General features: G+C 42.6%; 1 protein-coding gene across 1 annotated transcript; it reads left to right on the forward strand.

Moving 5' to 3' along the window:
* Positions 1–5,383: 5,383 nt before the first annotated feature.
* hmgcll1 (3-hydroxymethyl-3-methylglutaryl-CoA lyase like 1) lies at positions 5,384–109,259 on the forward strand. Its single transcript, XM_060854995.1, has 12 exons — positions 5,384–5,533; positions 6,173–6,345; positions 7,196–7,388; positions 11,771–11,825; positions 13,703–13,767; positions 15,412–15,519; positions 34,070–34,165; positions 40,331–40,479; positions 57,019–57,082; positions 61,878–62,066; positions 104,450–104,575; positions 109,158–109,259. Exons 1-12 carry the CDS (start codon positions 5,384–5,386, stop codon positions 109,257–109,259), a joined length of 1,470 nt encoding a protein of 489 aa, XP_060710978.1.
* The last annotated feature ends 34,920 nt before the right edge of the window (positions 109,260–144,179 follow it).

The following is a 144,179-nucleotide window of genomic DNA, read 5'->3' on the forward strand; positions in this document are numbered from 1 at the left end:
GAAATTAAATAAAGATTTGTGCACTTTGTGTCTCTCACTGTGTCTCACACCTGCACACACACACCATGGGTGCTGGGGATAAAAATAATAAGCACTACTGCAGTTAGGCGGTAGTGTGGGGGAAATAATTTTAAAAAAAGAAAAGAAAAGATAGAAAAAAAATAGAAAAAAAAGAAAAAATAGAGAAAAAAAGAAAAAAAGGAATAGAGGTGGGGGTGGACTGAGAACCGGAAGGTAGGTACGGGCGGGCTGCCTTAGAATGGTCAGAAGGTGGGAGGGGCGGGGCTTGCTGGGTCTGTATTGTCTGCACTTTTGTATGTAACTGTATTGTTTAATGTACAAATGTCATTGTCACTGTCTTGTCATATGTGGAACAGGGATTTGAGGTTTGTCCTTATCTCCCTGTAATATGGTTGAATGGTAGGGTTTGGGGCCTGGCTTTGCTGTTCCTCTCCCTTGTAAAATTGCTGTCTCTTGTATGCAGCTGTAAATGTAACTGTTTGTTGTAAACTGTTTTTGTAATTTGTTTAATAAAATAAAAAAACAGGGAAAAAAAAAGAATAGGAGCATCTGGGCGGCACGGTGGTACAGTGGTTAGCACTGCTGCCTCACAGCGCCAGAGACCCGGGTTCAATTCCTGCCTCAGATGACTGTGCAAACTCCACACATTCTCCCCGTGTCTGCATGGGTTTCCTCCGGGTGCTCCGGTTTCCTCCCTCAATCCAAAAATGTGCAGGTCAGGTGAATTGGCCATGCTAAGTTGCCCATAGTGTTAGGTGAAGGGGTAAATGTTGGGGAATGGGTCTGGGTGGGTTGCGCTTCAGCAGATCGGTGTGGACCTGTTTGGCCAAAGGGCTGTTTCCACACTAAGTAATCTAATCTAATCTGCTCTCTGACTACTCTTCCCTTTATAAAATGACAAAAAAAGGGTCCTTTCTTCCTGGTGGTGGAAAGTGAATAAAGATTTGTGCACCTTGTGTCTCTCACTGTGTCTCACACCTGCACACACACAACATGGGTGCTGGGGAAAAAATAAGCACTACCGCAGTTAAGCAATGGTGTGGGGGTAAAAAATAAATAAAGAGGAGTGTCAGTGGCTTCTGCGACAAAAGAAAACAGGGGCATCAGGGCTTCTGTTCACTCTGAGGGAGCAGGACCAGTGTGGGAAGGACTCTCCTCTTGATTGTTTCAGAAGGTGGACTGATTAGGTAATTAGGTTTCCACATTAGGTAATCTAATCACTTTCAAAAAGTCACCTCTCAATTCCTTGAGCAATTGCCATAAAACTCTGTTCTTTGGTTATTCACTCTTTGCCATTGGGACGTTGTCTTTTTTCCCTCTATTGGAGCACATTCACCATCTTAACACCCACAACTTCTCTATTAGTCACAACTTCTCCAGTCCATTCACATGACTGCAATTTCTCATTCTTGAGGCATTGTAGTAAAACAATGTTTCTCCAAATACTCATGTTGCAATGTCTGATACAGCAAGTAATTTTGTGATGTCACCTTCCCGAGTGAGTGAAGAGTAGGGTATAAAGCATCAGTTGGGTATGAGGGCTGCTATAAATTATACTCTTACAGAATCAAATGCATAACGCATGGTACAGTTACATTTATTATTGGCTGAGACTAAGGCACTGATTTCACTCCTGGACAGGATGCGTGGGGGCATCAAGTTTCTAGGAAGAACCAAAAGGCTGGAGCTGAGTGAAGAGCATATCATTCCATTCCATTCAATAATCACTGGATAAGAATCAAAATGTTTATCTCTCAGTGTATCAGGCTGCTATTTGCGAAATATTTGTAATGGATCTATTTATTCAAGGCCATGTTTATGATCACTAATTTTACCTGTCTTGATTCTTGACTTGTAAATAAAATGAGGCATTTCAAAAAAAAATACAGCGGGATATAGATAAGTTGCAGAGCTGGGCGGAAATGTGGCAAATGGAATTCAATGTAGCTAAGTGCGAAGTCGTTCACTTTGGTAGGAATAACAAGATGATGGATTACTGGGCTAATGGTAGGCTACTTGGTAGTGTGGATGAGCAGAGGGATCTTGGTGTCTATGTACACAGATCTCTGAAAGTTGCCACCCAGGTAAATAGTGCTGTGAGGAAGGCATATGGTGTACTGGGCTTTATTGGCAGAGGAATTGAGTTCCGGAGTCCTGAGGTCATGTTGCAGTTGTATAAGACTCTGGTGCGGCCTCATCTGGAGTATTGTGTGCAGTTTTGGTCGCCATACTATAGGAAGGATGTGGAGGCATTGGAACGAGTGCAGAGGAGGTTTACCAGGATGTTGCCTGGAATGGTAGGAAAATCTTATGAGGAAAGGCTGAGGCACTTGGGGCTGTTCTCATTGGAGAAGAGAAGGTTTAGGGGAGATCTGATAGAAGTGTATAAGATGATTAGGGGTTTAGATAGGGTAGATACTAAGAACCTTTTACCGCTAATGGAGTCAGGTGTTACTAGGGGACATAGCTTTAAATTAAGGGGTGGTAGGTATAGGACAGATGTTAGGGGTAGATTCTTCACACAGCGGGTTGTGAGTTCATGGAATGCCCTGCCCGTATCAGTGGTGAACTCTCCTTCTTTATGGTCATTTAAGCGGGCATTGGATAGGCATTTGGAAGTTATTGGGCTAGTATAGGTTAGGTAGGATTCGGTCGGCGCAACATCGAGGGCCGAAGGGCCTGTACTGCGCTGTATCCTTCTATGTTCTATGTTCTATAATTCTTGGACTAGCTAGCCCACAGCCACTGAGAGAGAAACAAAAGAATAGGAGCATCCTTTCTTCCTGGTGGTGGAAATTTGAATAAAGATTTGTGCACCTTGTGTCTCACACCTGCACACACACAACATGGGTGCTGGGGGGGGGGAAGAAAAAGAACAGGAGTCTCAAAAAAAAAACGGGAGGGTCAGACATCCTGTAATTCTGAGAGCTGGCTCTGAGGGAGCTGGATCAGTGTGTGTGCAAGGGCTTTCCTCCTTGAAGGTGTCTGAGAGGAAGGGGACTGTCCCTAGACCAGCCTTTCCCATCCAGAGAGCTCTAAGGAAGGAAGAAGGGGCAAGAGGAAGGAAGAAGGGGCAAGAGGTGAGAGCTCTGAGTCCAGGGCCTGCTTTTGGAGCTGCAGCCTGGGCCTCACCCAGGTCAAGTGTTGCTGCTGACCTGGGGCCCACTCCCACTGCCGGTCTCTGGGACCCCATCCGGACCTGCCTCAGCTGCTACTGCCTGGGACTCGCCTTGTGTCTCTCCCAGGACCCCCACCGCTGCTGCTGTTAGAGGCCCACCTCCTCCGCTGCTACCCGGGACTAAATTTTGGGGTTGCTTGGGACTTGCATTGGGGACCCTCCCCAACAGGTCTGCCCCCACCGCTGCAACCAAGGGCCTGCCTGGGACTTGCCTGAGGCCTGCCTCCACTGCCGCTGTTGCCTGAGGCCTGCCTCCACCATCGTTGCCTGGGACTCGCCTTGGGCCCCTCCCCACAACCTCCACCACTGCTGCTGCCAGAGGCCCTACCGTTGCTGCCTGGGACTCACCTTGGGCCTCTCCCCAGGACCTCCACCACTGCTGCAACAAGAGGCCTACCTGGGACTTGCTTTGGGACCCTCTCAAGACCTCCGCTGCAGCTACCTAAGGCCTACCTCCACCTGCTGCTGCTGCCACTGCCTGAGGCCTCACCTGGACTTAACAACACAGCTGGTTCCTGGGGCCTATTAACATTCAGCAGCACAGTATGGCAAGTCTCAAAATTGCAGGACCCAGCCGCACCTACACCAGGGTAGCCACTGCCTTAGGGCGGCTGCTCCAACCCCAGCTGCAACCCTGACCTCCTTCAGGCACCTGACTAAACGCATGGGGGGTAAAGGCCTATCCCCACCCCAACATGACCATCAAGGCCTGCAGTAAGGCTGTGGCCAGTGTGGTCGGCCCACTGGCCATCGTCGCTGCAGCCAGGATGTACGGGAAGGCGATCTTTCTTCGAAAGACCGAGCAGGCGTCCACCTGGCCATGGAGAGGGGGCTCACTGTGGGCAGGACACATCTGCCCGTTGATCTTTTGGAGGTTACGGCCCAGAGGGTCGTGATCTCTAATGTCCCGCCCTTCGTCGCAAGTGAGCTCCTTCTTACCCACCTCAACACCTTGGGGGAGATCCGGTCAGGTTCCAACCACTCCTGCTTGGTCTCAAGGACCCTGCCCTCCGGCACATATACGCCTTCCGATGCCACGTGTTCATTTGCCCGGCCCGGGAAGAGGTCACCGAGGGCTCGTTTACTCTCCTCCACGAGGGCGCGGCCTACCATGTCTTCTGGATGGCGGACAGCGTGCAGTGCCACGAGGTGGGGCACATAAAAAAAACTGCACCACCCAGAAGGCTGCCCAGCCCACACTAATGGCTGAGGGTGGCACCACCACATCCACTCCCCCTCCCCCAAAGTCAACGCCATAAGCCCCAGCAGCGGGGACTAAGCCAGAGGCTTCCAATGCCTCAGCCTCTGGCAGGGAGGGAGAGAGCATCCGGCCGGCTGGAAGGCACTCAAGAAGACCCAACGTGCCAGGCCCGCCCATGGGGAAACCACCCTGTCACCTTCCCCTACAACTAGCCCACAACCTGCTCTGCCCCAGCACAACAATGCCCCCGCAGCCATGCCAGCGTTATCCCAGCACGGGAACGCTGACACCCAAACCCACACCTGATCCCAGCCCTGCTGCACCCACTGACCCCACACCCAATCCCCGCCCTATTACAGAAACCCCTGGGGCTTCAACGCCTGCTCCTGGGCTACAGCACCTGAGCCCTGCCACACCCTGGTACTAACCTGGGGGAGCTATTGCCACCTCATCTCCTACAGCAACTATGTCTCTGGGCCTCAGAGAGGGAACTGGGCCCTTGCCCTGCCCACCATTACCTGATAAACCAGGGGTGGGGCAGGAAGTGACATGGCTGGCCCTCCCCTGCCTTCCCCCAGCCAATAGTATTCTGGAAAAGGCTGGGGAGGAGTGACCTTGGGCCCATGACCACCAAGGCGGGCGGGCGGGGAGGGGAAGGCCCGCAAATTCTCCCCTGCTCTCTGGGGAAGAGGCGCTGCCTCTTGGAGAGACATCCTAGCAGTGCGCCAGTGGTGCTGCTCCTCTACAGGGGACGAGCCTGTGGCGTCTCTTGCCTATCCTGCACTGTGGCCTCACCTGCCCAAACCCCCTAGGGCACAGGACCTTCTGCTGCATAACTCCACCGGCCCCTGGGGAGGATTTTAAAGGCTGCATGGGCCGCGGTGCGGGTGACAATGGTGAACTCTCTGCTGAGTCATCGAGTGGTGGAGGGAAGGAAGGCGTTATCCTCACTCCTCAATCCAAGACTGTTTTTTGGGGGGGCCATGGCCCTGGGAGAGGACCTTTTCCCCGAGGAGCTGGGCGTCCCGGTGTCGGGAGAGCAGCGGGGCCCTGAGCCTCTGCTGCCCCATGGCCTGAACTCGGGGCATTCTGGGAAGGGGTGCGCCGAGGAAGGTACTGCCAGTGACCCTAGGGTTGGGGTCGCTGGGTGTTTGAGGCCAGTTGGTGGTGCCAGGCCAGCCCCCATTTTCTCGGTGGGGTGGGGTCAGTGACCAAGGACAACCTCCCGGAGGAGGGTTTGGAATCAGTGGCGGACACTGGGGACGATGCAGAGTCCGTCTCCAGTGACATTTTCGAGTTCCAGGTGCCCCCTACCGATCTCCCCCTCATCCCCCTCAAGGAACTCTGGGAGTTTGTCAAGGAGACTCTGAGTCACAGGGATAGAGACCAACTGGCGCTCGACCACTGGGGCTCCTTTGAGAGAGTTTACTGGTCGGCCCATGCTGCTCGCCAGGCGCCTGGGCTCGACATGATCGAGCGAAATTGAGTCAGGAACTTCCTGGTGGCACTCCAGGTGAGGGACTTCTGTGCCCTTCCCTCGTCCACCCAGTAAATGTGTCAACATCAACGGCAGCAGGGACTCACAACCCAGATTCCAGACCCTCTCGGTCCTTCGGGACGGGGGGGGTATGCGGTGTGCTTCCTGCAAGAAACCCACACTACCCTGGGAGACGAAGCCACCTGGCTCCTTGAGTGGCGAGCGGGGGGGTGCCGTGAGTCACCTCACCCGCAGATCTGGCGGAGTGGCTATCTTGTTGGCCCCGCATTTTCAGCCGGAGATCTTGGGGGTCAACGAGCCTGTGCCAGGCCATTTGCTTCCCCATACGGTTTGGCTGGGGGGCGCGGTGCTTCACTTGGTAAACGTCTACGCTCTCCTGGCCGGGCCGAGGCAAGCGAGCTACTTTGGAGAAATGTCTGCTCATCTCGCCTCCATTGACAAGAACCAGTGCGTCGTCTTCGGGGAGATTTTAACTGCGTCCTCGAGGACAGGGACCACGGCAGTGCCCGCACCGGTTGGGCGTCGGGGAGGAGGTTGGGGGACTTGGTCAAGTCCTTCGACCTGGTGAACGTCTGGCAGAATCTCCATCCCTACTCCATTGCCTTCACCTTTGTGAGGCCTGGGGTCAGAGTGTCCAGAATCGACTGCCTGTATGTTTTGTGGGCGTACGCCTCCTGTTTTCTGACAGCCTCCACGCGGCAGGTGTCGTGCACGGACCATCACCTGGCTTGGGCGGAACTCCTTCCGTTCGGCGCCAGGCTGGGCTCCGCGTACTGGCATTTTAACAACCTGCTGCTGGAGGACGAGCGGTTCCGGGACTCGTTTCGTCGTTTCTGGGCCAGCTGGAGAAGGAAGTGGGGAAGCTTCCCCTCCCTGAGGCTATGTTGGAAATGGGCAAGGCTCACATCCGCGTTTTCTGTCAGGAGTATGCGAGGGGGTCGACAAAGAGGCGGAAATCCAAGATCGGGGAGTTGGAGAGGCAGATGCTCGACCTGGAGTCCAGCCTCGGTCAGCCCGACGCGGACCCGGCTCTGCGCGGGGTGTACGAAGAGAAGAAGGCCGCGCTCTGGGAGCTGCAGCTCGTCGGGGCTCGGGGCGCGTATGTGAGGTCGCAGATCCAGCTCCTCCAGGACTTGGACCGTGGCTCCCCCTTCTACTCGCAGGAAAAAAGGCGTGGCACCCGTCAGCAGCTACTTGTGCTGCTGGCCGACGACAGGTCCCTCGTCTCAGATCCGGAGGGTAGCAGGGCCCACGTCTGAAACTATTATACGGCTCTGTTCTCTCTGGATCCGTCCAGAGAAGATGCTCGCAGAGTTCTGTGGGAGAACCTGCTGCAGCTCGGCCCGGAGGACGTCAGAAGGCTTGACACTTCCGTCACCTCAGAGGAGCTGACCAGCGCCCTCGATCGGCTCTCGAGGGGCAAGTCCCTGGGGCTGGACAGGCTGACTGTGGAGTTCTTTAGGGACATCCTGGGGAGCGACTATGCGCAGGTCCTGGGGGAGTGTCTAAATGCCGAAGAGCTGCCCCTTTCTTGGCGCAGGACAGTTATCGCCCTGCTGCCAAAGAAGGGGGACCTTCGTTCTTTGAAGAACTGATGTCCGGTCTCCCTCCTCAGCACAGACTACAAAATCTTCACCAGGGTGTTGTCTTCTCGCCTGGCTTCCATGCTGGCCCACATGATTCACCCGGACCAGTCCTACATGGTCCCGGGCCGGAGGATACACGACAACGTCCACCTGGTCTGGGACCTGATCCATTTCTGTCGACGGGCTGGTCTGCCGAGCGCCTTCCTGTCTCTGGACCAGGAGAAGGCATTCGACAGGGTCGATCACGAGTACCTGCTCGGGACTCTGCGGGCATTCGGGTTCGGCACGCAGTTCGTCGCCCAGATCCGACTTTTGTACGCCGCCGCAGAGTGTCTGGTTAAAGTTAACGGGTCCCTGACGGCGCCCCTTCGCTTCGGGAGAGGAGTGCGTCAAGGCTGCCCCCTGTCCGGCCACTTGTATTCCCTGTGCGTGGAGCCTTTCCTGCACCTCTTGCGGAGGAGGTTGTCGGGGCTGGTTCTGCGCGGTGTGGGCACTGGGGTGGTCCTCTCGGCCTACGCCGACGACGTGCTCCTCACTTTCACTGACCCGGCTGACCTGGGGAGGATGCGCGAGAGCCAGGCCGTGTACTCGGCAGCGTCTTCCGCCAGGATCAACTGGGCCAAATGTTCCAGACTACAGGTCGGTCCGTGGCGGGTGGACTCTCTGTCGGAGGAGTTACGGGGGTTCAGCTGGAGTACCACCCATCTCCTCTACCTAGGGGTCTGCCTCAGCCCAGCTGAGGAATCCTGGCCGGAGCTGGCCTAGGCCACTGGACAGGACTGCTCCAAGTGCTATCTTACAGGAGTTGAGTGCTGGTCATTAAACCAGCTAGTGGCCACCATGTTGTGGTACGGGTTGGTCACTTTGGTCCCTCCTCCTGGTTTTGTCACTGACATCCAGAGAATGTTGGTCGACTTCTTCTGGGACAAAAAGATGCACTTGGTCGCTGCGCAGGTTCTGAGTCTCCCTATTGAGGAGGGCGGTCAGTCGCTGGTGTGCGTCCGCACCCAGGTCACGGCGTTCCACCTTCAGACTTTGCAGCGATACCTTTACGTCGAGCCTCCTCCTAGGTGGTGTGCCCTGGCGACGTATTTTTTCTGCCAGGTGCGTAACCTCAACTACAACATGCAGCTCCTGTTCGTCGACCGTGACGGTTTGGAGGTCGCCCTCAAGATGCTGCCTGTCTTTTACCAGGACCTGATCACTGTCTGGAACATGGTCGAATCACGTCGTGCCTACCCTGTCGTTAGGGAGCCATTGCTCAGGAATTTGCACCGTGCTCGCGGGTTCGAGTGGCTGTCGGAGGGGAGGGCCGTGGCGGCAAGGGTGACCAGGGTCGGGGATGTGCTGGGTGCTGGGGGCCCGAGTTGGACGCTGCCGCAAGACATAGCGAGCAGGGCAGCGATAGACATCCGGTATGTGGCCACCGCCATCCAACCCCTTAAAACGGCGGTGCTCAGACCCGATGTAATGCACCAGATGGAGGATGCTCAGGTGTGTGGTGGGATCCTGTCCACGCTCATCCCAGCCCGGACGGAATTTCACATTGGCCCCAAGGTCCCATACTTCCCGTGGGAGCCTGTGTCCCACAACCTGAGCCACCTCCAAAATTTTAATTTTGTCCCCTTTAAGGACGTAAAAAGGTGGGCCCTGTGTTGACTGCTGCTGCACACTGTCCACCTGTTCTCCCTCCTCCACCACCCGGGCACACCTTGGCATACCCATTTGCTACTGGGTGGTGGGGATCCCCAGTGGAGGGCTCTCTACGCGGGAGTCCTCCCCATTTCTCTCGGGGATCTGGGGTGGAGGGTGCTGCACACAGCAGTCCCCTGCAACCGCAGATTGCGTGGTTCACGGATCCCCAGCCCAACTGCTTGTTCTGTGGCGCTGTGGTATCTGTGGACCATGTATATATTGGGTGTGGAAGCTTGCACTCCCTTTCTGATTTCCTCAAAAACCTTCTCTGCTTTTGGTTGCACTTCAGTCCCACGCTCCTGATCTTCGGGCACCCCGTACGGAGGAGGGATGGCAGGTCTGAAGACATCCTCGTGGGTCTGCTCCTGGGCCTGGCCAAACTGGCCATAAACAGGTCCAGGCAGCGGGCCGGGGAGGGGTTCGTTAGGGCCGACTGCCTGCCCCTCTTCCGCGGTTACGTTAGAGCCCGGTGTCTCTGGAAAAGGAGCATGCGGTGGCCACCAAAACCCTTGAGCCATTCAGGGAGAGGTGGGCACCGCAGGGAGTGGAGTGCATTATTTCCCCCTCCAACTCTATTTTGATTTAATCCCTGCCCTCTCCTTCACTGTTTTGCTCACACATCATTGCCCTTTGATGTGAAGGGCACTGCTTGTCACTGACCACTTGGGTGTTTCTTTTCTTCCTGGTGGTGGAAATTTGAATAAAGATTTGTGCACCTCGTGTCTCTCACTGTGTCTCACACCTGCACACACACAACATGAGTACTGGGGGATAAAAAGAAGCACTACTGCAGTTAGGAGGTAGTAGGGGAGGGGGAATTAAAAAAACAGGAGTGTCAGGCATAATCTCTACTCCGAGAGCTGCCTCTGCAGGAGCTGGATCAGTGTCAAGAACTCTCCACGTGAAATAAAGAGTGACTTTGTGATGGGATACCATTCCCAGTGGAGATAAGATACAATGAAACTAGAATGGGTTCAGAAAAGATTTACAAGAATGTTGCTAGTTGGAGGCTTTGAGCTGTCGGGAGAGGTTGGAAAAACTGGGGCTATTTTCCTTGGAGCATCGAAGGATGTAGGATGACCTTAGAGAAGTTACTAAAATCATTACGGGCATGGATAGGGTGAACAGTCAAGATATTTTTCCCCAGGGTGGGAATCTAGAGGGCAGAGGTTTAGGTCGAGAGGGGAAAAGTTAAGGGGCAACTTTTTCACACAGAGGGTGGTGCATGTATGGAATCAACTGCCAGTGCCAGAGACCTGGGTTCAATTCCCACCTCAGGCGACTGTCTGTGTGGAGTTTGCACATTCGCCCCGTGTCTGCGTGGGTTTCCTCCAGGTGCTCCGGTTTCCTCTCACAGTCCAAAAAATGTGCAGGTTAGATGAATTGGCCATGCTAAATTGCCCGTAGTGTTAGGTGAGGGGGTAAATGTAGGGGAATGGCTTGCTCTTCGGAGGGTCGGTGTGGATTTGTTGGGCTGAAGGGCCTGTTTCCACACTGTAGGTGATCTAATCTAATCTAAAAAAGAAGTGGTGAAGACTGGCACAATTACAACATTTAAAAGGCATCTGGATGCGTCTATGAATGGGGAGGGAAGTCACTTGGAGGATATGGGCTAACTTAGGATATCTGGTCGGCATGGATGAGTTGGAGTGAAGAGTCTGTTGCTGTGCTGTACAACTCTATGCTCTATGGCATTACAGGATAATTCCCCTGCTCCTGTCTGGAAACGAATATCACTGGGTATTTTAGGAACAAACGGAATCTTTTCTGATATCTCAATCAATTAAATGACAGTGCACCACTCCCTCAGTATTTCAGTCCAGGGTCAGCTATGATTATTGTGTGGAGTGGGACTTGAACTCAGATCTTCATGACTCAGAGGCAACAACCAACACATAAAACATACTTAAAGTATCAAGAAAAGTTCATTTTGTTTTGTTATAATCCACTGCTCTGGAAAATATGACAGTCCGTGTGCGGAAGCTGGTGGGCATTTTCCACTCCTCAAGTGTATGTGCTGGGGTCCACGTCCAACTGAATTTTCCAGCCGTACAGACTGCAGCCGTACAGACTGGGCGTGTTCTGATGCAGTGTTTGTTGTAGGGAGCCGGGCATCCCCAGCGGTATATGGATGCTGCTCTAGCATCAGTTCATCAGCATCACATCGCTCCTTCAGTCGTTACCGGGGCTTTTCTCTTTTTTTAAAAAAATGTACACAACTTCATTTTTTTCCTTAAATGCCTTTTATTGGCCATCGTATTGAAAGAGCCAGGTTGAGTGACTCGGCTGTTGTCTGTCCGTGTGTGTGTGTGGCCGGGAGGCAAGTCCATGGGGAACGTACCTTCGACCATCAAAGAATGTCTGAGTACCGGGGCGAAGATGGACTGGTTCTCCATTGGAGACACCTCCGTCCCATTAAGGCTACAGGTAAAATGCACCAAGTCACCATTAGCTAATCTCCAGCTTCCGTTAACTCTGTGCGCCCTCATGTCAACACTTAATGTAATCAGGATAATTGCATATCAAAGATTAATGCAAAACTGACAACTAAAAAAGCCAACCTCGTTCACTGAGACCTTTCATCTTGCGAGGGATGTGTTTTGGGAGTGGGGGAGGGTGGAAGATATGCTGGTGTATCGATAATTTATGCCATTAGTTAAAATTTGTTAGAGAATTGCTTAATTATTATACCTTTTGTGTGAATGAGTTGGGTCAATCAGTTTTATTTAGCTAAGTAAATCATTTCAGTTGCTGTTATGAATTGCAACAGGGGATCCTGGTGTGCAAGAAATAATGGGTATGGTCAGGAGGCAATCATTTTTCTCTGGTTTAACTGCTCACTTAGCCTACAGTAATGCCAGAATGGTTAACAAACTGATAAACTACAATGTCATGAAATTCGCTTGATAGTGATAGCCATTGTTCTAAGGTTGGGAAACGATAATTGTAAGAAACTACTTGAAATATTGGTGCTATTTCCCAGAAACAGCAGGAACTGACGAGATTTAATAGTCCAGCAAACATTTTGCTTTGAAACACAATTTGAAGGTACTTTTGAAATCACTATTGAATGACTCATGTGTGTTGTGTGGTAAAACTCTACTATTGGGATGATCTCATCAAAATAAAGCCAGCTAAAACAAATTTGCATTAATATTTTGTTGTCGTTTGTTTTCATGTGTTCACAGTAATACATGTTAATATTGATCCTTCTGCTGCTTTCCCAATTTTAGACTGAATATCTTTAATCAGAATTGCAAACTGGTTTAGAACAGAAAATACTTGGATGTCACATTTGATTTCTGTACAGATGGAAAGGATTCAGTGGAAGTCATGAGCACAAGCTACCATTGCAAGCTTTATCTGACCCCCTGGAGGTAGCTCAGCTTGAAAACTGCAGCTTTGACTTAAAGCTGGATGCTTTGTTACGAAAATCTGCCCAATCTTCATGTAAAATGGTGTACATCATATGAAGCAAAAGTGTAACATGACTTACAGTCCAATAAATCTGTGTGGTTTCTTCGTGAAGTGAAAGCAAGCATAATTTACAAGATTTGTGGTATTTACATGAAATATTGTTACATGTCTGAAAACTATAAATAAGGTATTACTCTTTTGTTAAAATTCCATATCATATGGTGCAGAATAGATTAAGTAAAGCTTAATATTTATAGAGTCATAGAGATGTACAGCACAGAAACAGACCCTTCAGTCGAACTCGTCCATGCCAACCAAATATCCCAACCCAATCTAGTCCCACCTGCCAGCACCCGGCCCATATCTCTCCAAACCCTTTCTATTCATACACTCATCCAGATGCCTTTTAAATGTTGCAATTGTACCAGCCTCCACCGCTTCCTCTGGCAGCTCATTCCATACACGTACCACCCTCTGCATGAAAAAGTTGCCCCTTAGGTTTCTTTTATATCTTTCATCTCTCACCCTAAACCCATGCCCTCTTGTTCTGGACTTCCCCACCCCATGGAAAAAAGCTTTGTCTATTTATCCTATCCATGACCCTCATGATTTTGTAAACTTCTATAAGGTCACCCCTCAGCCTCTGATGCTCCAAGGATAACAGCCCCAGCCTGTTCAGTCTCTCCCTATAACTCAAATCCTCCAACCCTGGCAACATCCTTGTAAATCTTTTATGAACCCTTTCAAGTTTCACAGCATCTTTCCGATAGGAAGGAGATCAGAATTGCATGCAATATTCCAACAGTGGCCTAATCAATGTCCTGTACAGCCGCAACATGACCTCCCAGCTCCTGTACTCAGTCCCTCAGTACTGCACTGCAGCTTTGATTATTCTGTGCACATTTTAGCTTGGCACTTGAGCCTACAACCTTGTGAACTGATGCAAGATTACTACTAATTGAGGCATGTTTGACACTTTAGAGGAATATTGGCTTTGAAGTTTCATGGCTGCACTGAATTTCAGAAACAGGTGAAGATTTGCTGAATAGAACTTTGGCTTTTGCTTCAATCTGAAACTTCTTTTAACTCCTAGAACAATACAACACCAGCCCTTCCTGAATTTGTAAAGATCGTTGAGGTTGGACCTAGGGATGGCCTCCAGAATGAGAAGGTATGGTTACTGTATCACAGCAAAATATTGAATGCCGTAATTTGAAGTATGTCATAGTTTGAGTGTAACAGGCTTATTTAATGAACCTATAACCAAGGCAAGCAACTGTGTCATAAATCCTTCTTTAATTTATCTTAAACATACCTTTGCTTTTATTATTCTGGTGAAACAATTTCAAAACTAGGATTGTTGGATTTTTATTTTGCAAGAGCATTAAGAATTATGGAAGTAACACAGTAAGATGGAGTTACGTTACAAATCAACCATGATTTAGTTGACTAGCTGAATAAATTGACTGGCTTGTGGGACTGATTGACTTATTCCCGTTCCAATTAACCTTTCAACTTTTATTTAGAAGGTGATAGAGAGACCTCGAACTGAGGTGAGTTGACTGACTCTCTGCTGGATGGAAACATCCAAAATGTTTGTGGAAAGGGTAAATAATAACTTCACAGCAAAATTTCTCTTGGGCAGTTGAGCATTAGGTAGTCAGTTGGTTAGACAGAATGCATGATGGAAATTTGATAACACTCTACATCCTGTTTGTTAACAATGTATAATGTCCACACTATCTAGCTTCAAACTGTTTTCATGCCGCATTCTGATGCCGAAATAGGCAAGTGCATTTTATCATGTGACAATATACCATGCCAATCAAGGTCGAACCCTGGTTTGTGTGACTGAGGATGGTCTCAGATACCACAATGCTTCGGGGCACATGATTAAGTAGGTGTGAAAACATTGAGATTCAGCTCCTAATGAAGCAGCTTGTAAAGCAAAGCAATGTTTTATTGGAAAACCATAAAGAATTCAGGTATATTTTTCCAATACATCAGCGCACCATGTGCAAGCTCCCGAGTGTTCATTTGATTTATATTGTCACATGTACCTAGGTACAGTGGAAAGTTTTGTTTTGTGTGCAGTACAGGCAGATCATACCATACAAAATGCATAAGGATATTAGAATGAGGAAAACAATGTTATGGCTGCAGCGAAGGTGCACATGGAATGAAGTTAACATTAAATTTGAAATTTGAGAGGTCCATTAGAAAACCTAATAACAGTGGGGAGAAGCTGTTCTTGAATCTGTTGGTACATGTGTTTAAGCTTTTGTATCTTCTACCCAATGGAAGAGATTGGAAGAGATTGTAACTGTGGTGGGACAGGTCTTTGATATTGTTGGCTGCCTTTCCGTAGCCAAGTATAGATGGCATCAATGGATGGATGGTTGGCTTGTGTGATGGACTGGGCTGTGCTCACCATTCTCTGTAGTTGCTTATGGTCCTGGGCAGAACAGTAGCCATAACAAGCTGTGGTGCATCTGGATAGAATGTTCGCTATTGGTACATCTTTAAAAATTGTTAAGAGTCTTTAAGGGCATGCCAAATTTTCTTAGCCTCCTGTGGAAGTAGACACATTGATGTGCTTTCTTGACTAAGTGTTTAAACTTTGCATCCTCTTTAACAATGTTTCCATTAGCAAAGCACTTAGTCTCTTTTTGCTGTTTCTTCTATTGCATTGTCATGAGCCCCCATTTGTTGGATAATCAGTAATGAACATTTCCAGAAGATTGGCCTTTTCATCTAAACTATTTTTCTAATCAACCTGTTCAGAGATGTTATTATTTGAATGAATTATTTTTAGGTGATTGTACCAACAGAAGTAAAAATCAAGTTGATCAACCTTCTATCAGAAACAGGATTATCTGTCATTGAAGCCACCAGTTTTGTCCCTCCAAAATGGATGCCCCAGGTATGTCAAAATATTTAATTTGAATGTGTAATAAATGCTAAGTTCTTTACAAAAGTGGTTGGATTTATTATGTTGGAAGAAGAATCAAGATTGATCAATGACGTAGTCACATTGAACTGAGATTAACAGTCTCCAAATGTAGCCTATTTCAAAAGAAATGCAACACGCATAAGAAAAGGTTGAAATCTATGAATAGATGAAAATTCAGTGCCTGTACGTCTGCCAACTAAACACTGACAAGGCTCTGGTCTCTAAATAGTCTGGCCTCAGGCACACTGAACCAAGGATAAATCTCCTTCCACCACGTTTAACATGCTGATTGATTTGTCAGTAAGCAATAGTCCACTTAATTCCCAAGCTTTGCGCAGGGAGTGAGATGGAGATTACACTTTGTTTGACTGTCAGGACATACTTTTGACTTTGCACAAGTCGGGAATAGCAGATTGGTAGCTCTTTGGGAATATTAATCATGAGAATTGTCAATGGGCCTGCTTACTTGTCAGTACATTTTTTGCATTATAAAGTCAACATCACCCTCTTAGTATGTGACACTGCAGGGGATTGATGAATAATGATTAATACAGTAAATTAGCTTGGGAGCATTGCATTCAGAAGTAGGAGTAGACCATTCAGTCTTCTGAGACTGTTCCACAAATCAGTAACATTGTGGCTGATCTGGTCATCTTCACTATCCCATGTGCTCCCTCAAAAATTTGATTTCCTTGTCCACCAAAATTCTTTTCTAACTCAGCCTTGAATAAATTCATTATTCAGTTTTCACTGTTTCTGTGGGAAAAGAATTCCACATATTCTTGCCCTCTGAGAAGAACAAAATTCACTTCCATGTTAAAAGGAAGACATCATAATCTTAAACTACATCTCCTTGTTCTGGTCACTTCCACAAGATGAAACATTCTCCTGGTATCTACCTCATCAAAATCCATCAGGATCTTACATGTTTCAACAAGCTTATCTCTTATTCTTATAAACTCTGATGGATAAAAACACAAACTGTTCAGTGTTTTTTTCATCAGAAAGGTTCATCGCCCAGGAATGAAGCAGATGAACCTTCATGAACTGTTTCTAAAGCAATTATGTCTTTGTTCAAGGAAGGAGATCAAAACTGTACACACTCCTTCAGATGCCGTCTCACCACAAACCTGTACAGCTGAAGGAGAACATCCCTATCTTTATATTCCATTCCCCTTGTGATAAACAACATTCCATTTACCATCCTAATCACTTGCTGAATGTGCAAATTAAACTTTTTTTGCGATTCACGTATGAGGATGTTGATTTTCTATCTATTAAATGTATGTTAGAATGTGGAGGTGCCAGTGTTGGTGTACAAAGTTAAAAATCGCACAACACCAGGTTATAGTCCAATAGATTTATTTGAAAGGACTAGCTTTCGGAGCGACACTCCTTCATCAGGTGGCTGCAAAGTTGCTCCAGAGCCACCTGATGAAGGAGCAGCGCTCTAAAAGCTGGTGCTTCCAAATAAACCTGCTGGTGTTGTGTGATTTTTAACCTGATTAAATATATGGCATGGGAAAGCAAGAGCAACAGCCTGGACCCCGCAAACAGCGTTTACTGAATGCTTCTCATCACTCCTCACATTTCTTGTTTAGTACATTCTCAAAAACAATGTGTAAACCAATCTATATTGACTGTTCAAAATAAAAACAGCATCATCATCCGGCACAAAATGGAAATATTTTCATGTGAAAGCGTCAACATTACTTGTGGGGGTTGTTCCAAAATGCGTAGCATCTCACTATGTAACATGTTTCGCTGATCCATTTCTTTTTAGTTTTAATATGTACATCTTTAAGAATCTTCTGGGAATCCTTAATACTGTTTCCTCAAGCTTTTCTAACTGATGCCAAGTGTTAAATCTGGAAAGGCATTGTACTTTCTAGAAATCTCACTTTTTCATTGCAAAGACATGGGCTGGATTCTCCTCTTTAGTGGAAAGTGGTCATGAGAGTGGATCCTGCTTACTCTTCCTTCTGGACCCTGTAACTGAACTAAGTTGTTTCCCAAAACCAAATTTCAGGTGACTACCCCACCCCTCCATGGCTGCAAAATGCCAATGGTGCCACAAATTACCCACCCTGGCATTTCCAAAGAGATGGGTGGGTATGTGAGAAAATGGAAGCTATCCTGAATCTCGGTTGGAGGTTCGGAGACACATGTAGGGAAGTTATTGAGACCTCAATGGAGAGGGTCTCTGCTGACTCTGAGCGCTGGGCGTTACCATTTCTAGAGAAGATTGAATTCTGCCAACAAAGGTGTGGTAAAGGGTCTAGTAACTTCCTCCACCAGCATTGAACCCTCCCAAAATTTCAACAGGTTGACATTTGCACTTTGGCATGGAGATGTGATGGTCTAACAAAGGACACGAGAGGAAAATCAGGATGGAATCCTTGTGTTGATGTTTTGGCTAAGTGCGAATCACGCAGGGTTTACTGGTGTGGTTCTTGTTGTGAGGCCAAGCGAGTTTTCTCACTTAATCTTCCAAACTCAGCACATTATTTACCCTGATGGTGAGAATCACACTACATTTCCACCCAATCTTACAAAGTCATGGTCATCCCTGGCACCGGTGCCACCTCCACGTGAGGCACCTTGACAAACATGTTCAGTCCAGAGCTTCCCTACACCATTCCTGACCTTCGCCAGGGACATGGCAGACTGGCAGAAATCCATGGCCTGGTTTGCTGCCATAGTCCTGGTGCTCTTGCTGACTGGACTGGTGTACGGGTGGAACTTCCCCTTTCCCAGAATCAGGACTGGAAACCATGATACTAGGCCATGCCAGCCTGGCCCGAGGTTGCCAGCTCTGAAGCAATCTAGAGGAATGCCCAGCATTGTAGGAAGAAAGTTCATGTCCTTCACTCTGCCAGTGCAAGTGTCACACTCATCTCTTGGATATCTCTCATTCACTCTATTTCTGACACCGCACCCACCTCCCACCATTGCTAATGCTCTACCACTCTCAGTATTGCATGCGACATCATTCTTCATTTACCCTCATTCACGCCAAAGTGCAACATTAACACACCTTCTGTACTGCCAACTCGCTTGGCCTATGACTCTGCACCAACAATAATAGCTCTGTTACCACTTCCATCTTCCATAATATATACCTGTCTCACATTCCAGAAATAAAACAGCCCAAAATAAAGGGAAAAGAGTCCCTACAAGTACTGGGCTTCTCATCAGTCTACTCTTCGACCCTTATGTGCAGATGATGCTGACTTTGGCTGCCTCTGAGCAGGGACTGGACTGGTATTGGAGCCTGCATTTGACATACTGTACCAGGATTGCCTGAGCATAGGATATTCCCCTCGGCTGGTCTGAGAATGGCTGATAATTGTGATAAGCCTCCTGGCTTGATGTCTGTGCTAAATGGCATAGCCCAACAGTAATAAGGTGAGACTAGTGTCTCTGATTGAGGCGGGAAAAGGTAAGGCAGGGATGCTGTGGATATCCAGGTAGACGGAGTGAGTGAATGCTGTGACAGCGAGTGAAGAGCCCAGAGATGAAGTCTGAGCCAGTCCTTGAACTGGGTGAGTGCTGAGTGCACAGCATCCTTGTTGCAGCATTACAATGACAGTTGTAGTGTGGCATTGAAGTGGCAGAGCATCATGTAAGTGGATTAGAAATGTACCATGAGGTTTATACAGGCTGGTACATTTTAGATGCCAATGTATGTGGACGTGGGGTATGCGTGGCCAGTGTCCTTGCCTGAGAACTTAGTGCCTGGTGTCCAACATGGAGCTTATTTTGGCTCAAATAGCGAATTGAACATGTTCTGGTTTCCATGTTGAGTTTTCCCAAAGGCTAGTTTGTATGGTAAAATCACAGCTGTGGTGAGTTGACAATTCATAATTAACAAGCGATAATAAGCATTGGGAACTCGCTGCTCTCTGGTGAGAGTCTCACTTCATTACTTGAGCAAAGTAGGGAAGTTGGGGCAAGATGAACTTGATGTTGAGATGACAATGCCACCACTCCTCTCACCAGAGCCCATGTCATTCAGAACCTGATATGTTTCTGCCCTTATTGGGACAGGGAGGTAGTGGCATTTCTTATTGCTGTCTATCTTCCCTGCCACTATTCTATTGCTCCAGCCAAGACTGTGCAGGAGAATACATCTCAACAACTCTCAGTTGATATGATGTGTGAGGATGATGAATGCCAATTGGGGCAATGTGACAGCATTTTTTTGATCTTGCTGTAATATTTAACACAAGAAATAAGAGTAGGAGTAGATCAAATAACTATCATAGCCGATACTGGGCTTGAATTCCACTTTATTTCCCACTCCCCATATTCCGTGTTCTACATTTTCTCTAGTTGATGCCTCAGCAGTAATTTATAAAGGTTCTGGAAAACCCCCGTACTTCATACTCCGTGTCAATCACCATGAAATCATAAACAAAAACCAAAAGAACTGCAGGCGCTGTAAATCAGAAACAAAAACAGAAATTGCAGGAAAAGTTCAGCAGGTCTGGCAGCATCTATGGAGAGAAATCAGAGCTAATGTTCTGACAAAGGGTAACTCGACCCAAAATGTTCTCTTTGATTTCTCTCCACAAATGCTGCCAGACTTGCTCCACCTTTCCTGCAATTTCTGTTTTTGATTATGAAATCATAGAATGGTTGCAGACTGAAGGTGACCATTTGGCCCATTGAGTCACTGCCCACTCTCTCAAAAGCAATTTATCTAATCTCCCTTCCTTCTCATTTCCTCATTTCCCTACAGCTTTATTCCCAAAGGTATTAACCAATTCCCTTTTATAAACCACAATTGGACCTGCTATCACCAGATGCTCGGGTACTACTTTCCAGTCTGTAAACACATGTTTACAAGCAGCATTTTCCTGAATTCCCTCATGTTTTTTTTTTGCCAATCACTACATTGTCCTTCTCTGATTCTTGACCTTTCCACCGATGAGAACAATTTCTCTCCACATCCTCTTGATGATGAAAACTTCTATAAATCACTTCTGTGATGTCAACCAATCCAACCTCCCTAGTCTTAGATTAGATTCCCACAGGCCCTTCAGTCCAACCAGTCCACACCAACCCTCCAAAGAGTAACCCACCCAGACCCATTTCCCTCTGGATAATGCACCAAACACTACAGGCAATTTAGCTTGGCCAATTCACCTGACCTGCACATCTTTGGACCGTGGGAGGGAACCGGAGCAACCAGAGGAAACTCCCGCAGACACAGAGAAAATGTGCAAACTCCACACAGACAGTCACCCAAGGCTGGAATTGAACCTGGGACCCTGGTGCTGTGAGGCTGCAGTGCTAACCACGGAGCCACTGTACCACCCATCTGTCTGCATAACTGAAGTCCCTCATCACTGCAGCCATTCTCAGCAATCATTCTTCAATCATATCTTAAGGTTTGACATCCTTTCTAAAGTGTGGTGCCCAAAAGCAAACATAATGGACTCAGTTGTAAACCCTGTGTTAAAGCTAAATGCTTGTCAATAGTAGGAATGATGTTGACATCTCTGAAATCCGCAGGCTGGCCTTGATGTGGCTGTGGGGTGGGGGGAGGGGTGTTGAGACTGTCACACACCTCACTTTGGAATGTGTCTTTGCAAAGGAAGTCTGGAGGAAACTGCAGTGGTTTGTGCTGAGGTTTGCTGTGAGCAGTTCCATGACGCAGGAACTGCGTTCCCCGGGACACACACACACACACCGAGACAAACATCAACTGTGCCTGGAGGACCATTTAATCATTAAAAGTTTTGGAAAGAATTCTAAGGGATAGGATTTATGACTATTTGGCAAAGCATAGCATGATTAGAGGCAGTCAGCATGGCTTTGTGAGGGGCAGGTCATGCCTCACAACTCTTATTGAGTTTTTTGAGGAGATGACAAGATAGGTCGACAAAGGCCGAGCAATGGATGTGGTGTATACGGACTTCAGCAAGGCATTTGATAAGGTTCCCCATGGTAGGCTTATTCATAAAATCAGGAAGTATGGGATACAGGGAGATTTAGCTATCTGAATTCACAATTGGCTGGCTGACAGAAGGCAGAGAGTGGTTGTAGATGGAAACTATTGTGCCTAGAGGTCAATGTTGAGTGGGGTCCCACAGTGCTCTGCTCTTGGGCCTCTGCTCTTTGTAATTTTTATAATTGACTTGGATGAGGAGGTTGAGGGAAGGGTTGGTAAATTTGCAGATGACAAAAACGTTGGAGGTGCCGTCGATAGTATTGAGGGCAATTGTAGGCTGCAGTGCGACATAGACAGGATGCAGAGCTGGGCTGAGAAACGGCAGATGGAATTCAACCTGGATAAATGTGAAGTGATGCATTTTGGAAGGTCGAACTCAAATGCTGAATATAGGATTAAAGACAGGATTCTTGGCAGTGTGGAGGAACAGAGGGATCTGGGTGTGCAAGTACATAGATCACTGAAAGTTGCCACCCAAGTGGATAGGGTTGTTAAGACAGCATTTGGTGTTTTGGCTTTCATTAACAGGGGGATCGAGGTTAAGAGCCGCAAGGTTTTGCTACAGCTCTACTAGTCCCTGGTGAGACCACACTTGGAATGTTATGTCCAGTTCTGGTCACACTACTATAGAAAAGATACAGAGGCTTTGGAGAGGGTACAAAGAAGGTTTACCAAGAAGCTGCCTGGACTGGAGGGCTTGCCTTATGAAGAGAGGTTGAATAAGCTCGGACTTTTCTCTCTGGAGAGAAGGAGGAAGAGGGGTGACTGTTCGAGGTATGCAAGATAATGAGAGGAATGGATAGATTCAATAACCAGAGACTTTTCCCCAGGGCAGGATTGACTGGTACAAGGGGTCATAGTTTTAAGATATTAAGAGAAAGGTATAGAGGAGATGTCAGAGGAAGGTGCTTTACACAGAGAGTTTTAAATGTATGGAATGCATTGCCAGCGGTGATGGTGGAGGCAGAGTCATTAAGGACATTTAAGCGACTGCTGGACATGCAGTGAGTTGAGGGGTGTGTAGGTTAAGTTATTTTATTTTACATTAAGATTAACCCACAGCACAACATCATGGGCCAAATGGCCTGTTCTGTGCTGTACTTTTCTATGTTCTATATTCTATGACATGGTTTGGTCTGCCTGAAACCTGTTGGTCTTCCAGAGCAAGGAGTTGACTTCATTTGAGTGTTGCAGACATATCGCGGTCCAGGACTACGTGCTAAACGATGCACTAAAGCCTGGGGCAGCTGTCGCCAAGGTGCTGTTAGGAAAGGCCACCATCTGAGGTCTTCCTGCTGAAGGCAAATGGGAGTCTAATCAGTTATTGGACTCTCCCAGCCTCAAATGTCTAAATATTAGGATAGCATGTTGAAGAGAGGTCTTAGGTTTTGTGGACAAAGTCAAAGTTTCTTGTTTTGTTTATTTACTTGATATGCAACTGTTCAGAACTAAAATGCTTTTCTGACAATGTATATATACAAAGAGATTTTTTGTGAATAAAGTATATTTTTGCAATTAAAAAAAGTTGACATCTCTAAAATTGTAGTAATCTTCTCCTTCGTCTTTCTGTAAACTCCATAATATATAGGTTTCCCAGTAATATTTTGTTGTGTAACTATATAAACCACGCACATATTTAATGATAATTATTTTAGACATCCATCATCTTTAGCCATTTACTCATCTTAGCTCAGGTATACCAGACTTCCCTCTCTTTACACAATGTTTACTTTTTGCCCTATTTATAAATTGCACATTTAATAGGAAATTGCCTGTGAACTGATCTGGGATTTATTTTAGTCTTTAGCTTAACGAGAACCATATTCCTGCTTACAAAAACACTTCACACATTCTGAAAGGATTGGGAATCATCTGTTTTAGTTCACATCACATATATTAGATTTCAACACCATTCCAGTTTTCTTCATTAAAAAAAAAGTGACTTTTAATAGTTTGGAGATGTCCAGGTTCACGCAAGTTGTAGGGCAAAACTCCTCGCTATTTGATTTTTCAAAATGAAAAGGGTCATGCCTACAATCCTTGTAAGTTTGTTTACTTTCTTACATACAATATAGGAGCAAGTATTGCAACTATACACTATATTTAATGATAAATAACTTTAATCTACTTCTCTCACTTCAGATAACATGGCTTTAAATAAATTATGTTCTATATAGAATAACAATACTCAGGTTATTTAGAAAAACTTCTTGACCAAATCTTATCTGTTAGATTCGAATACAATGACCTTTCAATAGAAATATTACAGTCTTACCATAGATTGGATCAACCCAGCATATGTGATGACCCTGTTTATTCAGTCTCTAAAATTATGATTTGTATTTAGTGAGCATATAGGTTGACTCATGATTTTTGCCTACAATATGCTTTACTGACGTTAGTTATTGGGCTCAATATTTCACAAGTGCCTATTTGACTTGACATAGCTATGAGCAAGGGGTCAAGCAGGTGACACAGCTGCATTGTGGGATATGCAGTGTGATAGAAGCCAGGGTTTCAAAGCTTGTATTCTATAAGACCAATTCTAATTGAAAATGGAAACTCAAAAAGGAAACTGAGAAAGGAAAATGATCCTTCCAGGTTTCTAAGGAATCTAAGACTGAAATTGAGAGTGGCTTTTAAAATGTGGGTTTAAAACTATCTTTGTAGAATAACTTCCTTCAGCAAACCATGCTGGATTAATTTAGTATAGAGTATCAATGTTATTTTCTTTCTTATGTAGGTGGTAACCATTTCAAAATAAATACTTCACATTGTATACTCAGTGTGTATCACATGCTCCCCTTTCTTTTCTGGAAGGACTTTTTGAGGTTTCAAAAGTTGGCATATACACTGCAAGGACACATAACCATCAGAACTCAGTTGATGTTCCCAGTGCTGCAGTACAGGTAGGCTGAAGGTGATGGATGCTAGATCCAAATGATAGGAGTCAGCAAATATATAGTTACTGTAGTTGTTACTGTTGCTTGAAGGTATCATTGATGGACCTACATAATTCAGGTCAACGTTCGCAGAGTTGTGCAGGATCTGCAGTTGAGATTATTTTTGGTACAGACCAGCCCATAAGGATCAGGTTGGTTGTGAGCTGTTGTAAGCCAGGGTTTAGGCTAAATTCTCAAATATTTTGGAAGGAAGACAGAGTTTTAAAGGACTTTGTGTTGCGTGTAAGCTGAGTGGATGACTGACATGAAAAGTGTAGCGCTGATAAAACACAGCAGGTCAGACAGCATCTGAGGAGCAGGAGAGTTGATGTTTCAGGCATAAGTTCTTCATTAACATTCCTGATGAAGCGCTTATGCCGGAAACATCAACTCTCCTGCTCCTCGGATGCTGCCTGACCTGCTGTGCTTCTCCAGCGCCTCCCTTTTCTCCAGCATCTGCAGTCCTCACTTTCGCCTGGGTGGATGACTGAGCCAGTTCATAGGAGCTGTCTTAGTTGCATCTTCTATTTCGTTTGTAATTTGTAGTTTATAATCAACTGAAGTTTTTCTGGTAATTCATGTTTAATATATGTTGGAAGTCACACAACACCAGGTTATAGTCCAACAGGCTTCTTTGAAATCACAAGCTTTCAGAGTGCTGTTCATTCATCAAGTCGTCTGCTGCCATGTGACCTCTGACTTTGTTCACCCCAGTCCAAAACCGGCACCTCCACATTATGATATATGTCGCTTCTATGTTAAGAATGAGTTGTTACTTTGGATAGTATTCAAGATGCGCTTTATTTGACACCTGTTTCCTGAAAAGCCCTTGTTTTAAATTATTGAGTCTTGTGGCTTCATTGTTTCAGTAAGCAACTGGGATTTATTACTTTTTTTAATAAGTCTCAACTGAGATTGTAACAGGGCAGTTTAAGACAAGCCCACACAGAGCACATGGTGAATGACTGAGAGAGGTGGGTCTTCCAACAAGACACATGAAATATGAAGCTGGTTTAAAGCTAAAGTCACACACATGTACTAATTCACCAAATGATAGTGCTGTAGCAAGGGAATTTGCTGTCAGTGAAGAACCAGTATGAAAATACAAAAGCACAAGAATGAGAAGCAGGAATAGCCCATCCCGTTCCACAAGCTCTGCCATTCAATAAGCTGTCATGGCCTGAATTCCACATTCTTGTATGCTCCCAATAACCCTTGATGCTGTTGTCAATCTAAACTTGATCTGACTTTTGGAAGAAGGAACCTTGCCCTGAAGCAAAACCTCAACATCAAATGCACCATGAGAAACAGCCACTGGCCTGATCTGGAATGGACTCTTGGACGTCGTCAGAGACATCACTTCATCAATAGAAATACCTGTGCAGTGAAGTCGGCCAACTCAAATCCTGAGCCAGAGTGTGGCACTGAAAAGCACAGCTGGTCAGGCAGCCAGAGAAACAGCTCGTTGTTGTAGCTTCCTTATTGAATGAAAAGAAACCACTTAAAGATCTAGGTGGCAAGTGACCACTTTCCAGCAACTCATCTTCAGACAGTATTTTTATTCACAATGGTCACATGGATGAAAGGACCCTAATTTTGATATGCCCTGCAATGGAGTGGGAAGGTTCACAAATGTTCCAGTGAAAAACATTGGATATGAGGAATCAAAATTCATGGTGTTACAGGCCTGCATGGGTGATGGAACAATCTGTGTTACCTTTCAAATATCAAGTCACATTGAAAATGCATTTGTTCATGTCCACCAATGAGGATAGCGTTATGAATCAATCATGTGTGGAATAGGCATGGTGCTGGCACATGGAAAAGAATGTAGGATTTGATGATCCAACCACACTTAGTGAGCCTGCATGCTTGCTTGCTTGTGAAGGTCCTATCCTCTGTCAATCCTCCAACTATTCCATTTAGCATGTGGAATATGTTCAGATCCCATAACATCAATGGGATTAAGAGGTGCCTGTGAAGACATAACACAAACATTGATGTTATATCTGCAGGTCTAATGTGTAAAGTTCAACATTTGGATGTGTGCCTTGACTAGCCATTCAAGGCTGATGTCTGTGCTGAATGGAACAGTTGGATGATTGACAAAGGATAGGACCTTCATGAACAAGCAAGCATGCTGGCTCACTAAGTCTTTTGTGTGGTTTGATCATCAAATCTTGCAATGCTATTGGTGCACAAACCTTCACATGATTTTTCAAATAATGTAGCATATGGAATTGAATGGCTGGAAAGGAAGTTGATTTGTTGCGAAGGATAATTGTGAAACCAAAAGCACCACATTTGATTTGGACTGGGATCCTTATGATGACATCACAACCAAAGTCAGAGTGAATGTGGCAAGCTCTAGATGGTATGCCAGAAATGATGAATTTGGAGGGTTTTTAAATATTTTGAATGGCGCTAAATGTATCTTTGCAGAATAATTTTATTCAAAAGCCATGCTGGCTTAATTTAATATAAACTATCATGGTTATATTCTTTGTTATGTATCATTTCAAAGTAAGTAATTCATACTGTCTATTTAGCAAATAACTCAGCCCCCTTTTCTTTGAAAGGATTGTTTGAGGCTTCAAAAGTCAACCTACATATTGCATTTACAGTATGTACAGTATATTTTCATATCTCCTAGCAAGTAACTTCAAACTGACAAACTGTTGACTGGCTAATTGAACCACTGGTCAGGTAATATATCAATCAGCAGTAAAAGTGTATTGACTAAAGGATCCCACAGGAAAAGTTACCCGGCTGCAGCCTGAAACATTACCAAGTGAATCAATGAAGTCATTGAAACATTTTTCAAAGTTTGCAAGAGCAGCCAACAAGAAAGCAAGCCAATCGAGCAGCTTCAAAGACTTTACAGCAAACCAGGTTTCAAGTTCAGGTTAAAATCAGACGAACATAATGACGAGGGGGAATAAGGGACCAGAGGTTTTTCTGCACCCATACATTGTTACACAGCTACTGAAGTTGAAAATAACTCTCATCTGCACACCATATTAATGTCAACTCTCTAGTAATTCATACTAACTAGAATTAGTAGTGTGAGTTTTTGGATGTGCACAAGATTAGGTAAGATGGATAACAAAAAGCTGCCTTAAAGCTGATAGTACAAGGACAGGATGACCTAGATTTGGGCAAAAGATGTGGGTGATATGAGGAAGAACTTGTTTTAATGTAGTAAGTGGTAACAAACTTGAGCTTGTTGTTGTCGAGGGTGTACAAGTAGAGATACTGAATGATTTCAAAAGGAACTTGATTGGGCACTTGGAGAAAATAGACTTGCAAGGTTACAGGAGTAGAACACGAGATAGGATTGAAGAGCCAAGGAAAGGAAGACTGGCAAACAGGTAACCCACAGCAAGGGAGTTTTGAGTGTGTCGCAGGAATGAACAAGCAGAGGAGTCTGAAGTAATTGAGGTATGACCCGAGAAGCATTATTCGCATATGACTTCTGTCACTTAGTGAGAAATTCACAACAATTTCCCTACTCAAGCTCAAATTAAAATCCAGATGCTGTCCCGCCAAAGCAATGGGACGTAAACTTGAACAAACACACAAGAAATTCTCCTGCTTCTGTTGCCACCAAACTTCAGAAGGGAATTTAAAACAAGCTAGAGGGAATTCAGCTAGAATAGCATTCAATAAGTCGGTTGACTGCTCAGGCCAAGCATACTAATCAAGTAGTATGGAATATTAAGGACAATTTGGTTGGCACTGGAGATATGTAGGTGAATTAAGAATTGGAAATGTCAGCTCAGGAAAAGAATCTGAAAATGTAGGAGTCTGTGAAAAGTGAAACTGTGCAGGATGACTGCACTTGTAGAACTCTCTCTTTCTAAATCTGTTTCAGATTCAGTCATGTGGAGTGTGAGTGTGTGATAATTTGGGGGTGATTAATTTTCTTTTATTCTCTCATGTGATATGGGCATCACTGACTGGGTCAACATTTATTGCCTGCCCCTAATTATCTAGAATACAGTTAAGAATTAATCACGTTGCTGTGGATCTAGAATTTCACATAGATGAGGCAGATGGCAGATTTCCTTCCCTGAAGGACACTAGTGAACCAGACGGGATTTTACAGTTGACAGTGGTCACTTTTTAATTCCATATTTTTATTGGATTTGAATGCAGGTCCCCAGCTCATTAGCCAGGACCTCTAGATTATTAGCCAGTGGCCATTCTGCTAGGCCACAACATAGGCACAGCAACTAGAAAGAGACAGGTGCAGGAAGAGGACTGTGTAGCATGGAGGTGAGAAAGAACCTTGCAGAGTCAAGGAAAGAAAGGTTAAAGGATAAAGGTCCAGTCCCATCAGCCACATGAACCTTTTTACCTTTGGTAATATAAGGGATGGTGACTGGATTGAAATTTTGACCTCAAAGGAAATCCAGTAAAATTGGCAAATTGTACACACTGCCCTGGCTTGTCTTGTGTACTTCAATCCCAGTATTACTGAGTTTTCCCTCTGGCAGCTCGAGTCAGTGAATGGAATAACACAGGTCAGACGGAAATGATTTGACCTATTGTTTTTGTGCTGAATCTCTGTCAGATGTCTGTTTAGGCCAACCCCCCCACAGCCATTTCCCTGCAACCTTGCAAATTTCTCCTTTTCATGTACTTATCCCATTCCTTTTAGACAGATCCCTCTCAGGCATTTTATCCTAGATCACAACTCACTGAGCAAAGATAAATCCTCCTCATCTTCTCCTTGGATGTTTTTTAGTTAACTGAAATCGGTCTGCTGTCATTACTGAACAGAAGCACGTCCCACTATGTGCTTGATCAACACCTCCTCCTAACCTTGGACACCTCTATTCAATCTTCCAACATGTCCACTTCTGCTCAAATGAGATGAGTCCCACCTTCTCCAGTTACTTGACATTGATTTGGATCATCTGGGACAGTCTCAATGAGAGCAAATCCCCACGTTCCGCAGTCCAATGCTAACATTTCCAATTCTAATTTTTGTTTATCTAGCAGCTCTGGTCACCACCTACCTGAAGGCTGTGGATACTTTGGAAAGGATACAGAAAAGGTTCATCAGGATGTTGCCTGCTTTGGGGGATTTTAGCTACGAAGCACATTTGGATAGACTGGGCTTGGTTTCCCTGGAACGCAGGAGGTTGAGGGGGTGATCTGATAGAAGCTTCCAAGATTGTGAATGGCATGGTTAAAGTGGAAAGCGTGAGGCTTTTTCCCAGGGTGGAGGGGTCAGTTACTGGGGGACACAAGTTCACGGTGTGAGGGAGCATGTTTGAAAGAGATGTGTGAGGAATGTTTTTCACATAAAGTGTGGTGAGTGTCTGGAATGTGCTGCCAGAGGAGGCGGTGGAAGCCACCAAAAATAGTAGCATTCAAGAAGCTATGTGGACATCACTGATTGGGTCAACCTGGACAAATACATGAATGGGAAGGGAATAGGATCCTGTAAGTAAAGACAGTTTTAATCTGGAAGGGCAAAATGTGTCAATGCAGGTTCGGAGGGCCAAAGGGCCTGTTCCTGTGCTGTAGTGTTCTTTGTTCAGTTACTTATTTGAGGGGACTATGATCATTAGAATCATTGACAACTTTACTTACAACAAAGACTGAGCTCTGAGGTGAAAGTTTTTTTAAGGGGAGGGAACAGCTGGAATGGTCCATGAAAACAGAAAGTGAAGGATTACATTTCTGACCACTGGCACAGGAAATAATAATTAGAAAGTTCTTCTGATGGAGGATCAAGACCTCTGAGATTAAAGGACTTGCTGTGCTTAAAAAAAAAGCTATGTCAGGATAATTACCAGAAATGTGTGCAAGTTGATGGAGGAAAATTCAGGTCAGGAAAGGAAGAGTGTGGATGAAGTATGTGTATGTGAAAGAAGACCCCTAACTCATGGGAGGTAACACCCAGTTAACCCTGTAATGATTTCCTTCTTATCATTTGGAGGCTTGTGTCAAAATTTGGAGAGCTGGTCTAGAAACTAAGCATGCAACAGCCTGACATAGTCATCGAGATAGAATCATGTCTTGCAATGACGCAGACCATCCCTGTTTACAATCCAGCAACAGGACAGGCCCAGCAGAGGTGATATACAGTCAGGAAGAAGTTGCCCTGAGAGTCCTCAACATTGACTCTGGACCACATGAAACCTCATGCATCAGATCAAACATATTGTTCATAACTACTCACTGCTCCTTCTTGGCTGATGAATCACTTCCATGTTGAACACTAAGGGTGACAAGGGCACATGATGTACTCTGGATAGGAATTTCAATGACCACCACCAAGAGTGGCATGGCAGTGCCAATACTAATGGAGCTAGCCAACCTCTAAGGGACATAACTGTTAGACTGGGTCTGCGGTATATGCTGAGGAAACCAACATGAGGGAAGAAGAGGTATAGTCAGTAAGTTTGCTGATGACACCTAAATTGGAGGCGTAATGGACTGCGAAGAAGATTACCTCAGAGTACAGCAGGATCTTGATCAGATGCGCCAATAGGCTGAGAAGTGGCAGACGGAGTTTAATTTAAATAAATGTGAGGTGCTGCATTCTGGGAAAGCAAATCTTAGCAGGAATTATACACTTAATGGTAAGATCCATGCGAGTATTGCTGAACAAAGAGACCTTGGAGTGCATAGCTCCTTGAAAGTGGAGTCGCAGGTAGAGAGGATAGTGAATAAGATGTTTGGTATGCTTTCCTTTATTGGTCAGAGTATTGAGAACAGGAGTTGAGAGGTCATGTTGTGGCTGTGTATGACATCGATTAGGCCACTGTTGGAATATTGCGTGCAATTCTGGTCTCCTTCCTATCGGAAAGATGTTGTGAAACTTGAAAGGGTTCATAAAAGATTAACAAGGATGTTGCCAGGGTTGGAGGATTTGAGCTATAGAGAGAGGTTGAATAGGCTAGGGCTGTTTTCCCTGGAGCATTGGAGGCTGAGGGGTGACCTTATAGAGGTTTATAAAATCATGAGGGCCATGGATAGGATAAATAGACAAAGTCTTTTCCCTGGGGTGGCAGACTCCTGAACTAGAGGATATAGGTTTCGGGGGAGGGGAAAAGACATCTAAGGGGCAATTCTTTCATGCAGAGGGTGGTATGTGTATGGAATGAGCTGCCAGAGGATGTGGTGAAGGCTGGTACAATTGCAACATTTAAAAGGCATCTGGATAGGTAAATGAATAGGAAGGATTTGGAGGGATATGAGCCAGGTGCTGGTAGGTGGGACTAGATTGGGTCGGGATATTTGGTCGGCATGGATGAGTTGGACCGAAGGGTCTGTTTACGTGCTGTACATCTCTATGACTCTATGACTCTATAACATACTTGGCCTCATCCTTACCAGCTTGCCTGCTCCAGATGCATCAGTCCATGACAGTAAGAGTGATCATTTCATAATTCTTGTGGAGACAAAATCCCACCTTCATATGAGTATCCTCTCCATTATGTTGTGTTGCTCTGCTAAGTGGGATGGATTTTGAACAGATCATCAAAACTAATGTATTCATGAGGTGTTGCAGGCCATCAGCAGCAACAGTATTGCATTCAAACACAATCTGTAACTTCTTCCCTTGGTATATCCCTCACTCTACCATTACCATTGAGCCAGGGAATGGTAATGGTAGGAATGCCAAGAACAGCAACAGGCACATCTACAAATGAGTTCTCAACTTGATGACGGGACCACTTGCAAACCAAATAACATAACCAGCATGCTGTAGACAGTGCTAAGAGATTCTACAACCAATGCATCATATCAAAATTCTGATGTCCTGCCACATCCAATCATGAATAGTGATTGAGAATTAAGCAACTCATTGGAGGTGGTGAGTTTTACAAAGACTGTCAGCTTTCATGTTAGAAAGCCCTGTATATTAGTGCAGAAGAGGAGGCTGAAGTATTTGCAACCACCTTCAGCTGGCAATACTGAGTGGACAATCTATCTCAGCATCTTCCTGAGGTCCTCAGTATCACAAGTCGAGTCTTGAGCCAATTTGAGGGAGAAAGACAATCAAGGAAAAGCTCTTCATTGGTTGAAGTTGTACCAAGCACGGAGGGCAATAGTTGTGGTTGTCAGACTTAATCATCCCAGCCATAGGACATCACTGCATGCTGGCAGACAGTGGCCTGCTCTTGTTATCACCAGAATATTAATATACTCGAGTAATGTCCTGGGGATTTGGGTTTGAATCCTGTCTTGGCAAATTGTGGAATTTGAATTAAAACAAATCTATAATGAAGAATCTAATAATAACCAAGGAACCATTTACAAGAAAAAAGGCTATCTGCTTCACTAATATGCCTTAGGAAAGGAAATCTGTCATCCTTACCTGGTCTGGCCTACATGTGACTCCAGACCCATAACAAGGTGTTTGACTCTTAATGGCCCTGTGATCAATAAGGGATGAGCAATAAATTCAGGCCTAGCCAATGGCACCCAAATCCTATGAATGAATTAAATGAAATCATTACTATAGTATCCTATGCCCAAATATTTTCAATTGCTTTTTGAATGTACCCCGCTCCATTATAAGGTCAGAGAGGGATGTTAAGTTATGATTGCATGATGTTCAGCATCGTTTCCAACTCCCCAGATACTGAAGACACAGTGTCCAAATGCAGAAGGACCAGGAAAACATTCAGGCTTGGGCTGATGAGTGGCATCTAACATTTGCATAATTTAAGTATCAGGCAATGACCATTTCCAATGAAGGAAATTCAACCATCACCCCTTAACATTCCATAACATGTGGTGTAAACGAGATTAGCTGAACACTGATATTGGTGACCTTAGGGAACTGGGAGGTAGTCAGGCTAGATCATTCAGTTGGTATATCTGGCAGAAGATTGTTGCAAAACATTTAGCCTTGCATTGATATACAGGCTGCAACCCACCCACTTCCTCCCACTCCATTAATCATTGAGGATGGCAATATTTGTAGACCCTCCTCCTCCAGTAAGTTGATTAATTGTCCACCAACATTTGTGGTTGGATAAGACTGCAGAGCTTAAATCTGATGCATTGTTTGTGCTTTCACTTTGCTCTATCTATTGTATACTATTTAAGTTACTTCATGTGCAAGTTATTCTGCATTGTATCTTTACCAGGCTGACACCTCACCTCTGGTGATTCCTGATGCTGCATGTAGCGTGCCCACCTACACCATCAGTTGAACCTGATTGATTTCCCAGCTTGTTGGTAATGGTGGAGACGGTAGCCATGATGCCTGGCCATGAATTTACAGATTGTGGTTGAATACAATTCTGCTGCTGTTGATGACTCACAGGCCTTACATGCGTCAGATGAGTTACTAAATCTGTTCTGTAATTTACCATGATGTTTGTGCCATCATCTAAGTCAGTTGTAGTGAAAAGCTACAATTTCTGGGAGATATCATTCGTCATCTCCTGTCAAATGAAGTAACATCCATTATGTCTATTTTCTAGCTCCTCACCCACTCCCTATCTACCTCAAGAGTTTTACATGTTTGTTAACAGTTACCCTTGTGAAATCTTATCAACTGTCTTTTTGTATCTATTCATATCACTGAGTATTTGAGAAGAACAAATTAATAACGTTGTACATTTTGTGCGCTTACTTTTGTCAGTTGGCAGATCACACAGAAGTCATGCAAGGAATAAAGAAATTCCCACAAGTACGTTATCCTGTATTAACACCAAATCTCCATGGCTTTCATGACGCTGTGAGTGTATTTCTGAATGTTACTGATGTTATAAGTACATTGAAATTGTGGTAAAAGTATATCTTATACCACTAAATGTTAGCCCATTATTCTGGTTATAATTTTCTAATACTGCTCTTCTCTCTTCAGTACCTACCCAGACACTGTGCCCCAATTCTTCCACCGTTACATCAATGACTGCACCCAGGCTGAACTGGAGCAGTTCATTGACTTCTCCAACAACTTCCATCCCGCCCTCAAATTGACTTGGTCCATCTAGGACACCTCCCTTCCCTTTCTTGACTTCACCGTTTCCATCTCCAGCAACAGTCTCTAGATGAATGTTCACTACAAACCTACAGACTCCCATAACTATCTGGACTACACCTCCTCCCACCCAGTATCTTGCAAGAACTCCGTCCCATTCTCCCAATTCCTCCGCCTCTGCTGCATCTGCTTGGACAAGGTGACATTCCACTTGCGAGCATCCCAGATGTCCACCTATTTTGAACAATGTGCTTTTCCTCCCTCTGTCATCCAGACAGAGCCTCCGCTACACCACCTCCATTCCCTGTTCCACTGCTCTAAATCCCCCCCAATGCAATAAAGACAGAGTCCTCCTTGTCCTCATCTACCACCCCACCAGTCTCTGCAGCCAACGCATCATCCTCAAACACTTCCACCAACTCCAGCAAGACCCCACCACCAACACCTAAGCACCCTACAGCCTGGAGGACTGAGCATTGAGTTCTCCAATTTCAAATAACCTCCCTCTCCAACACCCGACCTTCTTCCCAGTCCCTCCTCCTCCCTTCCACTCCTCCCTGCTATCAACCGGATTCATTCCTCCCACTGACCAACCAGGACGTACCCTCTACCTGTCTTCACCTATCCCCACTTCATCACCCTGCCCCCACACTCCGCCCTTTACGTGCAGCTCCCCCTACAACCAGCCCTCGTCCTGAAGAAGGCTTACACCTGAAACGTTGACTTCTGTTCTCCTGATGCTGCCTGGTTTGCTGTGTTCATCCAACCTCCTGCCTGTCTATTCCTGCTACTTGCAGCATTTTCGAAAATGTTTCAGAATGTAAAAATCGAATTTTCTTTTTGCAGTTCCAAAGCCCAAAGATGCACATTGGCTACTTGTAACAGGGTTTAGGTTTGGTGGAGGGATATTGTTGGAATGTCAAACTTATACTTTGTTCCTGCACATTCTTCTCATATCTGTATGGGTTTCCTCCTGGTGCTTCAGTTTCCTCCCATGGTCTAAAGATGTGCAGATTAGATGGATTGGCCATGCTAAATTGCCCGTAGTGTGCAGGGACGTGTAGGCTAGATGGAATAGTTATGGGAAATACAGGGATAAGGTAATGGTCACCTTAAGCGAGGGAGCAGGTTGAGAAGGACTTTCCCTGAGGGTAATCTCAGCTGGTGCAGGAGTTGAAGTCATGCAGGTGATGTTACTTTGCATTGCAAACTAGCATCTGGCCAATGGAGCTAAGCAAAGCAGTAAGGTCATGAGGTAAATCAAAGTGAATAGACAGAAAAAAAGAGTTGAAAGAAAGCAGGTAGACATGAAAGAAAGATAAATAAGAGAAAGAAACAGAGCATTATTTCCATGAAATCATTATGCTGTGTAAATTGTTTGGATTGAAAGAGAGTTAGAAAAAGTGTCACACATCTGTATATTTTATAGAGAAAGCTAGTGAGAAGAGGATTTGTGTTCGTATATAGGAACCATAATTCTGAACTTACTGACAGCTAAAGGTAGGACAAATAAAGGTAGCAACAACAGCTTGTATTTATGTAGCGCCTTTTAACATAATTAATTGCCCTATGGCACTGCACATGATATTATGTCACTAGGCCACAGAGTGAGATATTAAGTCAGATGGCCAAGTTTATAGCCAAAGGGTTGGGTTTTAAGAAGTGCATTAAAGGGAAAAGCAAAGCAGAGCAGTTTTTGGAGGGACTTCCAGTGCTTAAGATCTGGAGACTGAGGCAACTGAAGGCCCGGTAACTAATGGTGCAGCAATTACAATTGAGGACAGATAAGATGCCAGAATTAGAGGAGTTCAGGTATCCTGGAGCCTTGTGGAGTTAAAACGGTTAACAGAGATAGAGATAGGGAAGGGTATAGGTTTGGTAGGATTTCTAAACACCAGGAATTTTAAATTCAAGCTATTGCTTGATCAGGCACCAGTGTGAATCAGAGAGCACAGTGACTTGCTGCTAGTTAAGACATTGGGCAGCAGAGTTTTAGATGGCCTCCAGTTTACTAAGAACAAGATAGAGGAAACTTGGAGCTTTGGTTGAATATTTCTTTTCTTCCTGAACCTCATGATGTTGAGAGTTAATTTACCACAGCCATTGGAATGCAGGATGGGATCACTTGTTTCTATATCTGGCAAGACTGAATTTGGGATCTTTCTATCTTTTATGACAAGGAGAATTTTTGTGAGGCACTGGTTCTCATTACATGATTATTGTTAAGTACATGCAGTTCAATGGGATTAGCAACATCCAAATCTAATAATAATGTTTAAAAGGCTCAGAAAACAGTAGCAGATAACAACTGGCCAATTAGTTTAACATCAATGTTGGTGATAAAATGAAACCATTTGAACAGCAAATTGAAGGAAGACCTCAATAGACTTAACAAAATCTACCATTCAAAGATAGAAACTTCAGGGAGAAAGAATCTGGCTAACATGTTATTTTAAGTTCTTTGAAGATCCAGACAAAGGAATTAATTTTGCAACAATATGCTGCCAATATTGGGCTCTTCTCCTTGGAGTAACTATTGAAAAGTCACAATATCTGCCCTCATTTTGTGTTAAAGATTTGAAAATTATGATTTGAGTGTTAAGGATTGGTCGATGTGCATTGTTGGTTGCTGGCACTTCACTGAAAATGTTCTGCATTGATGTTAAAAGATTACACCCTGATACAAATGGATTCCAACTTAGATTCTGCCAGTAGTAATGCTGATTATGCTTGTTCTATAAGCTTCCACAAGGCACAAAACCCACAGTCCCATTTCTCCCAGGCATTATGATTATAGGTAAAAATTGGACATTAAGCTATGAACTAGAGAGTGCACTACAGCATGTGGAAAAGTTCAGTAAAGTTGAGGGAAGTATTCTTGAATTAGTTTCAAATGTGAGTTGATGGTTTTGAAATTGTGAAGATTTGAGACAAGAAAATCATATCAGTCAAAATAACTTATTAGGTCAACTTATTTATCATGGTTGCTCAAATGTTTTATATTTTCCATTTAACAGAAAAGTTCTCTTGGATATGCCCTGTCTGCTCAGAGTGAACGTTCTCCTATAGTTCAAGTATGCATATTTGAGGACCTTTTTCCTTTCTGGCATTGAAAAAAAATCAAGTTAAATTCATTTTAAAATGACATTAAATTGAACAAAATAAAATATTGCTCAATTAGAATTTTCATTGTTGAAAATGCGTTGCTGGTTAAAGCACAGCAGGTCAGGCAGCATCCAAGGAATAGGAAATTCGACGTTTCGGGCATAAGCCCTTCATCAGGAATCATTCCTGATGAAGGGCTTATGCCCGAAACGTCGAATTTCCTATTCCTTGGATGCTGCCTGACCTGCTGTGCTTTAGCCAGCAACGCATTTTCAACTGTGATCTCCAGCATCTGCAGACCTCATTTTTTACCCGTAGAATTTTCATTGTCCATTCTATGTGCTATATTTTGGACATTTCCACAGAGACTCACAACTTCAAATGTATTGTTAGATTGGTATGCACTCTCCTCTTTGTCATTTATTCCATTCCATCATCTAACCTTCCTCTGAAGTATAATCCTCTTCATATGCTCTGTAATGAAGGTGTGTGCGTATTGTACCTTTAAGAGAGCTAAAAGCAACAGAACTACCTGACAGCACCAAGTGTTCTGAAAAAAATATATAATGTAACCTTTTGGTCCAGCAGTTAGTGTCGCTGGTTGCCTGGAGACAAAAACAGATTTGAATTAGGCCAATCAGTTTAAATTATACCCAAATAATAAAGACCAATCTCCAATCAGGTTTGAATTTAGTAGATTGACTATCTTAAAAGCCAATGAGACAATCCGATGCTTTGGGGGTATAAGACCAGGGAAAATTGAACAATTGGGAAGAGAATTGCCAAGCCAGCATGTAGAAGCTGCCCGAAAAATAGCTCTCTCAAAGGTACCTTTATCAATTAGTAGCCTGTGAAGCAGAATCCCCAAGAAGAAAAGAAGACAAGAACCCAGAGAAGAACCAAAGCTGCCTGGTTTTGAGATAAGAAGTTTTGTTTTGTAAATCTTAATTGGGAGTTTTAGCCGACCGGTATTATAGAAGTGAAGGTAAAAGATAGATTAGAGGAAGGAGTTGTAAATCATTGTTAGTTAATTATTCTGTGTTATACTTTAAGAAATAAAGTTGTTAATTTTTATTTTAAGTAGTTCTTGGCCTCTCGAATTTTCACAGATTACGGCACGGGATAAATCTTTTCTGTGTTGCTGCTGTAAATTAAGCAGGAGTGTTTACCCTATGTTGTAACAGTTCCTACAGCCTATTTACTCTAAAGAATGGAACTAATTTTAATTGGTAAGAAATACTTTGAGCAATTTACTTTTTCATGTCTGAAAAACATGTAATGGTAATAGAATTGTTCTGCCCATAGTGATAAAATAAAGCTGATTAAGACATGGGCAAGTAATCAAGAGCTTGTTGCTTTGAGGAGAGGAATATGCTTCATTTTAATGATGATAATTGACAGAACAATGTACTTTATAGACAGCTTTGTCATTGGGAATGAGTGAAATGTTTTTCCAAAATCAAAGTGCTTTGGTCAACAGAAAAGGGCATTCGCAATCACTGAAGAATGTTATGTTGAAGATGGCAACTTAATTATGTTATAAATTTATTGATAGAGCTATCCATGCCTCCGAACCAATGCCCCTATCATTGCCTTTAGACTTGACTGATCAAACATGCTCTTAGCTAGTCACCCTCAAATTATTGTAAGCATGCGGTCATTCAAGTTTCTTCTGCCCATGTCTCAATTCTCAGCAAGTCCCATTTTACTATCATGCCTGTGCCCACTGACCTATTTTGCCTCCTGGTTAGGAAACACCATGATTTTAAAATTACCATCCTCCTTTTAAATCCCTCCATGGCCTCACCCCGCCTTTATTCTGTAATTTGCTCCAAAGCCTCTGAGATATTGAAAACAAAACAAAATGCTGGAGATCAGAGTGGATGAAATAGTATCCATGGAGAGAAAGCAAGCTAACATTCTGAGTCTCCACTTGAAACATTCGCTTAGTTTCTCTCCATGGATGCTGCTGTGATCGCCAGCATTTTTTGTTTTCAGTAAAGATTCCAGCATCTGCAGTAACTTGCTCCTAGCTGTTGAGATATCTGAGTTCCTTTAATTCTGGCCTCTTGTGCTTTTCCAATCCTACCATTGGTGGCCATGCCTTGGTCGCATGGACTCCAAGCTCTGGAAATCCCTAACCTATACCTCCCTACTTCACTTTTTTCCTTTAAGACACATCCTCAAACCAACTCATTGACCAAAATTGTCTTCATCTGACCCCCAATATCTCCTTGTGAGGCTTGTTATCATACTTTGTTTTTGAATGTGCCTGTGAAGGGTCTTGGGATGTATCACCACATTAAAGATGCTCTATAAAAATACATTGTGTTGTAGAAAAGCAGAATTTTTAAGGTATTACTAAATGCTAGCCTTCAGGTGAAATTGGGTATCCTTGCATGTGAATCATTGGAAGTTAAAATGCACATGCAGCAATAAATTAGGAAGCAAAATGGTGCATCTGCCTTTATTGCAAGGTAAGTGCAGTGTAAGAGGAAGGATGTGTTGTTGAAGGTGTGCAAGGCTTTCATGAGTTCATACCTGAGTATTTTATGCAGATTTATTCTGCTTGCTTCAGAAGACTGAGAGTCTGTGATTTTCCTACTCCAGGGGTTCCACTGATGGGCAAATTCAAAATTGAAATCAATAGATTATTGGGCAGTAAGGAAGTGGGAAGAGTTTGGCAGGGTAGAGGTGGTGTACATCTTACTGATTAGTGTTGCAGGCCTTATGGATCATATAACCTATCCCAGTTTCTTATGTTTTTTTTGTATTCCATTTATTACATAGCATTTGGTCATTATTTTCTTTCAGATTGCCGCAGGAGCAAAAGAAGTGGCCATTTTTGGAGCAGCCTCTGAAACGTTCAGTCAGGTGAACACAAATTGTTCCATTGAGGAAAGTATGCAACGGTTTGAGGAAGTTATCAGCTCAGCGAAAAATGGCAACATTCCAGTTCGAGGGTATGTGTGGATAAACTCTTTTATCTTAACTTGTCTGTCTACGTAACAATTAAAGTGAACAGAAAGGAACCCAAATATATATTTATTCAGGTAAAGAATTTTCTAATCCGTAATCTACAGAGACAGTAACATGTTTTCATTGAATTTATTTCTATCTTTTCATTATTCACAAGTTTTATTGAAGTCAATAGAACTGAAAATTGAGAGACCAAGGAATTGCTATGCTATAACGTCCTCGATTTCATCCAAATTCAGTGTTGTTCAGGTAGTCATTTTTATTCTGGTCTGCAGAATTTTATGTCATTTAAAAGCTGTTGTGGTTCTGTTCGCCGAGTTGGAAGTTTTTGTTGCAAACGTTTAGTCCCCTGGCTAGGCGACATCATCAGTGCTTTGGAGCCTCCTGCGAAGCGCTTCTTTGATGTTTCTTCCGGTATTTATAGTGGTCTGTCCTTGCCGCTTCCGCTTGTCAGTTTCAGCTGTCTGCTGTAGTGGTTGGTATATTGGGTCCAGGTTGATGGAGTTTGTGGATGAATGCCATGCCTCTAGGAATTCCCTGGCTGTTTTCTGTCTGGCTTGCCCTATGATAGTAGTGTTGTCCCAGTCGAATTCATGTTGCTTGTTGTCTGCGTGTGTGGCTACTAGGGATAGCTGGTCGTGTCGTTTCGTGGCTAGTTGATGTTCATGTATGCGGATTGTTAGCTGTCTTCCTGTTTGTCCTATATAGTGTTTTGTGCAGTCCTTGCATGGTATTTTGTACACTACATTAATTTTGCTCATGTTGGGTATCGGGTCCTTCGTTCTAGTAAGTTGTTGTCTGAGCGTGGCTGTTGGTTTGTGTGCCGTTATGAGTCCTAAGGGTTGCAGTAGTCTGGCTGTCAGTTCTGAAACGCTTTTTGGCGAATACCTTGTAGTGGTGTTCCTCTTCTTCTTTTTGCAGTTCTGGTGTACTGCAGTGTGTTGTGGCCCTTTTGAATAGTATCCTGATGCAGCTTCGTTTGTGTGTGTTGGAGTGGTTACTTTCATAGTTTAGGACTTGGTCTGTGTGTGTTGCTTTCCTGTATACCCTTGTGGTGAATTCTCCGTTCGGTGTTCTCTGTACTATCACGCTAGGAATGGGAGTTAGCTTCAAACCGAGCTACAAATCTTCGCACAAACTTTGAACACTTACGGGCGAGAGACGCTGAGACAAGCCAGGAAATGGGAATCCTGCGCTAACCGCCTAAGCGCCACATACGAACAACTCCGGTTCCTACACGAATGCCGAAAGAATCGAATCCTTCCACAATGTGTCAGGTACAGACCACCAGTCAACAACCCACAAGCCAGGGAAACAGCCAAGCAGAACGGATTCAGGATGGTCCAGGTAATGATCACAGACGCTCATAACCGACTCCACAAATACAAACAAGAAATTGCGCGCCAAAAGTCGTTAATTTCAAAAACCACTAATCGTGAATGGACCCGGGTCATAGAACAGGCTGTCACTATAGGACAGAACAGGACAACACACTGCAAAAAAACGGCACTAAAAGAAAAAATGGCCAAACTAACACACAACAAAGAGGACACTACAACACACACCTGGGTTAAAAACCTCTCCCACAAACAGCTCACAGACATGGAAAGAACAATACTGGTCAAGGGACTCAACTACAACCACAGGGATGCCAAAACAGCAGACTTCCTAGCAGCACTAGAAAGCACACTCAGGAACAATGGACTGACAGAAGAGACACAACAAACAGTGAGACAAACTGTCGTACCCATGATGATAAGGAAAAGACAAACACATAACCTCAACACCAAGGAGAGGGAAGCACTGAAAGCACTAAGAAACGATAAGAACATAATCATACTACCAGCAGATAAAGGCAGAATGACGGTCATCCTAGATAAATCAGATTACATCCAAAAAGCACAACTACTTGCAGATACCAACACCTACCAAATGAAGGAATTTGACCCCACACCACAACTCACCAATAGAATAAATATCACACTAAGGAATCTACAAAAAAACGGACAGATAACCAAAGCTGACCTACAAAGAATGAAACCGGAAAAACACCCCCAGATTCTACGGACTACCTAAAGTACACAAACCAGACATCCCACTCAGACCCATAGTATCACCACCAGGGACACCATCATACAAACTGGCCAAAGAACTACAACAGAAACTGAAACACCTGGTCAGCGGATCCAAACACTTCATACAATCAACACAGGAATTCTTGAACGTCATCAGAAATATACACATAGACAAAGAAGAAACCATGATCTCATTCGACGTGACAGCACTGTTCACTTCGATTGACAAAACCCTAGCCAGAGAAACAATAGCCAACCTACTGGACATACAGAACAGAAAACAGGACGCGGAACCTATCAACAAAGACGACATACTTAAACTACTGGACTTGTGCCTCACTACACACTTTACATTCAACAACCAGATATACGAACAAATCAACGGAACACCCATGGGATCACCAATCTCGGGACTCATAGCAGAGGCAGTTATGCAAAGGTTAGAACAAACAGTCCTACCACAAATTCAACCCAAACTCTGGGTCAGATATGTCGATGACACGTTTGTAATCATCAAAAACACGGAAATAGAAAAAACACACCGGATCATCAACACCACACTCACAGGAATCTGATTCACGAGAGAAGAAGAAAAGGACAGCCAACTCCCATTCCTAGATGTGATAGTGCAGAGAACACCGAACGGAGAATTCACCACAAGGGTATACAGGAAAGCAACACACACAGACCAAGTCCTAAACTATGAAAGTAACCACCCCAAAACACACAAACGAAGATGCATCAGGACACTATTCAAAAGGGCCACAACACACTGCAGTACACCAGAACTGCGAAAAGAAGAAGAGGAACACCTATACAAGGTATTCGCCAAAAACGGATACCCACGCAACTTCATCAATAGATGCCTAAGTGAAAGACCACGGAACGAGGACATGCCACAACCAAAAGGACTAGCCACACTACCATACATCAGGAGCGTTTCAGAACTGACAGCCAGACTACTGCGACCCTTAGGACTCATAACGGCACACAAACCAACAGCCACGCTCAGACAGCAACTTACTAGAACGAAGGACCCGATACCCAACATGAGCACAACTAATGTAGTGTACAAAATACCATGCAAGGACAGCACAAAACACTATATAGGACAAACAGGAAGACAGCTAACAATCCGCATACATGAACATCAACTAGCCACGAAACGACACGACCAGCTATCCCTAGTAGCCACACACGCAGACAACAAGCAACATGAATTCGACTGGGACAACACTACTATCATAGGGCAAGCCAGACAGAAAACAGCCAGGGAATTCCTAGAGGCATGGCATTCATCCACAAACTCCATCAACAAACACATCGACCTGGACCCAATATACCAACCACTACAGCGGACAGCTGAAACTGACAACCGGAAGCGGCAAGGACAGACCACTATAAATACCGGAAGAAACATCAAAGAAGCGCTTCGCAGGAGGCTCCAAAGCACTGATGATGTCGCCTAGCCAGGGGACGAAACATTTGCAACAAAAACTTCCAGCTCGGCGAACAGAACCACAACAACGAGCACCCGAGCTACAAATCTTTGCACAAACTTTGGTCATTTAAAAACCCTGAGAATTAATTTTAAGATTGTCGATTCAGCTAGAACAATGATTAATTTTGTGCTCACTAGATCATTCCAAGACGCTGCGAGGATATCTGACAAGATAAATTACTGCCCAGTCCCAAATAAGAAATATGAGGAATATACATGCTCCTTAAACATTTGAGAAGCCATTTCTTTTGAACTTTCTCATTGGAATGCAATGCTGCTTTGGACAATATATTGTGCTCATCTGACTGAAATACAGAATCTCAACTTGTGAACCTATCCCATTTTGTAAACTAAAGGGATTTCATTCTCTTAAATTTTCAAAGTTAAATTGAAGTGGGAAGGCCTTTTATTGGTCGTTAAGAAGCTGCTGATGCACTTTCATCTTCAGTTGTTTCAATATGATTTGACACAACAAAATGGCTTGTTGTTTGGGAGGAATGGCTAAAATCCACATCCAGGAATCACTGGTGGAGGTGGGAGTGGGGGCTGGTGGTGTTAGCAGAAGATGGAGTCAAGTAATGGAAAAGGAGTGAGGGTAAGACTTTGAGAAAGGTTTGCTTGATTGACCATGGGATGGCAATATTAATGAGATGCAACATCATAACATAAATCCATTAGGATCTAAAGAGCAAATTTTCATCCAATTCAAAAGCCCTTGGATAAAGCTTACAAAGTATGAGTGTTAACACGTTATGAAGTATCTTGAATTAACTTGTTTGGACATGACTTTGGAGCAGGTGGGACTTGAACCCAGATTTTCTGGCCTACGAGCAGGGACACTGCTACTGTATACAAGAGTCTGCAGTATGGTATAATCTGTCAAAAAATGGAAAGGAAATTGAGGATTTATTTTTTGGATAAATTATCAAAGATTTTTTTAAAAATTTCCAGAAATATTTTGGATTGCAGAAGGATGGGACGGTGCAAAGTGTGTGTTGGCAAGGATGATATTTATTTGAAATGCATTCAGAACCATTTTGGATGTAATTTTCTGTTGCTGTAACAAAGAATGATACACCATTCTAATATGGTTCATAGATCATGAAATGGAGCAACTGGGAAATCTAAGCATCAGAGAACATAATAGCAACTGTGGACATTATGATAAGAAAAACACTTCACTGGAATAGACAGAACAATAAAGTCAAAAAGATTGTGGCCCAGATTAATTATTGAGGAAAATGGTGCACAGAACAGTAGTGGGAAATAGTTAGATGACAGATGGTAAAACAACAAATCAAATATACAGCAGAAAAAATAAACTGGTGTATAACAAAGGCAGTGATTCCTTGGGTTAATGGATTAGATCAAATTTGAAATTGCGAAATTGATTCATTTGAAAATGAAAGTTGTAATGAGTAACAAATGTAGAAAAGGACAGTTCTACATTTTACTCCAGTACTACAGAACCCCCACCCCTCCCTGCAACCAAACAGGTGGGAAATTATGGGAGCCCTGCACTGTTTCTGTGCGGAATGTCTGATCCAATTTAAATCCAGTTGGGCACTTTACTGGCCCTCATTGGGCCTCCACAGGGTTTAATAGGCAGCCTCTGGGAGCTTGTTAAATTCCTGAGCCACCACTAAATTCTGTTAGGTTTTGGGTTAGATGCCTTAAGATGTTTCATTTATGAGCCCAATTGGCATTCTCCTGCTGTCAGGGAGGATTCCTATGTTGGACTCCAGTTTGATTGGCAATAGTTTCCCTGATGCTAGGAGTCAGTTTTGGATACTCCTTTCTGATTCCTCTGGCCCCTACCCCTTCTGCTCCACCATTCTCTAATGGTCTCGACTTAACTCAGCACACTGTGTGCGAGACAAACTTAGTGCAAAGAGCACTGGAGTGATTTTCTGTAGGTACATTAGGGATGACTGATGTCAAAATCATGGAATATCTGAAGATCTACTACCACCACCTCAGAGCCACAAAAGGAAGAGTAATCAATTGGTCAATCTGTCAATCCCAGCATGATTTTTCACATTCTAAACACACAAGGGAAGACAATGGAGAGTGAAAAAATGACAAAGAACTATTGACTAAGTCATCTTCCCTCAAATATCAGAGAAGGCTGACTTCAAGATTTTGAGATCCCCAGAGAAGAATTAAAACAATTAGTGAAGGTTAATATTCAAATGTGACATGATTTTAAAAAAGTTATTCAAAGTTAAGATCAAATTGTCAGTTGAACCTGTCAGTTTACACCTGAGAATTCAGAAAGAAGAAAGCAAAGAAAAAGAGGAGACTCTGACAGCAACCTTGCAAATTATCATGATAGGAAATGGGATTAGATCAGAGGATTCATGCGAAGAGCAACATTGGTTGAAACCTGATGGGCTAAATCGCCTGATCCTGTTATTCTGAACCAGAAATCACTTCTAAATTATACCAGTGAAAAAATTATACTTTACTAATTTGAAATAGCTACTGGAATTAGAATGGAGACCATAGAACAAAGAACAGAACAGCGCAGGAATGGACCCTTCGGTCCAGCATGTTGTGCCGAACTTGACACCAACTTAAACTAATCTGTTCTGCCTGCCCTTGGTCAATATTCCTGTATTCATTGTATATTTATGTCCTTATTTAAAAGTTGCCGAAACACCCCTATCTTGTCTACCTCCACCATCACCTCTAGTAGCGTATTTAGACTCCTACCACTTTCTATGTGTAAAACATGCCCCTCACAGCACCTTTGAACTTTCCCCCTCATCTTAAATGCATGCCCCTACTATTAGACATTTCAAGGCTGGTAAATGATTCTGATGGTCAATCCTATCTATACATCTCATAATTTAGAGACTTCTGTCAAGTTTCCCCTCAGCCTCTGCTGAATTCATAAAGAATACAAAGTTAATTTATTTCCTGAAATTTTGGAAATATACATCAGGTGGTGTATTGGAGGCACAGTGAAATTCCAAAAGCTGTTACTTAATAGAAATGAGAAGATTAACGAGGCCAGTATTGAGTACAGGAGTTGGGAGGTCATGTTGCGGCTGTACGGGACATTGGTTAGGCCACTGTTGGAATATTGCATGCAATTCTGGTCTCCTTCCTATTGGAACGATGTTGTGCAACTTGAAAGAGTTCAGAAAAGATTTACAAGGATGTTGCCAAGGTTGGAGGATTTGAGCTATAGAGAGAGGCTGAACAGCTGGGGCTGTTTTCCCTGGAGCATTGGAGGCTGAGGAGTGACCTTATAGAGATTTACAAAATCATGAGGGGCATGGATAGGGTAAATAGACAAAGTCTTTTCCCTGGGGTTGGGGAGTCCAGAACTAGAGGGCATGGGTTTAGGGTGAGAGGGGAAAGATATAAAAGAGACCTAGGGGGCAACATTTTCACGCAGAGGGTGGTATGGGTATGGTATGAGCTGCCAGAGAAAGTGGTGGAGGCTGGTACAATTGCAACATTTAAGAGGCATTTGGATGGGTGTATGAATAGGAAGGGTTTAGAGGGATATGGGCCGGATGCTGACAGATGGGACTAGATTGGGTTGGGATATCTGATCGGCATGGACAGGCTGGACCCAAGGGTCTGTTTCCATGCTGTACATCTCTATGACTCTATGACTCTATTTACAATTTCCTATCCTTGACTCTTCTTGGATATGTTAAATATATTTTCAGATGCATAGCATTTTGTCCTAATATTACAATGGATGCAAGGAATGAATTCTCAATTCAAATCGCACACGTTGCAGCCATAAAGAGTCACACTGACTATAGAAAGAACCCCAGCAATTTAAAGTGCACTTGGAAATCAATGGTTCGAGTTCAGTAAATTTAAGGGTGAGGTCTGGTAGCTTGCAACAAATAACATGTTCCTAATTATTTTGCGGTACACTCTCCACAATGTTTTTTAGAGTTCCGTGTAGAAAAAAAAACTGAATGCTAATTATAATGAATAACTTTATTGGCATTTGCCAGTGGTGATAAGAGAACTTTTCACAGCAAAACAAAATTTTAAAGAACAGCTTTCTAAATAAGCTGCAAAAATGTTAATAACCGCAGTGACATTTTATAATGAACAAAATGCTTCCAGATGTTCTTCAGAATTTACTAGAGCATTCCAGAGACGCTGAAAAGATGCCAGCCTATTCTTGCTGAGAGACAGACACAAAATCATTTGAAGTGATTAATAATTGGTATGTGATACAAAAATTAATTCTTATTTCCGTGTGCTGCCAAAGCATGCCATCTTGCCAAATCCAACCACTGCAAAGTGCTTGGTTTATAATAATCTAGCTCATGTATGCACTCTTATAGTTTCCGAATAAAGGGATTTTAATAAAGCGAATGCACATTAGATATTTCACTAGACAGCAGGCAAATCAATTCAAAAGCCTCTTTGTATTTTCAATAGAAGGCTGCCCTAATTTTAGAAAATGGAATGGAAAGTTCTTTTCTGACAATTGTTACAGCAGTTTCTATGTTTATGGAGGTATTGTAAGCCCTCTCACTGAACTCTCAATTTACAATCCATCCCCGTCTCACTGACCCCACCCCATTCCTGATCCCTCACTGACTCTCCCCCATTCCAGATCCCTCACTGACCCTACCCCCATTCCTGATCCCTCACTGACTCCCCATTCCTGATCCCTCACTTGACCCTACCCCCATTCCTGATCCCTCACTGATCCACCCTATTTCTGAACCTTCGCTAACCCTCTCATTCCTGAACCCTCACTGCCCTCCATATTCCTGATCCCTCACTGACCTTACCCCCATTCCTAAACCTTTACTGTCTCCTGCCTATTCCTGATCAATCGCTGCCTTCCCCATGCCTGAACCTTTACTAACTCCTGCCATTCCTGAACCCTCACTGCCTTCCCCATTCCTGAACTCTCACTGACTCCCCTCAATTCCTGAACCCTCACTGATCCCCCCCATTCCTGAATCCTCACTGCCTTCCCCATTCCTGATCCCTCGGCGACCACCCCCATTCCCGATCTCTCACTGACCACCCTCATTCCTGATCCCTCACTGACCCCTCCATTTCTGACCTCTTATTGACCCCACCCTATTCTTGATCCCTCACTGACTCCCCCGATTCCTGATCTCTCTGAGATTCTGCCCCATTCTTGAACCCTCACTGATCCCCCCCCCATTCCTGGTCCCTCGCTTACTCATTATTATTTCTCACTCTCTCACTAGCTAGCAATCTATCCACTCCTTCTCTGTTTCTCCACTGCCTATGTCTTGCTGTCTGATGCAGTATTGTGCAGAGTACAATAGACCATGCTCATTATGGTGGACCTGAAGGCTGTTACTCAGTGCATTCATGGGGCAGAATTTGGTTATGCCCGGGAAGATATTGATGCTATTTTGACATTCAGTGCCATGCTGTTGGGCTCCAATGACTATGTTTCAAAGGGAAGGGAACAGGGCACTGCCAAGGCTGCTCTCCAGGAAGCTGGAACACATATCTCTAGAATAATATTATGCTTATTCGTAAGATGTACATTGATGGAGTGGATGTCTTTGTGAATGAATATTCCTCGCTGATCTGGGGCATCCAAATTGTTGTCTGAATGTGGTCAATGATGTTTTGCCTTTGTGGGAAGCCAATTGCCCTTATTCTCTGTTTGTGGGAAATCCTGGATCTGCAGAGGTTGAAGTCCATTCAGTGGATATGACTTGAAGATGGTGACGGCTTTTTCATTAACTGGTGAAACCTGGTCACCAGGTCCAACAAAGAGCTGATCAGCTCTCAGCAGGCTGCAGGTATCTGCTGCCACTGTCTCATGTAGTAATCTAGGTCTGCCTTCACTCTGTTGTGTAGCAAGCAGATGGCAATTGGCTGTACACCCTGTTTTTTGCTGAGTGACATCCCTTCTGGAGTTGCAGCTCTCTGCTGCCCCCTGCCTGATGTTCGGCTCCTTTCATTGCCATTTCATGTCTCTGTTGGTGCCCAACCATTGCTGCTGGTAGCCCCACCCATATCTCTGCTGGTCCCTTCCTCACTGGTCCAGTCTCTCTGCTGCTGCCCAGCTCTTTGCTTTCCCATTCCACGTCCCTGACTCTGCCTCCCTAACTTCTGCAACCCCCTCCACCAAAACATCACTTTTCTCGGAAACATGTAAACCGTGAGATCGACTTTAAAATAAGAGGTGTGTGGACCACTATTGCCCTTAACTGAGCACTTAAAAAAGACACTAGAACCTGAGATGTTTTAATTCACCTGCTGACTCACTGATGTTTTCGTGAGTTTTGACCAACTGATTTTGTCTTGATTTGGAGATGCCGGTGTTGGACTGGGGTGTACAAAGTTAAAAATCGCACAACATCAGATTATGGTCCAACAGGTTAATAGCACTCCGAGACCTAATGCTTCCAATTAAACCTGTTGGACTATAACCTGATGTTGAGCCATTTGTCTTGAATACTCCAAAACCATCCAGCTTTGCATTTGGCCATAACTATGGATGAACAGGTTAGGAGTGGTTCCATCTGCAGATTCCAAAACCCACCAAGAGTCAAGACCATTGGAACAAGAGAAGTAAAGAAATTTGAAATCCCAGCTATGAAAATGACCAAAGGATATTTGAAGATTGTACAATTGCTGAACCCCAATGATCCTGACTGCAAAAGTTATGACAGAGCAAAATGAGGACGGATAACATCTGTGCCTGTTTGTCTTAAATACGAAGGCAAATAACTGTTGAGTTTTCCCAGTCATAAACTGCATTCGCAGTTACCCAGCTTTTCCACATCTGGCGGAGTTTTATCTACGGATAGACAATTGTTAAAATCTGCAGTTTGTGAATATATAATGAATGTTTATATACGTTTCATCTGTCAGCAGAGACGTTATCAGTCCTTCTTGAGATAATTTGTAATCTGAAGAACGGTATTTAACCAAAGTCTTGCGTTAATCAAGCATCTTAAATAAACAATACAGCGGAACACCAGAACACATTCAGTAAACAATTCTGGGGGGTGGGGGGTGACTTTTCAAAACTGCACAGCATGATTAATAATTACATTTTTCATTTTAAAATGAAGGGCCAATTTGCTTGTAGTTTTGAAATAATCTGAATTATATAAACTGTAATTGCAAGGAACTTTTTGAAATACTTTATATGTGGTTATCTTTCAAAATGCCCACAATGGTTACTATGACATCTTCAACACACACGTTGCTGAAATATTGTTATCGATGGGCTTTTGGACATGATTAAAGATATTGTGAACTTCAACATCTGTAGATATGCCTATAAAATATCAATATTTGAGCTGTATATTATGATTTATGCTGCCAACTGAAAAGATGGTGTTTACACAACTGTGACTTTTTGCGCAGCATCATAGAAATTTAGAAGAAGCCATTTGGCCCAATTGGTCTATACTGGCTAAGTTAGAGCTATCTATTTAATTTTCACTGTCAGCCCCCATAGCCTGGTAGGTCATAGGTCTTCAAGTACACATCCGTGTACACTTCGAAGGAGATCATTGTTTCCGCTTCTATCATCACAACAACAACATCTGTTTATATAACACCTTTAAACTTACAAAATGTCTACCCAAGTGCTTACCAGATACAATAAAAACAAATGAGACACAAAACAAGAAATTAGGGAGGTGACCAAATGATTGCCACAAATAGGTCCGTTTTAATGAGCCTCTTAATTGAAGAAAATCATATGGGGAAATACAAGGAGGAAATTTCTCGGTTTGGGGCTTTGGAAGTTGAGTTTTGGCACCTGTGCTGAAGCAATTAAAATTGGGGATGATTCAAGAGCCCAGAATTTGGATGAACATGGTCATAGGACTAGGCGAGATTACAGACTTAGATAGGGCTGAGACCGTAAAAGGATTTGAAAACAAATGTGAGAATTTCAAACTTGAGGCCAGCAAGCAAAAGCTGGTTAGTGAACAAGATTTTGTTGGGATGCTGACAGCTAAGTTTGAATGACCCCAAATTTGGGAGCACAGATTGTTGGGGACTGACTGGGAGTGTCTTCATATGGTCAGATCTGACGGTAACAAGGGGATGGCTGAGGGTTTCAGCAGCAGAGGAGCTGAGGCGTGATCGAGTTATGATGAAATTATCGTGGTAAAAGTGGTTGAAAGGCTATCTTGCGATCCGGAATAACACTGAGGTTGTGAATAGTCAGCTCAAATTTGCCAGGTAAAAGTCATGGAGTCAGGGGTGAGGGAGCAGTTTGTGACAAGGACTGAAGTATTTGTAACTCCAGTTCAGGCTGTGAATTCTGGAACCTTACTGGCTTCTGGGTGAAAATATTTAGCTTCAGCTCCACTCTAATCCATCTACAAACTATTTTAATTCTAGGTTTCCAGTTATTGATCTAAGGGAATATTTTTTGTTCATTTGTGGGATGTGGGTGTCGCTGGTTGGCCAGCATTTATTGTCCGTCCCTTCTTGCCCTTGAGAAGGTGGTGATGAGCTGCCTTCATGAACTGCTACAGTCTACGTGCTGTGGGTTGACCCACAATGCAGTTGGGGAGGGAATTCCAGGATTCTGCCCAGCGATAGTGAAAGAACGGCAATATATTTCCAAGTCAGGATTGTGAGTGGCTTGGAGGGGAACTTGAAGGTGGTGGTGTTCCCATGTATCTATTGCCCTTGTCCTTCTAGATGGAAGTGATTGTGGATTTGGAAGGTGTTGTCTGAGGATCTTTGGTGAACTTCCGCAATGCATCAGTTGTGGAGCAAGTGGATGTTTGTGGATGCAATGCCAACCAAGCTTGCTACTTTATCCTGGATGGTGTCAAACTTCTTGAGCATTATTCAAGTTGCACCCACTCAGGCAAGTGGAGAGTATTCCAGCACACTCCTGACTTGTGCCTTGAAGATGGTGGACAGGCTTTGGGGAATCCGGAGTTGAGTGCTCATCACAGTATTCTGAGCTTCTGACCTGCTCTTGGAGAATAAGTCCTTCCTATCCACTCCATCTAGATCCCCTGCCTCAAACTAATTTTATACACATCAACTCAATCTGCTTCTCCTGTTCCAAAGCAGTCCCAGCCTATCCAATCTTCCTTCACTTCCATAAGATTCCAGTCTTAATAATATAATGCATTCCCTCTACTGCTGTTACATTTCTTGGAAAGTGGATGCCAGAACTATATGGAATACTCTGTACCCAGTCTAATTAGTGTTTTACAATGTAAAGGCCCACTTATTAGCAATGCAGTGTTTCCCTGTCACACATTCCCACTGGCCACCACAAATTCTGAATTAAAATTTAAAATATTTGCCAAACATTAGACTGTGTACAGCTCAATATCAAAAACAAGTCAGACAAGTTTTTAAGCCATGAAATAAGAACTAGTTTATTATCAGCACAGCATTATCTTAAAAAGTATTTTGGCCAAATAGCAGTTAAATTTTGAGAAAACACATTATTCTCAAATTGTTGCAAATGCTGGTCTACAGCTCGAATCACTTGCCATGCAAACTGTCGATGCTGTGGTTTCTCCCTGGGTCATTTAGGGCTAATTGAATTCTTTTTTTCTGGAGACAGTGGGGTTGATTCAGATTTATCCTTTAAGAAATCTCCACTTTGAATATTGAAGGTTTTTGTCTCAAATATTAATGTGAGTGGCTTCAGAGAAAGAGAGAAAAGGCTGTTTACCCCCATGGCAAGTTCTCTCTGACTTGTCTGTTTCACAACCAATATATTATATTGACAAACTGGCTCATAGGACCTGTATCTGAAAGCATTGCTGACCTGGCAGTTTGTGCTCTTTGCAAGTGCAGGGAAATCGACAATTTGGGCAAAAGTCTTTCATCAGGAATGGTCCATTCCTGATAAAGGGCTTTTGCCCGAAATGTCAATTTTCCTGCTCCTCGGATGCTGCCTGACCTGCTGTGTTTTTCCAGCACCACTCTAACCTAAACTCTGATTCCCAGCATCTGCAGTCCCCACTTTCGCTTCTTTGCAAGTGCACCAATTTGTTGCTTTAGCTGTTTGTAATTATTTTGTAATGGTCATTAGAAGAATTTGATGATATCATTATGAGATAAGCATGTAATTGATGCCTGGGATGTGAGCACCACAAGGAAGGTCGGCATACATTGCCAATCCCTAATTGCCCTTGAGAAGGTGGTGATGTATTTCAATCTTGAACTGCTGTAACTAATTAGATTAGATTAGATTACTTACAGTGTGGAAACAGGCCCTTCGGCCCAACAAGTCCACACTAACCCGCCGAAGCGCAACCCACCCATACCCCTACATTTACCCCTTACCTAACACTACTGGCAATTTAGCATGGCCAATTCACCTGACCCGCACATCTTTGGACTGTGGGAGGAAACCGGAGCACCCGGAGGAAACCCATGCAGACACAGGGAGAACGTGCAAACTCCACACAGTCAGTCGCCTGAGTCGGGAATTGAACCCGGGTCTCAGGCGCTGTGAGGCAGCAGTGCTAACCACTGTGCCCATAATGCCGATGTACCCATAGTATTGTTAGGAAGGGAATTTCAGGATCTTGAATCAGCAGCATTGAAGAAATAGCGACATAATTCCAAATCAAGATGGTGTGTGTCTTAGAGGGGAACCGTGGTGAAGATGAGGTTTCAGTAGGCCTGCTGCCTCTGACTTCATCAGTGGTAGAAGTTGCTTTGGGATTGCTATTAAAGCAACCTTGCCAAGAGCATTCATGTATATCTTGTTGGTGGTATGCTCAGCAGCTGTGGAGCATATGTGGTGGATGAAACGAATTTTGAGAGTGGTTGAAACTGCACTGACCATGCAACTGTGGAGTACAGGCAGGGAATAGGTTTCATTCTGGAGTCCATTCAAAAGGCAGTTTGGACAATGGGGAGCAGTTCGCTACCACAGGAAATGTTCATATGTTGGCTCTTTAAAATGAGTGTTCGTAAGTTCTACGTTCATAAATATGGACCCCTGTATTCCATCAAATTCCTGACTTGTACCTTGTGGATGCTCGACAGACTTTGGGTCAGGAGGTGAGTGATTCAACATGGAACGCCCAGGTTCTGACCTGCACTTTTATCCCTAATATTTAGTTACTGGTCCAGCTTAGTTTCTGCATTATGGTAACCCACAGGATGTTGTTCATGAGGAATTACATTGAATACCTAGTTGAGATAGCTAGATTCCCTCATTGGCACTTGTCTGCCAACTGTTAACAGAAACAGTTAATGCTGTTGACGTAACATGTATGGATTTCCATAAGGCGTTTGATACAGTGCGACACCACAAACTTGTGAGAAAAGTTATATGGAATAAAAAGGACACATATTATGGATAGAAAATTGGCTGAGAGATTAAAAAACACAGTGAATAATAATCAATGGAATTTTTTTGGCAGGACAAAAGTTTGTAGTGGAGTTCTCCAAGAGTCAGAATTGGAACTTTTGTGAATCTTGATACAAGTTAATGAGGATCTTAGTTTGTAGGGGATAATTTCAAAGTTTGTGAATGATATACAACTTGGAAACCTTGTGAGCTGAGTTGAACAGTACGGAACTCCAGAAGGACATAGGCACGTGTGGGCTGATAGGTGGCAGATGAAAATCAATGCAGGGGAATGTGACGGGATGCATTTTAGTAGGAAGAATATAGAAAACATAACATAAAGGGTTTCATTCTAAAGGGTGTGCACAAGCAGAGGGGTCTGGATGTATATTTGCACAAATCATTAAAAATGGTAGGACCAGAGGAAAGATAGTTAATAAAGTGTTCAGTATCCTAGACTTACTTAAGAGGGGCATAAAGAATAAAAGCAAGGAGATGAAACTGAACTTGTCAAAGACGCTGGTCCTCAGCTGGAGAACTGTGTAAGTTCTGGGTACCATATTGGAGATAGTGCAGCATAGATTTACAAGAATATTTTCACTTATGAGGAGCAGAGAAGGCTAAGAGGAGATCCAATAGAGTTTTCAAAACTATGAGGGAGCGGAATAGGTGGAAAATGTTCCTTTTTGTAAAATGATCATGAGCGAGATGGCACAATTTTAAAATGATTTCCAAAAGAAGCAAATGGGAGGTGAGAAAAGGTTTTTGCACACAGTCAGTGGTTTATGCTTAGAACACATCATCTGGAAGTAGGGTTGAAGCATTCAAGAAGATATTGGATGATTATTTAAGCAAATAATATGCAAGGTTATGGGGATAAAGGAGGAGGATGGGCCACATGGTCTCCTGTTGCACCATAGCAATTCTGTTATTGTAATTGTTTGAAGATACTTGCCAATTATTAGCCCAAGTGTGAAGCTCCCCCAAGGAGTTGGTCTTATCGATGATCAATTCCAAAACAGACTATTGTCTCCTGGCTCAACCAGAATCAGATAAGTTATACTTATGGTCAATAACATCAGTTTATATGAGGAGTCTTGTTGATTGATAAGGAAAAAATTATAATTAAAAGTCAGAAGTGTAAATTTGGATTGTGGAGCAATGACTGACAGGAAGCTCCATTACATTTCACAATCTAATTTAAGATCCATTCACAATCGTACATAAGATTAGTAACATAGTATTTCTGTAAACATCTGGAATAACCATGAAAGATTATTCAGGTTTTTTTGTTGGTTAAAATTTGTTTTCGATGTGATTAGTAAAGTGATTGTGCAGCTTTAAATTGCAACATGAATATGACACACTTCCTTTTGGATAATCTACCACAGAACAAATATATGTTCCTGTTCCCTACACCCTGAAATGATACAATGCATTTTAATCTGAAGTCATAAATCCTGATGAAAAGTATCTTCCCTGTTTATGAAGTATCTGAAATAATTATTAAATTTCTCATCTCTGGACTTTATAAATTTCTGCAGGTTTTTTTTAAAACAATGAACCAACATTTGTTCAGTAATTATTTACGCTCTTAAGATTGCAACTGTAAAGGAAACAAAGCATCATTTTATTTTTACTGTCCAAACAACAGGTATGTTTCCTGCGCAATAGGATGTCCTTATGAAGGAAGCATTGCACCAGCTAAGGTTGTAGAGGTAAGCTATACAGTCAGGGTTGTATTAAATATGGTGGGGGAACTGCCTCAAACAATTACATTTGAAAGATAAGTGATTTGGAAAGAAGCTTGTCAGAATGTATCTCATTGTTGTAAGGTTTCTCATAGCTATTCCACCAGATTTAGAAATACCCAAAATAAGAACGCAAGAGAAATTTAATTTATTCATGATAACTACAGTAAGGACCATCTTTAGAAATATGCCAATGAAATTGTCCAAATACAACAGCTCAATATGTACAGTAATTTACTGCTATTTTGTTTATCCAATAAGTTTTGCAGCACCAGAGACTTCGTTCTTCCTTTGATGGTCCCTTTTGAAGTTTATATGTACTCACTCAGCTCATCCCCCATGAAGTTTAGTAACCACACAAGGGTCTTGTACCTGGGATATGAGCTATTTCCACATCAGTAGAGACTAACAGCATTATATCAGACCACATGGCACTCATTTTCCAAGACCTTCTAAAACTTGTACATGACTGGCAGCAAGCATGCACACATGGGAAGTGCATCTCATCTACCACATTGGTCACGACAAAAAGATCCAGCCTTCACCTATACTTGGAATAAGCAGTACGCCATTGCCAAAGCACAAAGGTGGCTAATGTCTGCTATGATGCCTTATTCCAATTTTGGTTTGCTCCACATCAGCCTGTCCCTGGTATGCCTAAGTGAAAAGATGTTATTTATTATCACCACCATGTTTCGACCAGACCCAACACCGAAGCCACATGATGTACAATCCTTTTCCCACACTCTGACTCCAACTCCTGTTTGCAATTCTGAGTCCCAGCCTCCATCTTCAGACACCTTCAGTCCATATCTGAGGCCCAGTCTCCATTCCTTGATTCACTCCCTCCATGTCTGAGGCCCAGCCTTCATTTCCAGCCCCATTCAATCCATGTCTGAGGCCCAGCCCCCAATCACTACTCCCCTAATCTATGTCTGAGGCCCTTGCTCCTTCTGTCTCTCAATCCTGATCCCTCTTTTAAAATCCTGCCTCAATTTCCCAGTATCCAATCATTCTGTGAGAGATAGTTACTTACCCACATTCCTGATGAAGAGCTTATGCTCGAAATATCAACCCTCCTGCTCCTCGGATGCTGCCTGACTGGCTTTGCTTTTCCAGCACCACACTTTTTGACATTTATCCCACAATCCCTTATCTCACTACCAGAACCTCAACTTCATCGCTGATGGGAGTTCATTTGCAAACTGTGACAACTTACTTGTGCTGTCCAGAATCTCTGGCTCCTTGCTCCTTGTTATGGAAAATAAGTCTCCCAAATTTATTGATTTGTAATTTAAAGTGACTAATTATGTTCTCTAAATCGAATTCACCACACAAAAGTGTAACAAAGTAACCAGGATGGAAAATATATGTTTAACAGCGTCATGAGGCAACATATTTTTACCAACCTATGTTTTAACTATTACACAGATACACCATGAATGCAAAACAGATGTACAGCTGATAACTGCTAATTTGACATAGTACAATTGAAGTAAATTAAGACACATTTTATAAATAACACAGGAACACTACCGAAGAATGTAAGTGTGTTGTACCTACACTGTCCTAGTCTTTGTGTTGGCTCAACATTGTGGAAACAAAATTAGTAACAGAAATTGAGCTGGTATAGGTAGTGAGAGCAGCAATGGCCTGGATTTTTCATGGTTAGAGACAAAAAAAACTGCAGATGCTGGAATCCAAGGTAGACAAGCAGGAGGTTGGAAGAATACAGCAAGGCAGGCAGCATCAGGAGGTGGAGAAGTAAATGTTTTGGGTGTAACACTATTTCAGGACTTACACTGGCCAAGCTGTTGTTCCTCAGTGTAGGTGGGAGTTGTGTCTGGGACCCTGCAGAATCCCCATTGTAGCACACGCCAAAGGAATTGCTTGGGAAATTGAGTTTCCCCACTGGGCAATTCCTCAATACCTAGAACTTGACAAAGTCTTCATGAAAATCAGAAACTTTGGATGGTTCCACTGAAGTTAACTGGAATAGTTACTTGCTTAAAGATAGACTATTACATAGGTAATCAAACTCCTGAGTAACAATAAAACTGATCCCAGATTTACTTCATACAACTCTCCCAGACCTTTTACTGTGACCCAGTATGTTTCCCACCTCCCATGGGACCTTCAGTTAGACCCATGCTCTGCTAGATTCAACCTGAAACCTTGGCCCCATTTCGTTGCCAGAATCGATCCCACCTACCCCAGCAGACCCTAAACACTGCATCATTTTTAATTGGCACCTAGGGCCCTACCCTCTCCTCAGTTAGCACCCTACTTACCTGGCATAAACCTGAGCTTGAGCTTCCAGTTACCTGTTATTTTAACAGCGCTGGTCATTATCTCTGTCTCAGACATGCCGCAGTGCTCCATTAAAGCTCAACAGAAGCAATACTCTGTCTTCCACCTAAGTAAATGACATCCCTCAGGACTCAATGTTGAGTTTAACAGTTTCATAGCATGAACACCTTCCCTCATATTTGTTACCAACCCCACACCCTCAAACACTGTTCTTTCCCAAACATATCCAACCCATTTTCAAAAATCACAATTCCCGTTGTGCCCATTTAGCATTTACCTCCCTCCTGCTTATTATCAGTGTTCCCTTTGTTTATCTCTTCTTTCTCTTCTCTGTCTCTAAGGGCATTGTCATCATCAATTCAACTCATTACTTTCCATCCATTCCAAAACCCTGCCTCCCAGCATCAGCATCAGCCATTCCCCCCTGCTTTTGATTCTGACGAACAGTCACTGGACTCAAAACATTAAGTCTGTTTTTCTCCTCACGGATGCCATTGAGCTTTTGAATTTCTCCAGCAGTCTCTGTTTTTGTCTCAAACCTTGTATTTTTATACATATTCTACTCATTCAGCATGACAGTTATGCCAACTGCAATGCCACCCCATTTCTGATGATACTGAGTATTTATCTCTGATTATTTTCTTATTGCTATTTGAACATGCAGCAGACACCTTCATCCAAGGACTCTGACGTTCTGTGTGGTAGCTCATCTATACTTGAGATATAATCCAGCAGCAGCTTTTAAAACTCAGTGCACTCATTTGGGGGAAGACATTTGTAAATTGGATACATCTTCCATCCCATTATTAGCTTGAGGACACAATATAGCACCTGGAGAATGTCCACAGAGAATAGAGAAATATAGTCATTCAGTATAACCTCAATCAATTATTTCTCCTGTTCTGTCAGTACAGTTCTCGTTTTCCATAAGTGCCCACCAAAATTCTCAGATCACATTACATATTCAGCTATTCATGGCACTCATAGTTGGCCCTGGTGCTGGGATGAGTTTGATTTTCCATCCATTAATCTAAATTGATACAAAATGCAGGCCCAAAGTTTCTCGACTTTGGGTCTTACAAGTGTTGGTCCATGCTGGGAGAAGTCAGTTGTGAAGTTGACACTTTAAACTGTAAATATCACATTGTGTAGCACCTACATTTTTTCACACAGTGGGCACTTTTACTGGTCAAAGGGTCATCTGCATCATACATTTACAGTGTTAGCCCTAATAGGTGCCATTTTAGGTAGATCATCAGTGTGGGTGCTGGGAGTGAGTACAAGAAATAGGCTGAGCTGGCAGATTGCGGAACAAAGATTCGATTCCAGTGATGCTATGTTTGAGCTTACATTCGGTAGCAGAAAGCAGTTCCCCATCAATGCTTTCTCATGGGAAGATCCAACATTTCCACCTTTGTTTCTTGTTGGATTTTACTACTATTACCGAGTTAGTCAGGATGTTTTGTGCTTTGTGTTGCTTCTTAGTGTTGGTGAAGTCCATTCAAATGGATTTAGAGTAGACCCACTGGTAAGGTTTAATTGTATTTTCGATCACAGGTTTCTTTGAATCTCGCTTAAGTGATAGCACTCAAGCCTCTTGAAGCGACAGTGAAGTGGTTTGCCTGTTATTGGTAACCTTAAACTGAGATGCTATCTGTCGTCTCAGACAATGTGTGAAGAATGTTAGACAGTACCACATTTCCACATCAGTGTTTAGTTGTGACTTGGAAACCAATGGGAAACCTCACATCAAAGTGCAGAAAGTACAGGAGAATTCTCAAGGTCTCAGAGACAGTATTTATCCTACAGCCTACATTACTGAAAATGGATAATCTCACTTGCTGCATGTGAAACCTTGTGGTGCATCCCCGTAGTTCAATGGTGAGCACTTCAAAAGTGCTTTGTTGCCTCGTGACTATGGAAGTTGTGATATTGCTATACACAAGCAATCTTGTTTTCCACTTCTGTAATTTGTTATCACGCCATCAGCAAATTTCCAACTAATGAATATAGTGAAGGGACTGTGTTCCCATGTTTGAACCCAGTGACACCCTCTTACATCTCCTCTATAGTCTGGAAGACCCTCCTTTCCATTTTGGAGAATTTATAGATCGAAATGCATATATGTGTCTTATCAATATTTGCAACTGTGGAACCTTGTCTCAAGAAATAAATAGTAATTTAATTCATATGTCTCTTCAGTTGTGAGTGATCCCCATTTTCTCAACATGTCCTGAATATTTGTTGCCAAGCGAGATTGTGTGGGAAAAGAAATCTATCAACACACTTTCCAAGGAAACTTCAATTATTTATTAAGCTGTCATTTTGTTTTTAGGATTTTTTTCTTTTTTAAAACAGAGTGAGATTACGAACAATTTCCTTGAACTCAGAAATTTCTTTTCAATGCGTTGAGCTGAAAAATATATTAATTGCAGTCTTGTTTCCCCCCTAGGTGGCTAAAAGAATGTACAGTCTGGGCTGCTATGAGATTTCACTGGGAGACACAACTGGTGTCGGAACTCCGGGAAATGTGAAGAAAATGCTGGAAGCAGTGATGAAAGAAATCCCTAAAAGTGCCCTTGCCATTCATTGTCATGACACATATGGCCAGGCTGTGGCTAATGTCTTTGTAGCATTACAGGTAAACCCAGTTTTATTTTGGAACTTACTCAGACAGCCATAAGGATGAAAGCAAGGATTGCAATCATGTCAGGAACTGTTAGTGTGTGAGGAGAAACAAATTGAGTAATCACTGCTGTTGATGCTCACACTCCTTTATGATAAATTGCTCTCATCAGAGTGTGAAGTAAATATAGTTTAAATTATGTGATGTGTATATTTAAATATGAAACAGGTGGCCAACTACTGCAAGAACAACTCCAATTTTTAAAACACTTCAGAAATTTTACAATGCTGTTGTATCCTGTCATTATCTTGTATTCTTTCACTCATCAGTGGTTCTATTTTTACGTCTCCTGAATGCTTGTTTTTAAGGAGGTATATTTCAATGTTACGGTACTTTATGGAGGCTTCTATGGCTAATTGGCCTTTAATTTAATCCAGCAATAGTGTTGAGCTTTTGTCCTGTGGGAGGATGGCAAAATAGGCATAAATCTTTCACCAGGTTGATTATACTGTTCATGAGCCTCTGGTCTCCTTTCAAACTCTGTCTAAGGTGATGTGCCACATTCCCTGGAGAGGCCAGTTCTGTTAAATGCATTGCACTGGCACCTTGTGCCCTTTTATGTTGTTTAGAATGGGATCTTGCTATGCACTCTGCTCAACATTCGCTTATGAGCTGTCATGGTTTTGAAATTCATTTCTGAAAGTACCATAACCCTCCCAGCAACTTGAACAAATGGAATATGATTCATGGGCTCCGAAATCTGATTGCAGTCACATTTGGATTGCAGGCAGCATAAAATATCCAAAGTTTCCTTTTGATTCAAATAGCTAGTTTATGCAGGTAGTACTATTCATTAGCTGCCTACATGTCAGGAGTGTGAGTAGTATCCACAATGGTACTTGATGCCAGCCAACAGCTTATAAACTGTATCCTGTTACAGGAGAAATGGCTGACATTGGGTTTGGGCCAGAATTTGCCAGTGTTGCTGTGGAGGCCTCAGCACGGGAAATGAAGAAGAACCGAGCCTTTTATTTACTCCAGGAAGAAAGATACCCGCCCCAGCATCTCTTCAGAAGGAGGTGAAAGGAGATGTCTGAGGGTGTTCATTCCAGGACAATAGCCCTGGAACCATAGCTGCAATGCTAGAAAATACTTCATGATCAAGCCAGAGATGTGTAGGTGTAGGTCATACTTTCTGTTCACACTGGCACCACTCACAATCTCACTTCATACGACAGCACTCTCCTTCCTCACTAACCTGCACTGGCCTGCAATTACTGCAATCGATTTCACTTAATCTATTTCTCATGCTCAGGCACTTAACTTGCAACTGACATCTCACATAGATGCAATGGCAGCTAATCCACCATGACAGTTATATATTCTTCAAGCACCTCACAAGACTCAGTGGATGATCAGTCACACTTGTATTGAATGGCGGAACAGGCTTGAAGGGCCAAGTGACATTATATGACAGGCTGTCACAGTAGAGGAACAGTTTGTCTGGACAGCCTGGTCCTCTTGAAGAGAGCACCCTGACCATCATGGTAAGGGCCAGATTGGACGTTGTGGTCACAGACGATACTGAAGGAAACATCACGCAAGGTTTCTTTATAGACAATCCTCTTTCTCATTTCTGATTTCTTCCTCATGTCTTACAGTCTGAACAAAAAGCCGTAGGTCCTTTCAACACCCCCTTCTCTCTCTTCTTCCACTCAATCCAGAGGCTGACTCTGGTCGGTTTCTTATATTCCAGCTGCTGAAAATGACAATGCCCCTCAGCCAGTGGTGAAAGAGGAACTCAATGACCCTGTACTTGACTCAGAAAGCACCAATTCTGATATTCTGATATTCACGCCACATGGACATTCGAGATGGTACAAGTGCAGGGTGGCACACAGGGTTGACACAGCCCTCCTGCCTGACTGACTAACACAGACTTGAATGATGCATTCAATTTCTGTTGTCAAAAGCCAACAGTACATTGAGGAATTACTCTAGTAGATAATGTTGCTATTATTCATTCACAGGAAGTGGGTGATGTTGACTAGGCCAGAATTTATTGTCCATTCCTAACTGCCCAGAAGAGTCAATCACTTTGCAGTGGGTCTGGGGCCACATGTAGGAAGCTATGTTTCCTAAAGCGCACTACTAAACCAGATGGGTTTTCCTAACAATTGGCAATGAGTATCATTAGACCCTTTATTCCAGATTTTTGTTGATTCAAAATTCCACCATCTGCCATGGTGAGATTTGAATGCGGACCCCAGAACATTACTTGATTTTCTGGATTAATAGTCAAACAATGGTATCATTAGGCTCTCAACTCCCCTTAGTCTCAAAATCTGAAAATACACTCGACATGCTAGGACAATGGGAAATATATCAGTAAGAAGTTCAATACATATGTTTGGATAAAATATTGAGCATTTACAGTCTGGGCAGTGCTCTTTCTGTTTATTTTATTGGTAATTTTGAAATCTTGCTTAAAACCAGGTGACGTGTGTGGTTGCATTTCACTGTCACTGAGCCTCAAGAATTAATTCTGGAAGCATAAATATTCCTATTGTTAGGAGTGAGTATGTTCTCTGACTCACCACAGGCCAAACCGCAGGAGATGTACTAGTACAGGTATCAAGCCATTAGGATATTACATATTTCATAACAATTCAATGGCACTGATTGTTTATTCATTCCTTAAATTACCACTGTGTAAAATTCCATGGTGGGCCAATAGTTCACCACCTGTCAAACAAATATTTGGATTCCAGGTCTATATGCAGCTGATAACAATTCCAAGTTAACTGTGTACCTAATCAATATTAGGACACATTGAGACACAATAAATAAAATGATTGGTGTTAAGACAAAAAGTGCAGTACAATTGTTTCAATGATGCATTTCCCACATGCATGCAGAACTATTGAGCGTAGAATAGTGTCGCTATTAGATGTATCAGAGCACAACAGGATCTTGATCATATGGGTCAATGAGCCAAAGGAGTTGCAGACGGAGTTTAATTTAGATAAATGTGAGATGCTGCATTTTGGAAAGGCAAACCAGGGCAGGACTTAAATACTTAATGGTAAGGCCCTGGGGAGTGTTGCTGAATAAAGAGACCGTGGACTGCAGGTTCATAGATCCTTGAAAGTGATGTTACATGTAGATAGGATAGTGAAGAAGGTGTTTGGTATGCTTTCCTTTATTGGTCAGAGCATTGTGTACAGGAGTTGGGAGGTCATGCTGCAGTTGTATAGAACATTGGTTAGGCACTTTTAGAATATTGTGTGCAATTCTATTCTTCCTCCTATCAAAAAGATGTTGTGAAACTTGAAAGGGTTCTGAAAATATTTCCAAGCATGTTGGTTACTATTTTCTCTGGAGCATCAGAGGCTGAGGAATGACCTTATAGAGGTTTATGACAGCATGAGGGGCTTGGATAGGGTAAATAGACAAGGTCTTTTCCCAGGGTGGGGGTGTCCAGAACTAAATGGCATTGATTTAAGATGAGAGGGGAAAGTTTTAAAAGGGACCTGAGGGGCAACATTTTCACACAGAGAGTCATGCATGTATGGAATGAAGTACTGGAGGAAGTGGTGGAGGCTGCTACAATTACAACATGTAAAAGGCATCTGGAAGGGGTGAATGAATAGGAAGGTTTTAGAGGCATCTGGGCCAAATGCTGGACAATGGGACTAGATTAGATAGGATAAGTGGTCAGCATGGATGAGTTAGATGGGAGGGTCTGTTACTGCACTGTATATCTCTACGACTCGATGACTAAGATTCAGTAAGAGCAGGGCTTTCAGCAATTATTCGACTGTATCATGTAATAGCAAGAAGGGCAGGGAAGTGTGCTCTCTTTAAAAAAACACAAATCTGTTTGCTCAGTGCAGCATTGGTGCTGATTGCAGTAACATTTGCATGAATGGACAAAAATGTATTGTTGAGAGGCTTTTGTGTTAAAATAGCAAAAGGTTTCTTGATTTTTTAAGAATTAATTCATGGTTTATGTTTGTATCTGGCTGGGTCAGCACTTACTTTCTTGACCTCATTGTTCATGTGGAAGTAGTGGTGAGCTGCTTTCATCCTCCAGTGCACTCCGTGTAGTTTGAGCACACCCACACTGCTGTTCGAGAGGGGGTTTGATGCAACTATGATGAAGAATTACCACACATTTTAGTGTCAGAATGGTCTGTGGTTTGGAGGACAACTTGCATGTGGTGGTATTTCCAAGTAACTGCAACTCTTATCCTTCCATATGGTCAAGGTTTCAGATTCGGAAGATGCTGTTAAAAGATGCTCGGGAAATTGATGCATTGTGAATTGTATATGTTATACATGACTGCCAATGTGTACTGGTAATGGAAGGAGTGAATGTTTAAGATGGTAAGGGAGTCACAATTAATAGCTCTTTGTCCTAGGCAATCTTGCGTTTCTTGAATGTTGGAGCTGCACTTATCCAGGCACATGGGGAGTGTTCCATCTCAGTCCAGACTTGTGTCTAGATGGCAGACAAGGAGTCAGGTAAATTACGCACTACAAGATATCTAACCTCTATCCTGCTATTGCAGCCACAGTATTAATGTTGTTAAAATTAGGTTTCTGGTCAATGGTGATCTCCAGAGTGTGGATAGAAGAGGATTGGCAATGGTAATTTATTAATGTCAAATGGAGATATTCAATGCCTGGCACTTAAATGACAAGAAGCATTTGTGATGTGTATCTGACCAAGTGAGAATTTTATCCAGGCCTTGCTTGTACATAGTCAATGGTGGCTTCATTATTGGAGACACTAAGAATTGAAATACCATCAATGAACATCCCTACTTCTGACTATATGTTGTTGGGAAGGTCAGGGCTAAATTAGCTGAAGGTGGTTGGGCCTCAGACACGTGGGCAGAGCAGGCTTCACTTTGGTCATTGGTATCCTGGGATTGAGATGACTAGCTTCCATCAAACACGACCATCTAACTAATAAAGATACAGAGATCACAACAAGTTATCAAAGTAATGGTGCCCAACCTGAAGGATAAGGAAGATTTTACAAACACAGAACAGTGTGGTGGGGTTACATGCAGCATGACATGACTACAGCCAGTGCAGTGATCCTACTGTTTACCCTTGATTTCAATCTACTAGAATTACTTGGTACCAATTCTGTCAAATGCTGCCTTGTTGACAAGGGCAGTAGCACTTGCATCATTTCTCCTATTTTGTCCTTATGTGCCAAAATTGTTGTGAGATCTGGAATTGAGTAATTCTAACAGAACCCAAACTGAGCAAGTGAGTCAATGTTGCTTGAAGGCACTGTTTACAAGACCCTCTGTCACCTTTGTCATCTCTGGAACCTCATGGGATTTCTTCTGTCTTTTGTGGACAGGACCTACTTTGTCCATTTTTGAACATCCTCGAGATACACACCAATGCAAAATCGCTGAGCAGAAACTGATAGCCAAGTGCCGTGCCCGTGAGGATGGCCTCAAACAACTTGAGTTCATGTCATGCTGCATGTAACCCCACCATACTGTTCTGTGTTTGTAAAATCTTCCTTACCCTTCAGGTTGGGCACCATTACTTTGATAACTTGTTGTGATCGCTGTATCTTTATTAGTTTGTGCAGTTACTTGTTACGATAGTTAGATCCCTATCATATAGAGTCATAGAGATGTACAGCATGGAAACAGACCCTTCCGTCCAACTTGTCCATGCCAACCAGATATCCAAACCTAATCTAGTCACACTAGCCAGCATCGGCCTCAAAACCCTTCAGATTCATATACCCATTCAGATGCCTTTTAAATGTTACAATTGTACCAGCCTCCACCACTTCCTCTGGCAGCTCAATCCATACACGCAACACCTTCTGTGTGAAAAGCTTGCCCCTTAGGTCTCTTTTATATCTTTCCCCTCTCACCCGAAACCAATGTCCCCCTTCTTCTGGACTCCCCCACCCCAGGGAAAAGGCCTTGTCTATTTATCCTATCCATGCCCCTTATGAATTTATAAATCTCTATAAGGTCATCCCCAGTCTCCAACACTGCAGGGAAAACCAGCCCCAACCTATTCAACCTCTCACTTTGGCTCAAACCTTCCAACCCTGGCAACAGCCTTGGAAATCTTTTCTGAACCCTTTCAAGTTTCACAGCATCGTTCCGATAGGAGGAAGAATAGAATTGCACACAATATTCCAAAAGTGGCCTAACCAATGTCCTATACAATCGCAACATGACCTTCCAATGCCTAAACTCTGTACTCTGACCAAGAAAGGAAAGCATACCAAATGCCTTCTTCATTATCCTATTTACCTGTGACTCTACTTTCACGGAGCTATGAACCTGCACTCCAAGGCCTCTTTGTTCAGCAACAATCCATAGGACCTTACCATTAAGTATATATGTCCTGCTAAGGTATGCTTTCCCAAAATGCAACACCACACAAGAATCTAAATTAAACTCCATATGCCACTCCTTAACCCATTGGCCCATCTAATCAAGATCCCGTTATAAGCTGAGGTAACCTTCTTCCCTGTTCACTACACCTCCAATTTTGGTGTTGTCTGCAAACTTACTAACTATATCTCCTATGTTCATATTCAAATCATTTATATAAATGTCAAAAAGTAGTGGACCCAGCACCGATCCTTGTGGCATTCCAATGGTCAAGGGCCTCCAGTCTGAAAAACAACCCTCCACCACCACCCTCTGTCTTCTACCTTTGAGCCAGTTCTGTATCCAAATGGCTATTTCTCCTTGTATTCCACGAGATCTAACCTTGCTAACCAATCTCCCATGGGGAACCTTGTCAAACGCCTTACTGAAGTCCATATAAAAAAACACGTCCACTGATCTGCCCTCATCAATCCTCTTTGTTACTTCTTCAAAAACTCATTCAAGTTTGTGAGACATAATTTCCCGTGCACAAAGCTGTGTTGACTATCTCTAATCAGTCCTTGCCTTTCCAAATATGTGTAAATCCTGTTGACCCTTATAACTGTCATGTTGTTCCAGCTATTTGGTTTGTCTCTAACACTATCTTATTTTTGATGTTGTGTAATTATCTCTGCCTTAACTAATCAGATCATAGGTCATCCTTTTACTTACTATTCAGCTGTTGACACTTTACTCACACTGTTTGACACTTTTGATTATGCAGTTATTCAGACTGCCAACACTCCACTCACACCATTTGTACTATCTTTTGACAGTTTTGATTATCCAGAATTATCTTACAGTGATCTCTCTGCCTACAAGTTCTGTAGCTGTGCACTTCCCTCCACTTTACCTAATGCTGTGAAAGCTTGTGATTTAAAATAGACCTGTTGGACTATAACGTGGTGATGTGTGGCTTTTGACTTTGTTCACCTCAATCCAACACTGGCACCTCCACATCCTGTCCATTTTCAACTTTGTCCAGTAAACATCAATCTTGTAACTGTACTGGAGCAGTAAAGTATAAATCTTCCATCGGCTCCAGGGTCAGTGCTCAGGACTACTCTCTTGTTACAGTATATCACTGTACCGCCACCTCTGTTAGCAGGGCAAAACATATCTGGGAATGGGGATGGCAATAAGGTCAGAGACATGAGTTGTAAGTTTGGAAGGCATGAGTCTGACTTACGTCACTGTCATTTGACTAAGGTGGAATGGTGGCACAATGGTTAACACTGCTGCCTCACAGTGCTAGGGACAAGAGTTCAATTTTAGCCCCAGCTGACTATCTGTGAAGAGTTTAACATTCTTCTTGTGTCTGCCTTGGTTTCCTCTGGATGCTTTAGATTTCTCCCACAGTCGACAGATGCACAAGTTAGGTGAATTGGTCATGTTAAATTGCCCATAGTGTCCAGGGATGTGTAGATGGGTTAGCCATGCTACATTGTCCTGTAGAGTCCAGGGACATGCAGATTAGGTGGGTTAGCCATGGTAAATGTGGGGTTACAAGGATAAGATCAGGGGACTTGGTCTGGATGAGGTTGTCTTCACAGGGTCAGTGTGAACGCGATTGGCTGCATGGCCTCTTTCTGCAATGTAGGGATAATACGATTCTAGATTTTGAGATCTCTCTCTCTCTCTCTCTCTCTCTGAAACTTGATGGCAGTCCCCAGATGTCAGTAAGGAGGATTTTGCTGAGTTCACAGGGCTGGGTTTGTCTGGTGATTGGGTAGATCCTGGGTGGTCTGTTTGGCTTGATTCTCATGTTTATGTACAGTTCTGATGCAACTGTGGCTGGCTCATCCATTTCAAAAGGTGGTTAAGAGTCAACCACATTGCTGTGGGTGTAGAGTCACATGCTGACCAGACTGAGTAAGGATAGCAGATTTCCTTCCCTCAAGAGGGTGAACTGGGTGGGCTTTTGTGATAATTCTATAACCTCAAAGTCACCATTATTCTTGATTCCAGGAAAAATGTGAAATTTTAAATTAATTCAATTGGTGCAACTTCAGAAAGGTGTTACTTGGTAAAGTAAACTTCTTAGTCTCCAATGTGTAAATTTTTTTTTCATTGGAACATTATTAGTTGCAAATTGAGAAAAAGATTATTATTTTTAGACAACATCTACTTTGTTCCATTTTAAAAATAAACTCACATAAATAGGTATTTGAAAGTCTGTAGTCAGAAGTAGGAAAAATTGTCTTTTTAAAAGAATAGACCTTGAAACGAACTCGTGGCTTAAATTGCCATTTTATTTGTGAAGCTTTTGTGTGTCATTCACAACTTTTCTACCCTGAGAGTAAAACAATGTTTTTCAGGAGATTCTGTTGATGTGAAAGATTTGGACAAAGGTTCACCTATTTAGTGTCTGTGAGCATGACAGCTCAATGTCATTCACATTGCATTCCTGTTCAGAGTAAAATAGACCCTTAAGGGCTTCTGTTTTATCTCTCTGTGAGCTGTTGAACTATATGATGAGCCTGTGCCAGGCTGTCAGAAAAGGATCCTTTCATTATGCCTTTACAGCTGAAACACATAATAATAGAATAGGAGAAAGAGAACTGAGCACTGAAAGCTTTTGGTTGGAGTGAATAGCAGCCCAAAGCTCCAGGCGGATTATACGTTTTTATGGTGCGCTGGTATAAATGACACAGGATTCGAGAGAGATTCCCAAAGAGGGAATGTGAAAGGTTCACTGTGTAGAGTATTAATAGATGTGATGATGTAACAGTCTCCATCTTCCCAGATTCTCAGCAGCCCACCCCAAGGGGGAATTGGTGTTATGCGAAACTGGAAATTGCACAAAAGCTTTTCAGTATCACATAATCAATATCATTTACTGCCCTGGCAGAGGGAGTTCTGTTCCACTGGCAATGGGATGACACAGGCATTCTACAGCAATAACCAGGTGAAAACAAAGATTATTGAATAATTCTGTTTGCCACAATCACTGGCATTGTCACTATTGTTGATTTCATAAATACGTTGCGTTTGCAATTATCAGCATTCTTTGTCCGACAAGACATTCAAAACCTATTATTAAAAGGAACAAGATAACACTAAAGGGTATACACTGATGTACAGTCATAACATCCGAGACATTTTTGCAGCACAGAAAAGTGTCCTTTGATCTGTCACGTTTGCACTGATCATTGAGCTGCTATCTATATTAATCCTACTTTCCAGCACTTGATCCATAACCTTTCATGCTATGGCATTTCAAGGTGTTCATCTAAATAGTTTTGAAATGTCTTGAAGATTTTAGTAATAGTCAGCATGGCTTTGTGCGTGGGAAATCATGTCTCACAAACTTGATTGAGTTTTTTTAAAGAAGTAACAAAGAGGATTGATGAGGGCAGAGTGGTGGACGTGATCTATATGGACTTCAGTAAGGTGTTTGACAAGGTTCCTCACGGGAGACCAGTTAGCAAGGTCAGAAAGCATAGAATACAGGGAGAAATGTATTTTGGATACAGAACTGGCTCAAAAGTAGAAGACAGAGGGGGGTGGTGGAGGGTTGCCTTTCAGACGAGAGGCCTGTGACCAGTGGAGTGCCACAAGGATCAGTGCTGGATCCATTACTTTTCATCATCTATATAAATGATTTGAATGTTAACATAGGAGGTATAGTTAGTAAGTTTTTAGATGACACCAAAATTGGAGGTGTAGTGGACAGTGAAGAAGGTTACCTCAGAGTACAACAGGATCTTGATTAGATGGCCAATGGGCTGAGAAGTGGCAGATGGAGTTTAATTTAGATAAATGTGGAGTGCTACATTTTGGAAAAGCAAATCTTAGCAGGACTTAATGTTAACGTCCTGAGGAGTGTTGCTGAACAAAAAGACCTTGGAATGCAGGTTCATAGTTCCTTGAAAGTAGAGTCACAGATAGATAGGATAGTGAAGAAGGCGTTTGGCATGCTTTCCTTTATTGGTCAGAGCATTGAGATTAGGAGTTGGGAGGTCATTTTGCGGCTGTACAGGACATTGGTTAGGCCACTTTTGGAATATTGCATGCAATTCTGATCTCCTTCCTATGGGAGGGATTTTGTGAAACTTGAAAGGGTTCAGAAAAGATTTAGAAGGATGTTGCCAGGGTTGGAAGGTTTGAGCTATAGAGAAAGGCTGAATAGACTGGGGCTGTTTTTCTCAGATTGTTGGAGACTGAGGGGATTACCTCATAGCAGTTTATAAAGTCATGAAGGGATTATTAGGATAAATAGACAAGGTATTTTCCCTGGGATGTAGAAGTTCAAAACTAATGGGCAGAGGTTTAAGTTGAGAGGGAATAGGTTTTAAAGGGACCTTGAGAGGCTGGTGCATGTATGGAATAAGCTGCCAGAGGAAGTGATGGAGGCTGGTACAATTACAGCATTTAAAAGGCATCCAGATGGGTATATGAAAAAGAAGGATTTAGAGAAATATGGGCCAAGTGCTGGCAAATGGGACTAGATTAAGTTAGGATATCTGTTTGGCATGGATGAGTTGGATTGTAGAATCTGTTTCTGTGCTGTACTTCTCTATGACTCTATGATTCCCACTCCGACCACCCTTTTAGTCAGAGTTCCAGAGAGCCATGACTCTCTGAGTAATTTTTCTTGCCCCTGAAAACCCCTTTAAATCTCCTGCTCCTCACCCTGAACCTATGACCCCTGGTTACTGACTCCACCATTAAGGTCATATATTTCTTCCAGTCAGCCCTGTCTATGACCCACACAACTTTGTACACATCATTCTGATGACCCCTTAGCCTTCTCTGCTTTAAGGAAAATAAACCCCAGTCTATCTTGTCTCTCTTCATATCTGGATCAGTCCAGGCCAGGCAATCCCTTCTGCACCCTCTCCAGTGCAGTCACTTCCTTGCTAAGTGCGGTAACCAGAACATTGTGGACTAATTAATGTTATATACAGTTCCATCGTGACCACCTTGCTCTTATAATCAATGCCTCAACTAATAGAGGCAAGATGTAATCAGGAGTATTTTCCTGTTTGTTAAACCAGAAGCACTGGATCTAAATTCTAAAGCCTCTATCGCCACCATAACTGACATCAGCTCAGAACTTTTCCTTCACTCTTTATGGCTCATCATGACAAGGTGCTTATCCCTTTCATTCCCCCCACCTCTCCTTTCCATTCCTCACTTTCCCAGTGATAGCACTGGAAGGTGGCGCATTCTCCTCTAAATGGCAGCCAGTTTAAATAATCAATGATTAGTTTAGGGTCGATTTCCTGAGGCCCAGGAAGAGTCCGGTACTAGTAGACAGCTCTCTAGCCTTGGAGACGGCTTCCCTGTGTCTGCCCAGGACAGGTTGCAGAGGAGCCTGCGAGTTGAGAAGATTGACCCATATCCCTAGAGGGGCCATGGAGGCGTCTCATTATCTCTAAACTAAAAATGTACATCTCTGAGGGCTCCTTTTTAGTCTGACTCAGCTGCACCTCTCCCCCAGTTGAGCCTCCGAGGTTCTGCAGCTTTGGGCCTTTTGCTCAGGCCACAAGCCTGGACATCCAGCCTGTACATCCATGAGTGGTCTGTGAGCCTGGAGGTGGCCATTTAGGCTGGGAGAAGGCAGATCTGGGCTCACAGCCATCAAGTGCAGGATCAGAACTCGCACATCGCCCTCCTATCAGGCTGTGGCACCCATGGAATGTTAGACCCATAGAGCAGGAGGCCATTCAGCCAGTAGTCTCCATACTAACTCTCTATTAAATCAACCCTCAACCTTCAACAAGGGAAGACAACCCAAGCATTTTCAAGCTGACTTTGTGGCTGAAATTCCATATTCTGATAGATCTCCTCTGCACCTTCTCAAAGTTTGGTGATCAGCTAGAATTTCATAAATATTCAGCAATACCTCCCTGCTTTAGCCTTAATATTTCTACTTTTCAACTGTAAGATGTCATGCTTTGCGGTCACTGTTCTCAATCGTCCAACTACCTTCAAAGATCAAAGATGAATCTACAGGCCCTTCTGCCTTTGCACACCCATTGGAACAATTAAATCTATACTGCCTCCCTTAATCCCTTTTGCTAAGATTCGTCACCTTAGATTTCTATGTATTAAGTTCCATCTGACACTTATCTGCCCATTCTATCAATCTGGGTCCTGTTGCAGTTAATTAGTAATCTCACTGTTTGCCACATCTCCAAGTTTCCTCCTCATTGACAAATTTTAAACTATTACTCTTGTTTTACAGTATCCAAGTCATTTATATATGTCAATATAATCAGTGGTCCTAGTATTGATATTTGAGGGACATCATTGTCTATTACCCTAAAGTATGACAACCAAATAACACAGTTGTCTTGCCTTGCTTGGTATTAAGCCAACCTTGATCCTCCTATTGTAGGAGCCTTGATTTAATGAACCAGCCTTTTCTGTGCATAAACAAAATTAACTGCATTCCCCTCATCAATCATCATCAAAACTTTAGCTATACTGTATAATCTGGCTTCTATAAATTTGTGCTGCCTCTATTAAGTTAACTTAAACATTTCTGATAGCTTGTTGATGATTTTTTTCTGACCAATTATTGTTTCTAAAACCTTATCCAACACTGATGTTAAATTGACTGGTCTATAATTACAACGAATGTTCCTTGCCCATTTTCTTGAACAAGGATGTCACATTTGTCACTCTCTACTCCTCTGACGCCTCTCCTGTATCGACAAAATGTCTGTAGATTTTGGCAAGCTTTTCTGCCGTCTCCATGTTTATTTTGACCAATAGTGGTGGGATAGCTTAAAGGGATAGCGTGTCCTAGGACAAGCCAAACAAAGACAAGCACGAGAATTCCTAGAAGCATGGCATTCCAATCAGAACTCTATCTACAAACACATCGAGTTAGGCCCCATCAACCACCCCCTGAGAAAAGGAACCGGAAGTGACTTCACCACAGGAAATGACATAACCACAGGAAATGACAGCACCAACCCAAAGAAACCCAAAGGCATAAATAGAAAGCAGGAATTATCAACCTGAGGCCCACCGAAGATGTTGCCTAGTAGGTTGACGAAATATCTGGAAATGAACTTTCCAGCTCAGTGAGCAAATCTTCTCAAAACTTGCTGGGATAGCTTGAAGGTTACAAAAGAATTAAATGCTATATTAGCTTGAAAAAATATGCCAAAGTCATGCCAGCGAGAGAGAGATTGAATGAATCATGTGTAAATCACCACAGCAGTGATTGTATGGCAACAGTTTATGAAGGGAGGCTGATGAAGTTGGATAGGTAGTTTAGAAGTTTGAACAAAAGTGCAAACCAGAGCTGTCTAAATAGGAGAGGTGATGACTTGGTGGTATAATTACTGGACTGTTAAGCCAGAGACCCAGGAAATGTTTTGGGGACCCAGGTTTGAATCCCACCATGGCAGGATGATGAAGTTTGTATTCAATTTGCAAACAAAAAGTCTGCCGTCTGTGGGTGGCATGGTGGCACAGTGGTTAGCACTGCTGCCTCACAGCGCCTGAGACCCGGGTTCATTTCCCGACTCAGGCGACTGACTGTGTGGAGTTTGCACGTTCTCCCCGTGTCTGCGTGGGTTTCCTCCGGGTGCTCCGGTTTCCTCCCACAGTCCAAAGATGTGCAGGTCAGGTCAATTGGCCATGCTAAATTGTTAGTAGTGTTAGGTAAGGGGTATACGTAGGGTATGGGTGGGTTGCGCTTCGGCGGGTCGGTGTGGACTTGTTGGGCCGAAGGGCCTGTTTCCACACTGTAAAGTAATCTAATCTAATCTAATCTAAAAGTCTAATAATGACCGTGAATCCATTGTTGATTGTTGTAAAAACCCATATGGTTCACTGATGTCCTTTAGGAAAGGAAACTGCCATCCTTACCTGGTATGGCCTACATGCTACTCCTCACAGACTCTTAGCTGGCCTCTGGGCATTTAGGGATGGGCAATAGATACTAGCCCAGCCAGCGACACCCATATCCCGTAAATTAATTTTAAAAAAGGCAACGGTCAGCTATTTCCTTTCATAGGCAGGAGAGAAGAGTTGAATTTGTTTAATAGATGGGAGCTGAGTAAAGATAGAAGCAAAAACACAAGTCAGAATGGTTGAAGAATTCAACACACATCTCCAGCCAAAGACAAATGGTTAATTTGGCTGACATGAATTTAAGGCAGGAATTGGATGAACCTGTTGACCATTTCATGAGGAGATTGAAAAACACAGCTAGAGACATAACTCGAAGGACACGGATGGCAGCAGGCTACTCATTCAAGCTGTAGGCACTGCCAGAGCACATGGAGAATGTATAGTCAAGGTACCCAGATAGCTAACCTTTCAGTCAGTCAAAAGAAAAGCATTATGGTCAATGCAGCAAAAAGAATGCTCTCTAAAAGTTGGACAAGAACTGTGGGCAATCATGTGAGTTCACTGACTGTGGATATGGATCAAGCTGGAGAGATGTGAAGAGCCCAAACACTGCGCTAATGCTGTGCAAAGCAAAGGAAGATGATAATCGTAGAGTGTGTTGCTGGAAAAGCACAGTAGATCGGGCAGCATCCAAGGAGCAAGAGAATCAACATTTTGAGCATATGCCCTTCAACAGGAATGAGGCTTGTGGAGCAGGGGTGTTGAGCAATAAATGGGAGGGGGGTTGGGGCTGGGGGGAAGCTAGCTGCGAATGCGCTAGATAGATGAAGGTGCAAGTGAAGATGATAGATTGGAGAGGAGGGTGGAGTGGTTAGTTGGGAAGGAAATTGGACAGGTAGAACCGGTCAAGAGGTTGAGGCTGAGTTAGAAGTATGGGACTGGGATAAGGTGGGGGGAGGGGAAATGAGGAAACTGGTGAAATCCACGTTAATCCCATGCAGTTGGAGGATCCCAAGGTGGAAGATGAGGTGTTCTTCCTTTAGGCATCGGGTGGTTAGGGTTGGGTGATGGAGGAGACTCAGGATCTGCATGTCCTTGGCGAAATGGGAGGGAGAGTTGAAGTGTTCAGCCACAATGCTGAGGGGTTGGCCAGTGCAGGTGTCCTAGAGAAGTTCTCTGAAATGATGCAACTGATTGTGAAGTCAGTTGAACCAAATTATCCATACCCTGGAAGTTGATGGTGAGTTTGAGAATAATCCAGAATTGGGTAAAAACAATGGCTGCAGATGCTGGAAACCAGAGTCTAGATTACAGTGGTGCTGGAAAAGCACAGCAGTTCAGGCAGCATCCGAGGAGCAGCAAAATTGATGTTTCGGGCAAAAGCCCTTCATCAGGAATACAGGCAGAGAGCTTGAAGGCACTGAGGAAGCAAATGTGGCTGTAGTAGCGAGTTTGTTTCAGGACATGGTTGAAGAGCTTCAGGGCAGAGGAAATAACCTGGAGTGGCAGTGGGAGAGGGATTCCCTGAGATTCTTGTAGAGAGAGGAGGAAAACTTCTTCAAGGCAGGCATCCTTGCAAGAGGATTCGCAGTAGGATTAAAATCAACTAGATAAAAACAGTGACTGCAGATGCTGGAAACCAGAGTCTAGATTAGAGTGGTGCTGAAAAAGCACAGCAGTTCAGGCAGCATCCGAGGAGCAGTAATATCGACGTTTCGGCCAAAAGCCCTTCATCAGGAATACTCTCTCCACCCTTCAGGCTCCCTGCCTGTATTCCTGATGAAGGGCTTTTGCCCGAAATATCAATTTTGCTGCTCCTTGGATGTTGCCTGAACTGCTGTGCTTTTCCAGCACCACTCTAACCTAGACAATAATCCAGAATTGCAGGACTGTATGAAATTTGTGTTTCCAACAAAGAAGAGAAATTCACATAAGAGGCTAGAAGTACGTCTACAACCCTAAATCTGGAGCACAGAATAAAATCATCCCTCTCAGGCTCTACTGCAAGATTTTTCCCGAAAATTTAAAAGTAATTGGGTGAAAGAGGTAATGTAATTTGCAACATATGAGGGAACTGAGATTCAATACCAAGGAACTGCCCAAACCAGAGGGTCAAACTAAAGGAAAGATGATAACTGTATGTTGTATGTCACTGAAGCCAATCAAATTCCTACAGTGTGGAAGAAAGCCATTCAGTCCATCGAGTCCACACTGACCCACCAAACAGCATCCCACCCTATCCCTGTAACCCTGCATTTCCTGTGGCTAATCCAGCTAGCCTGCACATCCCTGGACACTATGGGAAATTTAGCCTGGAGAGCGTCAGCTCTCCCACGCCAAATCAACAAGTTGGAGGTGCAACATTTACCATCTAAGTGATACAATGAACAACATTTTAAGAAAACAAACTATAAAACACAGAACAATGAAAAAGGTGATCAATTCATTTATAAAAATTGATTGTTAATCTTCTCTAATTTAGCAAATGATTGGAATAGAACAGATATTAATAAAGAGCCCTTTTTTAATAGAAAGAACAATGTTATTTTGATACATTACTTGAAAAAATAGGTGGCTATACATCTGGGGTGCTACACTGTACTGCTGCACTGTAATCATGCACTGAGTAACAATGTATTGAGTCTTGTCCACCTGCCACACAAACTGCAATAAGAAATATACTTAAAGCCCCAATATTTGAGATTATTTGAGATTATTATGGAAACCAGAACATCTAAGAGCATCCTTTTGATTAGACCTGTATCTGATTACAAGCCTTTTCTAATCATTACATTATACATAATTTAGTATAATATTACAAAAAAAAATAAAGATCTTGTTGCAAGACAGTGAGTTTCTTTAATTGCTTTGAGAGGTCTGCTGCTGCATGAAAATAAAGAGAGAAATTTACTAAAAATACCTTTGGTGTTTGAAGTTTGTATATATCAATACATAAAATATCACTAATTATTATTAGGAGTTGATTTTCTTCAGCTGAAGTGAAGTGATAGTGGCTTCTGTCAAAGTAGGATCAGTTGATGTATGGTGCAATGGTAGAGGTTGTCAATATTCAGTCCGAAGTGTCACAACTTCACCTGTAACTATGCAGCCAGGCACAAATGAGTCAATTCAACTGTGCCACAGAGTGAATTCCTGGACTGATGAAGTGAGCAAAGCAAACTGGACAGGCTGCTTCCTGAACGCTGACCTGCAGATCATTGTGCATAGTGTGAGCATGCCCTCTATGGGTTCTGAAAGACACCTACAACTAGAGTGTATCAACAGACATGACGGACAAGTAATTTCCTAGATATATCCTCATACTCTTCCCACTCCCACACAAGCTGTGTTGTCTATAAGAGATTCTCTGAGTTTTGAAGACAAATGCTGAGGTAAATAGCACAACCAAGTACCAGCAATTTTACATGGCCCTTGTCATTGAATGCCTCCAATGCTGTGTCACGATTTAATAGCAGCTCCACTTACCCAAGTAGACATGCTGAACATTATTGCTGTGGCAAACGTATCCACTTATCTGGTGCTGGAGGAATATGCACAAATGTGAGTGTGTAATCTTTCTCCATTCAAGCAATATATTGGTTTGTTATTATTCTTACTAAATTGGACAACTTCACATTTTCACACAATATGTTCATCATGTATATAAAGGTGTGTATCTATATACTTAAGTCTTTGTAGACTCTTTAGGTCAAGGAACCAACCATGGAAAACGCTATTTTGGATCTATTGTCAGAAAGGGCTAAATAATGTTGAGAAAAAAGAGCCTCAAAAAAAATTGATCATAATTTAATAACATTTTACATTGAAATTAAATGTGATTTATTTAAGTCAGAAACTGGGCCCTTTTAAACAAAACAAAACAAACTATATTAGTTGGGGTGCAGGTTGACGAATGGAGATTGGGAAACAATATGCAAAAAAAACATAAGCAGTGATGGACATTTAAATAATTCATAATTTGCTATGAAGTACATTCCCATAAAGAACAATAACCCAGGAGAAAAGAGGTTTGACTGTGGCTGTTCAGTGAAGTTAAGAATACTGAGGGGAGATGGAGATGTAGTGAGTTTATCACTGAAATGGTGATTCCATAGCTCAGGCGAGACCTGTGCAAGTAAGTATTCAAATCTTACCATGATAAATTCAATTAATAAAACCTAGAATTGAAAGTTCTGAATCGTGGAACTACCATTAATTTTCATACAATCCATCTGTTTCACAAATGCTTTTTAGGAATCCCATTCTTCAGGAAGGAAATCTGCTGTCATTATCTAGCCTGAGCTATAAGTGACACCAGATCCACAGTAAAGTAGTTGCTTGCTAACTACCCTCTTAAATGGTCGAGCAAAGCACTTGGTTCAAAAGCAAACAGAGGCCCACAACAAATGCCTTGCCATTGACACCCACATCGTATGAATGAGTAATAAAGTATTAGATTACAGGATGAGGTTCCAAACGTAAATCTGCAGATTGGGAGGTCTTAGACAAGATAACTGAATTAAATTCCATTGGTTGTCTGATTATGTCAACATTGGTCATAGTTATATGCTCAATATTTGGTACTTTTCTATTGAAACATATGTTTAGATAGCAGTTTTCAGCATAAGGATAGCCTACAGCAATACAAATAGAAATTAATTCAGCTATTTCACCTTCAATGTGAGAAGGATTGGATCTTTAAGTGCTATTGTGAATTGAGATGAAAGATGAATGATTCTATTTAAATGAGAACTCATTTGAACATTTAAATTATGGTATTTAGGAAAGCCTGATTTTTAGTATGACATATAGTGAATGGAAAGTTTTGCAAAATAACCACTTTCTAATTTGGCCCTTATTCAAACCTTTGGTCCTTACGTCTCTGCATCACTCAATAGTATAGTATAAAGACGGCTGTGTAGTTTTTCTGTTTGCCTCTCAAATCAGTATGTCTCTTAATGCATATGATCCAAAATCAAAACAGCAGCTGGATTTTCAATTAGAGGCTTTTCAAAGCTGAGCAGCAGTAGTACTGAGGAAAGCTGCAATTAGTTTCCATATTTAATTGTATGTTGGGATAAAAGCTGCCTGAGGAATGTGGCATACCTTAATACTGTGTACTTAGACAATTTTGGAAACTAATTTGTAGCTAAGCGTTTTCAGATACCTGAACCAATGATCTGGTTTTGTCACACAGTGAAGTACAGATGAAGGTCTGTATTTGAGAATCACAAGCTTATTTTCAACCCATTCTTGTCTCAACATTAATCAGCTACAGACTCTTTTGGACACCATTACCTTGATCTCTGATGACCTCGATGTGCTTCTGGGTAGAGTGCTGAGCTAGATTATCCCCTTTGAAATGCTGCCATCTCCATAGTGCAACCTTCCAGAGCCAAAGAACAGTGATAATGGCCAAATGTGAGGCCAGAAAACATTGCTAGCTGCACCCTTACACGTTCCCTGAAATCTGAAATCAAACGAATTGAATTAGCTTTATTGTTACATGTACTGAAATGAGTATGTGAGAAGTTTATAAGTTGCCACTTACAGTACCACCTTAGGTACAATATACCTAGATACAGTTTCTTTAATACAAGTTCTTAGGGGAAAAAAAAGAGAAAATTAATAAGTAATCCAACATTACAGATTGTGGGAATAAATTCGAAGACACAGAAATAAAGAAGTTCAGGACAACAGCCATTCCAATCCAGTCCACAATGGCACCTAGCCTCCAGTCCAGTCCTTGACTCCAGACCATGCCGGGCTTCACTTTGAGGCTGTTGAGGCTGGGAATCACTCTGGAATCACCTTGAGGCTAGAAGTCAATGCTGAGGCCATGCCAGGCCAAATGACTGCCACAGGCCACTGACAGACTGCCAAGCTGGGCCGCCGATGGACTGCCACACTGGGCTGCTGAGAGACTACCACGCTGGGCCGCCAAGACACACTGCCATACCAGGCTGAAAGACTGCTATGGGCTGCTGTGAGACTGCCACACTGGGTTGCCGTGAGACTGCCACACCAGGCTGAAAGACCACCACACTGTACCAAAAGACTGCTACACTGGGCCGAGAGGCTTCCAAACCAGGCCAAGAGACTGCCACACTAGGCCAAGGGACTGCCACACCAGGCTGTCAAGACACAGTCTCGTCAGGCTGAAAGGCCGCCATGCCAGGCCAGGAGATCTGAGCAATCTTTTTGGCAAATTTAGTTTCTGGTTGGTGACCATTGCAGTTACATATAAGAAAATGACATGGGTGGTATTGCTTTACTTTTCATTGACCATTCACTTGAAGTGTAAATGCTCCAAAAAATATGTATCATGTATCAGTAGGATAGTGACCTGCCAATACGTATTCCCATTGTTCCTGCCAGTCCCATATATCTAACCTGAAGAAATATGCTGGGTTTTTTTAAATCAATAGTATTGTGCCTACATGTGATTGACTTTTTTGAAAAGCTATAGCATAAGTGGCACAGAAATTATAGGAAATATTGACCTCAAATGTCATTTCAGTTGCGATGTGTTCACAAACGCCATTTATCAAAAGGTTGAGAACATGTTTTTATAGAAGACAAAATCAGTGAGAAATATAATTACTGCATTCAAAAATCAGAGTCATGTTTCTTTTTTTGCCATTTTCACTTTATTTAAAATAATTTGCTGTTGTCTGTGATTGGAGTAGAATGTGCATTAGTCATAATTGTAAATATTTCTCCCTTGTTGTTTCAATGAAATGTATAAACAAGGGAGCTGCCAGTCGAATACTAACTTGTACTGCAATCAACTCGGCTGTTAACAAGAGGTATGTCGGCTCTAGCTTCCAATATTGATTAATGTCCAGGCGCCACTACTGCAATTGTTTAGAGTATAGAATGGAGGGGAGGATGGATTGATGGTGAAGGTATATTATGACAGAATGGCTGTTGACACAGGGAGGTAGGTAAGAAGGAACAGGGGCCCATGCCTGCAGTTTCAGAGCCTGCCAGGACGTCACTGGAATTTTATTGCTGCCTTTCCTGCTTGGTGGCTGGTCTGCTGGTCAGCTGGACTCCTGCTGGATGGGTGTACTTGAGCAGTCAGAGAGGATCAGGGCCATGCAGCAAGGACTTTTGGTGGTGGGATCATGGTTGTGTGGGGAGGCTCCTAGTCAGAGAGGTCTTAGTTGGAGAAACAGTAAACGGTTTGCAAAAGAAGCTGAGGAGTGACTGGGAGGCAAAGAAGAAGATGTGGGAGGAGCACCGTGGCTCCCTATTGGCCAAAGGTGGTGTTGTAAAACCACTTGACCTGTTGGAGAGAGCAGTTCCCTCTTTGCCCTCCCTCTTACCTGTTGTGTTCCCGAAGCACAGGGAGACCCAGGCTGCAAGCATTCTTGTCAAATGGCTCCCAAGTACTGGACATAAGAGTAAAGCAAATGGGAACAGGAGTAGAACAGATATCCATCTGTCCTGACCTGGAATGTTTCCAATGATGAAGCATTTGAGGTTGAGAATTCCAAAGATTCGCCACCCTTTGACTGAAATAATATTTCCTCCTCTCAGTCTGAAATAATTGGCCCTGCATCTTCAGACTGTGCTCCTGGACTTTAGAATCCCTGACTAGCCGAATCCATCTGCCAGTGTTTTCCCTCGCAGTCCCTTTTGGAATCGTAACTGTGTGGACTGAAGTTCATTGAAATGAGTTAGAATTGCTGAGCCATGCCTCCAGAGAGAGTTACTCACTCTACAAACTTGCCAGATTTAAATAGCACGCCAGAACATAGGCTGCAGTTTTGGATTGGGTTTCACCATTTCTACTGACCTGTTATGGGCCAAGAGCATTGTAGTGCGCATGATGAAGACTAGCTGGTTCAGTATGGAATCTGTTGCCACAGAATACCAACCCAGCAAAATACCAACAACAGCCGGACAGGGGAAGAAATCGACAAAACCATTTCTTCTGAAGAATACAGGAGTGCCCTTTGTTGGATTGGAATAGAATGGAACAAAAAGTTACATTTCACTAAATCACTCTCTGTTATTAAGAATTTCTTGCTTGGCATCTTCTTCATTATTTCAATCGAAGTCGAGGTGGCATCTCAGGTTTCAACCCTGAAAGCAAGCATCATTTTACAGTGTCCCACAAGTTTGCAATGAGGAGTCTTGAGACTATCAGTAAACGGAAGGTAGATCTGTGACTACTGTACTTGTGGGGAACATGTAATTAAAGAGGCATGTAATATTATATATACAACCAGTGATCGCCTTGCAAAGATTATTTTCTCTGCATGGGGTGCTATTTATGTATATATGGAACAGTCTGGACATTCAGCTGTGCCACCCACATTCAGAGAGTTAAAACAGTATTACAACTGTTCATCATTAACTACAAAGTATAATCATTGCAATCCAGAATGGAAAATATCATATAAAAGCTTTAAAGGCAATGCAGAGCCTGCAGGTTGAGATAAAGATGAATGATTAATAAAGATTGCCATCATTCTGTGGTACATGTAGTAATTTCAGATGGTCAAAAAATCATTTGCAGCCAGGTACATCAATATAGTTGTTAGTTGTATCCATGTTTTATGTAGATATTTTTATTTCTTTAAACTAACCAGAATTTCTGCGGCTGTTCATTCATTTTATGTTGGAATTTCACAGAAAAGTAAGTAATTGTAGAGTGTAACAGTTGAAAATATTTTAGAGAACAGTCCATCTGAGTTTTCCAACCTCGTGCAATTAGAGCTTGAACTTTTGTGGAGTGACAGGATAAATTACCGGTTTATGTTTACACAACACAACTTGTGCCGAGTACAATATCCTATGCTGACGCTAGTGAAAGCAAAGAACTGGAAGGATAGAGCACAAGCCAGACCTGGTGCATGTTCTTTGCCAATGCAAACAGCAATTAAAAATCCAGAGCATGAGCAATCACATGAGGTACTGCTGTAGTTCCACCATTCAACAAAGTCAGCAGTTTTGGTACTTGCTGGCAAAGTGGCCCTTAGAATGAGAATATTCAGCAAGAACTGCCCTAAATAATTTAACACTGATCATTGATAAAACAAACGCAGAGTTGAGGTCATGTGAAGGTTACCACGTTAATTCTACTTCACTCTGGGATTTGTGACATCTGGCTCAGTATAAAGAACTTGGAAAACATCTCTAACAGTCCCATGGTAATAAAATGGACATATGGTAAACATACTGATGTGTAGATTGTTTAATCTTTGAGGATTCTTGGGGAAAATTGTTCCATTTGGGTTAATAATGTTTACCATGAAAGATAGGAAGTCTTATATCTTATTGTAAATAATCCACTGAGAATGGCATAAAATTAATTATTTGCATTTTGTCAGTGTATAAAAAGACATACAAGCCTGACTATTATGTTTTACAGTTTACAGTTAATTGTTCAGTCGAATTCAACATGCTGCTTTGGAGGGCAAATTGTGTTTTTAATAACAACCGTACTCTCAACAAATCCTTTTAGTTAGAGCTTAGTTATTAAAAATGAGGATCATCATGGAAATATTAATAACTCATTTGTAATTGGATAGTTAGTGTAACTTTAATAAAATCCAATAAAGAATTTTGTTCTGAACTGTCTTACTTGTCAGAAAATGGAAGCAAACTGAACATCTGCCTTATGCTGTTGATTTATTCAGTAAAGGACTGATGCACAAATTAAAAACAGAGATTGCTGGAGAAACTCAACTGGTCTGGCAGCATCTGTGGAGAAAGAAACAGAGTTAATATAGTGAGTGTCACTGCTCTTCTTCGGAATGAAAGAAGGGTCACTGGGCTTGAAACATTTGCTCTGTTTTCTCTCCACAAATGCTGCCAGACCTGCTGAGTTTCTCCAGCAATTTCTGTTTCTGCTTGTTTCAGATCTCCAGCATCTGCAGTTTTTGATTTGTTATTGGGATGTACAACTTAGCTATTTTACTAGTGGAGAGTCTTTCAAATGACACTTTAACAAACACAGAAATGTTAGGGAATTTACAAAATTAAATCAAATGTTATTTTTGGGGTTGATGATAGTCTTTAGTCTCTATGGTACTTCCTTTCCTCTACAGGGACTTACTGGCATGGTTCTAACCATGGAAGAGAGCCAGGTGGTTGGATCTGATGACTCAATCCACAGCCAACTGTCTGGATTTATTAGCCACAACCTAGTCCTCCAATCTGTCTTTATCCTTCTTCATTTGGTGGCCAGGAAGTCAGAAAGTGGGGCTGAAGAGCAAAATAAAGTTGATGAATGGTCTTTTCAAATAACATCTGCCACATATGAACATATATCAGTGTGATATTACAAAGACAACATAAAGATTATGAGAAAAGAACCTTGATTTATTTTAATCATTCTGCAAAAAAAAATGCAAGAGAATAGGTTTCACCAGAAGTGTTTCCGAAAATAAATGTTGCCATGTTTGTTATATAAAATATCTGAAAGAAAAGCCAGAGCAAATATATGTGAAGACCATTGGTAAATGTATTAGTGGGTATTAAAAGTAATAAAAAATAATTTCATCAAAGCTTATCAACCCCTATCAACAGGGGTTATAATTGACTAGAAACCCACGTAACACAGTGTCTCTAAGAGCAGGTCAGAGGCTGGGAATACTGCAGTGACTAACTCACCTCCTGACTCTCCAAAGCAGCACAAGGCACAAGTCCAGAGTGTGATGGAATGCTTCCCACTTGCCTGAATGAATACAATCCGAAAAACACTCAATAAGTTTGACACACACAGTGGGTGGTATGGGTAGGGAATAAGCTGCCAGTGGAAGTGGTGGAGGCTTGTACAATTACAACATTTAAGAGGCATTTGGATGGGTATATGAATAGGAAGGGTTTGGAGGGATATGGCGGGTGCTGGCAGGTGGGACTAGATTGGGTTGAGATATCTGGTCGGCATGGATGCTTCAAGCCAGTCGCCATCCTGAGTTGGAAATATATCACCATTCCTTCACTATGGGGCAAAATCCTGGAATTCCTTCCCCCACGGCATTGTGGGTCAACCCACAGCAGGTGGACTGCAGCAGTTCAAGACGGCAGTTCATCACCACCTTCTCCAGGGCAACAAGGGATGGGCAGCCAGTGACACCCACATCCCACAACTGAATACATTTTTTAAAAAGCAGAACTTTGAATTGTCAAATATAACCACCACTTTCATTCTTATGTAAGTGTTCCTCTTTATTGCCTTTATTTGAATAACTTCCATTTTAATTACGAGCACATGCATCTTAAGAAAAGATCCTTCAAGTAAATAGATTGAAGTTGTGCAGCTGTTAGTTTGATACTTGATGTGGACCATGTGTTATTTTTCCTTGGATGTGCAGTAATGAATAGGTCAAAGTATCACAACAAAGTTTTAAATGTCTTAAATTACTTGCAGTGTAATTCTGGGCAGCTTTAATAGTTTACACTGATCTTTTTAGATAACATGCAAAACATGTCACCTGTCCAAACATGGTCATGTGAGTAAAGACAAGGGGAAGTGGTGATGCAGTGGTAATGTCACGGGGCTAGTACTCCAGACTAATATTTTGGGTACATAGGTTCGAATCCACCCTGGCAGGTGGTTGAACTTGAAAAATTTGGAAGAAATGCTGACCATGAACCACTGCTGACTGTCATTAAAAGCTTATCTGGTCCACAAATGCCCTTTTGTGTGAGAAATGTGCTGGTCTGACCTACATGTGACTCAGACTCGTAGTAATGTGGTTGACTCTTAATTGTTCTCTAAGCAACGGATACTAGCCTAACCAGCAACACCTAGATTCACAAATGAATAAAGAAAAGTCTTACTGCAGTGCGTGACAACCACACCAGCCACTGGTGGGATCTAGGCAAGCAAGTGCCCTGTGGTGGCATGTTAATTAAATGGTGCTAACCGCTGAGATCCCAATCACAGAGTCAACAGTTCAGTAGCTGCACCATCACTGTCACTGTCCATTGCTGAGACATCCATGCCAAAAATGCACTTGAGAAAGGGTAGATGGCACAGGCTAACACTGAGCCCAGAAAGATGGTGGGTGAGTGGGGAGGGATCATAGAGCACAGGCGACATGGTCAATGTGGAGCAGAATTGTGGCTGGGGTGTCCCATCAATGGCCAGGCTGTACATTAAAAGGATGGAGCATCCTCTTCAATATCGCACGGACTGCTGGGGGACTGCCAGGTTTTACTGGATAGTCATCTGAGGTGACGTCAAGGCACCTCTGGCACAGTACCCTACCAGAGGCAGGGTATGGGTTTCACGTGTGCTTCTGGAGGACGTCGACTGTCCTGCCACTGACAAGATGACAGGGTGTCGCAGGCACTATTTTGCCTCACTTCCCAGCTCTTGGCCCTTCGCCAAATGACTCGTACATTATTTTTGAAAATAGCTCTTGGCTTTTGATAAGTGGAAGGTATTTTCCCTGATGCAGGTTGGAATTGTAATACATACCAGCCCCCGTAGTGCAGGTTTGTTGATGCCATGCCTACGGTCACCAATCCTGCTGAGATGGGGAATGGCCCAATTCAGATTCATCTTTTCGCGGGAATCCACCTGTTATAAAAGAGATTGAAAACTGGCCAAGGTTAAAGAGGTGGAAACACCATCCACAGTTGTTCAATTCTGATTAAAGGCCGAACGGTTGAGGGGCACTTGCCAATTGGCACACAGATGGCATCAAGCTCACCCAGCATGTGGTCTGTGCATGCTTTCTCAGTGGAGGGAGATGCAGGGAAAGTGAAGCTATGGGAAAAGGGTTCAATGAACATTGTGAGTGCAGCAGACCACAAGCAGGGAGACAGCTGGACATGAGCATTGGGGTACTCAAAGACTGTAATGATCAACAGTAAGGACCAATATCCTCAAGAACTGGTGTACAGCCTCAGGAGCAAGGCAGGAAGGCAATGAAGAGCCAAATTTTCAGCATCGAGTGTAGCATCCAAGAAGGAGTTGGTTGGACATTTTAGACAATCAGATATTGCATCTATCGAGGCTGATGATAGCTGACATTTGGCAGAAGGAACCTTCCCAGTTTGCAGCACTGCTCACCATGTCCTGCCAGGGACCTTTTAAGTTACAGAGAAGTTGAACGTTTCACCTCTGACTCTTTCCATGGATCGGCTGCAGAACCTGATGGCATGTTCCATTTGGCACGCTTACCTTCATTGCTCAGTCCTTTGAGTATAAGAGTTGGGAAGTCATGCTGAGGTTGTGCAGGACATTGGTGAGGCCGCTTCTGGAATACTGTGTCCAGTTCTGGTCACCCAGTTATAGGAAGGATATTATCAAGCTGGAGAAGGTTCAGAAGAGATTTACCAGGATGTTGCCGAATATGGAAGGTTTGAATTATAAAGAAAGGCTGGATAGGCTGGAACTTTTTCACTGGAGCAGAGGAGGTTGAGAGGTGACCTTATAGAAGTTTATAAAATCATGGGAGGTATAGATAGGGTTAATGGAAGGTGTTTTTTTCCCTAGGGTGGGAATTTCAAAACTAGGAGACATATTTTTAAGGTGAGAGGAAAGAGCTTTATAAAAGATGAGGGACAAATCCTTTACACAGAGGGTGGTTCACATGTGGAATGAACTTCCTGAGGGAGTGGTGGATGTGGGTACAATTAAAATGTTTAAAAGACACTTGAATAAGTACATGAATAAGAAAGGTTTGGAGGGATATGGGCCAGGAGCAGGCGGGGGGAATAATAGAGTTTGGGATTATATTTGACATGTATGGTTGAACCAAAGGGTCTATCCTGTGCTGCGTGACTCGATGTCTTAAGATGGAGCTCATAGGTCAGTGATATCCTTCTGCTGTGATCTGGATTGTACAAACATTAGTTTTGTTTCTAGTGCAATGTTCAGTGGAACTTAAGGATGCTAGTACATCAATATCTGAACTGTCCTTCTCTTTAGGTTTGACTCTGCCAGAGACGTATCTGTTCAAGGACAGTGGCACAGAGCAATTGATATCTAATTGGCGGGCTGCTCTATGAAGTGGGCCGTCCTCCTGGAGATGGATTAATTAGTAGAGGATTCAAAGACTGAAAGTTCAATGAGAATGGCTAGACAACTTCACTGAATTCCAAAATATCTATTTCAACAAGACCTTCTTTTCAATCTGGCTATGTGAGAACACGCAAATTTTAAGAAAACAGTCTCAGCTTGCTAGCTGGGCTTCACTTTCAACAACAATCTTTCATGAAAAGGCAGATACAGAGACCCAAGATTTCTCTTCAAAGTGATCTTTTTCCTGAATGTGATTAGCAAGTTACTTTATAGTCTGACAGGCTCAGTACAAGTTTGCTTTCCAGAGCAAATACTTTGAAACAGGGTTGTCCAATTTTAATCACGCACTAGCTACAAGCAAGGCTCCATCAATATTGTCTTAGATTTAGGTTTAGATTTTATTGTCACGTATACTCAAGTACAAAAATATAGGAGGCAAAAGTGGGGACTGCTGGAGATTAGAGTCAGGATTAGGGTGATGAAGGGCTTTTGCCCAAAACGTCGATTTTGATGTTCCTCAGATGCTGCCAGCCCTGTTGTGCCTTTCCAGCACCACTCTAATCTTGACACAAAAATAGAAGTACAGTGAAAAGTTTCCAATGTCACCACAAACTGCACTGTCTTAAGCACAAGGACCTAGGTACAGAAACTTAAGAACAAGGAACAATGAACAAGAAATAAGGAACAATGTTAAAAGTTAAACATTCACGTAACAGTCTTAATACAGCATAAAATGGAAGAAATAAAGTTAAAATTAAACATTGCAGTCACTCTTCGTATTAAGTCAAAAAATAAAGAAATAAAGCTAAAAGTTCAACCATTGCAGTCTGTTTTCAGCGTTTGACAGAGCGGGGAGCACATCTCCTGCATTGGCTCCATCTCCTCTGTTTAGGCACGCTTTCCCGACGCTGGCTCAACCTCCCTTGCTTTTGTCATCGCTGCAAATGTTTGGGGAACCTTTATCACCATCTTGGTCTGAGGACCTTCAAAGCTCCGATCCAGCTGTCATCCACACCGGGCCTGGACTTCGACTTTGGTCTGCACGCTGGGCATTGGAACTCACTGAGAGTCCTGGGTCAGGCCCCCAGCCGCTCCCTGGCACTGGACATCTAGCTGACCACCAAATTCAGTGAGCCCGATAGTGCTGCCACTGCTGCCTCACTCCAGAAAGTAAGTGAGTAGAAAGAAACCTGAAAAAAAAACTTCTTACACTTCAACACTTCAACAGAGACAAACCAATTCCCAACCAATTACAAAGCTGCCCTGAGAGGACAGATCATGGAATAAAGAAACAGCATCCAACAATGTGTCAGTCAACATTCACAGCAACTACTCTGATGATGTATTGCACGCAATGACCATTTGAGAACCTAAACGTGACACAAAGATGTGCTGCATCTGATAATTTCACACCAGAATGTCAAATTCTGCATAATAGAGAAAGCCAGAAAAGTGTTGGATAATGATTACAATGTAAATACATTTTTGCTAGACATTTACTGTGCTTTATAGGTTCGGTCAATATAACCATACCGGTGTAGCAGACTTTCAATAAGATGGCGGTGGAGTAGGACTTCTGAGCCTGGGGTTCGTTCACTCCATCCACTTTTCTTTTCTTCTTTTCTCTCTTTTCTCATTCTATTTTCTTTTTTATCTGAGCTCTTGAAGAGCTCGATCGTGATGGCGGCATTGGTAGTGATAAGTAGACCCAGTGTGTACCCATGGTGGTTGGGACCTCTGCAAAATGACAGGGAAATAAACTCATCCACTCCATCTGCTCTTCTGCCTTTTCAGTTTTCCTTTTATTTACAGAAAAGGAGAGAGATTGCAGAGAGAGAGCCAGAAAACCTCTGTTGAATCCGAGACCGTTCTCCCCTGCTAAAACTTGACCAACAGCTTCGAACAGACTACTTACTAAAACCAAACCAAATCCTAAACTGGAAGAATTGGCCAATCCCCTTTTGTGCAACAAGTGTTTTAAAAGAAAGGCTTGAAACGTTTTCAAGTAGATATTTTCAGACATATCAGAGATATGTCTGATATTTCCAGACATTACAAACCCTCGTAATAAAAAAACAAGGACAGAATAATGTTGTTAAAAGAGCAACATCATCACAAGAAAGGATGCACATTGTCAACTTGGTAAACAATTTGTACATCATTTATGGCTCTGTATGCTGTTTCTCTATCCATCAAAAATATTTCATGCCTTAGCTATTCTGATTGCCTCCCCTTTATATTGGCGACATTGCATCTGCTCTGGAGAAGGATCACTGGACTTGAAACGTCAACTCTGCTTTCTCTCCACAGATGCTGCCAGACTTGCTGAGTTTTACCTGCAACTCTTCATTAGAAGAAGATATTTTGAAATTCTGGAAACAAAACATCTTATGAAACTTAATCTAATATTTAGACTGTTATACTATAGTGGTGTAAGTGGATGAGTGATCAAGAGTTAATTAATGAAAATTAAGTGCTTGGGGAAATCTTCAATGTTATCCTGATTGCATTCCAACTCCTTATCTAGATGATAAATTCAGAACCCTCAAAGTTGCCTCCAGAATTGGAGATGTAAACAACTATTAGATAAATGTAATTCATTAGAGTGAAGAATATAAAAGAACATGGACATTCCTTCTGAACTCAGCACCACATTATCTAACTCTGTGAACATACAGCCCTGCAGGCACTCTGTGCAATGCATTATTTGTTTGTTTCTTGATATATTCAATCGACCATGTCATAAACTGCATTGAACATACATGCATGCCAATGCATATCGAAACATTTGTCAGAGTGGTGTTAATTCTGCCAGTGTGAAACTCCCCAGAGTTGGCAGGGAGGTGCTGCTGGATGTATTCTCAAGAAACCCTTGTAAATTCAGCAGAACATGAGCACATTTACCTTGCTACCCTTTTCTGGAGCAAGGGCTGGAATTCTCTGAACAGGCCAGTTGTCAAGCTGCCAAGACTGAAAATAGGGCCACACACTAGGCAACAGGAAGCCCTACACCTGGAGACCAATTCACTAGTGGTAGCCACTAATATGTTCTGATGGGAGTGGCCATATCAATGCTGTAGGAAGACAGAGAGGGAGCATCAGTGCACAATGTATTTATTGATGTACCATGGTGGGGCAAGTTAGGCAGACCATGGGCAATCAAAGTGGAGGGAAGGAAGGAGGAGTCACAGCCTCCAATGACGCCATAGGCATCTCACAGCCACTGCTCCTGGGGGTGGGGTGCTCTCTTGTGTGCTGGAGAGCTCTCTGCCCTCCACTCCAGCAATCCACTGGGTGGTTCTCAGGTCCTATATATTATTCTCCCTGGTAAGAGACTGACAGGACCTGGCACTTCATTGACAAAGCCGCTGACGTCTCCCCCAAATGTTAAGATGCCAAGGCAGAGCAAAGAAACTGGACTCCCTTCTGCTGGTATTTGCCAGGGTCTTCCCCACTCCTAAGTATCATGCGTTAGATGACAACTTGTTTCAGACAAATACCTAGTAGTTTTCTTCTGCCACATTAGACCAGGCAGATCTTGAGGACCCAGTCAGTAAAGTAGAATGTTTCAGCTATTCAAACACCCACACATTGACAGCAGTTCCTTCACATGCTCTGACAATAAGCATTTCCTGAACTTGCTATTTTACTTTGGATTTGCAGCCTTGGCAGCATACTTTTATGAGAAAGTGAGGACTGCAGACGCTGGAGATCAGAGCTGAAAATGTGTTGCTGGAAAAGTGCAGCAGGTCAGGCAGCATCCAAGGAACAGGAGAATCGACGTTTTGGGCATGAGCCCTTCTTCAGAAATCCTTTCCTGAAGAAGAGCTTATGCCCGAAACGTCGATTCTCCTGCTCCTTGGATGCTGCCTGACCTGCTGCGCTTTTCCAGCAACACATTTTCAGCAGCGTACTTTTATATTTATGTTAAATATCAATTTATTTATGATGGAATATGGCGTGGCAGAAAATCAAGTGTATGTTAATCTAAAATGGACGTCACATGAAAAGTAATTTTAGTTTATAGTTGGAGGAGCACCCACAGAGAACAGCAGGTCATAGGTTGTGAGTTTTCTTTTCCAATATATGTTAATAGTCTGCAACTCATGATCTCTGTGCTCACAAGTTCTCACAGTGTACTGTTTGTAAATGGCACTGGTACGTCAGAGAGTTATTCTGAAGCATGAAGGAGTATTGCTTTGGACAGTGAGGAATGGTCCCGTATTGAGATGTGTTCACAGATGTGTTTATAAAAGAAATGTTTGCTCATCCTCTGCAATGTTAAATCTTCTCAATGCATTTGACAAGTGAGAGGAAGTTTTGAGTGTTCTCTCTTTTGCTGATGTACATGGTCTAAGGATCATGTTGAGATATGTAGCAGTGAAATCTGGGAATTGGATTGCAGGCTGGCCAATTGTCAAAGACAAAGATCCAACTACAGAAGAACCTCAATTATCCAAATGACACGGGAGGGGAGTATTTTGTTCGGATAATCAAATGCCGGATAGTACTGTTTAACCAAGCATCGGGACCTTGCAATCTTGTTCGGATAATCCTAAATTTGGATAATAGGTGTTTGGATAGTCGAGGTTTCACTGTAATTATGTTCAGAATAGGGGTGCCTGATAATGATCTTTTCTTTGCTTACCTAGATCTCCTTTGCCAATATCAACATTTTAATTATTTCATAAGTGTTAGACAAAATATTTATTTTGTCATAGGTTTATAGTTTTACAGAATTTTTAGTTTTAGGTATATTTCTATCATTAAGATCAAGGAAATGTAGTGTTCACCTCAAAAATATATTGAAATCTCAATATGGAAGAGAAATATTTAACAGGAACATAAGGGCAACCTTTTCATGCAGAGGGAGGTGCGTCTATGTAATGAGCTAATGGAAGCTGTTACAATTACAACATTTAAAAGGAATCCGAATGGGTATGTGAATAGGAAGGGTTTAGAGGGATATGGGCCAACTACTGGCAAATGGGAATAGATTAATTTAGTCTAAATGGTCAGCATGGATAAGTTGGACCAAAGGGCCTGTTTCCATGCTGTACATCTCTATATCTCAATGACTGGGTGCTTAACTCATTCTGTGGGCAAAGTCTTAGAGAGAATTGTAAGGGAGAGGATTTATGAACATCTGGGTAGGAATAATGTGATCAAGGACAGTCAGCATGGTTTTGTGAAGGGCAGTTCGTGCCTCACAAACCTTATTGAATTCTTTGAGAAGGTGACTAAGGAGGTGGATGAGGGTAAAGCAGTAGATGTGGTGTATATGGATTTTAGTAAGGCGTTTGATAAGGTTCCCCATGGTAGGCTACTGCAAAAAATATGGAGGTATGGCATTGAGGGTGCATTAGAGGTTTGGATTAGGAATTGGCTGGCTGGAAGAAGACAGAGGGTAGTAGTTGATGGTAAAGGTTCATCTTGGAGTGCAGTTACTAGCGGTGTTCCGCAAGGATCTGTTTTGGGACCATTGCTGTTTGTCATTTTTATAAATAACCTGGAGGAGGGGCTAGAAGGTTGGGTGAGCAAGTTTGCGGATGATACGAAAGTCAGTGGTGTTGTTGACAGTGAGGAAGGATGTGGCAGGTTACAGCGGGATATAGATAAGCTGCAGAGCTGGGCAGAAATGTGGCAAATGGAGTTCAATGAAGTGATTCACTTTGGTAAGAGTAACAAGAAGATGGAGTACTGGGCTAATGGTCAGATACTTGGTGGTGTGGATGAGCAGAGGGATCTTGGGTCCATGTACACAGATCTCTGAAAGTTGCCACCCAGGTAAATAGTGCTGTGAAGAAGGCATATGGCGTACTAGCTTTTATTGGTAGAGGAATTGAGTTCCGGAGTCCTGAGGTCATGTTGCAGTTGTATAAGACTCTGGTGCGGCCGCATCTGGAGTATTGTATGCAGTTTTGGTCGCCATACTATAGGAAGGATGTGGAGGCACTGGAACGGGTGCAGGGGAGGTTTACCAGGATGTTGCCTGGTATGGTAGGAAGATCCTATGAGGAAAGGCTGAGGCACTTGGGGCTGTTTTCATTGGAGAAAAGAAGGTTGAGGGGTGACTTGATAGAGGTGTACAAGATGATTAGGGGTTTAGATAGGGTTGACAATGAGAACCTTTTTTCATGTATGGAGTCAGCTATTACGAGGGGGCATAGCTTTAAATTAAGGGGAGGTAGGTATAGAATAGATGTTAGGGGTAGATTCTTGACTCAGCGAGTCGTGAGTTCATGGAATGCCCTGCCAGTAGCAGTGGTGGACTCTCCCTCTTTATGGGCATTTAAACGAGCATTGGATAGGCATATAGAACATAGAACATAGAAAAATACAGCGCAGTACAGGCCCTTTGGCCCTCGATGTTGCGCCGATCCAAGTCCACCTAACCAACACTAGCCCGCTATCCTCCATATGCCTATCCAAAATATGCCTCCATATGAAACCACCTCCCTCACAGGATAAAATGCTTTGTCTGCCCACTCTGGATGTCATCACAGTCATTTTCAGGTCTGTTGCGCACTTGTTACTTACAGCATGATGGAACGAAACAGTCATTGCACCCTCCATAGTGAGCCTCAGACACAGCCTCTTATCCTTGAAGAAACCCCAAATGTAAACATTTCCTTTTTGGGAACCCTCCCCATCAATCCCATTGGCTTTGAACTTCTCCAAGACCACACCGATCTAAATCTTCAAGTCCCCACTTTATGTCTTCAGCCCAGGCATGGTGAGACATATGCCTGATATAGTAGTCCACAAGGCGAAAGTGAGGACTGCACATGCTAGAGATTAAAGTCAAGATTAGAGTGGTGCTGGAAATGCACAGCAAGTCAGGCAGCATCCGAGGAGCAGGAAAATTAACATTTAGGGCAGGAGCCCTTTATCAGGAATTCCCGATGAAGGGCTCTTGCCCGAAACGTCGATTTTCCTGCTCCTTGGATGCTGCCTGACCTGCTGTGGATTTCTAGCACCACTCTAATCTTGATACTAGCCCACAAGTCTGCCCAAAAAAGCAAGGGCATTGTTCTTAATGAACCACTCCCTCTCCTGCATTACCCCTTTCCATTAAATGCTGCCTCTCCTCCGTTCTTATTTATGAGTTACCTCCCTTCACAATTATTATCCCCTCTGCATCTCAGCATGCTGCCTCTAATCACAACTGACTTCCCCAGCTTCATACCCGTAGCAGTGCACCCTGATATCCTACCCTTGGCTTTTAACGGACTGACACTAGGTCTGACCAGTGCCCACCCCTCAATCTGTAGAGGTCTGCACCTCTGACCCTGACTGACCCCAACTGCCAACTGGCTGTGTCTAAGGCCCCAGACTGAAATCAGAAGCTGCCCTTGACTGTGCCCTGGTCCAATCCATGCAATGGGTGCCTGTCCTTGTCTATGAACTCTAAGTAGATGTGCTATACGATAAGTTGAGGCTGTCAGATACCAAGATCTGTGGATGGATGGGGCACACCATCACTGCCTTGAGAGTATGTTGGTGCCTGGTATCCACGAGGAGTAAGAGGAGAGTTGAGTCACCAGGTTACTGCTCTGATTTCCGTGTTGGGAATCGTTGCCACCTCGTTTCTAACCAGTGGATGTGGGAATGGGAAACTGCATATCACTGAGGCAAGGCTAACATCTAATGAGATGTTTGCATGTGCTCATAGGTCTCTTGCCACTGACTGGTAAAAATATTATCTTGTTATTGAACACTTGGTTGGAAAATGCGACTGTTTGCTCTCGACATTGCAGAGTTCCACACTGGCCACCTTCCCAACTTTTCCAACTCTTTCATTGTGACCCACGTCATTCAGGGGCCAGCAGGATTCCATCCTTTGTTTATTTCTGTCAGTCTTCCACCATTACACCCTGAGGGGATTTGGAGTCCGTGTATGTAAATGCCTGGAATGTCACAGGAAGATTGGTGAGCTGCACACACAAGTTGCCACTCAAGGTTATATGGTAAATTAGCAATAATGTAGATCTGGCTCACATGAAGACAGGAGTGCCATTTCAAAATACTTGGCTATTCATGTATTCCTCAGGAAGATGGAAGGAAAGGTTATGTTTAGTAATATTGATCAAAGTACTGTTCCAGCCCTGTTATATGAAGGGATGATATGCTTGATGGTTCCAATCAGACTCTATTTGATTAATGTTAAGAATCAGGAGAGGAGCAGGACAATACAAAAACACCAAATTATGGGAAGCAGCAAATCTACAAGCAAAATTCAAAAGATATAAAAATAACAGAATAACAATAATGGAGACTGCAATTATCTTAATATAAACGGAGAGGAAATACAGCATGAGAAGTGGCTAATATTCCTGAAGTGTGTACAGGGCAAATCTGTGGTTAGGCATGTTTCTATTCCAGTGAGCAAAGCTCTTTTATTACTACTTCATGGGATGTAAACATTGCTGGCCTTTTTGCCCTAATTGCCCCTGAAGAGGTAGTGCTGAGCTGCCTTCTTGAACCACAGCAGTCCATGTGGTAAAAATTACCCCCACAGTTCTTTTCAAGAGGGAGCTTCAGGATTGTAACTCAGCAACAGTACTGGGGGGACATAGTGGAGCAATGGTCTGTAGGAAAGCTTTTAAGAAACAATTATTATTATATATTTAGGTTTAATTACGGATAAGGGCAAGGAACAATCAAATATGAAGATACTCTCCTGCAGAAAGGTGAGCTTTGATGACGTAAAAAGCAAAATGTTGAAGGTGGGAGTGAGACAATGATTATCAGTTAAAGAATACAAATAAACAATGGGAAGCCTTCAAAGATTAAATGTAATCATACAAATGACAAAGGAAAGGCATTCAACACTGGAGCTTGCCAAATGATTGCAATTAAAATGAAACAGAAAAAGATGGTAGAAGTCAGATTGATAATACATTATCGAACCAAGACAGAAGTACTTTGTAAATAAGCGATACTCAAGGGAGGGATAAACAGGATTGAAAAATGTATCTTCTTGTGGAGGTAGGGAACATGGCAAGAGGTCTTAAACCAATACTTTGTACCTGTCTACACCAAAAATGTGGAAGAGCAGGTAAAAGAATTAGAATAAAATGGAGACAGTCGAGTTACTGATGTAGTTAGCAACACTCAAAGCAGCAGAAACACCCAGCCTAAGTAGGATGCAATAAACGTAGCTAAATGGAAGCAAAGAGGCAACATAGGAGGCTTTGGCAATGATTTTTTAAAAAATATATTTTTATTGAAAAAAAATATGGCTTTGATCTTTCAATCCTACTTGGCTATATCAATCTTGCCAGAGAAGTTGAGGATTACAAACGTTTCTTTCTAAGTTTGAAAAAAAGAAGATGCAACCTAATATCAATTGTGGAGAAACTTGTTGAGAATGTAAACCAGGACAAAATTGTTCAGAAAAATGTATGTGAATGGAAACAAGCCTGGGTGGATTTTTTAAAGTCAAATCATGTTTGACAAACTTAATTTGAGTTTTTTACTGAAGTAATAATGGGGAGGGTTGATGAGGATAATGCATTTGATGTGTTGGTGAACTTTGAAAAAGCATTGATGATGTAACTAGTTAGCAAAATTAAAGACCATGGAATTAATGGAGCAGTGGTTGCATGGTTATGAGATTGATTAAGGAGCAGAAAGCAGAAGGTAATGATGAACTGCTGTTTCCAGACAGGACTGAAGTAAACAATAGTGTCCCCCAGGGATTATTAGGAGCACCGCACGGATTGATTCATGTTAAAATCTGCAAGTGGGAATAGAGCGAACACAACTTAAAAAAAAACTTGCACATGACACGAAGGTTCGAAGGATAACAGCAGACTTTAGGAGGAAATAGACAGACTGTGAAAAGGGCAGGCACATTGAAAATGAAAGTCAATAAGCAGAGTGTGGAATGATTCCTGTTGGAAGGAAAATGAAGCGAGAAGATTTAAGTTGGTACAGTTTTAAAGGGAATGCATGAACAGTGAGACATGCCAATAAACATATACAAAACATTGTAGCTGGCAGAGCAAGTTGATAAAACAAGTAGGATCCTTAACTCTGTAAATATATATGACACTAAAAGCAAGGAGGTTATGATAATCTTTCAGAAATCACTGGGTTGGATCTTAGCTAGAGTCTTGAGTTCAATGTTGAATCCCTACAGTGTGGAAGTAGGCCATTCGGTCCATTGAGTTTGCACTGACTCTCCGAAAAACAGCTCAACCAGACCCATCTCTTACTCTATAATTGTGCATTTCCCATGGCTAATCCACTTAGCCTACACACTATGGAAAATTTAGCATGGCCCACCCATTTAACCTGCACATCTTTGGACTGTGGGAGGAAACCAGAGCACCTGGGGTAAACCCACTCAGACAGTCACCCAAGAGTAAAATCAAACCCAGGTCCCTGAAGCTGTGAGGTAGCAGTGCTGACCACTGAGCTACCATATGACCCAACATGGTCACTGCACTTTAGGAATAATCTCAAGGCTTTAGAGAGCATGCAGAAGAAGTTTCCTGGAATGATAACAGCGATGAGAGACTTCTGTTGTGTGGAGAGCTTAATCAGCTGAGATTGTCTCAGGAGCAAAAAAGTAAAAGGTGAAATTTAATATGATTGCTTAAAATTATAGGGTATTTTTATTTAAGAATTATGCGAACAAGAAGGGAACCATTCAACCCCTGCTCATTTCATTGAAACAGTGCACAGGTTGGGTTCTGCATTTCCTGTTTTACTAAGATGACAACATTTCAAAAATGTTTCATTGACTGTAAAGCACTTTAAGAAACTTGGTGGCTGGGGAAGGTGTTGTACAAGTGCAAGTTCCTGTATAATAAGGTCCATAACACTATCTTCTGGCATTTAAAAAAAACTATTAACACTATTTGCAAGCTAAGAATGGATCTAAATGTTTCATCATTTAGTCAGCTTACATCTGATCCAAGATATTTAGAATTTGGGTAGGTGAGAATTGTTTTTATGTTTTGTATATATTTCTCTGTATCTACTCTGTTGATGAATTTTAAAATACATATTGAACACCAGAATTATACACAGTACTCCAGTGGGAACTTAACTAAGACCCTCTACAACTGAAGTAAAGCTTCCTTCATTTAGTTTCTGAGCCCTTGAGATAAATGCCAACATTTCATTAATCTAAAACAAAAGCAACATGTAGCGGATGTTGGAAATTTGAAAAGTAAACAGGAAGTGCTGGAAACACCCATTAGCTTTGGCGGTATTCATTGGATGAAAAACAAAGTTAGTGTTTCAGGCCGATGACTTCCTATCAAATTGCACTGATCTTTTTGGTCACTTTTTGTACGTCTCTCAACTTATAGAAAATATTTTTCAAAGTATTGCTTATCATTTCCTTCTTCCATCTCTATAATATTCCCTTAATTACTGTTGTTTGTAAGCTTGATTTACTTATCGATTCATCCAAATTATTGTGACGGATGGTGAAATGTTAAGTCCCAACCTTTAAGATTGACTCTGTGACATCCTGCTTCCAGTATCAGGCTTAATTCACAGTAAAATACACTGCCCCATGTGCAGGGCTTTGACTAACTTCCTAATTCTGGCTGCCTGCTTGCCATTTTAAAATCAAAGTGATAATGAGAGGGCAAGTCTGCTTTATAAATCTTCCCACAAAATATCTCCCAAAGGAATCAGATCAACCCATTGTTTCCACCCACTTACAGTTCCCATTATCAGCCTTTCTCCTTCCCTAATATACCACTTCCCATCCCTTTTTTTTCCACCTATCTTTCTCTCTCACTGGGCTCCTTTCCTCTCACTCCTTAATTCCCCGGCCTTCAGTAGATATTGCCTTTTCTGAGCTTCTCCTAGTTCTGATGAGGGATCAAACATTGTCTTCGCTTTCTCATCATAGAGTCAAAGTGTGGTGCTAGAAAAAGCACAGCAGGTCAAGCAACATCTGAGGAGCAGGAGAGTCGACGTTTCAAGCATCACATGTCACAGAACATCTCTGGGACGTACGCACTAAACAACCCCACCACCTTGTGGCCGACCACTTCAACTCCCCCTTCCACTCCGCCAAGGATTTACAAGTCCTGGGCCTCCTCCACTGTCAAGTCCTAGCCACCCGATGAATGGAGGAAGAACGCCTCATCTTCCGCCTTGGTACCCTCCAACTACAATGAATCAGTGTCGATTTCACCAATTTTCTCATCTCCTGTTCCCCCATCTTCTCCCAGATCCAACCCTCCAATTCAGCACTGCCCTCTTGAACTGTCCTACTTGTCCATTTTCCTTCCCATCTATCTGCTCCACTCTCCACTCCAACCTATCACCATCACCCCCCCCACATCATTTATCTATCGCCTTTCTAGCCACCTTCCCCCAGCCCCACCCCACCCCCACCCCCCTATTTACCTCTCAGCCCTCTTGCTCCCCAGACACATTCCTGATGAAGAGCTTATGCTTGAAACCTCAACTCTCCTGTTCTTCAGATGCTGCCTGACCTGTTGTGCTTTTCCAGTGCCACACTTTTGACTCTGATCTGCAGCATCTGCAGTTCTCACTTTCTCCTTTCTCTTCATAGAGGCTGTCAGACCTGCTGAGTTTCTGTTCCAGCATCATGGAATCCCTGCAGTGTGGGAAGAGGCCACTTGGCCCATTGAGTCCGGAGTCCAAACCTCTGAAGAACAGTCCACGCAGACCCCTAGCTTAACCCCGTAACCCCACATCTATCATGGTTAACCCACCTACCCTGCACACTATAGACAATTTAGCACAGTTGAGGATGTGTTGCTGGAAAAGCACAGTAAGTCAGGCAGCTTCCTCAGAGCAGAAAAATTGATGTTTTGGCCAGAGCCCTTCTTCAGGAATGAGCATTCTTGAAGAAGGGCTCCGGCCTGAAACGTTGATTTTCCTGCTCCTCAGATGCTGCCTGACCTGCTGTGCTTTTCCAGCAACATACTCTCAACTCTGATCTCCAGCATCTGCAGACCTCACTGTCCCTACAATTTACACAGCCAATCCACCTAACCTATACATCTCTGGACTGTGGAAGGAAACTGCGGGAAACCCAGATATCGGGAGAAGGTACAAACTCCATGCAGACAGTCACTGAGGCTGGAATCGAACCCGGGTCCCTGAGGCAGCAGTGCTAACTGCTGAGCCACTGTGCTGCCCAAGTCCCTGTATCATTTTGGCAGTTACTATATTACAAAGATTCAAACAATTTTAATCTCTCATGGTCCTACATAGAATTCCTTTATTATAACCCAACTGAGGCAGGAACATTATTAAATAAAAACAATTTTTTAAAAAACTCAGCTTTGGGATTACCTACATGTATTCCTGACGCTAAACTCATTCACAAGAATCTTGCAGTTAATTAACACTGCCATCTGCTGTATCTCTTAGTATCACACATACACCAATTGAAAACCTAATCGCTTCTCAGTTACTGCAACACTCTTTCAACTCATGAATTATATGTCAGTTGAGCAGATCTAGTTTTGGTTCAATCACAGGTTTTACTTTCTTATGCTGGTGAGAATACAGTAATAAGTTATTCACTGTGGCTGAAATAATTAAGTTTGTTGATTTAATTAATTTCATTATCTAGTTTCATGCATTATGCATTATTTGTGCCTGCGTTATTAATTGTGTGAGAAACTTGATCCATTGCACATTTTGTTGAAGCCTATGTAATTTGCCAATTGTCTGCATGATTTAACTGCATAAGAGGAACCTAGAATTTTCCCGTTGATCAAAAAAAGTTAAGAGGAGATTTAATCAAGGTATTCAAGATGATCATAAGCATGAATAGAGCAGACAGAGAGAAATTGTTCTTACTGGCAGGTGAGTCAGCAACCAGAGGAAACTGATTGACAAAAGAGCAGGATGGAAGATGAGGTGAACGTTTTATAATCAGCAAGGAGTTAGGATCTGGAATGCAGTCTCTGAAAGGGTAATAAATACAGAGTCACTGTGAGATGTTGGGAGTGGACACTGTGGGATGATGGGAATGGTCCCTGCAGGATGATCGGAGTGGTCATGGTCTGCTAGATATTGGGGAAACAATCTCTTCACAATAGGCAATAAATACTGGTCTTACCAGCAATGCCCACATTCTGAAAACAAATTTGAGGAAGATTTAATGCAGTGGATTAAGTTCTGATCTTCCTTTACAGATGGGAATCAATGTTGTGGATTGCTCTGTGGCTGGACTTGGTGGTTGCCCTTATGCTAATGGAGCTTCTGGAAATGTTTCAACAGAAGATGTTGTGTACATGCTGAGTGGCTTGGGTATTCAGACGGTGAGTTGACTTAGATAATTATTATTTTAGTAACATTATTCATGAGTAATTCTACACAAACTGCTCTTCCAAAAATATTTTAAACAGAGCTAAAGTTGCTTTTCGTATTCTGAAAGGCTTGTGTTTAGAGGTGAGAAAAATCTGCAAGGGTTCATGAGATCTATTTTCCACATGCTTTTCATTGCTAAAAGGGCAGGTATATCGTCCAGGTATATTGAAGGTCTAAAAGATATACTGTACGGGTATATATTCTGGTGTAACCACACAATGATCATACTTCGAATACCTCTTTTTAAATACTCATGTTGATGACTTGCTGAGAAGACTTGCATTAGCTGAAATGCTTGAGCATTTGAAGGTTGGGCTCATTTTCAAAGTACAGTATTTAAACGTAGCTTCCTCTCCCTTTGATTGTTCTGTTCGATAACCTTCTCCCAGGGCCTCTGCAGATGCTGCTTTGTAACCCATTCCAAGGAAGTGCATGACAGCAGCTGACACTGAACTCTCCATTTCACCTTCCTCCCTTTGGGCAAATCACCTGGGCTTCAATAATGGAACACACATCTGAATTATATTATGTTAACCAATTCCAGCAAACATCTTTGCTGAATACTAGACTAAGAGAAGATTCCAGTTCAACTCCATTGAAATGCATGGCATTTTTGATCACCTGCACCATTTGGGATAAGTCTTCCACATTACTGTTTCTGACACAGAGCTTCAAAAAGTAACTGCAGGGTGGAAAATGAAATGACTAGTCCCTCTGATTTCCTCTTTGTTTTTAGAAAAGTAGCATGTGAGTATTTGAGAAATAGTTACACGCCTCTTTCTTGTTGTATGCAGATTCCCTTGTAACAGAGCTCTGTATTGGTAATTTACAGGTAACACCAGAAGCAGAAAATTGATTAACAGTGGAATAGGAATATAACAAAGCAGAAGTTAAGTTTTCACTCTATAAGGTTGGCTCTCGAGTACAAAACAAATTATACTTCACTATTGTTCCCTCTTCTCAACCACTCAATACCTATACAACCCTTTCATTTATAAGACCAGTTGCCAGCAGAGAAATTCCATTTCAAATATTCTTCAGATTTATGGATTCTACCTCATCTCCATCTAAAATTATGACCACATGTTCTGATATTATTCCCTTTGTTCCTAGACTCTGCCATATAGGGAAATCTTCCTGCATCTACCCTAGATTTTTAAACTAACAGGAACTGCAGATGCTAAAGATCTGAAACAAAAACAGAAATAGCTGGAGAAACTCAATCATGTCTGGCAGCATATGTTGAGGGAAAGAAAAGTTACTGTTTTGAGTCCAGTCAATATTCTATGCAGCACAGGTTAATAAACATCACTTTTATTTCCCTCTCCACAAATACTTCCAGACCTGCTGAGTTCTCCAGCAAGTTCTGTTTTTGCTCCATGTATCATTTTGGCAGTTACTGTGCTACAAAGATTCAAACAATTTGAATCTCTTATCATCCTAAACTTCTTTCTAAAAATGTACGTTTCACTAAGGTTCACTCTCATTCTCCTATATTCCTATGAGTACAGGTTCAACTTACTAGACTTTTCCTCATGCCTGGTATCAGCCTTGTATACCTTCTCTGGACAGCCTCCAGTGCCAGTGTAACTTTCCTTTGATATGGGGCCCAAAACTGTTCACAGTATTCCAGCTGTAGGCTGTCTAGTGCCTTGTATATTTTTATCAACACCTTCCCACTTTTATACATGACTCCCTTTGAAGTAAAGGCTGACATCCCACTCGCCTTTCCTATTATCCGGTGAACCTGGATATTCCAAATCCTTTCGTCCTATAGCTTTCTACAGTCTTTTCTCCTTTCAAATAATATTCAGCTCCTCTATTCTTCCTGCAATGTGAATAACTTCACATTTTCTCACATTGTATTCCATCTGTCAAGGTTCTGCTCATGCATTTAATTTGTCTATATCTATCTGAAGACTCTGTGTCATCTTCACTACTTACCTTACCAACTACTTTACCAAATGATTTATCAGTCATTTGCCATCTTGGCTTTAGTATATTCATTTCTCATCATTAATACATATTGTAAATAATTGTGGCAATAGCACTGATCCCTGCGGGACACCACTAGCTATAGGTTACCATTTTGAAAATGTTTATCTTATAAGTATGTCAGTTAGCTCACTAAGCTTGAAGGTTTAAGTGAAAGTCTCTGGTGAAGTGCTGAAAATCTTCTCAAAAAGGTTAATTTTATCGCCCCTCTGTCTTCTGTTAGTTAGTCAATCTTATAATCATGCTAATAAACTCCAACATCATAATGTCTTTTTAAGTAGGCTAATATGTGGTACCTGGAAAATCTCAATAAATTACATCCATTGCATCCCCTGCTTTTTACCTCCTCAAAGAATTCTAATAAATTTATCAGGCACGGCTTCCCCTTCCTGAGGCCATGTTGACTGCTTGGTCACATTATGTATTTCTAAATGCTATTGCATCTTTCATAAAAGACTCTTTTGAATAACAGACATTAAGTTAGCTGGCTGATAATGATCTAGTTTATTGTTTGCTTCCCTTTTTAAATGGAAGTGTTATGTTGATGATTTTCCAATCTTTTGGGTCTATTCCAGAACCTAAAGACTTGGAAAATTACAGTCAGTACATCTACTATCTGTAGCTACTTCTTTTTTATATCCTCAGATGCGTCCCAACCAATGCAAGGGATTTATCAGTCTTTAGTCCTGTTAGTTTCCTGAGCACTTTTTTTCTTGTGAAAGTTATTGTATTTATTTCCTCTCCTCCTTTTACCCGTGATTATATAGAAATTTTGGAAAGTTTCAACTGTGAAGTCCCACGCAAAATATTTATTCAACACGTTTGTTGTTTCCTAGTTTCCCATTATTATTTATCCAGCTCCATTCTCTAAGGGGCATATGTTAACTTTAGCTTCTCTCTTCCTTTTTTTATATTTAAAGAAGCTCTTGTTCTTGATCATTCTGGTTCGCTGCAAACATAACTCAACAGTCCTACTGCCATGGCCCTTTCCCTGTAGCCTCGAAATTTCTCCTGTGATGATTATCCAATTTTATTATGAAAACCATGGTTGATTCTGCCTTCAGCATACTCTTAGGAAGTGTATTTGAGATCCTCAATATTCACTGTAAAAAAGAAGGCTGCCTCCTTTTACTTTTCCATTTTGTTTGACCACTTACCTTAAATTGATATACTGTGGTCTTCAGCACTGCTGCCATTTGATCCAGTTTCTATCTGCTATGTTTAGGCCGCTTTTGAACAGCTTTATTAAATATCCTCCCTAGCTTCTCCAGTTTGTTCGATAACCCTTGAACAATTCTAGTAAATCTTTTCCTCACCCTTTCTAAAACCTTCACGTCCTTCCTGAAGTTTCATATCTGGAATTGAACGCCATGCTCCAAATGAGGCTGGACCAAAGTTTTGTAACATTCTCATTGTAACTCCCTTATTTTTGTGCTCCAGCTCTCTGGTTTTGAAGCCAAGAATCCGGCTTTAACCACTTCCTCAATTCATCTTGTCACCTCCAACAGTTTGAGCACATATATACCCAGGTGTCTCTTTTCGTTCATTATCATTTACATCATACCCTTTCTTTTTATATTGTTGTTTCTCGTTCTTCCTTCCATTGTCCATTCTATCAAAATATGTCCTTCCAAAGTCGATCACTATCCTTTTCACACATCATAATTCTCCTCCCAGATTACAATCCTTGCAAAATCTGGAGTGTTGTGTTCAGTTCTGGCCACTGTGTTTTAGGAAGGAAGATATTGGAGAGTGTGTAGAAAAAGTTACAAAAATGATTCTAAGGATGTGCAGCTTTGGATTTGTAGATACCTTGGTGAAGCAAAGATTGTTTTCGTAGAGCAGAACAGATTGAGAGATTTATAGAGATGTTCAAAATCATTTGAGTGTTGGGTTTCAAGGGAGTGTAGAATGGGGTCTGGACAGAGTGGATAGAGAGAAAATGCTTCCACTGTCAGAAAGGTTCAGACTCAGGGAATTCCAGTTTAAAGTGATTGGCAAAGATCCGATAGTAAAGTGAGGAAGAATTCTTTATACACAGTGAGTGATTAGGATTTGGAGTACACTGCCTGAAGATAGAGTGGAGGCAGATTTGATGCTATCTTTCAAAAGGCACTTGGAAAATTAGCCCAAAAACAAATCAAACTGCAAGGTTATGGTTAAAAAATGGGGCAGTGGGACTGACTGAATTGTTCTTGAAGAGAAATAGTATGGACATAATGGGCTGAAAAAATGTTTTCTGATCAGTATCTATTCTATGATTCTGTGATTCTATGCCCTTTCTTCAATGATTTCACTGATCAGTCACTCAAGTTAAGTAACAAGTTGGGACAATGTTCAAATTCAAGGTTACAAATGCAGATCTGTACTTCAAGTGCTGAACAAAATCTTAATTTCCCAAATTTCTTCTGTTAATATTTCTTCACAGTTTAGATTCAAAGTTGATTTTTTTTTGTTTCTCTGGTCTAGAAACTTTAATGCAAATATTTACTGATGGTGCCACTCTTTAAATTTACTTTCTTTCTTTATTGACTGCAGGGAATAGATTTATGCAAGTTAATGGAAGCTGGCCACTTTATCTGTAACGCACTGAACAGGAAGACCAACTCGAAAGTAGCTCAGGCATGTTACAAGCCATGATATGGATCCGTGATATGGAGTTCAATAGACATTCCTTGCTGCAAGTACTTAAGCCATAATATTTAATGTGACTATTAAATTCAAAGTTGCACTGAAGCACTTGAAATAATGTCATGTGCCATGGTAGGAAATCTCATGCTCTGCGTTTGTATGAACATAGTCAGATGAACTGTGAGTGAATGAATCACTTCTATTTAATGCCAGCAGTAAACAGTTACCTGTTGTGATACAGCTTTCTTCTGCCAGTCAAGCTTATCAAGGGACAATGACAGAGTCTGAAACACAAGAAACAAAGTTTGAAAATTCTGTCTCCCACAACTCAATCACTCCTCATCTAAATAGTTTCTCTTTCACCAAGACAAACAATAACATGTTACATTCCATTTACTCACCATCTCTGTGGGGATGAACATACAGCCACACAGTTACCACTCACTATCTTTATGATCTGACCTTAGTTTTGACACTATGTCATCCTCGCGATCCACAGGGGTTTTGACACAAACAATATTAGAAACAGAATGAAGCGAAGTAGCAATTATTGGCTTTGAAATTAAACTCTGGGAGCATCATGATCAACCATGAAGGTTTCATCTGGTGTGTAGATTTACTAGATACAATATCAAATCAGAGCATCAGAGAACTGGGCCTCATCAATATGTGCCTCATTTTTACTGACATTTTTCATGTCAGAACCTCCTAAACTTTCTACATCACAGCAGATTTCAGTATTAACATTCCCTTGACTGGGATTGCTCTCTGTGCACATTTTATTTAGGTTTCAGGAAGTTTCTTAACTTCAACAAACCTTCTTTACTGAAAGAGTTGGCTATCAACACAGTCCTTTGTTCCATGTCAAACATCAGTGGGGCATGTTGCAGGAGAACCTCTGGAGTAGAGACTGGGCCAGGAGTGTCATCTTTATTAGCAGCCATCTTGGGAATGCAATCTGTTTTGCTTGAATTCACTAGGTCACATGTCAAGCAGTAGGAAGATTGTATGATTAGTCAGTTTTCAGTTGCATCTAGAGTTTAGGAGACTGACCTTGATTTCTAGTCTATCCTATGCTCAAAGATGATGTCCGGTGTGGAGTGCTGTATGTGGCCATGAAGGTGAGTACTGTGTACAATCTTTTTTATTTTAGAATGGCAACCCTGGCAGTTCTCTGAGGCACAAAGGAAGGTGGCAATTTACCATTCATTTGCCAATGTGATTGATGCAACTTGTGAAAGGGAAGCTATATTTGTCAGCTTTGTCATTACAGCAGATCACCACTGAGGAAAGACCATCCATCAGATTGGAGTTGTTGGTTTCCAGAGTTATCTAACAGTACCCAGGTTGCTCTGATGTCCTATAGAACCCATTCCCCTCCTTGGCACCACAGAACCTTCAGCATTTCAAAATGTGACTGCAGGCAGGGCATTCCCAGTGTCGATGGCCATTAGATTAGATTAGATTCCCTCCAGTGTGGAAAAAGGCCCTCCAGCCCAACCAACCCACACTAACTCTTCAAAGAGTAACCCACCCATTTCCCTCTGACTAATGCACCTAACACTACGGGCAATTTAGCATGGCCAATTCATCTAATCTGCACATCTTTGGACTGTGGTAGGAAACCAGAGCACCCGGAGGAAACCCATGCAGACACGGGGAGAATGTGCAAACTCCACACAGTCAGTCACCCGAGGCTGGAATCAAACCTGGGACCCTGTTGCTGTGAGGCTGCAGTGCTAACCACTGAGCCACTTGAATTGCCTTAATACCTTGAATTTCAGCTTTTCTCTATCTCAAATTCGCATCATAATCAGGGAACTACAGAAACCTCACAGCAAAGAAAGAGACCATTCGACTCATAGTGTCTGTGCTGACCAAAAAAAAATGAGGAAAAGAAACTAGCACCTATTGAAGCCCACCAATCAGCCCACAGCCTGTAATCTTGCAGGTTGCAGTGCCTCAGGTGAAGGGCCAGGTTGAGGATGAGTTGAGGATTTCTGCCTCAAGCACAAAGTGGACAGCAAATTCCAGACCCCCGCCACCCTCTGGGTGGAAATGTATTTTCCTCATGTCCCCTCTAATCTTTCAACCAATCGCCTCAAACCTGTGCCTGTTGTAATTGACCATTTTATTCATGGAACCAACCCCCTGCCCCCTACACCCACCCACCTACCGCCTCTGATTGATGGACCCACTCCTCAACATTTCCTTCCATTCTGTTCATGGGCACAATTTGTGTCTGATTGGGAATGAATTTTTCCAAGTGATTTGAGGATTTTCAGGGATAGATTTGCCCAGTGCCCACATGTATTCTGAGGGACTCCTTGGTGACTGCTCCGAAGACAACACTGAACTCTGTTTTTCTGTATAACACAGTTCACTTTTGACCTTTTCTGTTTCTCCCACCCCCATCCCATGTTTCTTTGGAGACACATCTTCGTTCCATCAACCACCCTACAATGTGATGATGCATCAGTGCACTTTTCCTTCCTATAGACCTGCAAATAATCAGCAGCTGAATGAATAGGTTGGTACTCACTGAGTACTGTGTGATTCCAACCAGCTTAAATAACAACGTTTCACTTCAGAGCACCTTCTATCTTGATTCAATGCATCCCAAAGTGTAAACAAACCAACTTGCTTTACCATAATACTTCATGTGTTGCCTGGGTCACGTCATGTGCCAATGTACTCTCCTCAGAGTTGTATCTAGAGGATCGGGATCCTGAGTGAGGATTGACTAGTCATGCTCTACAAGAAAGTCACAAGATTTAAATGTGACTATGGTGTAGAGGTTTAATTGGAGATGGTTAGGGTCGAGGAACATAGATCATGAGGTGTCTAGGAGGGATCCGAGGTTAGTTGCAGAGGACAGTCAGCTTTCTCGTCACTTTCACTCTCAAACAACCCAGCTAAGTTCACATGCTGTAATTGCCAGAAAATGCTTCCCTTATAGTATGTGTTCAGAAAAACCTCCGCGCAATGGGGTAGCCATTGGCTTGCTGCATTTCTGCATGAATATTGCACCTTATGCGATGTGGGATATCCCTGCTCTGCCAGAACTGCCAATATCCCCTCGAAGAAATGTACATCTTCTCCTTTGGTCCCTGAACTATCTTATAGCACTATACACCTGGAAATGGGTGAGTGGAATCCACACATGCTGCTATATAAAAATAGTATCCAAAAAACATTTGAGTATTAAACTTGCAGTTCTCCTGTTTAACATCTTCAGGCAAGCTCAAATCAGGCTAATCAACAATTATAACCACAGTTGTATACTAAAACCAGGCTTTCAGGCAGGGGTGTCTTACCAACACAGCACCCAGTTTCATGGCCATGAGATGCCCCATTGCATCTTTCATGGTCATTTAGGAAAATGACAAATAATGGAGTTGGGCATTATTGGAGATGTCGGTGTTGGACTGGGGTGTACAAAGTTAAAAATCACACAACACCAGGTTATAGTCCAACAGGTTTAATTGGAAGCACACGAGCTTTCGGAGCGATGCTCCTTCATCAGGTGATAGTGGAGGGCTCGATCGGGCCCTCCACTATCACCTCCACTATCCACTATTGGAAGCGAGTGTGCTTCCAATTAAACCTGTTGGACTATGATCTGGTGTTGTGTGATTTTTAACTTTGAGTTTGGCATTGTGTTTCTGTTGAATTGGAAAAATCCCCACAAATGCTCATGTTGTGACATTTCAGAGTAATTAAAGAGCAGCCTCTGATAATGTTTTCTTATAAGCTGCAAGTTATAAGCAATTAGCTTGTTATGGTAAATATTAAATACCTCACAGCCATTGTATTGGAAAGTCTTTGCATCCTTTCCTGCTGTTGTGAATCGAGACAGCTGTGTAATAAATACAGGGTAAAAGTCAACAGGCTTAAACAAAATGACAATGAGGACAGTTAGAAATCGATTTGTTTAATTTAGCAAAACAACCCACTGACAGTTGGTTTGTTTGACTGATGAAAAATTGATCTTAGTTCTTACTCTGCACGATTTCTTGCAATAAAAGCCAAAAAGTTAACAATCAAGCATCGTCTCACAGATGTTCAAAAGCTTTACCTGAAATTGTTTTAAGATGTGCTGTGCCAAAAAACAGCATGTATATCTAGTTCCCATCACAAGCCATTCTACTGTTAAGCTCATGTGTCATATTGCCATAAAAACAGACACAGGGCAGGTATGAGTCAGCTCCCATAAAATAATGTGCCTATGGGAGGGACTAATACCTGCCATTAAATCTGAGAAAATGCCAATACCATTTGCAAGCTCAGTTGCCAACATCTTCAGATCCCATTAATCAGCCATGTTGTTTTGTCCAACAGGAATCAAATGGCAACTCTGTCCCTAAGTCTTAGCATGATTGCAATTGACCATCACCAGACATGTCATGTTTGCACCTCAGGCTCTCCACTTACCCACACTTGACTATTACACTGCTGACATGTGTTGGATTCAGACCTTCGGAGGCCATTGGCGACTACTACGTCTGGTACTGGAACTACAAGTATGGTTCCCAATTATGAAATCAGTTTCTGATAACTGTGAAGGGTGAGGAATGCATTCTTTACTTTGGACTGTGACATTGACACCCTGAGTCAGACCTGATGGTTAATGTTAGTGATATCATTATTTATTTCAGTGTAACTTGTGCTGTTAAGTGATACATCTTTAAAGAAAACTTGCTAAGCTTCTGTTCTTGAGGGGAGTGCATGAGATGTGCACCATCTATTTGTCTGTCATATTCTTATCATTCCCAATACTCTCAGGCATTGTTCCAACACATTTGCTAGAGGTGAATGTGCATCATTACATTACTTGATTAAATTTCCATTTTGTTCACTGAAACATTTCCTATAAGAACAATACCATGTGGGCTAGAACCTTAAATGTGCATACATATACATAAAATGTTGAGCTTTTAACTCACTAGGAACTTTGAAGATTTGCTCTTCTCTGAAAGAGTTAATGTTTAAAACTATTATTGTTGAGTGGCATCAAATCTATGCTTTCTAATAAAGGCATCAATGTATTTCAGCAATTACTTTGGGAGCTGTGTATTATTTATAATATCATTACGCTGATCACTGAATCATGCAGTTCATGTGATTGAAAATTGATGGAAATAACCTCTGTATTACTTTAAATTATTGTGAAATTTGTGAAAAGGAGGAGGACTAAGTGTTGATTCAAGGCATTTTTGAAATATACTTGCACCCATTTTATAAAAACAGTGAACAGGTTCAGGAATAGAAGAAGTCAATATTCACTATTTTTCGATTGAATGACATACGATGTAACCCAATAAATAGATGCTCCCAAAAGTAGACATGTAATCTGAGCTCAAAATAACCTAGTTTTCCAAAGTTTGAGTATACCCTACAGTCAATTGAACTGCAGACATTACTGACATTGCGAACCATTCGATGTGTTCACACTGAGGTGGGGTAAGGTGTACTGCACACCCTTAATGATACCTTTACCCGCTGGAATCAGCAGGTCCACACAGACCTCCTAATTCTCGAGACCTAGCTGCCTCCTCATTCTCTTTACTGGCTATCGCCATTGCACCTTGTTCCATTGCAATGCTGCAGCACAGGAAAGGTGCACTTCTTCTGTCTGGGCTCTGCCCTCGACATTATGACTCCATTTCTTCTGTGAGAGCAAAAGGTCTGAGGGTGCGGGTATATAATTCTTTAAAGTTTGCATTGCATACAGACAGGGTAATTTAAAAAGCATTTAGCGTGCTTGCTTTCATTGCTCAGTCTTTTGAGTATAAGAGTTAGGAACTCATGTTGAAGTTGGACAGGGCATTGGTGAGGCCTGTTCTGGATTACTGTGTCCATTTCTTGTCACCCAATTAGAGGAAGGATATTACTAAGCTGGAGAGGGTTCAGAAGAGATTTACTAGGATGTTGTCAGGTGGGGAAGGTTTGAGTTATAAAGAAAGGCTGGAACTTTTTCACTGGAGCATAGGAGGTTGAGAGGTGACCTCATGGAAGTTTATAAAATGATGTGGGGTATAGATAGGGTTAATGATAGGTATACTTTCCCAAGCATGGGAGATTTCAAGGCTAGGGGACATAAGACCATAAGACCATAAGACATAGGAGTGGAAGTAAGGCCATTCGGCCCATCGAGTCCACTCCGCCATTCAATCATGGCTGATTGGCATCTCAACTCCACTTACCAGCGTTCTCCCTGTAGCCCTTACTTCCTCGAGACAACAAGAATCTATCTATCTCGGCCTTGAAAACATTTAGCGTCCTGGCCTCCACTGCACTCCGTGGCAATGAATTCCACAGGCCCACCACTCTCTGGCTGAAGAAATGTCTCCGCATTTCTGTTCTGAATTGACCCCCTCTAATTCTAAGGCTGTGTCCACGGGTCCTAGTCTCCTCACCTAACGGAAACAATTTCCTAGCGTCCACCTTTTCCAAGCCATGTATTATCTTGTACGTCTCTATTAAGTCTCCCCTCAATCTTCTTCAGCTGAGAAGATTTTTTTTTAAAAACCTGAAAATCTTTTTTTCACAGAGGGTGGTTCACAAGCGGAATGAACTTCCTGAGGAATTGGTGGATGTGGGCACAAATACAATGTTTAAAAGACATTTGAATAAGTACATAAATAGGAAAGGCTTGATTAGGTTACCTACAGTGTTGAAACAGGCCCTTCGGCCCAACAAGTCCACACCGACCCTCTGAAGAGCAACCCACCCATTTACCACTTCACCTAACATTATGGGCAATTTAGCCTGGCCAATTCACCTAACCTGCACATTTTTGGACCATGGGAGGAAACTGGAGCACCCCCACACAGACACAGGGAGAATATGCAAACTCCACACAGACAGTTGCCTGAGGTGGGAATTGAACCCAGGTCTCTGGCACTGTGAGGCAGCAGTGCTAACCACTGTGCCACCATGCTGTCTCTTTTTATAAGTTTCTATTGTTCTAACTCGCTGAATAGATTAGATTACTTTCAGTGTAGAAACAGGCCCTTCGGCCCAAGTTTAGAAGGATATGGATCAGGAGCAAGGAAGTGGGACTAGTTTAAGTTCAGCAGCAGTATGTGTCCTAAGACTCCTCAGGTAATCTGTCTGCTGGAGGGTGCAAGATCTGAGACCTGTCAAGGCTGTACGTTCACCTTATCGATATGAATGTAGTCACTGAACGTTTTACAGAACTGAATCCAGCTTCTCATCTCACGCTGGACACTGACAGGAACTGCATTCTGAAGCCTGACCTCTTTTAGGTCAGCTGGTGGCCTCCACCTGCCTCCCTCTGAGATAAGAGTCTCTCTGCTCTCCCTCTCTTTCTCTCTCTTTCTCTCTCTCTCTCTCTCTCTCTGTCACATACACACACTCCGTAATGTTTGATCCATGTTGTCATTGGCAAAGCAAGGGACAGCCCTCCCTTAGGGTGCTACACTGCTGGATGTCCTGTGACATCTCACTTCCCTTTGCTGCTTTGGAAGACTCGCACCCATAGCAGCTGCTCTATTTTGGGGTTTGGCTGCTTCATGAGTTTCCCAGGAGGAAGTGGAAACGCTTTCGCAAAAATGTGAAAATGTTCCCTGAAGAGGTCAGACTCATCGGAGATGCTGGCTTGTGTTGACCAAACTGGAAAAGGTTCAGGTGGGAAAGCAGCAAAGAGATTGGGAGAGTTCATCAGGAGCCGGCAGAGGTGAAGCTGAGATACCAGAGTGCACAATCCTCCAAACAACACATCTACCCAATGCCTCAGGCACCTCCTGGCCTGTGTGCTACAGTGCTCAGATCATACCTTAGAGTTATTACCCATCCCTGAACCCATGGACCCACTCCCAGACATCCTTCATCTTGAGGGAGCAGCTAAGAAGAGGACAAAGTCTTCAGCGAAATCAATAGATTCTCCCCTTGGGACAACCTCAGTGATGGTTGCTATGGGGAATTTAAATCTGTCCCCCTTCCCATCTGAGTTTTCTCCTTTCCTGCCTATAAATGGACAGGAAACCCACACCCACATCAATGAAAGCAGCAACCTGTGAAAATCTTAACTTCAACCAGTTTCCCACTAGTGACATTTTCCTGACGCAAAAACATTGCTGAAGTTCATTGCTGCCTCAGTGATGAAAGTTCAGTCCACTTTGTGTAATTTTAAAAATGAGATCTCCTGACATTATGCTTCAAATTAGATAGGAACAGACCCAAAATAACATTGGATATTCTGCTAGAACCCACAACTGGATAAATATCTGCTGTGAAGATCTCATTAGGTGAAGATTGATAATGAATGAAAAGATAAATTATAAATGCACTAGAAATATCGCCAGTACAGGTTAGTAGGCATCAGAGACAGATTAAAAGGTCTTTTTGAATGTGCTTATTCCAAGGGCAAATCAATTGCTCAATGCTAGTTGGGCAAGGGCTCTGATGATTCATCTTCTGCCATGTTTACACTGGTGCTGGAGTCAAAGGTTTATACAGTTTGTATTAACACATCTTGACTCACAAAGTTAACATTTACAGTTGTCATTTTTATTATTATTCTACAGGTACTTTGACTAAAAAGTGCCAATTTTCCAAATCGTACTTTCCTGGCATTCACCGACTGGAATTATTCACTGGGAAACCACTATTTTCCACTGGTTAGAATTCAGAGATGAAAAAGTATCAGGAAAACTCTCATCATTTACTGATATGTGCTTCTGTGTGCATGGGAGTCTATACCTGACTCATACACTTAGAAAATTGGAATGCAGCAATCACTTTCGTTACCCTCATTTAATGACAGACAGAACTGCAGTTTTTTTTAAATTCTGAAATTTGAATGTTTGGTTATTCTAAAGACTGTGTTATTAATTAATTGACTGCAGTATGCTGGATGTGAATATTTGTAAGTCTCCTTAATTTTAATTTGACATAAATCGGCAAGATTGGACATACATTAATGGTTAGTCAAATTTTTCACTAACTTTGAAATAGTCATAGAATCATAAAGCATGGAGACAGACCCTTCATCCCAAATCATCTATGATGACTGATTTCTTAAACTGAACCAATCCCAATTGCCTGCATTTGGCCCATATCCCTCCAAACCTTTCCTATCCATGTACCTACCCAAATGTCTTTTAAATATTGTGATTGTACTCATTTCTACCACTTCCTCTGGCAGCATATTCCATACACTCACCACCCTTCATGTGAAATATTTGCCTGTCAGTTCCCTTTTAAATCTTTCCCCTCTCACCTTAAAAGTGTGCCCTCTAGTTTTGGTCTCTCCTACTCTAGTGGAAAAAAAAGCCTTTGGCTATTCATCTAATCTATGCCCCTCATGACTGTATTAACTTCTGTAAGGTCACCCCTCAGCCTCCTACACTCCAGGGAAAAATATCCCATTCTATGCAGCCTCTCCTTATAACTCAAATCTTCTAGTCTAGGTAGCATGCTTATAAATCTTTTGAGCACACATTCCAGTTTAGTAACATCTTTCCTATAGCAGGCCAACCAGAATTGTACACAATTCTCTAAATCTGACCTCACCAATGCCTTGTCCAGCTTTAACATGACGTTTCAACTCCTGTACTCAGTTCTCTGACCAATGATGGCAATTGTGCCAAATACCTTCTTCATTATGAGTGAAATATTAGGACTGGGCTTTCAGGAAGGCAAGACCCAATCCAATGAATAAAGCCATTCATCAAAAATTCTTAGTTGAGAAACTACAGAAATCTTGTCTGTAGTACTGTGTCAGGGCTAAGCCAGTACACCTGTTGGAAATCCAAAATAAAAATAGTTTGTGATGGAAATACTCAGCATCTAGGGTCAGGCAACATCGAAGGAAAAAGGAACAGAGCTAAGGTTTCAGCTAATAACCTTTTGGTTTATAGTAATTGAATGGGAGAAGGTGGAAAAAAAGACCAAAGAAGGGATTGGTGAGGCAATGTAAAATGGTAGAAGCATTCATGGGGCCAGAGCAAAAGGGCGTGGTGATGGGGAAACTAAAGAAACTATGCTACATCCAGAGGAAGTGTGAATGGCAGGATTCTAAACAACAGTAATGGAAACAGAAAGTACTAGAGACACACAGCAGGCCAGGTAGCATCTGTTATCAGAATTGCTCTTGTCTGTACATATAAAAAATAAGTTAAGAGAGCATGGCCAACACGCAATGGGCAAGCAAATGAAGTGGGAGCAGAGATACTGATCTTGTTTTGTTGAACTCAGTGTTGAGTGCCAATGACTATAATGTCAAAGTATGGTGCTATTTCTTAATCCTGAGCTTAAAAATGTGTTGCTGGAAAAGCACAGCAGGTCAGTCAGCATCAAAGGGACAGGAGAATCGACGTTTAGGGCAGAAGGCATCTGCAGCCCTCACTTTCTCCCTGTTCCTTAATCCTGTATTGAATTTTGTTGGAACACAGCAACAGGCTGATGAAAGGAAAATCAGAGAGGGAGCGAGCTGGATACTTAAAATGGCAAGTTGCTCAGGGTCACAGGTGTGCACTGTATAGAAATGTTCCACAAATGATCAACTAATCTCTGTTTGATATCCCCAGTTCCTAAGAAACTGTATTGTGAGCAGTGAATACAGTTTACTAAATAGAAAGAAGTATAAATGATTTATTGTTTCACCTGGAAGAATGTTTGTGAACTTCAAAAACGGAGTTAAAAGGACTGGCATTTCACATTCTATACTTGCATGGCAAGGATTTACGAGTTGGGGAGGGGTATTGGGGCATTTCAGGTGTGAATCTTGGTATCTTGGAGAGAGCTGTCACTTTGGAATAGTCAAATGGTGAGGATATATTTAGTGTTGGCCTCATACTAGAGGTAACAGCACAATCCACTGAATATGGAGGTTGGAGGAATAATAAGTCAGGACTGGGGAGACTGTACAATGTTGGAAGAACAAGGAAAAGTTGAGGACAAAAGTACATGAAATGGAATAAACATGGTTGAGCACCTTCTCAGCAACAGTGTAGGGGGAGTCCTTAACTGAGGAACAAAAAATCAGAAGTGGTACATATTTACACCATGCAACGATCAGGTGGTGAACATTTTCAAAAAGAAAGAATCTGCCCATTTCACCTTGTTATTCAATGGAATTACCATCAGTGAATCACTCCATCATCAACATATGGGGTTTTCCATCAACCAGAATCTTAACAAGACCAGCTGTATATGTCCTGTGGCTACAAAAGCAAGACAGATATTGTTCATTTTGGGGCAGGTAACCCATCTTGTCTGTCCCCCTCAAAGGCTGCCCACAAAGCACAAATCAAGAGTGTCAGAATGCAATATTCCCCACTTGCCTGGGTGAGTGCAGCTCCAACAACATCAAGAAACTTAACACATTCCAAGGCAACAAAGCCTACTTGATAGGCATCCCATTTAGTAACTTAACTTGCATTCCCTCCTGTAATGATGCACAGCAGCAGCAGTATCTACCACCTACAAGAGATAGTGCAGCATATCCACTTTGACAGCACATTCTAACTCCTCTGTCAGTCAGAAGGAGAAAGGCAGCAAATACATAGAAACACTACCACCTGCAAGCTCCCCCCTCCAAGCTACTCACCGTCCTGACTTAGAAATATATCATCATTCATCCACTGTTATTCATGCAATATCTCGGAACACCTTTTTTTTATATATAGATATCTTTATTGAAAATTTAACATTTTTAGAAGTTTACAAAATAAAAAAAAACCAAGTATAAACATTGATATAGAATTAAATCTTAAATAAATAATAACCAAAATTTAACAAAAGAAAAATACCGAGAGAGAAAAAAAACAAAACTCAACTAACTACTAATCTAACCTACAACTAAGCAGAGTGTATAATTAAGTCTCTTATATTATACAAATAAGAGAAAAAAAAACGGATCACATAGAAATTGGGTAGTGAGATACATGCTCAGAATGTATTAACATCAAATGGTAACAAAACCCGTATTCGTACGGGATTCCTCTCCCAAGGGACCCCGGACCAGCCAGGTTTGCCATCTCAATTAAATAAAAGCCCTTGTTAGGATAGCCGAAATATCTGTATTTATATAATTCAAGAAGGGCTGCCATATTTTATGAAGTAATTCGGTCTTTCGGTGCACCATATTTGTAAGGAAGTCAATGGGAATATATTCCATAATTAATCTGTGCCAATTCGAAAGTCCAGGGGGGCCCTCAGCCACCCAGTTCACCAAAATATTTTTCCTTGCACAGAAAGAGAAAATAGAAAATAATCTCTTCCTGTACATATTCAGGGAGGGTAAGTTCGAAAAGCCCAAAAGGAGAGATACAAGGTCCACTCTAATTTCCATTCCTAAGATTTCTGTCAGAGCACTTGCTACTTTAGTCCAATATCTACAGATCTTGTGACAGATCCATAGGCAATGTACAAGAGTGCCCACCTCTATTTTTCATTTGGGACACATTGGAGATGCACCTGCCTTAAATTTTGCCATTTGATCCGGTGCTCAATGGGCCCTTTGAAGTATCTTCACCTTAAAAGCCTGAGTTCTGTTGCAGATGATGATTCTTCTGGTGTTTTCCCAAATGTCATTCCACGTTTCTATAGAGATTTCTAGTCCCAAATCCTGGTCCATGTTTTAAGCAGATTGTCCATATCTCCAATACTTCATCATGTAGTAAATGATAAGTAGTACTGACGGAAGATACCCCCATTGGCCATAGCACTCCACACTCTCTATCTGATTTATAAAGACTATCTAATAACATAGCCTCCTTCTGTATATAATCTCGAATTTGGAAGTATCGAAAGAGGTCTCCATTAGGTAATCCGAATTTCTGACGCAGCTGTTCCAGAGACATCAGGACCCCTTCTTTAAATAGGTCCCCCTGGATTTCCAGAGTTTGAAAGTGGCATTTGTAAACCCCGGTTGAAATCCCCACGCTCCCACTATCGGAGCAGAGGGGGATGTTTTATGTGAGTTGCCCTCATTTTGCCGCATTATATTCCAAGCTTTAATTGTGTTTAGTTTTATAGGGTTTTTACAGTGATCCGTAATGATTTTCCTCTTATCTGAAAATAAAAGGTTAATAAGTGGGCATGTTACTTGAGAAGCCTCGATGTCCAGCCAGATTGATTGTTGGTCAGATAAGACCCAATCAGCTATGTAACTTAATAGGGAACTTAACTGATATTTTCTGAAATCTGGAAAATCCAATCCTCCCCTTGCCTGTGGAAGCTGTAGCTTCTTCAGCTTAATAAGGGGCCGCCTATGATTCCAGATAAAGGAAGCTGAAAATGTGTTGCTGGAAAAGCGCAGCAGGTCAGGCAGCATCCAAGGAACAGGAAATTCGACATTTCGGGCATAAGCCCTTCATCAGGAATGAGGAAAGTGTGTCCAGCAGGCTAAGATAAAAGGTAGGGAGGAGGGACTTGGGGGAGGGGTGATGGAGATGTGATAGGTGGAAGGAGGTCAAGATGAGGGTGATAGGCCGGAGTGGGGTGGGGGCGGAGAGGTCAGGAAGAAGATTGCAGGTTAGGAAGGCGGTGCTGAGTTCAAGGGATTCGACTGAGACAAGGTGGGGGGAGGGGAAAGGAGGAAACTGGAGAAATCTGAGTTCATCCCTTTGGTTGGAGGGTTCCCAGGCGGAAGATGAGACGCTTTTCCTCTAACCGTCGTGTTGTTATGGTCTGGCAATGGAGGAGTCCAAGGACCTGCATGTCCTTCGTGGAGTGGGAGGGGGAGTTAAATTGTTGAGCCACGGGATGGTTGGGTTGGTTGGTCTGGGGGTCCCAGAGGTGTTCTCTGAAACGTTCCGCAAGTAGGCGACCCGTCTCCCCAATATAGAGGAGGCCACATCGGGTGCAGCGGATGCTATAGATGATGTGTGTGGAGGTGCAGGTGAATTTGTGGCGGATATGGAAGGATCCCTTGGGGCCTTGGAGAGAAGTAAGGGAGGAGGTGTGGGCGTAAGTTCTGCATTTCTTGCGGTTGCAGGGGAAAGTGCCGGGAGTGGAGGTTGGGTTGGTGGGGGGTGTGGACCTGACGAGGGAGTCACGGAGGGAATGGTCTTTTCGGAACGCTGATAGGGGAGGGGAGGGAAATATATCCCTGGTGGTGGGGTCCGTTTGGAGGTGGCGGAAATGACGGCGGATGATACGCTGTATATGGAGGTTGGTGGGGTGGTTGGTAAGAACCAGTGGGGTTCTGTCCTGGTGGCGGTTGGAGGGGCGGGGCTCAAGGGCGGAGGAGCGGGAAGTGGAGGAGATGCGGTGGAGAGCATCGTCGATCACGTCTGGGGGGAATCTGCGGTCCTTGAAGAAGGAGGCCATCTGGGCTGTACGGTATTGGAACTGGTCCTCCTGGGAGCAGATTCGGCAGAGGCGAAGGAATTGGGAATATAGGATGGCGTTTTTACAGGGGGCAGGAGCCTCTATCACATCTCTATCGCCCCTCCCCCAAGTCCCTTCTCCCTACCTTTTATCTTAGCCTGCTGGACACATTTTCCTCATTCCTGATGAAGGGCTTATGCCTGAAACGTCGAATTTCCTGTTCCTTGGATGCTGCCTGACCTGCTGCGCTTTTCCAGCAACACATTTTCAGCTCCGATCTCCAGCATCTGCAGACCTCACTTTCTCCTCCAGATAAAGGAGCCCAACCAGCCATATAATTTACGTAGTGCCAACCTCGGCAGCAACACCGGAAGCATTCTCATAGGATATAAGAGACGGGGCAGGACTTTCATTTTAATTAGTGCTATTCTACCCAGCCAGGAAATTGGAAGGTCTCCCCATTGCTGGAGGTCCTGCCTTATCTTTTCCAGTAAATGCACAAAGTTAGCCTTGTATAACTGACCAAATACTGGGGTAATAAAAATGCCTAAATATAAAAAACCCTCCAGGGACCACTGAAAGGGAAAATGGGATCCATCCAATAAGTGGGATATACTAGCAAGGCCACCCATTGGCATAGCCTCTGATTTTGAGAAATTCATTTTGTAACCTGAAAATACACTAAATGTATTAATGACTTGGATTAAGCGAGGCATGGACATCATAGGATTACTGAGAAATAGAAGAACCTCATCTGCATAAAGGGTAATTTTATGTTTATCTGTACCAATCCTCGGGGCTGTTATATTAGGGTCAGCCCGTATAGCATCTGCTAGTGGCTCAATTATTAACGTAAATAGCAATGGCGAGGGAGGACATCCCTGACGGCAGCCCCTATCCACACTGAAGCTATCTGAGCCTAATCCATTGGTAATCACAACTGCTTTGGAATCACTATACAGTGTTGAGACCCATTTGGTAACCACCTTTCCAATGGCAAACCTTTCCAATGTGTAAAACAACTATTCAACGTCAAGTGCCTTTTCCGCGTCTAATGAGACTACTACTCCTGGTATCTTTCCCTGATGGCAGGCTTGAATCACATTGAAAACCCTTCTAACGTTATTGGATGATCTACAGCCCATAATAAACCCCAGCTGATCCGCCTTTATGATATGTGGCAATACCCTTTCTAGCCTCAATGCTTATGTTTTAGAGAGGATTTTAAAATCTACATTTAGCAAAGATATTGGTCGGTATGACACACAATCTTCTGGGTCCTTTCATTTTTTAAGGATAAGAGAGATATTTGCCTCGTTCAGCGAAGGCGGGAGACAGCCCTGACTGTATGAGCAGTTATACATGTCCGTAAGTGGACCAGGTTAGGCAGCATTCAAGGAACAGGAAATTCGACATTTTGGGCCAGAGCCCTTCATCCTGATGAAGGGCTCTGGCCCGAAACGTCGAATTTCCTGTTCCTTGGATGCTGTCTAACCTGCTGTGCTTTAAGCAGCAACACATTTTCAGCTCTGATCTCCAGCATCTGCAGACCTCACTTTTTACTCGTAAGTGGACCAACCAATATTTCTGTAAATTCTTTATAGAATTCAGCTTGAAAGCCATCTGGGCCAGGTGTCTTACCGCTCTGAAATGCCTGATTGCATCAAGTATTTCTTGGATTGTTAGGGCAACATTCAAGACTGATACCTGATCCAGAGTTAGGTCCAGAAAGGTCAAGTTTTTTAAAAAAATGATTGCATCCTCCTAGACCTGTCTTCACAATCCTGCGATTTATGTAAATCAGAATAACATTTTCTAAAGATTGCATTAATCCTTTTACAATCATGAGTCAGAATACCTGTACTTTCCTTGATAAACATAATAATTTGAGGGACCTTCTTTTTCTTTGCAAGAAATGCTAAGTATCTACCAGGTTTATCGCCAAATTCATATAACCTTAGTTTTGCAAATAATATTTCCCTCTTAGCCGTTTGGGTAAGCGTCGTGTTTAGAGCTGTCCTAAAGGCCGTAATCCTTTGCAATTTGATAATAGAAGGTCTATTGGCGTATGCTGTTTCAGCTGCTTTTAAGCGAGCTTCGAGCAGATGCTGTTGTTCTCCCTTTAATTTTTTCTGGGTCGCTGAGTATGAGAAGATCTCCCACATCACTGATGGGTTGCTAGCTGTATCTAAATTAATTTCTAAAAAAGTTTTAAATTCTTGAGAGAAGTACTTCTCAAATTTACTATCTTTCATCAGGAAGGGGCCCATATGCCAATGCCAGGGGGATGTCTCATTGTTCCTCGCCTTGATTTCCATATATACAGCATCGTGATTGGAAATTGCTCTACTGCCTATTTTACACAATGATATGGAATTTTAAAAAATCGAGGGGGCAAAAAGCATACTGATTCTGGTAAGGCATTTATGTGGATTGGAGTAAAAACAAAAATCTCTGCCCTGTGGATGAAGGCATCTCCATACATCTACTAATCCTAATTCTTTGTTCAAATCCACCAATTGTCTAGATCTGGGAGATACTCCTGCAGCACTCTTGGGAATCCTATCTATTTCCGGATCCATACTACAATTAAAGTCTCCCCCTATAATTGTACGACGGGCACCGAGAGCCATCAATTTTGAGAAGACTTCCGTTATAAATTTAAAAGGATGCACCGAGGGGCAATACAAATTTAAAATCCCATATTCCTCTCCATTTATAAGGGCTTGAATCAAAATATATTGTCCAGATTCCTCTTTTATCTGATTTAGGATTTTGAAAGGGAAATTATTCTGTATAAGAATAACAACTCCCCTGCTTTTTGAGCTGAAAGAAGAAAAAAACGGCCTGATCAAATCCACCCTGTCGAAATTTCAAGTGTTCATTATCCAATAAGTGTGTCTCCTATAGGAGAGCTATATCACCCTTTCTTTCTTGAGGTTTGATAATATTTTCTTCCTTTTGACTGGTAAACTACTCCCCTTGACATTCCAGGTGCACCACTTAACCAACAGATCAACCATGATCGTCCGAGCAAATCCGAGACCCCCCGGGAGGGGAAACCCTATCCAGAACATTCCGAGCATAGAGCATATAAAATTCACAAAAATAAAGGCTCTCTAATACATTCACAACAGTACAATAAAAAACTATTTCTGAATAAGAAAAATATAAAATGTACTTAAATGGAGATTTTCCCCCTTGTTCCAAGGGGCTATCACTTCCTTTCCAAAGGTCCATCGTATCCTCTCCCTACAAGTGCCCCACCCTTGACCCAGGTGCTCCTCAATAGGGTGAAGAAAATTCAAATATACTACAGAGCTAGAGTTAACAGTGAGCACCCTATCCCCACCTCCCCCCTACCCACAACAACACCTGGATATATTTGGTAATGTTAATACCATGTATAAACATATATAACTATAAAATTACAACCTCAACAAGTAATAATTAAATATAATAAAAGAAAATAACAAGGGAAAACAACCCCGCTCCTAGAGACAGAGGTAAAATAGAATAAGGTAACCACCTCCCCCCACCAACATTAACTAGACCCCCTGGCCTATATACGTGTGTGTGTGTGTGTGTGTATAATTTTAAAAAAAACAAGGGGGGGTGGAAATCGTTAAGTAGAGAACAAATAAATAAATCCCTCTCCCCACCCCCCAAGATAATATTAAACAGTAAGGCAAACAAAAGGGATTAATATATAACAAAAGGGGAGGGGGGATGTAAACCAGAGTGGGGGGAAAGCAAACCAACATCAATTATCTCTTACAATTTATCTAAGAGAGTCCAAAAATTCCTTGGCCTTTTCCGGCGATCCGAAGTTATACATGGACCCTTCATGGTTAAAGTGTAGCGTCTCTGGGTAGCACAAGGAGTACTGAATATTTAAGTCCCTTAAACACTTCTTCACCTCATCAAAGGCTTTCCTCTTTCGGACCAGAGCTGGGGAAAAGTCCTGGAATAACATGATCTTGGATCCTTTATAGATCAAGGCTTGGGGATCTTTTCCAAGATTTCTGGAGGCTTCTAAGAGTATCTGCCTCTCCCTATAGCTCTGCAGCCAGAACAGGACCGGGCGGGGGCGCTGGTTTGAGCCGGACCCGCATATTGCAACCCGGTAGGCCCATTCTACCCTTACCTGGCCTGATCCAGCCTCCAGATTTAAAAGCTGTGGAAGCCACTGTTCAAGGAACACTGTAAGCTGGCCTTCCTCTTCCCGTTCGGGAAGGGCCAGCAAACGAATATTTTTTCGACGACCTCGATTCTCGAGGTCGTCAATGTGATTCTCTAAGGTCCGGACCCGCTGTGCAAGAGTCCGGACCTGATCCACAGCCGATTGTGCTGTAGTTTCGGAGGTCGTGGCCTTTAACTCCACCCCTCCAACTTGCTGCACGATTTCCTTGATGTCTCGGTCATGCTTTTGCAGCGCGGCCGAGAGTGAGTCCCATCGACTTCGGGATTCTTCAGTAAAAGCGTCGATCTTCACATCGAGTTTGGAGATTATTTCCACAAGGCTCGCCACCTTAGGTAAGTTCCCCGGGGCGACTGCGGACGCCTCTGCTGGGGCTGGAGAGGGTGGGGGAGGGGTTCCTGCTTGCTGAGAGCTGTGGGCTCCCTTCCCTTTAGTCATTTTTACTGGAGATTAAATTGTTTGAATTCAATACTAAACAATTAATTAAATTAAGTAAAAACTATTTAAAATGATTTGGTGAGTGTGGTGGGGGTGGGTGACCCACTTTGCCCAAGTCTTGGGAGGAGCACTGTAGACTCAGACTCGCTGGGTCGCCGCCATCTTGGATCCCCCCGAAAACCTTTCTTAATAGCACTATGGATATAGCTACACAACATGGATTACAGAGGTTCAAGAAGCAACTCTACTTAATAATATAAGGAATACAATCAGGAGTCAGCCATCTGGCCCATTGACCCTGCTCTGCCATTCAGTAGGATCGTGGCTGATCTTTTTGTGGACTCAGCTTCACTTACCTGCCCACTTACCATAACTTTTAAATCCAACTGTTCAAAAATCTATCCATCTTTGCCTTACAAACTATCTTCTCAAGTTTAATTGGGAATGAATTGCAAATGATACTAAATCTTAAAAATGATGAAGAAATTACAAAAGTTCATCAGATGTGATGCAGATGGAGAAACTACAAGTGTGGAATACAGACCTGTGAGGAAGTCTATTTGAGATAACTGTGGGAGTTAGGTTAGTGGGCTTAAAGTGAATATTTATTGATAGCTTGTAACCACATTGCTATCCCCAGAAACTATGTCAGCTTTCCCAGATATATTGGGCATTTCTTTCCTTGAGCAAAGTGTGAGGAAAATAAGGTAAAAAGTCAGAAATATCACCCCAATCTTTATTACAGTGGAGTGTGAATCACCAGACATTTATATTCACTCATTCAATTGGGCTAATAAACTGGATGGAGACACCTGATGTACTGGGACTCTGCCTCCATACGCTCTCACAGATCTTGGGATATGAATATTTTTCAGGCAGAGCCATCAGGAGAAACTGCACTATGAAATCTCGAAGTAGCAAAAGACCATTGATACGGGTTTTTATACTCGCCTACTCGCAGAGCGCTTCAGAGAACATCTCTGGGACACCTGCACCAACCAACCCCACTGCCCCGTGGTCAAACTTTTTAACTCCCCCTCCCACTCTGCTGAGAACATGCAGGTCTTGGGCCTCCTCCATCACCACTCCCAAACCACCCGACGCCTGGAGACAGAATGCTTCATCTTCTGCCTCGGGACCCTCCAACCCCAAAGCATCAATGTGGATTTCACCAGTTTCCTCATTTCCCCTCCCCCCACCTTATCCCAGTTCCAACCTTACAGCTCAACACCGTCCTCATGACCTGTCCCACCTGTCAATCTTCTTTCCCACCTATTCATTGCACCCTCCCCTCTGATCTATCACCCTTACCCCCACCTCCATCCACTTATTGCACTCTCAGCTACCTTCCCCCCCAGCCCCATGCCCCTCTCATTCATCTCTCCACCCCCAAGGCTCCCAGTCTTATTCCTGATGAAGGGTTTTTGCCTGAAACATTGACTCTTCTGCTCCATGGATGCTGCCTGACCTGCTATGCTTTTCCAGCACCACGCTCTCGACTCTAACCTCCAGCATCTGCAGTCCTCACTTTCTCCTACAGGTTTCTATACAGTCCAGCAAAGCTGGAATGAAGGCCTAATGATGGATATGCTGTGGGTTTGGATACTCAACTGCGAGGTTGGTTAAAGCACCAAATTTCTGTGTTACCTGGCTCTGAGCAAAGGAAAGAAATTGAGTCTGGGCAGGGATGTGAATGGGATAAATTCAGTTTGCATTTGGACAAAGTTTATCTGATTTGATGTCAGTTTGGCTTCCTGAGAAATCTGAGGTAATGTGTATCTGCACATGTAACACTGAAAGATAGCAGACTTGAATTATTAATTTCCTAATAGCTACTGATGACTGAAGTCAAAAATAAATATTTTATTTAAGTTGAGTATTTATGTACAGCAATGAAATCCTGGAATCAATGAGCATGAATAATAAATATTAGAATGTTCCCCAGTCTTCTGTTGTCTTTTTCCCAGTCGGTCATACAGATAATGAGAGCTCAGTCTGTCACCCATTCGTTCCAGGTGAACACAGACAGTCAATCCACAAAATTGATGATTTATTTTTCCCACAGAATCTGGCTGCGACGATGACCAGAGTTTGATGGAACAGTCACAATCAATGGTTGGAATTTCCAGTGGAAATGTTCCAGGGTGGGAGGGTAGCCCAGATCTAGGATGTGGCTTGGACATCCACAGATGAGTTTAAAAAAAAACCCATCAATTTGGCTCTTCTTACAAAGGCAATTGAAAGAGCTGCAAGTGTCCTCTGGGAGAAATAAGACAGCCCATGTATCTTCCCCTGAGCACCTACCACTGCCTGATCTATTGGTTTGATGCACCGTCCTCACATAGCCACTGAATCTCCTTTGTAATGGCTCTGTGGAATTAGGCTGAGGTTGACACTTCATTCTGCTCATCTCCTTCACTTTGCCCTCTCGAAGAGAGCTTTATCCCTTTTCAGCTGGGATCATATGACCACATCTTTCTCTGGACATCAATTCTAGCTCTTCCAAATTCTGATTTCTTCCACAGATTTTTAATTATTATCCAGGTTTCTGGGGCATCCAGGAAATGGATAGGTAGCATCTGAGGATCAAGAGAGTCGATGTTTTGAGCTCTTCATCAGGAATATGCTCAAAATGTTGACTTTCCTGCTCCTTGGACACTGCCTGACTGGCTGTGCTTTTCCAGCGCCACACTTTTTGACTCTAATCCTCACTTTCTCCAAGAAAAATGGGTAACCTGCTGAGAATTTGCAGCATTTACTCTTATTGCTGCCCAGTTTTTAGCTGATGCCAGCTGGCATCCAGGTCTGCCTGGCAAAATTGATAGTCTCTGCTGCCAGGGTGAGGGTTGGAGGGCACAATCCTGGTGCATCAGCCTCAAGGGCAAGAAGTACCTCCTCATTTCGAGTGTAGTCCAAGGCAGTGAGAACATTGAAGGTATTAAAGCTGAGAGCTATCCTAACCAGAGGATGGACATTTTGAGGAGGTCTTGTCACTGGAGTTGAAAGTGGGAAGTGGCTCTGCCCTGGTGGGTAGTAGGATCAGAGGTTGTTTTTTAACAAGTGGAAGCCAAATAAATGCCTGGCCACCAACAAGATAGCCAGCAGTTCAGTGATCTGTGCAGTGCCCCTCAGGATGTAACTGCAGGGAATGGGCATCCTGGAGGACAGATAGGTGGTATACAAAGACTCCGCAGCCTTCTGGTTGAGTGGTGAAGAGGCAGGGTTGGTGTGCGAGGGTGGCCTGGGATGGTAAGTGGTGTACAGAGACTCTGCATCCTCCCAGTTGAGTGGTGAGGAGGTGGGGTTGGTGTGCGAGCGTGACTTGGGATGCATAATTGCCAACCAAAGTAGTGCAGTCACCTCAGGGGTGACTGTTGTTGACAGAGGGCACCTCTTTGGGCTTTGGTGTACTCATAAAGGAAGATCCCTGAAGACCCCAGAACCCTGCTGGGAGGTGGCCAGGACTTATCTGGTAGTCTCCTAATGTGGTGGCAGGATCTCTTGGGAGTGGGATCTGACCCTTAATTGGCAATTTAATACGTCAGGGAGAAAGTGAGGACTGCAGATGCTGGAGATCAGAACTGAAAATGTGTTGCTGGAAAAGCGCAGCAGGTCAGGCACCATCCAAAGAACAGGAGACTCGACGTTTTGGGCATAAGCCCTTCTTCATTCCTGAAGAAGGGCTTATGCCCGAAACGTCGATTCTCCTGTTGCTCGGATGGTGCCTGACCTGCTGCGCTTTTCCATCAACACATTTTCAATTTAATAGGTCAATCTACTAATACCCTTCACCCAGACAAGGTAACATGGCAGGGGGAAGGCAGGAGACTAGGAATAGGAATAGATCATTCAGCCCATCAATCATCATTCGATATTATTGTGGCTGATCAAAGAACTTCAATGCCTTTTACTCACCCTCTCCCCATAGCCCTATTCACCAATGGAAATCAGAAATCTACCATGAATATACTCAAAGACTGAACTTTCTCAGCCTTCAGTGGTGGAGAAGTCCATAAGTTCACAACCCTCTGAGCATAAATCATTTCTCCCTATTACGGACTGAAGTGACATTGCCCTTATTTTTAAATTGTGCCCCTGGTAGTGATTCCCCAAACCAGGGGAAACATCTTACCAGTATGTAGCCTGCCTCTCCCTGTCAGTCTTCTATAAGTTTCAATGATATCACGGAGCAGGTTTACCCAATCTTTCTTCATGGGACAGTCCCATCTGGCTCTGCCTACGACCATGTCATGATGTGGAGGTGCTGATGTTGGACTAGGGTGGATAAAGTTAAAAATCATACGACAAGAAGTTATAGTCCAACCGTTAAAAATTATTCAACATCAAGTTATACTCCAACCGGTTTATTTGGAAGCACTAGCTTTTGAAGCACTGCTCCTTCATCAGGTGGTTCTGAAGCAAGACACAAAAACACAGAATTTACACCAAAAGATTACAGTCTCATGCAGTTGAAATGATATCTTGTCAGACTCAACATTGGGGTATAGACAGACTCTAACCTCGCATCTTTTAGACATTGTCTGAGCTGAGATGTTACCTTTTGTTTCAAAACTTTAATTATTTTGAGAATGTGACTTAAAAGAAGTTCTGGGATTTATATATTACAGAACTGAAACCAACAAATGCATTCTAAAAGATGAAACATTGAACAATCTAGGTATCACTGTAATCTTTTGCTATAAATTCTGTGTATGATGATCCTGTTTCACAACCACCTGATGAAGAAGCAGTGCTTCAAAAGCTAGTGCTTTCAAATAAACCTGTTGGACTATAACCTGGTGTTATGTGATTTTTAACTTTGTCCACCCCAGTCCCATCGTCTGCTCCTCCAGGTCATAGTCCTACAGATTTATTTTGAAGTACAAGCTTTCACAGTACTGCTCCTTCATCAGGTAGCCAGTGGTTCACCACTTCCTCTGGCAGCTCAATCCATTCATGCACAACCCTCTGCATGAAAATGTTGCCTCTAAGGTCCCTTTTATATCTTTCCCCTCTCACCCTAAACCGATGCTCTCTTGTTCTGGATCCCCCCACCCCAGGGAAAAACCTTGCCTATTTATCCTATCCATGCCCTCATGATTTTATAAACCTCACTAAGGTCACCCCTCAGTCTCCAACACTCCAGGGAAAACAGCCCCAGCCTATTGAGCCACTCCCAATAGCTCAAGCCCTTAAAACCTGGCAACATCCTTGTAAATCTTTTCTGCGTCCTTTCACATTTCACAACATTCTTCCAATAGGAGGGAGACCAGAATTGAATGCAATGTTCTAAAAATGGCCTAACCAATGTCCTGTGCAGTTGCAACATGACCTCCTTTTAAACTCAATGCTCTGACCAATAAAGGAAAGCATACCAAATGCCTTCTTCACTGTCCAATCTACCTGTGACTCCACTTTCAAGGAATATGAACCTGAACTCCAAATTCTCTTTGTTCAACAACACTCCCTAGTGCCTTACCATTAAGTGTATAGGTCCTGCTCTGATTTGTCTTTCCAAAATGCAGCACCTCGCATTTATCTAAATTAAACTCCATCTGCTATTCATCAGCCATTGGCTCATCTGATCAAGATCCCGTTGTACTCAGAGTTAACCTTCTTCACTGTCCACTACACCTCCAATTTTGGTGTCATCTGCAAACTTAGTAACTATACTTCCTATGTTCGCATCCATATAATTTATGTAAATGATAAAAAGCAGTGGACCCAGCATCAATCCTGTGGCACTCCACTGGCCACAGGCCTCCAGTCTGAAAAACAACCCTCCACCACCACCCTCTGCCTTCCAACTTTGAGCCAGTTCTATATCCAAATGGCTAGTTCTCCCTGTATTCCATGAGATCTAACCTTGATAATCAGCCTCCCATGGGGAACCTTGTCAAATGCCTTACTGAAGTCCATATTAATCACCTCTACTGTTCTGTCCTCATCAATCATCTTTGTTACTTCTTCAAAAAACTCAATCACACTCAAAGCCATGCTGACTATTCCTAATCAGTCCTTGCCTTTCCAAATACATGTAAACCCTGTCTCCCTCCAACAACTTACCCACCACCGATGTCTGGCTCACTGACCTAGTTCCCTGGTTTTTCCTTACCAGCTTTATTAAATATGGCACCATGTTAGCCAGCCTCCAGTCTTCCAGCACCTCACCTATGACTATTGATGAGACAAATATCTCAACAAGGGGCTCAGCAATCACTTCCCTCATTTCCCACAGAATTCTAGGGTACACCTGATCAGGTCCTGGGGATTTATCTAGCTTTATGCGTTATAAAGTGCCTAGCACCTCGTCCTCTGTAAAATGGGCATTTTTCAAGATGTCACCATCTATTTCCCCACATTCTATATCTTCCATGTCCTTCTCCACAGTACAGCTCGCTGACACCTTGTGTTGCAATGATGCTGCCAGCTCACTTTGTACAGGGTCAGGCGCCAGTGGAGTATGCACCAATGTGGGGGGCACCTCAGAGCTGTCTGATTGATCCCTTAGTGCTCACTCATTCTGTGCTAATTTGGATGCTCATGACATCTCTCTCTTGCCTTGCAACTTTTTGCTCCATTCAGCACTTAAAGGCTCACCGTCCTTCTGTCCTGTCTAGCACAAACACAAAGCCAGAGTTTGTCAAGGTTGTGAGGAGTGAACAGTCAAGGGGTGGACAGGTTGCTGAATAACACTGTGCTATGTTAATGCCACATTTACTCTACATGTTAGCACCTTACATGACAAACGTATGTAGGTGCTTCCGCAAAATGGTTATGTTTCAAAATGTAAAGAGAGTAGTCCTCAGGCAAGTCAAGGGGCACTGTCTTCAGTCAGGGGGCTCTCGCTCCAGTCAGTCGAGGGCACCGATCAATCTCTGTCCCGGATCTTGGGCACAGTAAGTCAGCTGCTTGGGCTGGGGCCCCAGTCAAAGTGAGAGGATCTGGATCATTTCAGTCTGAGGGCTGGGTTATAATCACTCTTGCAGGTCCACTGCAACCAGTCCGAGGGGTCATGGCAAATGAGGAGCATGCTCAGAGGTCATTCAAGGGTGTGTTACTCATTAATTGGGGCTGTCCACCCAAGTCAGTCAGCGGGGTGTGTCACAGTCTGCTCATTGAAAAGCAAGGTGGGTTATCAATGCCCAGTGCTGTGGTTGGGATGTTGGGGAAGTCAGCTGTAGAGATTGGGGGCAGCCTGCTGGGATGCTGTGTGAACAATAACTATGAAGGATGGGAGACAGTAGCACATTGGAGACTGTGAGTTACTGCCAGAGGAACAGGGTGGGGCGGCAGTCTTCAACAGTCACAACCCTGCTATCCTGAAGGTTGAGATTGACACGGAGTGCAAGGAACAAAGGAACAGGAAGGATTGCGGGGCCAATTTTAAGCATCTATTTTAAGCACTGATAGCTTATCCAAAACTTTCAGCTTGTCCATTTTAAACTCTGCCAATGACAGAGCTTCGTCCTCTTTTCGCTCTACTTTCTGATCCCTACTCCTCCTTTTAACCACTCTCCCACATTTACATACCTAAATTGAACTTTGAGATTCTCCTTTATGATGCCGATCCATATCATATCTCTTGCGTGTAATACTCGGAGTCGGAAGATTTCCTGAACAAAATCTAGGAACATTTGCCCCTCTTGATCCTTAATGTTACTACTGTCCCAGTTTACATTTGGATAGTTAATGTGCCCAATTATAACAGTTCTATTATGTTGGCATCTTTCTGTAATTTCCCTGCAGATTTATGACTTTATATCCTTCCCAATAGTTGCTGAACTACAGACTTTGCTTTGGTCCTATCTTTGAACTTTCTGGCATGATCTTCTTTCTACAGCACTGCTTTTTTCTCCTCAACTAAAATTGCTCTCCCCACCCTCTTTTTTTAACATCCTTTCTAATCTTTTATAAATACCTTTTACTCAGGAACACTTAACAACTGGTTCTGCCTTTTCTTGAGTCAGGTGTCTGTTATTGCCACGACTCCATATTTCCACATGACGATTTGTACCTGAACTTGTCATTCTTGTTGACTATACTATGTGCATCATACACAAAGTCACTCTAATTTAGATTCTGTTACTCTGTCTCTTACTCCATCTTCATCTATTGACTTTCCATTATCTACACTAATCTATACTATCCATTCTTACATCAGTCTAGACTAACTTATAATATCCATTTCTTCAAGTATTCTGTGCACTATTGTAGTTCTCCCTAATACACTCTCTTGGTTCTCATATCCCTGCTGAGTTAGTTTATAGGCTAGAAAAACACCCCACAAGGAGCTCAGTTTCAGCTCTGCTCAGGTACAAGATGTACAGATTCCGTTTTCTCTACAGCCAGTCCCAGTGTCCAAGAAACTTAAAGCCTTGCCTCCTACACCATTTTACCAGACATACGTTCATCTGCTTTATTCATTGTACTCATTGTGATTGTCAATGGGAGACTCCCTCTGACTGCAGTGGGGAGCCATCTTGCTGTTGCAGCCTGCTATTTCCCTGGTTCTCTGACCTCTGAACCCATCAAGTCTGCCAAAGAAGAGGCAATGGCATAGTGGTCTTACCATTAATTCCAAAAACCCAGGTAACGATTTTGGGACTTGGATTCGAACCCTGTCATGGAGGTGATGGTGTTTAAATTCAATAGAAGTTGTGAATTAAGAATATTCATGAAGCTGTTTTGGGGGAAAACCCATGTAATCCCAAACCTACACTACAGGGGTTAACTCTTATCTGCCCTGTGAGCTATAAATGCTGGCCAATCTAATGATGCCTACATCCCTTGATTTTTTTTTTCAAAAACTTGCTTGTAATACTCAAAGAATCCACTGATTACTATATTTGAGATTCTGCTTGCTAATTTTATACCTCGCTCCCTAAATTCTGAGTGGAGGACCACATCTGCCTTCTTATCCAAAACATTGATACCAATTTGGGATGTTCACCTTTTGGCAGAGGAACGTGCTACATTCACTCTGTGACCTCTTTGACCCAAGCATCAGGGAGACAACATATCATCCTTGACTCATGCCTGTGCCCACACAAACGCCTGTCCGGTCACTATAGAATGAATACCCTATGACTATTGCGCCTCCTTTTTCTTCCTTCCCTCCTGTGTGGTCAAGCTGTTCATGCTGTAACAAATATCTCTCTGACTGCACTCCTTGAGGAACCAGCTCCCTCTCCAAATTTCAAAATGGAAAACTGATTCGTGAGTGGGATCCCAGGGGATTCCAGCATCACCTGCATGTTTCTCATGGACTGCCTGGTGGCATCCAATCTGTTGCTGTATCCATTCCCTTAAGCTTTGATATGACCATCTCTCTGAATGTATGTTATCCACATGACTTAACTTTGTAGATACTCTCAGTGACTCTAGCCACTGCTTGTGCTCTGAAAGCCTGAGTTGATGTTCCTGCAGTTGAAATCACTGCCTGCACTTGAGGCTATCCACTACACTGGTATAGGCCATGACTTCTTAAATATTACAGGCCACTTGACTGAGCTGGCCTGCCATATCTGAAAATTATTTCCTACATATTAACTTTACTCTGGATTACTTATTTTACTTTATTAAATTGGCCCTCTTTCCCTTAATTCCTGATGATTCTCACTTAAATCCATGATTTGTTACTTGTTTAAAAATAACATGCTTTTTTTTCTAATTTAAACAGAGTCACTAATCACAGTTTCGTACTAATGAATAGTGATACTGATTTGCTTTGATGTCATCTTTCAATATCAGGGTGGGTCAGTTCCCAGCAGCTGAATGGTTTGGATCTCCCTATTCCCGGTCAGTGGTGTAGGCCCTGGTGTGGCCTCCCACTCCAATCTGCTCCTTCACACTACTGATACATGTCCTCCTTACAGGAGTCATAGTGTCATACAGCATGGAAACAGACCCTTTGATCCAACTCTCCACACTGACCAGGTTTCCCAAACCGAACGAACCCTACGCAATTGCCCCATATCCCTCTAAACATTTCCTATTCATGTACCTGACCAAATGTCTTTTTTAATGTTATAACTGTACCTACCTCTAACACTTCCTCTGGCAGTTCATTCCATATAGACACCACACTCCATGTGGAAAAATTGGCGTCAGGTCCCTTTAAAATCTTTCCACTCTCATCTTAAACCCATGCTCTTTAGTTTTGAAATCTCCTACCCCAGGGAAAAGACCTTGACTATTCAACTTATCTATGCTTTGTGATGTTATAAACCTCTGTAAGATCACCCCTCAGCCTACTACACTCCAGGGAAAAAGTCCCAGCTCTCTTTATAACTTAAACCCTCCAATCCTGGCAATATCACACACAATGAGAACCCTTGGACTCTGTGCTAGAGGACTGGCATGCGACTGTAGTTGGGCCTTGCCAATCCTAATGAATTATGGACTGGATTCTGCTGGCCCTTTGGAGATGGATTTAGAGGTCAGAGAACATGGGCAATAGTGGGCTGCAATGTCAGGATGGCTCTCCACTGCATTCAGGGGGACTCTCCCATTGACAGGATTGTTGTTCAGGTCAATAAAATGGAAAGTCAAGCTTAAGCTCTACCTCCATGTCCTATCTTTCCCATTACCAGCCATCTTTTACAGGTCAGTGAATATGGAGGCTGCAATTTAGGAGACCCCCTCTCCCAGAAGATGGTGCTACTGGTCTCATTTTCAACAAGTGCAACAGATGTGTATATCTGTTGAAAGGCACTTGATAAAGTGCTGCCCATGATGCTTATATAGAGGGTGGAAGTCCATGGAAGGGAGGGTAAAGTCATGGTATGGATAGAAAATAAATGACAGAAAGCAAGTGTCAGGATTCCAAACCCACCTGCAGTCCCAATATACCTATAGACATTTTCAGTTGGCAAATTTGTGCCTTTTATGACATACTGCCTTTCCACATTAATCAAACCAAATCAATCCACAGTTCTCCATACCCACATGTTTCTGTTTGTTTGAACATTCTGTCAATCTCATCCTGAAGTTGTATAACTATCATCAACATTGTTTACAAAATTCTTCAGTGTTGTATCACTAGTTAGTCAGTTCACCTGAATCTAGGTCAATTAAAGAAATTTTTAAAAACAATGGACCCAAAATGGATCCTGGATCGGTAAACCCAACTGCGAATGACATTGGTCTGAAAAACATTCGTCTTTAACAAATGCTTCCTTTTTTGATAATTTTGATTCCATACCAGCACTTTCCTTTAAGTCTGTGGGCTCTAACTTCCTTAATAGCCATCTATGTGGCACTTGGTAAAATGACTTATCCAATGACTTACACAACAGTCACATTAGGCCAACTGGCTTATAGTTTCTTGGTTTATTCCTCTGTCCCTTATTAAACACTGAAATAGGATTAATGACTTATCCCACTCTTCAGTGCAGATTGAAATACTTGCTGTCTGAAAGCACTACTTTTCTGGTGCTGTTTCAGCTAGACCTTTTGATGATGGTGATTGACAATTTGGTTGTTAAGGGTAACAATAGACAACTTGGCCCTGTCAACAGAACATTGTGATTAAATAGTAATTCTATGCCCAAATCTTTTGACTGAGGCCCGAATCCATATTTCTGAGTCAGATCAGAGAAGAAATTGCCCACTTATCTATCAGAACTTTACTGGCTGGTCTTCCATTAGTAGCCCATTAGATCATGTGGACTTCTGGAGTGGATCATTGCAAAAGACAGACCTTTTTGTACAGCAATAATTGCAGTATTCCAAAAAGGAAAATGTTTAAAGCTCCCCAAACCACTTTGATAGCTATTGAGAGAAAGAAGGTAAGTGTATAAGTGAGGGGGTCGAGTGGTAGGTAGTTGGGGTTGATGTGGCTAGTGGGTGAAAGGGTAAGTTACAGACTGGGCAAGGTGTTGGGGTTCCAAGAAGGTTGGGGGAGTGGTAGGGAACCAGGGATAGAATGGCAAGTGGATGAGAAGGTACAGGTTCCTGATGAGTGAGGAAAAGGGTAGGGTGGGTCAGGTGTTGAGGGAGATTGGGAAGTCCCATGGTTTTCAGGCTGGCCAACTGTGTTAGAGCTGGTTGTTTACTTGATCATATGTGGGGGCAGTCAGGTGTCGATGGTGGTAAGGGTGCTGTGGGAGAAGTCAGGAATTTGTGGGGGATGGTGGCTCAGTCAGGTTTCCATGAGAAGGAGGGAGGTGGTTGGAAGTGGTGATGTCATGGGTCTGGAGGGGGTAGGGCCAGATGTTTGGTCAGTCAGGAGTCAGCGCACGTTTGAATCCTCTGATTTTCCCTTGCTAACTTGCACAGTGGTTTGGAACAGTCTGGAGTTTCTAACTGTAATACAAAGTTAAGGATATGTTTGGATTATTTCAGAAACTGAGTAATTGTCCATCGGAGGTTCCAATTTCCCAGGTAATTCCCATGTGCACCTAGACGGTGGAGAGGTCCTGTCACGCATCTTTCAGCGTGGCGTGTCCATGTTCCCCGCTGCCACTCAAACCATGTGGTCTGCTTTCCCAGGGTTTCTTATTTCTATTTTAGATTTCCAGCATTTGTGGTATTGTATTCTATGCTAGGTTTCTCAGTGCCAGCAACTCAAATGTTAAAATGATGGTTACACTTCAGGGAAATTGAATAAAGTGAAAGAAAGTGGATATTGATAGCAAGGAGGCAGATGTCATGAAGAAACTGTACATGTCTCATGTGGTATGCAATGTTCTAAAGTGATGCTTTGGTTTGGTTGTTTATAAAAGGTGTAAAGACAATCCTGAGAGTGCAGATGGCTAGATATTATTGAAAGCATGCAGGCCAAAAAAACCATTTAATTCTTAGGGAAATGGTGACTAATGAAGATCAAAATATCATTGTGTACTCTTTACTGATCAATTATCAAAAGTGATGTATATCTTTCAAATCATGAAACATGCATTCTGTCAACATGTCAGCAAGTTGTTGCAATTTTTCTTGTCAAATAAGCACTAAGCTATATTAAGAGGCACAATTTTCAAGTTCAATTAACATAGACGTCTCTACAACACATGTATTGTATTAGATTCTTCAATGAGATAATAGTCTGCTCCCTGTGTGCCAAGATCGCAGGCAACTTTGAAATGCAATATTCTCACATAGGAGTTGAAGAAATGCATGGCCATTATTATTATCAAATAATGCATTCCATATGTGCATTTTGGTTAATAGTCAACCAACTAATATAAGTGCTTTGTATGTTAGCATTTGTTGATTAATACGTTTTAAAGTGGAGTTGGACCTAAACATGGAGCAAATAGCTCCACTGCACAACCACAGGGTCTGAAACATAGCCCTGCTGATAAACACTGTCTGTCCATTACCATGAAACTTATCCCGGTAGCTTTAAATGAAAACATTTCAACAGATTTTCCTTTTGTCTCTTTTTCCAGGTATTGCGATACTTCCAGCTCAGGATTTCCCTTCAACTGAGGCCTGAACTGGGCACAGCTCTGTTTCTCTCTTCACAGATGCTGTCAGATATGCTAAGCATGACAGGTATGCTCTGATTTTGTATCGGTGGCTCAGTGGTTAGCATTGTTGTCTCATAGCATCAGGGTCCCAGGTTCCATTCTAGCCTTGGCTGACTGTCTGTGTGGAGTTTGTACATTCTCCCCATACCTGTGTGGGTTTTCTCCCACAGGTCAGGTGAATTGCCCAGTGTGCTAGGTGCATCAGTCAGAGGGGAATGAGTCTGGGTGGGTTACTCTTTGGAGGGTCAGTGTGGACTGAAGGGCCTGTTTCCAGACTGTAGGGAATCTAATCTAATCATTTCCTGCAGCTGCAGTTTTTGCTTTTGGACACATCTCCCCTGAGCTGACAAGACATCAGGAGCCAACATTGAGAGCCTTTCTAAATATGAGGGTTCCCACTTTAAGCCTCTTTTTGATGGATAGAATCAGTTAGATGGGGAATGAGTTCAGAGTTTTTTTTCTAACAACTCACAGCTAAGTCTTTAGGATCTCTTAATTTCCACATAGCCTTCCCAACATACAATGTTGCTATGGTTATGACAGGGTGGAGATGTCAAGCTATTTAAATTTTAAAAACCAAAAAGCCTGTGTAATTCATCACAGGTTTCTGCTCTCCATAGGTACTCTCTGAACTACTTTATGTGTTTCCAGGAATTTCTGTTTTTAGTCCAGTTATCCAATGTTTAGGTTTTGATGACGTGTCAATGATTATACAGGATTAAGTTATTTGAATTTTTAAAAAACTTTAACAGCAATGTTACTTTTGTAACAATAGCAACTTTAAGAACAAACAGCTATTATCCCAGCCAAGAATTTGCTTAAAATGAGAATCTTTTAAAATAATGGGCTAAACCTTACATTTCTTGAGTAAGGGTGCAAGTTTTTTTGAAGGATGTTTTGCTGACTTCTCTCGCCATATCTCACCAAACTTGCCACAATAATTCCCTGTGGCAACTCTCACATCCAATTTCCACCCCAGCCGACTATGTGACATTCCCAGAAAAATCTGACCCTCAGCAAGTATCCACCTGTTGCTCCTGTGCCATCTTGCAAAATCCATGAGGTGTTTAACAAGCTAGGGGGAGCTGCCACCCAGGAGGCTCCCATGTGGGCTCGTGCCAAGAAACAATCAATGCAGGGCTTTCATGGAATAAAGCTGAGTATAAATAGAAGTGACAGTGACATCACTGAGCCACAAGATGTTCCACCAAGTTAAATGCCACCTCATGTCTGAGAGATCCAAGTACTGCATAAAGGGAATCTCTCAATCATAGCTCATTGGATCTCAGGATTATTTAGTGCTTGGATTACAAAGCGTGTTCAAGTTATCAGACTGCCACTGAGGGGCTTTTTCCTGGATTGGGAGCGAGTTGACAGAGACAGCTTTCATTGCCCATCCCTAACAATCTGCGTTTGCCACTTTAATTAGGTTTCTCTATTCATTATTGGGGAACATTCTTGCGTCTGTCCACACGACAGACGATACCTGCTGTGCATCTTCCAGAGTATTGTGTCCAGTAGGCCATCAAAAACAAAGAGAAACAAGAGGGGCAGTCACCTCAGCAACACTTCTGTCCCCACTTGAGCCACTGAGAGTAGGTCAGATACAAAGAAAGCCAATACTCAGCATTTGGGAGAGACAGGACAGCACTCACCTTCCTGGATCCACCGAGCAGCAGAGCAGCTCAAAGCTGCACATTCCTAGGCAGATTGATGCAGACCGCATCTGCAGCTTCCAGCAACTGAACCTGCTACCGATGAGTGCAGGAGGGGGCACGCTGGCGCACTGGATGTTAAAGCCCTGAGTTTTATTTTATGTTAGCTGAGCTCTTTCAGACTGCTGCAGGGCACATTAATCAGATTCCCCCAGGCTGACATTCACCATTGCATTAGATGACCAACATATTCATTTCCTGCGGTTGTGCAGGAGTGTTTTGCAATAATTTTCACGACAATGGTGTAGGAGTCGAGAACTGGAACTAAGTGAATAACTCTTTCCAAGAGTTGCCACAGGCGCAGTAGGTTGAATAGTCAGCTCATTCAGTCTCACATTATCCCACATGATATTCTATCCAGGGTGAAATTGCAATAGTTCTGCACTTTGACAATCTCCCTGCTTTTCAGTTCTGGGAGGTTCATGACAGAATGACTCTTAAAGACCAGAGGCTTGATGGATAAAACTGAATAACCTGAACACACCCAGGCAGCACTGATACAATCAAAGTCACTTCCTGATCCTGCTTTGACAACCATTCAAACTGTTCAGACCACCACCGTATCTATGATATTCTAACAGTGTGAGTAAAATGCTCCACAGGCCAGCGTGCAAATGCAATGAATGCATTTAATTGATCGAAAAGCACAAAGATTACCTTCCATGCGTTTCCCTCATGCCGTCTCTCCTAGGCCGTCACTGCCATTGTTTCTGGGCTTTCACCAGTCTACCTTAAATAACATGATAGTTGTGTTCTTCTGCAACCTCGCGCTATAGAAAATTGCACAATAAAAATA

This window comes from Hemiscyllium ocellatum, chromosome 3 (genome assembly GCF_020745735.1).
Source record: "Hemiscyllium ocellatum isolate sHemOce1 chromosome 3, sHemOce1.pat.X.cur, whole genome shotgun sequence".
Classification (NCBI taxonomy): domain Eukaryota; kingdom Metazoa; phylum Chordata; class Chondrichthyes; order Orectolobiformes; family Hemiscylliidae; genus Hemiscyllium; species Hemiscyllium ocellatum.

What these genes read in the sequence shown, in the direction of transcription:
- hmgcll1 (XM_060854995.1), top strand. Translation starts at nt 5,384, where the DNA reads ATGGCCCTGGGAGAGGACCTTTTCCCCGAGGAGCTGGGCGTCCCGGTG. An exon ending in GTACTGCCAGTGACCCTAGG is followed by an intron (nt 5,534 to 6,172) that starts GTTGGGGTCGCT and finishes CCGCATTTTCAG; the next exon opens with CCGGAGATCTTGGGGGTCAA. An exon ending in GGCAACATTCCAGTTCGAGG is followed by an intron (nt 40,480 to 57,018) that starts GTATGTGTGGAT and finishes TCCAAACAACAG; the next exon opens with GTATGTTTCCTGCGCAATAG.